The following is a 121,896-nucleotide window of genomic DNA, read 5'->3' as shown; positions in this document are numbered from 1 at the left end:
GCTGCACACCCCCAGCCTGTCTCCACAGCAGAGGTGCTCCTGCACTCCTGGGGTGCAGGGGGCAAGCCCTGCCCAGAGGAATCCTGCCTCCAGCCTTCCTGGCTGGGACTTCCAAATCAGCACAGCACTAGCAGGATTTTAAGCAGCTACTTGGCTGGATGGTTGCAGCTCCTTCTCCAAAGCCTTCAGAGATACCAAACCTAAATTCCCCTGAAATCTCCCAGCTTAGGAGGTGGGAAGAGCCAGGCAGGAGGTGCATAGTCCTGGCTAGAGCTGCAGGGGAGCAGGGACACACTGCCCAACCCCAAACCACAGTGCAGGACAAGGACAAAGCCCAGTAGGGACAAACTGGCAACAGCTTGAAGAAAGACCATAGGAACTAAAGTCACAAACAGAACTGGGTTTTATTATGAAATAACCCTGCCAGTACATAAGGAAGTTCTGTCTGCAAAATACATTTCCTGAGGAAAGTAGATCACAGTATTCGTTTTCACAGAATAACATGTAGCCTGCTATAACTTTCAATGTGACTCTTTATTATTTAAATATTAACAGTATTCCTTCACATAAACAAGTACTCAGTCATCACATAACCAACACACAAACAACAAAATAAATATACAACAAGAGCACAGTTCATTTTTTTCCCGACTTAAATATTAAATAAATAATAAATACAGAATTTTCATTTCCTGTTATCAGTGCCTGAAACAATATGAATGCAAAAAAAAAAGAAAAACTGAAAAAGTCTCTCTTCCCCCCAGTGCCCCTGCCCCCCACAAAAAAACAAACCAAAAAATTATCAAAATGTCTCAGTTATAAAATATCTTTAAAAAAATTCCCATCATTAAAAGAATAAATAACAAAATATATAAAAAATAACTTGGTTGCATCAAAATTACAAGTAGGAGTTGTAGATAGGGTTTTTTTCTTTTTTTTCTTTTTTTTGGAATATCATTTTTTTATGGTCAAAAGTTTTAATTTTTAACTTTTTTTTGCTTCTTTTATCTTCATTTCTATGGTGCAGTGTCCAGTTTAAAATAAGTATAAAATTAATAAATAAAAAAGTTAAATAAATAGCAAAAAGTTAACATAAGGTGTTGTAAATATAAATTACATACATCTTGCCAAAATTAAATAATTTACAGCATAATTAAACTAACTACTTTTTTTTCCTTCTCTTTCTTCCAGTAAGTGCAATTTCTCTACCTTTAAATACTAACTGAATTGCAGTCACAATCAATTTGGACTCTATTTACATGTTAAGAACGTTGTGTTTTTAACACCTCAAATTTTATACTTTTTTTTCCCTTTTTTTTTTTTTTTTTTTTGTATTTTTGCACTTGGAATGGGTTCTAAAATAAGTGAACTCGTGGAGTCTGATCCTGCAAACACTCAACTATGCGAGCAAGCCCACCCAGGCCAACTGCCCTATGGAAATTAACACAGGGAACAACTCCAACCAAGCCACTCATGGCCTTCCAGCCCAGATCCAGTGGCCATGGTAGCCACTGGGACTTTCCACTGACTTCCCCAAATCAGGAATTATACCCTAAATATCTGCAGGATTTGGCTTGAAATGACACCACACTCTTGCCTTTTGTTAGGGTCAGCAAGATCCTCCCCAGCTCTGCCTGCCCCATGGCTGGGAGTGATGCAGGATATGGGATATGGGATGTGGGATGCCCCACGCTGGGGCCCCTCGGGGGGTTCTGCCCCACTGAAGTGTTTGGAGAAGGAAGTGAGCTCCAGGTGGGAGCCAAGGTGGGGAGCAGCCCCGTGGGGTGACAGCTGGCCCTGGCCATGGAGCAGTGCTGCAGAGCAGCGCCCCAAAGACATTCACAGAGTTGTTCTCTAAGTGCACAGAGGGCTGCATGTACCCAGCTGCTCACAACTGCTTCTTTGGAAGAATTCCCAATACCTGAATCCTCTTTTATTTTTCCTTTTTTCCCCTTTTTCTCTGTTGCAGAATGGCGCTAGCGCCGTGATTTCGCACAAATCCCTGGAACACCAAACCAAACCATCCTCATTGCCCTGTGGGTACGTGTAAGGAATCAACTCCTGGTTCACAGTACATAAGCACTTTTCTGGCCATCAATTAACATCTCTCTTTTTGTTGGTTTTTGCTTCTTTTGGATTTGATTTGTTTTGTTTTGTTCATCACAATCTCAACCGTTCTCTGGCATTGATGTATGATCTCTGGACTGGCAGTACTGCGCCACTGTAGGGATGATCACAATAATGAAAAGAACCAGAACTGTCATCAAACAGATTTCCAAAAAATCATATACACCGGACCATGACACATTAAAGAAATTCTTCTGTTTGAAATATCTGGAATTGGCCTATTCATAATAGCTACTCTTATATTTAAGACAGACAAAGGAATACTGTAGTTGCAAACTCCAAAAGCTTCCCTGAGAACCTTTTTTCCATTGCGCTTTCCACTGGAGATCCAGAACTGCTCTTCAGATTTCTTTCAGAAAATAAAAATAAGCTACTTTATAATACTTCAGAGTTCCCATGCCCAGTGGATATCTGAACACTTCGGGGTTGGGAGGCCCAGCACAGGTTCAGATTTACAGGTAGCTTGCAGCTCCAGCACTTGTAGCAACATAGAACATAACTCATGTGTGAGTAGGTGATCTGGACATACGACCATAGACAACATGAGGGTTTAAGCCAGTCATACACTAGTCTTGGATCAGACAAGACCCTGTTCTTGTAACGTTTTAACCCTTGGATCTATTCTGCAAGAGCAAGCAACTCATGGAAGATGCCTGCTCTTCACCTGCTACCAAGCCCCACAGCCTACTGGAGAATTTAGCCTTCAATCCTGATCTACCTCGTGGTCAAGGTGGAAAAAAATCCCACTTTTCTCAAGAAGGTCCAAAGTTAAGTAAACGAGAACATTGAGTTTGATCAGTTCCATGTCTCAGAAATGGCCTCTTGGTTACATTTTGGTCCTTTTTTTTTTTCTTTTTTTTTCATTCATTAAACAAGTTTTCTAACTTGTAAACCTGAATACTTGGAGGGGAAGTTCCATCTTACAGTCTGTTTCCTTGCTGCTCTCCATCCCGCCGCGCTACACCTGGATGCCCTTGACAGCTTGCTTGATGCTCTCCAGCAGGTCCTTGTTCTCTGGGTTCTGGTAGCACTCCTGGTTGGTGTACATGTCTGTCAGCGTGTTCACATAGGCATCAAAGTTCTGCTCACTAATTGGATCCTGCAGCCAAAAAAAAAAAAAGTCAAATAAAAGCATTAGTAAAAGAGCAGGACGAGGATGAGAGTCTTTGCAATAAATCATCTGCATATTTTAGTGCCCAGAGAAGTTGGGGATTCCTAAAAGTGCTCAAGATCAGGCTTGGAGAAACCTGGTCTAGTGGAAGGTGTCCTTACCCATGGCAGAGGGCATGAACAGTGTGAATTTTAAAGTCCCTTCTGACCCAAACCATTCCATGTTTCTCTGTATGTACAGACAGCCAAAGGTCTCCACATCAAAGCCTTGTTGTGTGCAGTGCTGCGTCTACAGGAATCTCATCATTGCCCTAATCCCACTGGATCTTAACCAGGTCCTTAATTTTATGCACTGGCCTTGTGGAGCTATTAACAGCATCAGGTAAAGTGTGTGCAGGCAGCCTGACAGGCTGGAGGCTGAATTAAGGCATGGAAATGAAGGGCTGGAGGACAACAGGACTGCTGAAACATCACGGAGGGAACCAAAGGCAAAGTCAGGTCACCTTGGGCTCACAGCTACCCAGCCCAGCTCTCTGCTGCAGTACAGCTTCTGCTTTTGAGGGGCATTGCAAGTGTCTAACTTGGGCTTAATGGGGGAAAAAAGAGAGGGAGAAGGAAGAAAAAGAACAGGAATAAAATGAGCATAAAAGTCTCATGGGCATCATTTAATTAGAGTTGCCTGAAACCTTGAAAAAATATTTGCTGAACAGTTTATTTGACCTTTATGTGTCAAATACTTTACAAAAAAAGCTCTCAGCGAGTGGTTTTCTGCCAGTTAGGCAGCTGGGTGAATACTATCCAAAACTGCTCTGCTGGAGGATGGATTCTCTCCAACCAGCCTGAATTTAAATACAAACCCCAATGAAAAGGATTCCCCCCCGAAAAAAAAAAAAAGAAAAGAAAAAAGAAAAGAAAAGAAAAAAGAAAAGGAAAAAAAAGGATGGAAGAAAAAATAAATCAAAAGCTCATTCCTCTGATCATTGCAATGGTCTTTATGAGTTGTAAGAGGACAGCTTCCTCAACAACACGAGCCCCACCTCCACACACCTGGTTTTGACAACAGTAATTACATTCCTGGGAATAGAGAGAAGGTAATTAATAGCCTTTTGTGGTTTTACTATTTTAATGCAGTCTTTTCATTTCTCAGTAACTCTATGGTAACATGCTGTGGGCTGTTAGACCTTGTTAAATTAAACAAAATACACTCTCTTTAAGAATGCTATTCTTTAGCTGCCAGCTATTCAAAACTGAATTGAAACTACCTGCATTGTAATAGGAGCTCTAAGATCTTTCTGACGTTGAAATCCAATCCCTCCTGATCTCTGCTTGTGCTGTCTTAGGCTAAAAGGCACTGGGTGCCCTTGATAAAGTTTCCCATTTTGTGATAGTGCTCCCAGATGTAATGAGACAGAACAATAGATAAAAAGGGAGATCAGCAGAAAATGACAACAAAAGGGAGATACAATGCAAGCTTCAGAGATAAGGGAAAAGTACTGATCTTATAAAGGACACATAGGTGTATGGAAAGAAATTCTCCCACTCTTTAATTGTGAAAAAGCCTTATCATGAATTGGGTTTGGCACAGCTCTCTTGATGATGCTGGATTGGGCTGGGCACTGTCAAAGTTTCTTACCATGTGCGGAAGGCGGATGTTGGCAAGACTTTGGATGAGAGCCTGGCTCAACCCTGAGAGCTCCAGGAACAGGGCTTCGTTTTGCTCCTCTATGATTTTGTTTTCCTCCTCAATGTTCTTCAGGTTCTTCTCCATGGTGGAGATCTGTGGAGCAAGGAGCACGGTAGTGTGACCAACCCTCACCATGCACCCACCAACACCCATCACCCCTGGGCTTGAATTCATGGCCAAGCACACAAACCTGGGACTGGAGTTTCACCATGGCTGCTTCCATCTCTGAGTTGGACTCGTTCAGCTCACTGATCTCTTTGTTCAGCTGCTTGATCTCCTCATCGTTCTCCAGAACTGCAGGAGGGAAGGTCATGGGCAGTCAACAAATGCTCTTGGGAAAAGCAAAAGTGTTGGGCTTTCTGCTGAGCCCATCCTGCTGCACCGTCCTTACCTTGGCTTTTACAGCCTCGAAACAGGACGTACCTCTCACCTGCCTTTTCCTTTCTAATTTTTTTATCATTAATATTTTTATTATCACAGGTCAATGATACTTGAACAGGTCAATATGTAAATACAAAAGCAAAGGACAGCAGAGCAGCTGGAGTCCAACACATCCCCACACCTGGCAAGGTTGATTGTCCTGAAAAGTCAGGTCACTCTCTCTGATCCTGAGTTTGGAATGATGCCATTTAAAAAACTAATGCATATCTTGATGAGAAATTATGAGGTCCATAAAATAAAGCAATATTTCTAGAGGAGTGCAGGTATTTATAGGTTCCAAACTATCAAGTTCAATGCTTGAACCTTGTCAAATACCACAGAAAGCTCAGTAATAGCACTGGAAATGCAAAGTGCCATCGCTAACAAAATTCCAGATCCAGAAATATCTCAGTATTAAAAGCCCTGAATAGGTGGAAATCGCTGAGTGACTGCAAGGGATTTGTAAAAATGCCAGTGAATATATGGAAAAAAAAAAAAATCTGAATTTCAGCTACTTCTTTTGCCTTCTTTATTGTTGCTCCCTTAAAATGTGTGACTCAATGAGTGAGAGTGGTACCATGCCAGCACAAACGCCCAGAAAACACAAGGAATGGGTCTTCAAAGTACATGATGTCCTTGAAATCTGTGCCCAGATTTCAGCTTAAACCTCCCAAGTCTAAAAAGAAAAAGATCTATGGGCTCAACACCCTGACACACCTGCAAGGCAAAGGAGTGAAAAATCTTACCGTCGCTGGTCTTGAACTTTGTATTGAGAATTTCATCCCCTGAGAGTTTTCCTTTCTTCCCAGCAAAAGTAGCTCTTGGACACCCTGACAAACTGAAAAACAAGTAAAAATGGGTTTCATAAACTCTCAGTATTTATAGGTGCTTATGTTCCCAACATAAGAACATGTGCCATTTGGTGGAATTCAAGCTGCGAGACAGTTCTTCTAAAAGCTTTTTATGGTACAGAGGAAATTGCTTTATGAATAATGCCACAAAATGCCCCATTTATAAAGTGAGAGCGATTTTCTTTAAGCAAAGATTAAAAACACACTGCTTCCTAAAAGAGGAGGTGTGCCAGGTGAAGAGGGTGAGATGAGTCTGGTTGTTTTGGACACCAATCTCCTATTTGTGGTGCTCAAATTCTGTTCCAGCATGGAAATAGAGATTTAGATTTGAGGTTAGGAAAAAAATTCGTTCCTGTGAGGGTGGTGAGGCCAGAGCTGCCCAGAGGAGCTGTGGAAGATTGCTGGAAGTATCCAATGCCATGTTGGACAGGGCTTGGAGCAACCTGGTCTAGTGGAAGGTGTCCCTGCCTGTGGCAGGGGGTTGGAATGAGATGATCTCTAAGGTCCCTTACAACCCAAACCATTCTCTGATTCTGTGAATACTAAAACAACCAGACATTTTCTCCATTCAGTAAACTTCAACCTGACTCAACTCAGCATCAAAATCACCAGCTCTTGAACCTGGCATGAGGAGCTGCACGCTGCTCCAGCAGCATCTTGGGGCAGATAGGTTTATCCACAGCAAAACCATCCCGCTCACACTGACGTAAACCCCAGGATTTACCTTCTGTGAGTGAGGAAGCTCCCGTTGGCGTGGCCAGAACCGTCACAGCCTGGGGTGGGGCAGGTTGGGCCTTCGTTCTTCAAGGACTTCCAGGAGAAGGAGGAGCCATTGAGCGATCCCTCCTTCTGCCTGCGGGCGGCCAGCGGGCAGCCGGAGGCGCTCCGGTGCGACGCGTACTTGCCGCTGATGTGTCCCAGCCCGACACAGCCCGGAACGGGACACCTGGGCACCGGCAATCACCCAAAGTCACATCAAGGGCAAGGAACAGAAGGAGGGAATAAAGAAAGGGAGGAAGTTATTGATGAGCAGCAATGAGGAAGCCTGGGAAGAGAGCGTTTGTATTTGGGTCTCATCTGGAGTTTATAGGGGAGATATTTGGTTGATGGAAATAGCAGATGGGAAATTAAGAGCGACGAGTGCTCCTTCAAAGGAGCCAAAGAGAATCAAGGAGAATTCTGCAGGAGGGAAGTCTGTGGATGTCACGTCATGTGCAGCAAAAGTAGGTCCCAGTGGTGTCAGAAACCAGGTGTTTGGTGCCTCGCTGGGGACAAAAAGGGCAGGTTTTGCCTGGCATGGGATCCTGATGTACCCCAAGGCTGACATCACACTGAGCCATCCCACACGTACTGCTGGCTCTGCCCTGTGTCCCTCCTGATGTACCCCAAGGCTGACATCACACTGAGCCATCCCACACGTACTGCTGGCTCTGCCCTGTGTCCCTCCTGATGTACCCCAAGCCTGACATCACACTGAGCCATCCCACACGTACTGCTGGCTCTGCCCTGTGTCCCTCCTGATGTACCCCAAGCCTGACATCACACTGGACCATCCCACACGTACTGCTGGCTCTGCCCTGTGTCCCTCCTGATGTACCCCAAGGCTGACATCACACTGAGCCATCCCACACGTACTGCTGGCTCTGCCCTGTGTCACTGCTGATGAACCCAGGCTCATCTCTTATCACCCTGCCCCAAGAGCACAGGAGCCCTGTCTGTGCCCTTGGGCACACAGCCCTCCCCAGGAGCCAGTCCCCGAGCCAGGAGCTGTTCAGGCTGTGCAGCACAAAGAGCTGCAGCCCAGTTCCTGCCAGGAGCGCATCTGAGGGGTTTCTGAGCCTGCAGCCCATCAGACAGGACAAATCACTGAACCACTCCTCACCCTGCAGCCACGGCATGGCCTCGCTCGCCTCCTCCTCCTCCTCCTCCTGCTTCACATCCTGCCTCTCTGGGGAGATCAACCCACGCTCTCAAGGGGATAAAGTGGGAATTATCATCAAGGCAGCATATGAGCCCTGCCCTTACCAGACTTCTCCCTCTTTATGGCCAGTTGAAACACACAGGAGCTGTGAGAAGCCTTGTGAAAGCACCAACACAACTTGTGCTACTGCCAAGCACACGAGTGGCTCTCTAAAAGGCACCTCTTTCCTCCCTCCTCACCTAATGGCATTCTCCCTAAATCCTGCCATCCTACAAGCCCAGTGTATCTATCAGGGTTTCTGCTGTGGTTTGCATTTGTTTTAGAAATGCTTGTCAATTATAAATACGGTTAAAAGTTTATTACTCAAGGGAGGTTACTCAAAAATAGAGGAGGTGGAAGGAGGTAAGAAATGACAAAAATAGCCCCCATGTCCTTAGTTTGGAAGCAATTAGGGACTTTGAGGCTCTCCAGCAAAAGCATTCACGGAGCTGCTCCTGAAAATCACAAGCTGCGTTTCACCGCAGAAATTATTGCCCTGATTGTTTACATTCCACACAAAAGGGAGATGACAGCAAAAGGGGGGGCCCTACACCCAGCCTTTTCCCAAGATAATTTGAAAAATGCTGATCTCGATTTTAATCAGCTGCAAATGCAGCACAATTCACTTATAATATCCCTGCCAGCAGGATCCTCAGTAAATTCATAACATCATTGCTTTTATATGATCACGAGCAAATTACTGAATCCTCAGGAGGAAAAGGAGAAGGGGGAGAGGGGGGAAGAGCAAGAGAGAAAGAGACAAACCCCAGCATTTCGTATGCAGCCGTTACAGCCCAACCATTACATATTTTACACCGTTAATTTAACTTTCATTACATTTTCATTGTTAAAAAATAAACCAGAGCCTTATTGTGCAAAACAGCTGTCTTGGACATATTTTAAATTTTTTTTAACATTATTATTATTTAATGGGAGCACCAGTAGCGTTTGATCAATTAGACACCTGTGGATGCTTCCGCTGTATGGGCTGGGCTGAAGGTTGAGGTGATCTGTTCAATCACATCTGCAGCAAATTACTTGAAGGATGAACAGCACAAACAACAGGGACTAAATGACTTTCTCCTCGGTGATGATGTGCAAAACTCGGCCGGGTTCCAAGTGGAGTTCAGTGCAGACAGAGGAAGGATTTAGAGCCAAAGCTCCTTAAGATAAACCCACAGCAGGCACACCTTGCCGTGGGTGGTGGGACAAACACTGCCACGGGCTGGGGGCAGGCACCAGCCAGGGATTGTTGTGCCACGTTGTTTTGCACATCTCAGAGGAGCTTCTGCTCCTCCTGGCTGTACTGGAGGAGGGGGGGTTGCTGTCTGGGCCGTGGGGTGTTGGGGAATGCCTCCTCCTCCTGCTGCTGCAGACACCCTCACATTTCCTGCACCCATATCAATGGTTCCACCAAGACCTGTCTGGAGGGGGATAGCACCATCTTTCCAGGAGTCAGAAAATCCAGCCCCATTTGGAGCCTGGAACCTAAAGAATCTATGGATGCCCCACTCCTGGAATTGTCCAAGGCCAGACTGGATGGGTCTTGGAGAAATCTGGTCCAGTGGAAGGTATCCCACCCCATGGCAGAGGGTTGTAATGAGGTTTAAGATCCCTTCCAACCCAAACAATTGAATGATTTCTTGCAATTTTATCTTCCCAGTTTGCATCTTTAGGGTGGACTAGGAGAAACTCATCCCCTGGTGAGGATGCTGGTGGGGACCCTCACTCTGCTGTGGGTGTCCTGCCAGCCCACCCCATGTTCCCCACAACAAAACAGCCACCTAAAAACTCCTTTCTCCTTGCACTGGGAAGAGAAACCGCACTGGGAAAACTGCTCTGTCCTGCCCTGAATGAGGAAGGAACAAATGAGCAAAACCACAGCTTTCCCAGCCCCACAGGCACGTGTCCCTGGAGAAACCATGGGGAAGGGTGACCTCCCAGCTGAGGTCTCCAACCATGGAGAGAGCAAAGGTACAGCCAGCAGTTGCACATCACCAATTTGCTGCCTGCCCTTTCTTGCTCTGTGTCACTGGTTAATGGCACAGCCCTGCAACACCACCAGCAGTTCAGTGTATTTGAGCCAAGAAGAGGCTTTTTTCCTGCAGATTCTCGAGTAGGTTGCTTAATTTTTAATAAACTCTGCAAACTCCTGCTAATTATCACACGGCTCATTTAACTGAGAGGCTTTCCTTCCTGTAGACTGAGGAGGAAGAACAGAGCAGATGGCTCAAATATCATCTTTTTCTGAAAGGTCCTTTCCCCCCAGCAGGCACATCCCAGCTTCCCACAGCCCCTGCAGGGTTCTTCCACCCCCACTGGGTCCTGCTTTGGCTCAGCCTCTGCTCCAGGCCAAAACCTGGGCACATGGACATATCCACCTCTGCTCCTCTGGAGGGCAAGACCTGCCCTGGGAGTGAAATATTCTTTAAAAAGCTCCATTTGGAGACAGTCTGCTGGGCCAAAGGGGTTTGGACAGATATGCCAGCACTCATGGGCAACCAGAAACCCTTGGAGGTGGTTGATAATTTTTTCCATGTTTCTTTTTGCCCCCTTCCACCTGCACTTGCTGGGTGAGTGTACAGGCTTCAGAAAGGCTGGAGATGCTGTGAGGTAACAAATAATTAAAAAAAAAAAATAGGATCCTGGAGTCAGTGCTGCCTTTCATGTCCTGTAGCTGTGTGAGGAGATACAGATCCCAGACCCCACATGCTGAGCCTGTGATGTTCAGACTTGCTGAAAGTCAGGACAAATGGATTTCACAGCTCATGAAAACTCCTGAGGTGGACTAAGCAATTTCAAATCTATTCCCCACAGGAATAAACCCCCTGGGATGTTTGAAAACTTCAGCCTGAGGCAGCAGAGAGAGGATTTTTTCCAGTTCACTTAGAATATTCTGCCCTGGCAAAGACTCCACAAAACACTGTTTATTCAGGGTTACCAGATCCTGACCCAACTCAGTGCTGGGTAGTTTCTACTCCATCAGCCCTTGCCTATCCATTGCTTCCCAAAAACCTGCAATGTTTGACTTGACTGTGGGGTTTTACTCTCATTTACAACACTGCTGTGGTTTTCCAGAAATCACATAAAGCTCAGCTAGCAGAGAAACTGTTTGTGCTGTACCAACCCACCTTTCACATCTGCAAGAAAACTGCACCATTACCTCCCCACCAGCCAGTTTTTCCATCAAATACCAAAACTGCAACACCAAAACACAGCAAAGGATGCTCAGAGCAGCACGAGCAAGGGGGGATGTGGGGTGGGTGCTGAGTGATCCCCCAGGTAAATCTGTGTGAGGTGAAGTGGAGGGAGTGACAAGCTCTGCTCAGGAGCTGTTCCCAGACTTACTTCATCAGCTCTGGGTCCTCTTTATCATCCTTTGTCGGGGTGATCTTGATCCCACTTTTCTTGGCACGAGGGCAGCCTGACAGACTGTGGTTAAAAAGAGAAGAAAGGCCTGTCTCACTGGCAGAATCTCTGCATTTGCTATTCCCCCGCTTCAGTCATCTTTCCCTTGCATTTGGCACAGTGTTTTTGATCTCTCTCGTTTTGCAGCTTCACATCACGAGGAGAAGTCAGAAGGAAAAAAAATAGCAAAAAATTGAGGGAGATGGACAGTAATTAATGGTGTCTAGATAAGAAGATATCTGCTAACAGCCTGCAATGTTTAATGGAATTGTTGAAACAGAAGGCTCAGATCTGTGCTATTAATGTTCTAAAGTGATAATAGAAGTCATAAATAGGTAGCAATATTAACAGGAACATTGCATCAGCTAAAATCTGACCCTTTGTCTTTTATTCTGTTGAAAGGAGCTTCTAATCAGATTCTGAAAACATCAGAAAAAGAAAAAAAAAGAAGTCAGATTAAAGAGATGAAAATAGGCTTCAGTTGTCAGTAACATTAATGTTTTATTCAGAACTTTACAACTCTGCCCACTGCAGGAAAAAAAAAAAAAAGAAAAAGAAAAAGCAACACAGAAAGAGACAAGAGAGAAAATAATTTAAGGGAGATCTTACCTTCTATGTGATGCATAATTTCCTGTTATGTGACCAGAGCCATCACAACCAGGAGTAGGGCACCTGCAGAGGCAAGGGAGGCTCAGATTAGCCTGGGGATGTGAGCAGGGGATCAACACTTTTGACAGCTCTTCTCAAAGAGAAATCTGGGCACTGTCAGCATGAGCAGGTTTTTCCTTCCTGCCCCTTCCCCCTCTGTAAGGACAAGATTTGGTCTGTAATATCCGTGGTACTGAAGTCAGTGCATCATGCATGATGTGACATTGGAGAGGAGCACCTTGGGGTGTTGGGAGCACAGGGAGGAGCTGCTCTCCCATGAGAGGACACAGGTCCCAGCCTCTGTCCCCACCCTTGTGAAGGGGACAGCTCAGGACCTGATAATAAGTTAAAATCCCCCTCCAGGACAAGGATTGTCATCTTTAGGAAGGCATAAGGAGACAGCAAGGGCCATCCAGGGCCAGCAGGATGGACCCAAGCAGAGACCAGGAACCAGAAAAACAGCTGACAGCTCTGGACAGCAGGGCCACCACGGCCACCACCAACAGGAGGCTTTGGCTCAGTTCTGGGTGACTTGGGGAGCATTATCTCAGTGAGGGCAAGTGGGCAGCCCATGGCTGAGGGTCTGCAGAGTGCAAAACTGGCCAACGCTTTTGATGGCAAATGATGGAGAAACAGGAGGAAAAAGGTTAGGTTAGCCCTGGGACCCCTCCTTCCACAAAACCATGGGCAGGGGACAGGGAGTCAGCAGGGGACAGCCTGTGAGGGTCCTTAGGCTGGGGACCCCCAGGTCACCACAGACAGTGCCTTTTGGTGCAGACTCTGCCCCTCAGTCACTGCCTTACAAAACAGGCACATCACCAATCTGCTGCCTGCCCTTCCCTCCTCTGTGTCACTGGTTAATGGCACAGCCCTGCAACACCACCAGCAAGTCAGTGAATTTGAGCCAAAAGAGGCTTTTTTCCTACAGATTCTTGAGTAGGTGCCTCCCAGCCATGAGCTTCCAGGTGAGCATCCAGAGCTCTCCAGCAAAGGATGGAGGTCACTGCTTTGATCACCCAAAGGCTGGAGATCACTGCTGTGATCATCCAAAGGCTGGAGGTCACTGCTGTGATCATCCAAAGGCTGGAGGTCACTGCTTTGATCACCCAAAGGCTGGAGGTCACTGCTGTGATCACCCAAAGGCTGGAGGTCACTGCTGTGATCATCCAAAGGCTGGAGGTCATTGCTATGATCACCCAAAGCCCCACAAAGGCTGGAGGTCACTGCTGTGATCACCCAAAGCCACACAAAGGCTGGAGGTCACTGCTGTGATCATCCAAAGGCTGGAGGTCACTGCTGTGATCACCCAAAGGCTCGAGGTCACTGCTGTGATCACCCAAAGCCCCACAAAGGCTGGAGGTCACTGCTGTGATCACCCAAAGCCCCACAAAGGCTGGAGGTCACTGCTGTGATCACCCAAAGGCTGGAGGTCACTGCTGTGATCACCCAAAGCCCCACAAAGGCTGGAGGTCACTGCTATGATCACCCAAAGCCCCACAAAGGCTGGCGGGGCTGCGAGCACGCAGGGAATGGCCCAAACTCAGCAGCGCATCATTAACGGTGAGAGATGGAAAGGAGCACACAGATCTGCTCCCAGTAGGTGACATAAAAGTTGTCATGGGGACAAGGGAGCGAGGCGAGGAGTGTTTGCAGAGGATGTGCAGGCCAGCCTGCCAATTAGCCAGAGCTTTTTTGAGTCAAGTGATTAAAGCCAGGGGAGGGGGTGTGTCATCATGATATTTTCTGAAAAATCCCTTCACCAGGATTTCTGCTCCTGGGAAGCTTCAGCTTCTCCCTGTTTTGCTGCTTTGGAATGTGATTTGGAGACTGTTTATCCAGCATGCGAATTGTTTTATTTAATGACCAGTCGTGGCCCAGCTGTGTGGAGGTTCTGAGGAGTCACAGATTTTTCTTTATCATCCTTGTTAGCCTTCTGATGTATCCTTCCTCTCTTTCTTTTAGTATAGTTTTAGTATACCATTTTTTAATATGATATCATAAAAGAATAGATCAGCCTTCTGAGAACATGGAGGCAAATTCTCCTCTCTCCCCTCGTCCTGGGGACCCTCACAAACACCACAGGGGTGTGCAGAGGAAATGCACAGTGCTGCTGCAGGACGAGGGAGGGATGCTCACTGCTCCTTCTGAGCAAAGCTCAGGGCACATCCAGGAGCTTGCAGAGCACCCTTTCTCCTGGGGGAGGGGTTTTTTGGTGTCCCCACTTTCTCCAGCCCTGTTTTTGAAGCCAGCAATGCCAGGTGTGGGTGGCTGGGGGGTACCTGCAGCAGGGCAGGGGTTGGTGTCTCCAGGACGTGGCCATGGAATGATGGTGATGCACGGGCAGCCCCTGAGCTCAGGGCCCTTGGGAAAGGCAGAATGCTTTCCCTAAAGCTGGACAGGGCTCTGAGCAGCCTGATGGAGCTGAAGGTGCCCCTGCTCACTGCAGGGGGTTTGGCCTTTGAGGTCCCTTCCAACCCAAACTATTCTGTGATTCTGCACTGCTGCTCTGCCCCTGAGAATCACTGGAGGAATGGTGTCCACAGGTGACTTCAGTTTGGCAGCTTGGAAAACAGCTTTTTTTTTTTTTTTTAAAGTCTTCTCTTTTTGTTCAGAAAAATACCAAAATTCTCCTCTTTGCAGCAGCTCTGAGGGAGACTTTGGCATTTTCAGGTCACTGAATAATCTGCGTTGGCAAAAAAAAATTGGCACCTCACCTGGGGTAAGAGAGCAGGGCCTGGTCCTAGAGGGGTAACAGGGAGGCTCAGAGCCAGGAAAACATAAGTGCACATGGGTCTGGTGCAGTAAGGGCAGGACACATCCAGCAGGGCCTCAATGAGGGTGCAAATGCTTCAACTCATTTAGAAATTGCAGTTTTGGGAGATGACTGGGATATTTCCCAGCTCTACACTCTTACAGTAGAAAGCAAAACTATTTCTCTGTTGTTTTAGCTTCAGGGTGGGAGGAAATTATGAAAACACTAACACTGAACTCTTTCTTCCTTTCAGGATTTTTAAAGAGGAGAGAGAAGTAATTTGATTTTTATTTTTAATTATCTGGAGACAAATCATACCAACAGAGACCTTTTATTGCATGTTCCAGCCTGGAGCTATTTTTTTTTTTTATATCAGGGATATTAACCCCTAAAATAGAATTTATAATAGAAACACTGACATGGTCTTATCTGGAGTTCTGAGAAGCTGTGACTGTGCAATCTATGATATCTCAAAATCCCTTCCTCCCTCCTCTGCTCCCATCCTCACCAGGACATAGAAAAAAAAGTGGAATTTGAGGAAATAATATTAACAAGCTATTTTGGGGGGGCAGAAGTCTCCTTTTTTACACAGTATTTTGATTAAAAGCGCTGACATTGGATGCCAGAGGGGAACACAACAAGGCTGGACATGATGCTCAGTCTCAGGGATGAGCCTGTTTGCTTTTTGTCTGGCCCTTCCTGGGAATGACCACTGCTCCTGAGAGCTTTTAATATCTTGAACACGAATTGTCTGATCACTTGGCCGTTCTTTCAAACTGTTGGAGAAACACCAGCTCAGCAGAGCTCTTTGAAGAGCTCCTTCCAGAATGTGTATGGTCTATAGTGTGTGATTAAGTGTACTTAGCACTAATCACAGCAGTCCTTGCCATCCACCAGCAAATTCTATTAATATCAGCTAATCCTGCCACCTTGTCCACCTCTGTGATAAGGAGCAGGTGGTTAACTAACACCTTTCACCAGCCCCACACTGGTGGTGGGGCACGGAGACGTCCAGGAGCCACCACAGAGGGATTTGGGACTTTTCCAATGGCCTCAGTGACCGGGGGGCTGCCACTGGCTCACCTCCAGAAACCCCTGATGGCACACAGGGCACGGCACTTTTGGGGTTTTTCATGATGACCCTGTGCAATGTAAAGCCCTCCATGAGGCTTCACTCTCAGTGGAGGCTCCTCAGTTAGCTCAGAGTCTAAATGGTCCAAAAACTGGATTCAGCAAGGCTGGGAACTCAGAGGAGACTCAGCCTGCAGGGATAAGCTGGGCCCATGAAAGAGATGATGCAAAAAAATTCTCCATGGACTTTACACCAGAGATGCAGATGGGGTGGAGAGGGTTGGGGTCTCCCCAGTGTTCCCAACTAAATACAATTTCACTTTTCTTTAGGGAAGGCAACCTAAGAGAGCATTTGGGAAACCCACCTGTGAAGAATAAGCTCCTACTGAAAAGGAGGGGTTTGGAGAAGACAGCAAAGCTGAATATGGGATTCAGAGGAAGATACCGGAATGAAAATGTCAAAATCAGGTTCTTCCCTTCAGAAACAGCAATGGGAGTGGGGAAGTTTGGATTTCTGTGAGCCCTTGACCACTGGCTCAGGATCCGGCCTCACCAAGCATTTGCTCATGCCTTCTTTCATTCCCTCACACATCATGGAAATGAAGAGGAACCTCTCTCATGACATCCCAAACAGCCCCTAAAAAGTAGCCTAAAAATAGCACCCCAGGTTCTCCAAAAGGGTTGGCTTTGCTGTGTGCTGGCAGTGAGCTCCCAGCTGAGTCTCTACCCAAAAATAAAACCAGGCTCTGGATCATTTGAGATGGACAAAAATGTTAAATGAAAAGGGTTATGGCCCAAACTAGGCAACAAGAGCTTGGGAAAAGACGCCAAGTGAAAAAGAAAATAACATGTGTACGATGCCCAGAGGAAACCTGCCAGGCATCCAGGTTATTTCCAATCATTGCCATCAGTCCCCTCCCCAAAATTATCCTTCCTCCACTCCATTGCCTCTTCAACACAGCAGCTGGAAGCTGGACTCCACCAGAGCTCCTTGCAGGCAGGTTTAGATCAGCTCTTTGAAAGGAGAAGGGAGGGGATGGAAAAGCAAAAACAGAGCAAGAGGTGTGGGGGCAGGAAGGGAGAAGAGAGAAAAAAAAGGGTGGAAATAAAGAAAAAAAAAAGGAGTTCCAAGTTGAGCGCAAACATACTTGAGGTCAGCAGAGTGGGCAGCCATGAGGTTTCTGAGGCTCTTGTCAGCAAGAGGACAACCAGAAAGGCTGAAAGAGAAGAGATGGAATATCTGGATAAGCAAAAAAAAAAAAAAAAAAAAAAAAAAAGAAAAAGAAAAAGGAAAAAGAAAAAGGGCTGGGGCATGGGGAGGGAGGGGGGCAACAGAAGGGGGGAGGAAACAGAACCAAACTATCCACATGGTCACAAACTATACCAAAAGAAAATAAAAGTTGTTTTTAAAGTTCAAACCACGCAGAAAATGTCGACCCACCTGCGGTGAGAGGCATAGTTCCCCGTTATGTGTCCACTGCCATCACAGCCTGGGGTTGGGCAACTGGGCAACAACAACAACAAAGAGCATAAGTGTGGGAAAGGAATGGATTCCCCAGGATCCACGGGTGGGCAGAGCCCCCTCAGGGTCTGTCTGGGGTGTCTCAGTCCAACCCTGCTGCCAGACCCTGACACCAGCCCCATCCATCAGATCCTGGTGTGTGTTTCTATGTTTGCATGGATGTAAACCAGCTGTTCCCCTTTTCGCTCCCCTTCCTCCCTTTTTCCTTCTAAAAGATCACAGGGATCCTAAAGACAAAATTTAAAAAAAAATTGAGAAAAAATTGTGGCAAAGACAAAGAAAGTGTTTAAAACCCTTAGTTAATGGGAGGGCTTGGTGGCAGTAGGGGACTAACACAGCCTGATGGGTGGCACAGCCTGACAGACGTGGCCACCCCTGGCTGCTGCTGCCAGTTTGGATCATTCTTGCCATGCTGCAGCTCTGGCTGCAGGAATCATCTTGTTCAGATTTCAGATAAGGTGCTTCAGATTTCAGCTTTCTAAAACGATTTTTTTTTTCTCTCAGCCCTTACAGCTGCAAAGAAGGGACTGTTTGCTGCCAAAAGGGAATGACAGCAAGCTCTGACTGTGCCTGGGGGTGATGGGCAGATACAGGTGAGGGGCACCTGCCTGAAAATGGCACAAGAACTGCACTCAGACACAGAGCATCAGACATAGCAGGCGAGTCTGCTCCTGAGTTAACTACAGCTAATTCATTACAGCCCCTGGGCCAGAGAGGAACAAGGATATTAAATTGAGAGGGAAGGCTCAGGGCTGCCCATGACACCATTTATTTATTCCAGGGCTGTTTCCGTTTAGGAAATTTCTCTACCATCACAATAAAATTAAAGCACAGGAGGACTTGAGGGCTCTAGCTCAGAAACTGCTGTTCACATCACTGGTGGCTTTTAAAAAACCCTTTAGAGCTTTGTGTAGGGCAGCTGATCTGAGCTTTGTTCATTTAGGGAAAATGCTGCTGCCACTCTGCCCCCACAGATCTCCACCCTGCCTGCCTGCAGATAACGAGTGGGTTGGATGAGATCAGCAAAACAGTGCCCACCAACTCCCTGTGAGATGTGTGGGAGGGTCAGATGCACAGGAAAGAAGCCAGGAACAGCTGGGATGCCTGGGAGGGGCAATCTCCCCATCACAGCCTCCAGGCTGATCCTGATGTGCTCTTAGACCAGAGCCAGGTCCAAGCTGCCACGTTTGGCTCAAACCCTCAAACATTAACCATTCCTGTGGGAATTGGTGTGGATGCAGAGCCATACTCCATCCAATAGGGCAGGTCTGGGTCTGTGCTTCCACCCACACGATGGACAGACAGATGTGAGCTGGGTCAAGGTCTCTCTCCAGTGCAAAATGCAACACAACAGCAAATTTGCTGCAGCCTCGGGTCACATTTTTGTGTTCCTGCAGTTTCACAGTGCTGGGACCCATTGCTCTAAGCCAACAAATTCTGCCTTCTCAATGAGACATCTTGTGTTCAACACCCTCTTCAAGAAGGTGGTGAGTTCCCTTGGGTGCTCTTGGCTCCACAACATCAGCCAGTGTCCCAAAACAGGGATTAGGACATTGGGTAGGGGCCATCACCGTGCCAGAAACACTCTTGCAGGAAAATACCAGGAAAAACTGGCCCTGAAAGGAGTTTTCCACAACCCTGTCCATGAATCCAGAGCACAGAGCTCTCAGGTTCTCTTCAGCACTGCAAAGTAATGTAGGAACATGTTTTTCCTCATTGATCAGCAGTTGTAGGAGGATGAGTAAGATCAATCACAGTAGGAAAGGGAGCTACAGTTCTTATTTCTATAATGTATTTTCTAATTTTGTTTCCAACCATCCTGGCTAAGTACATATTAATAGATTTTGGAGGAAGAGACAAGAAGGCAGGACTTACGTGAGCAGCTCTTTCTTTATGTCCTTGGAGAGGAATTTCAGCTTGAAGTTGGTTAAAGTAACTTCACCTGGGTATTTTCTCTCTTCAAAGTTCTCCTCTGACACTTCTTGCTCATCAGCTTCCGAGGAGGCAAAAGAGTGAGCAGCAGGCTCTGACTGCAAGGAAAGGGGCAGGGTTGTGCTGTGGTCATTGCTGCTGAGCTGTGGTGGGAAAGAATCCCAAGTTCATCAAAGCTAAGGGTTAGTGCAAGCACTCCTGAGCCCCCTGTAAGCATCTCACAGCACCCAGCCCAGAGATCCAACAACCTGTAATTTCCTGGGGTTTTAGCAGAATTGTGTAAACCACGTCTGTAAAGAGATTTACACATGGCATTCCCAAGGTCTTGAAGGAATGAAGATCAGTGCAATCCCCTCACCTCTTCCTCAGCAACCTCCCCATGGGCAGAGAAGCAGGTGATGCTCTCAGAGCCAGAACCCCCACCCCAGCTGGGGGTCATGGTTGGATTCCCCACCTGCAGGATTAATGTCAGTGCCATGCAGGGCTGTAACTGCTAATGGCAGATATAAATCATCCTGAAAAACATCACCAGGAGCAGCACTGCTGCAAGGGAGCTGACAGGATTTACAATGAAGAAAACACTGCAGACCTAGGACAAGTAAAATGGTGGGTTCTTCCTTTGCAAGGGCGTCCCAACAGATCCAAAATCAGCTGCTTCCTGCCTGGTTGATATCTGATAGCACTGACAAAGCCAGGAACATTTCTTTCCTTGTCTCAATGGACAAACTGGGGGTTCTGGGCAAAACAGGACAACTGTGTAGGCAAACAAGGCATTCAATGTCCCCTGAGCTGTTATTCAAGCATCAAGAGGCACCACTCACCTCCTCTGGCTCCTCTTCCCGCTGGCGGTTTGGTTTAGTGTAGTCAATGGGCCCATCCCATTCGTCCTGGCGGGAGGTCTGGCTGGACTGGGGGGAGGTCATGGTGCTGCTCGTGGCACTGGTGCTGTTTTGGCGCTGGGACACGTCTGGGGACTTCATGCTGGGACTACTGCTGCAGCTGCTGCTGCTGGGGAAGGTGCTCTCCCGCTTGCGGTGCTTGTTCATACTCAAGTCCAGAGTCCCATTTTCATCCACCTCAATGTCCATGGACTGGAAGGTTGGAAACACAACCAATGTTAGCAGCTGCCAGAAGGTCCCCATGGGGATCTTGCCCCTGTTTGTCTCTTGCAGTGCAGTGGGCAGGTATTCATGTCCCATCCTCTCCAGGGTCAGGTAGGAGGAACTGAATAAAAAGGGTTGCTATTTCCTAAATATTTCAGGAACATGTCATGCAAAGGCACCCCTCTACTAGAATGGTTTGGGTGGAAAGGACCTTAAAGCTGAACTCATTCCAACCTCCCTGCCATGAACAGGAACACCTTCCTCTATCCCAGGGTGCTCCAAGTCCCATCCAACCAAGCCTTGGCGTTTTGACTCAGTTGATTGAACGCAGGCATCTAGTGCCACTTAGGATGCCTCATGGCATCCAAAACATTTGCCCAAGGTTGGGAGTGCTCTGTGGGACTTTGGGAAAACCTGTGTTCCTCTGCAAAATAGCTGGAGATCAGACTGGACACAACTGGGGAACTTCAAATGGCATCAGATACAGATCAGAGAACGACTGAAACCAGCTCTGAGAATAATGGAATTACAGAATTGTTTGGGTTGGAAAAACCCTCTGAGACCATCAAGTCCAAACATTCACCCAGCACTGCCAAGCCCACCACTAAACCATGTCCCCAAGTGCCACATCCACATGTCCTTTAAATCCCTCCAGGGATGGTGACCCCACCACTGCCCTGGACAGCCAGTTCCACGGCTTGACCATCATAAGTCATAAGTATTTCCTAATATCCAGTCTCAGCCCAAGACTTGGAATTGATGCTCATCTCACCTGGGAAATTTGAACCACAAGGCATCTGCACATCACTCAAAAAGCCAAGATTCCCTTCCCCAAACCCAAAGTGGGGAGCCAAAAGGGTGATTTTGGATGATTGCCTGCATTGCCTCTATATTTAAAAAAACAAAATGAAAGGAAGGGTAAACCAAGGCATCTCTCCTATCCTGAATTCCAAGTTTGGCCCCTGGGCAGTGGCTCCTGGCCACATTCACCCACCTTGCCGGGGGCCTCTTGCTGCTTGGTGCTGAGATTCTCGGGCATCTCCCAGCAGCGGGTGGAGAGGTTGAGGATGGCGGTGGCCGCCATGTGCGCAGCCTCAGCGTCGTGGGAGTAGTCGAAGCCTGTGGAGGAAGATGAAGTGCTCTTCACGTAACTGCTGGAGGGGCTGTGGCTGGGGGAAGAGGCCTTTGGAAAAGGTTTGGCTGGAATAAAAAAGAGAAGGAACAACACAAGGCTAATGTAGAAGCGGCATGAGCAGCAGGGGAAGGTTAAGTCAGTGTGACACGGTTAATGTATGCACAGTTCCTGGGGTTATTCCCAATCCAGGGGCTGGTTTGTTGCCTGGGACGTGCAACAGGAGCACTGCTGGCTGCAGCTTGTGCTCGCTGTGAAAGGTTAATTCATTAACTGACTCTGCCATAAATACCCAAAACACAAGTGCTTTTCTTCATTAGAGCTGCTCCTCGGTGGAAGCAGTTAAAGGAGAAAGCTTAGAGAAGCTTTCTGACTCATTTTTTATTGTTCTCTCTCTGTCCATAACTTATCTGCAGGGCTGCCTTACAGGGAGATTTCTAGTACTGTGTTTGAAAACTTTAATTTTATAAAATCACATTAATGGAAAATGCATGGTCATAAAATATGAGCTTCCAAGGATGACACTGGTGAAATATGGATTTTCTGACAGCTGACATATCATTTAAATATGCCAGAGTAACAGGATTTATTGCACAGCTGCACATAGCCACGCTGCTGCTCTGCTCCTGTGTGTCACAGCAGCAGCAAACCAGCCTGGAGATGCAATTTTTCTTCATGATCTGTGAAATGAAAATATTTCTCGTGGTGGGCACAAAATAAAACTTTCCCTAATAATAACAACTGATAATTCCCTATTAATAAAACTTGAAGCTGATCCCATTTAGGGGCCCTCAGTAGTTTCAGTGGGTGCAAGCAGGAGATCATCTGATTTAGACAAGTCACAGGATTGTATTCTGAATCAATTATCAAAATCTTCAAATTCTTAATTCATTCCACCATGCTCTTTCTGGGGGAAACCATCCCCACTTTAGTGAGAGGCTCACCCAGGGAAGACTCACAAGCTTTGGCCTGATCATGGCAAAACAAAGCCAACCTCAGTTGATGCAGCCACGGAGCAAAGTGATTTCATTATTCCCATTACAAACTCGTAATATAAGACACTATAAAATACTAATCTTCCCCAGCCCTGCTTTCTTCCTCGTTGTGTGCGTATATAATGCACATTGACATTAATGGGAGTTACGCACACACATGCGGGGTAATATAAATCCCTCTGGATGAAGATCTCTTTAAAATAAGTTCTCAGTGAAAGGAGCAGATTTCCCTGTTATGATTGGCAATCATATTCATCCTGTCGCTTTGATTAACTCATTGGAGGCTTGCCCACATGGTTATTCTTGTGTCTGGCTGCTTGTTTTCCTGTCCGGGTTAATCCACATCTTCGAGGCGGGGTGCAAGTATTTGCCAACCCAACCTGACAATATCCAGGATCGGGAGATGCCAATTTCAATTTCACACCGTAGGCTCAGCGATGCTTTTCCATTTCATAAGTATTTCTAGCACTAATAGACTTGCAATCAGCAAATTAGTGAAATAAGTGATGAGAAAAAATAGAAAGGATTATCCTAGTGGGTCTGCTGGAATTATTTTTGTCAGTACAATTACCCTGAAAATTCTTTGCTAATATTGCAAATAACACAATCTATTCAGCGAGAGAATCACTTGTACTGGGAAACAAATTACTTTTCCATCAGCCCTAACCCAGGATGACAGTGGCAGTTGTGCTCTCTGGCCTCCATCCAATTTCATTGTCTGATCCTGTACAGATTTAGTACTGTAATAAAGAGCGCTCCCATTGTAGTGCAACAACCGGGATGCTTTCAAGTACGAGCACTTTTTAGAGAGCAGCTGCATCAGGATTAAACAGGATTGTGGAAGTGGGATTAGCCAGACAGAAAGCCCTCTTGAGGCCACTGACTTCTACAAAATGGGGTCCTAAATGTTTTCTTTTGCCCCTCAAAAGAATGTCTTGAGGTGCACAGTTCGTGTCAAACAACACATTTGCAAGGGCTGTGTCCCCATGCAGTGTCCCTCTTGCCTTTGTCAGCCCAACCCCTCAGGGGTTATTCAGCCATTTCATTTTCACCCAGAGTTATAACCAGTGCAAAGTCCTCAGAACAGAGCAGAGGTGGGTGGCTACAATAGGAAAGAGCTGGAAGACAGAGGTGGGTGATCGATAGGTAGAGCTGGAGAGCAGAGCGTGGCAGGGAAGAAAAATGGGGGGAGTGGGTCATATATAAGATGGAAGAGAAGAAAACTGTAATCCATTTAGCTAGATGAGGAAAGCCAGATCAATAGATATGAGCTGCAAAGCAATGGGGACCAACTGAGGACAACTGTGTAACTTATCCTACCTCGAGACATCACTCAGATTAATGTTCCCACCGCAGTTCTTCCCAAAGCCAAAGCCAAAGAGACTCTCTTCCAAACAAAGCTTTCCCAGCCAGCCATGGACTCCCATCACCATCAAAGGTGCCCACCTTGGGACCTACCTCACCCTCCCCATCCCAGGAGGGTCCAGCAGTTCAGCTCCAAGAGTCTCCCATCACCCCAATCCACAATCCCAAGAGCCTCACAACATGCTGAGAAAGGCAGAAAATGCAAAAACCGAGTCCATCCCTGCTCCCAACTTACATTTAAAGGCTTTAGGTGAGGTTTCGCTAGTCTGAATCTTTGGGGCAAGCATGCGTTTGCCAAAAACCTGAGCATCAAAACTTGCATAATCGAAGGTGACCTTGGAGTACTTCTCCAGCTCCTTGGCCAAGTTGGCCCGGGGGGTTGCTGGGACCATGTTGGGCCTGTAGCTTCCATACTGAGGGATCTCCAGTTGCTTCACAAAGCACATAGGCCTGAGGATGAAACAACAAACAGCAATTATTTCTTTTTTTCCTTGACAAGGTGACTGTTGAGAGGGGACCAGACACAATGGGGACACAGCTGCACCTTCTTCCTAAAGGCTTCCTGGGGACAAGGAGGCAGTGACAGCCCTTTTGCTCTCTTCAGCAAGGCCGCATCTGATTTGGATCTCTCAGACTCCAGTTTTCTTTTTTCTATCCTTTTCTACCGTCATTTTTTTTTACCATCTTTTTGAGCAAAACATCGAGTCGTCAACCTCATCCAGCACGATGTTCTTGCAGGCTGTCATGATGTGGCAGCATTTTCCAGAAGAGAACAAACTTGGGCAATAACTCCCTCATGGGACCCATGACACAGGGTGGCACAAAAAGGCATGAGGACCCCAGTTCAGCTCGGCTCCCTGCTGCAGGTTCACTGCAGAGGCACCAGGGCCTCTGCCCTGCCTCAGCCCCTCCTAGAGACCCGCTGCTACGGGGCTGCCTATCATGAATCAATTTGTCTTGCATATAAATTGTATATAAATGGCCTATTGTTATTCTCCTTCCCGTGACCTCTTTCCACCAGAGAGTCCTCGGAGCGGGAGCTCCTTGGAGCATGGACCGTCCTCGTGATGTGCTCAGAGCGCTCTGCGCGGGCCCTGCTGCAAATGAATAAGTAATCGCTCTAAATGGCCTTTCCAAAGTAGTGAGAGCTGGAGCACCAGGGTGCCCAGCAGTCCTGGGGAGCAAATAAATAAATGAATCAGAGCTCGTTGCCTTTGTGGGAGGGCTGCTCAGGGCTTGCACCGCGGTTTTTATCCCGCTCTCGTTGCAAAATAACCAACCATATTCCAATCCATCTGTAGCCTCGTGAATCACATCAGCCACGGAAGCCAGCATCTATCAGGGACATCCTTAATGGGAGACAGCCCTTTCTCTTGGGAAGAGAGAGATGGGCAAAGTATCAAAATTAATGTGACTGGTTTGGAAACGAGCGGCAAGTTCCTCTCCTCTGAAACCTGCAGGCTAAGGAACAAAAGCAGGTGGACTTGAATGCACAACTGCCATGGAGTGATTTGTGTGTAGCCTAAATCTCCTCCTCCTCCTCCTCCTCCACCTCCCCCCTCCCCAAGCCCACCCTTCTTATAATGCTGATATAATAACCAGCCCTGGCTGGCAGTTTGTGCTGCGGAGCAATCGGCACAAGTGCCTTCTGCTGCACTGCTAAAACCCTTTGGCCTGTAGCCTCAGCATTAATTGATGCTACAGAAGCAATTCATTGTCCTCAATGCTCTCCCTGGGATCATCAATTAAATATCTCCCCACCTTGGCGAGACCTATGATCATAATAACAGGACTCAGCAGTATCAAAATACAGCTGGAACCGTGGCTGCTGTTCCTGGGAGCGTGGCGGGACAGGGAGGGCTGGGGCAGGGTGGGGACATGGATCTGAGCCTTCCTGTCCCCCTTACCTGAGTATCCGGTCAGAATTGGAGCTGGTCTTCGCAGGATCACCAGACTGGGTTTGTTGCTTTTCATGTGATTTGGCTAATTTCTCAGCAGCAGCAATGGGGCACCCAGATAAACTGTGGGAGTTGGTTGGGTTGGTTTTTTTTAAGGAGAAAAAAAAAACAGAGAAGGAAACCAAGCATGAAGAATGAGCACAAAAACCTTCATTTCATGGACCCAAAGCTACACTAGACCTGTGAGAAAAGTGTTTGCTTCCTCCACACTGAACAAGTTCAATAAACAAAACAAATTCACCTTGCACGTCATCAACACAGAATCATGGAATGATATAGAATGGTTTGGGATGGAAAGGACCTTAAAGCTCAATTCATTGCAACCCCCCTGCCATGGGCAGAGACACCTTCCACTATCCCAGGTTGCTCCAAGCCCCATCCCACCCAGCCTTGAACAATTCCAGGGAAGTAGCAACCTGTGCCAGGGCCTCACCACTGTCACAGGGAAGAATTTCTTCCAATCTAACCCTGTCCCCTGTCATTTTGAGGCCATTCCCCCACCCTGTCACCCCGTGGCTGTGACAGAGGAAGCCAAAGCCGGTACCTCCTGTGCGTGTTGCGGTTGCTGTTGACGTGACCCTGTCCTGTGCACCCGGGCGTGGGGCATTTCAACACGTTCTCGTGCATCGCCAGGACTTGGGGGCAAGAAGCGGAAGGGGAGAAGGGAAGGGAAAGAAAAACAACTTAATAAAAATCAGAGAGGAAAAAAAAAAAAAAAAGAGAAAATCATCAAGCCTTGTATGCTGGTTTCCTAGAAATCAGGGAATGCGAAGTGCTGTCATTAGAATTTGCAGAGGAAAAGTAAAAGATTTGCAAGGCAGCAGAGCCCAGGTCAGCACTAGGTTAGCATCTCTGCACACAGCCTGGGCTTTCTCCCCATTTTCTGATTGCAATCCAGTTTCCCCCATCCAGCCCCTCCTCCCCACCCCAGTTTTGGAACCAGGTCTCCAGTTTCAGGTAGTTTTAAGTGATTGAAGTTGTAGCTCTGCTTTTATCCTTAGGACTAGTCTTTGTTTGATTTTTTTTTTTAATTTTTAATCTTCAGGATTATTGCTTCCTGCAGCGCTGACCTTAAAAGTAAAGAAAATAATTTGATCTGCAAGCTTTTGTAAAGCCCACAGCTTGTGTTAGTTATTTATTAATATTTTTGCTTGCATTCCAGCCTGTGAAGATAACTGTCCTTTCTCCTTGTTTCTTCCAGTTCTGTGTTTATGTCAGGTCTGCAACCTTTGAAATTACTCATAAGGAAGGGTTCCTCTTTCTTTTGGTCTATTATGCCATTATCATAAACATACAACATTGATTTTTATGTATCTATACAGGGAAAGCTATTTAGGATGCTGGTAGAGAGGTGGAAATACAATCTCTCTCTCTCTCTGTGCATATGTATATACAAAAATCTGTTATGAGGATGATAAATATTTTCTGTAGAATAGGTGAATCTCGGTATAGCCCTTAGAGAATTCTGGAGAGATTAGGGCACAGGAGACTCAGCAATCCTGCACATCCTGAATCACTCATCACTCCTCTTCTTTCCTGCATGGTAACATATTTGCACGGCAAGGTAGAATAATATCCCTTTTTTCCCAACATGATGTCCCAAGTAGGGAAAAATATGTGACTTCCAGTGTAAAGGAGGGCACTGCTTAACACACCTTTGGAGGTGGGCAGGCGTTTTTAAAGCCCCTCTTTGATTTTCAGAGAAGGGATCTCATTCTCCACAGGATGGTGCTAAAAATCCTTTAAGAAGGACAGGACTTCCAAGTAAATCCCCATCATGTTTCCCATGATTAGCGATAACACTTTGGAGGATAACAGCATCCAGGATCAACTTGGAAAAGCACCACCCCATGCCAAAACCTCTTGTTATACTCCAAGGAAAAACATCAGACTTGATGTCATAAAATTCATATCATTTGAGAAATTCCCCCAAGAAGATTAGGCTCCAGACTAATGGAAGCAGCCCTTGGTATGCCACCATGTACTCACTCTCGGGGGGGATCCTGTCTTTGTGCGGGCAGCCGGAGAGGCTGCGATGGTGCGGGTAAAGTCCCGTGACGTGTCCAGTCCCATCACAGCCAGGAGTTGGACATTTGATTTCTCTCTTCTCAGGTCTTGAAGGATCTAAGGATTGTGGGGAAAGGGCAGAGGGAAGCAGGTTAGTGGATTTGGAGGGGAAGAAGTGGAAAGTGCTGAGAATGCTTCTCACCGCCTTTACAGTCAAGCAGGGGGAAACCTTTGGGTTTGGAGGTTTTTTCCCTGGAGTTGGAAGTGTAACACTGGAAGTTGCAAAAATTGAAATCAGCAAAGTGATTTTAGGAACTGACACACTTCAGAGCATGGAGACACTCACAGTGACTGAGCAGGCAGCCTGGCTCAGAGCTAGGGGACGCTGAAGTCCCTGCCCTCATGTTTCTGTGGTCAGACTCCTACCACTACTTTAAAAACCACTTGGATTTTAAACCAGCCTTCTGCTCAGGCTGAAATTTTCAAGGTTAACTGACAATTTAGCCAAGCGATTCCTCTACTCAGAGGGAGGAACCCTTTTGACAGTGTAGAGGACACCATCATTTTATGTACTCACTGTTGAACTCAAGGATGTCCCCATCCCTTTGGGCATTGAGGATTTGTGGTTGAACTCCCCCTGTGGGCTGTGAACTCTTCCCCACATCAGCCTAATGGTCCATGCTGAGCAGACAAGTTCAGCTCTTCCACCAGGGATGGGAAGGAGGGAGATAGACAAAGGTTTGTCCCATACCTTTGCCGTAGTAGCTTTTCCGGATGCTGTCCAGCGGTTTGTTCTGTTTGTCCTCCACCTGGAAGTGCTTCACGTGCTCTCCTGGCAGCCGGCTGGGCTCCCGCACGATTTTCACCTGCTCGGCTTTCAGGGCAATGGCTTGTTCCAGCAGCCCCAGGTTGCCCCTGGTCATCATGTCGTACATCTCCGACTCATCCGTCACGGCTGATTTCTGGGAGCGGGCGTCATCGTCCTTGTCGTCGTCTGAGCGCACCTCCACGATGACCGAGTACTCGGGCTTGGGGCTGAACTGCCCTTCACAGTGGCTTTTCTGGGGGTCCTGAGAAGTGTGAGGAGCTTCCTCGCAGATCACTTCAGGAGCCATCTCCTCCTCCTCTTCCTCCTCCTCTTCTTCCTCTTCCTCCTCCTCCTCATCATCCTCTTCCTCCTCTTCCTCCTCCTCGTCATCCTCCTCATCATCATCCTCCTCATCCTCTTCTTCTGCTTCAGCCTTTTCCAGTTTGCAGGACTCCTCTCCGTTCGTGTCGTCCCGGGGCTCCGGACACAACTCGCTGCTGCGCTCGCTGGTGACCTCGATGACCTCCTCCGCGTCCTCCGTCTGGATGATGATCTCCTTGTCGCACTCCTCCTCCACCAGCTCCTCTCCTGCATCCTCATGGACCAAATGCACGACGTTGGATGCTGGCTTGGAGCCCTGCAGCTCCGCTTCGGGCAGCTGCCCTTCGATGGCGAGGGTTTCCTCTGCTATTTGGCCTAAGTTTAGGAGAGAGTTGGCGATTATTTCTTGGTAGCTGCTGTAGTTGGCCTTGCTGGGCCCAGATGTACTTGTTGCTGTGTTTTGTCCGTAGTGGGTTGATTTTGCTGGGCTTCTCTCTGGAGGGTGGAAAGAAGGAATAGGAAGAAGGGGAAAAGAAAGAAAAGATGGAAAAGAACAAAAAGAAAAAAGCAAGGAAATGAGAAAAGGAGGAAAAAGAGAAAGGAGTAAAAGAGAAAAGGAGAGGGAAGAGAAAAGAAGAGGGAATAAAAAAGGAGGCAAAGAAAGTAATTATATAAACTCATAAAATACAACTTTGTTTTGCTTAAACTTAATTGAAACCAGAGCCTGGAAGCTCCACCTCAGGAGCATCCTAATTTATTGAATTTGGGGATGGCAGGGGGAAAGAGGATTTCCACATGGGGCTCAGATGCACCATCTGCCCACTGCCATCCCTGCTGCTTATGCTACCCAGGCCAGGGCTCCAAACCAGTGAGCAAGGCAGTGTCAGGACCCCAGCTGAAAATCCATGTCCTTTTCCTGCCATTCCTCTGCTCTTGAATAGTGGCCAAATCTGTACAGGGAGGAGGATCCTGCTGAGCCCCTCATGGCAGCTGCGTGGGACCCTGGCTGGCTTCCCCATCATACAGCAAGCTCCTCTGTGTTTTCCATGGGTCCTTCCCTAGGGAGCATCCCTGAAGGAAAAGCTCTCATTTTTAAGACACTGGAGGCACTGTGCCTTCTCCTCTTAACCCAAGCACTGCCATTGTGCCTCTACCCAACATTGGGCCCCCCCAGTAACTGGGGCACCCATCCTGTAGATAATCCAGAGGAGCTATAACTCCTGGCTGTCAACCCTTCCTGCCCTTTCTTCACCTGCAGAACACAGCTCTGCCCTCAATAATGATGAAGCACCTTCTGCTGCCTCGGGGCTGTGTGTCTCCTCCTGCTCCATGGCCTCTGCCTCATCCTCCTCCAGCATCCCCTCTGACTCATCAGAGCCAGACTCCTCCTTGGCCTCGGCCTCCTCGCTGCCGTCGCTGTCGACGTTGTAGCCTTCATCCAAGGCCAGTTTGAGCGGGTGGGATTTCCTCTTGGACACCAGATGTTCGGCCTCAGCATCCTGAAGTTTCCTCTTCTTGGCTAGAGGGCAGCTTTGTAAACTGCAGATGGGATCAAGGAGCAGAGAGGAGGCATTGCTGAGTGAGAGAGGCCTGGCTACCTCATCCCAACTGGTTAGGCAAACATAAGTGGGACAATTACACAAATACTACCCAAAAAATCATCCAGCACCCCAGATTTTTAGCTGGTTTAACCTCTGTGGCCACATGTACTCTTAGACCTTGACTGTGAAACTACATCAACTTTTTTTCCAGAAACAGCACACGAATACTGGGATGTGGCATCCCAGGACTAATGTTGGTGATGCAACCAGGCACAGGGTGCAGAACCAGCCCCAACTGCTCCAATTGCATGGTTCATGGAGTGATGAAAACCCTCAGTTAAGGCTTGCATGACCTCCAAGGCAGCCAATGTGCTCTCATTTGCCTTCCCCAGCCATAAAAGCAGACCAAAATCTCTGCCCATCAGCAGCTCCCACCACCCCCAGACAGCTGAGTCAGGCACTTCTGGCCAAGTTTGGGGTCTAAAGGAAGGCTGCTATGAGTCTGGAGAAGCAGATCCCCCCAGGATCCCTTGGGGACTGATGGAGAGCCAGAAACAAGAAGATTTGGGGCAGACAAATTAGATTGCTGCTATGAACCAGCCTTTCTCAGTGAACACCTGTCTTTGGCTCTGTTGCTCACATTTTTCTATCCCCTCTACCTCCAAGCCCACCTCACCTTCTGTGTCTCGCATACTTCCCACGGATGTGTCCTGACCCATTACAGCCTGGGGTTGGACAGCTGGGGAGGGAAACAAACCACCATCAGGAAGAGCAAGAGAATTAATGAGGATTGTATCACCTACAGTCAGTTAAACAGGTCCTGTGCCCAAGGAACAAGCTTACTGCAAGCAGGAAGGTAATTTCCTTCAAGTGGTTCCGTTTGTCCCTTTGAATTCCAAGGGAGGAGGGCAGGAGAGCAGCCTTGCAGCTTGCTAAAAATTAATGAAATTACTCACCCCATTTAATTAGATGAACAGTTTGCTATAGTTTTATGAGTGTGTTTAATTAAAGATTTGCATGTGTGAGAGCAAGCTTTTAAAGGCAGACAGCTACTGCACTCTGCCTCCCTGCTGCTACTCTCCAGTTTTCTTTTTCTCAGGAGGAAAACATGGGATTTTCCCTTATCTGGTGGCTTGTCAGGGAACTGGGGCCACTTACAGTAAGAAATGTGTGTGCTTTGGGGAAGAGCAGACTGGGACTTTATCAAGGAGGTTTTAGCCAGACATGTTGGACGGAGATCCCCAGGACTAAAATCCTCAAAACCTCACTTTTGGGGGAATGGATGGGATTTAGGTGATGAGATCTCCCAAATCCCTGCAATTTTTTCTTGCTGCTCTGCAGAAGAGGATGAGTTAAAGGCTTGCAGGGAGCTCTGAGCCCGCTCACAGTCACTGCTGCCTTCACTTGAGCATCCCTCACACGGGACCACAAGCCTCCCCTGCAGGGGTAATTAGTCCCAGCTTCAGGAGCTGTAAGGGCTCCAGATAAGGAGCATTAAAGCAAACATTTTCTGGCAAAACCAGATTATGGCATTGATTATAGGATGCCCAAGTGACTTGCCTGATGTCTGAGGAATTCTGGAGTCGTGTAGGATTAATAACCTCATTTAGCACTGTATCACCCTCAGCCTGGGAAGCTGGAAGAGCTAATGAAATCTCTTGATGACAGTGCAAAGGGAGAAGGCATCACCAGCCCAGAGGGGATCTGGCCAGCCTGTTATTCTCAGAGTAAAAGACATGGGACAACGTTAAATAGTACCAAGTGCCAAGTCAGGCTTTAGGGACTCAGAGTTTTGCTCTCAGCAGAGCTCAGCCCTTGCAGGAAGCTGAGGACACAGAGGGTCTGGCTGCACTAATGGGTGCAGCAGCTCTGGGAGCACTGGCAGGTTAATAATGGTTCAGCTCCCTAGAATACAAGACAGATCTTTGTGTTCAAAAACCACAATTCAACCCAAAACCGGGGCAGGACAGTGCTGCTGAGCTGTCAGGAGAGTAGGAATCCTTCCTTCAGGGAGACTGACTGGCTTTAGGTTAGCAAAGCAAATGCTGAGAGGGCAATCAGTGGCACCACATCCCCTAAGGGGACACAGTGCTCTGGGGAGGTGGAAGCTGCCCCTCACGGCTCCCCCAGATAAATCCCCCTTCCTGCTGTCCCCTTTGCTTGTGACCTGGCTTGAACCCGTGCTGCTGCACATCCTCCAGTGCCATCTCCTGTGGGATGGCTCCCAGCTCTTCTGGCATCCACACACAGTCCCAGCCCCGCCACAGCTGGGGTCTGGCCTGGCAGCACAGTGTCCCTTCTCCAGCAGGACACTGGAGGTCATAGAGGCCCAGATCTCACGCCCCTGACATGTGCAACTGGGAGAGGGAGCTTTCCTCCTTGCTGCTTATGATCTAAAAGTCTATTTAATTTCAATTGTCCTCAGGCCTGACTGAGGCTGCTCTGTCCCAAGCAGCCCCAGCCACACTTGCAGTGACTGCACACCAAAAGACAGAGCAGTGCTTATGTCACCAGTGACTTGCCTAAAAAAGGCCTCATTCAATGGCAAACAGGAGCAGCTCTGATGAAGATGTTATAGGCTTTTATAAGTTTTCCTGTATCAATTAAAGCAGATTACCCACCACCCCATTTTTAATGTGGTCTAATGTAGCCTGCAATAAAAAGTACGTAGGAAAGACACGAGTGGTTCAGCACCGAGGTTTGCCGAAGCAGGTGTCGATTTGGGATGTTTCTGCCTTCACTTTGTTGATTTAATGCCTTTAAAAAGCACCAGCACAAAGGTGATGCTCTACATGCTCTGGGCAAGGCTTTCCCTCCCCACTCTCCTTTAGGGAGTTTTCGTGTATTTTGGCACGAGTCCCGAAAGGGGAAACGGGATTCGAGGTCTATTAAAGCTGCTCTCCATCCCTCAAGAGCCACCACACCGAACCGCTCCCCCCTCTCCGCTGCCTTCATCTGCTTGACAAAAGGGCTTCTTATTGTTATGCAGACGATGCCCTGCTTCCAATTAGTCGATTAATCGTCCAGTTATTCAGGCAATTAGGTGACAGCTGCAGAGATGGCTTTGTGGAGCACTCTGTCCTGCCCCTTAGATATGTCACCTGCTCCAATTACCACCTCCACTCAAGTGTTCAGCAATAAAAGTTGGAGAAGGGGCATGCCCAGTGCTGGCTCCTCCCGGCTCTCCAGAGTAATCCGAGAGTGGAGGAGCAAAATGCTCTGAAATTGGGTCGGTTTAGGTGCAATTACTCTTTGACACGCTCGAGAGGCTGCAAGGAGAGGCAGCCCCTGTCCGGGTTAAAGGCTCCTACCTCTGGCAAAGCCCCTGTGCAAGGTTTGGGGGGAGCTTGCAGGTGGGGGAGGCTGTTAGATCTAATGAGAAGCTCGGGAGGCTGCACAGGCTCTGCTCCTGCTCTTTTGGCTGCTGCTGTTGGCATCCCAGCACTGCTAAATGAGTGACAACAGGAGCTCAGTGACCGAGCAAAGGACAGGGGGGCTGGAGGAGCATCCAGCACCAGAAGTGATGTGACAAATATGGGGAAAAAAACGCCTCTGGTTAGCAGGATGGTGTCCCCAATGATCCTGAAACACAAACTGTGGGCATTAGGTTTGACTGGGATTTAAATCTGGGGTGGGACAGAGGATGGCTGGAGGGTCTCCAGTCTAATGACATTCATCCAGAGGTGCAGTTTATTTCTTTAACTCTTGTGATTCCCCTGATGTGTTTTCCCTGAGGACTTGGACACAACCACCAATAGAAGAGCCCATTAATCCCATGGGTTTTCTGCCCTCACCCAGGTTTCCCAGCTGAGGGGCTTCTCTCAAGCCAGTCCCACCATGTGCCCCCCTCCATCCCTCCCATGGCCAAGGAGGAGCAGGGTCCTTACCTCACCTCCTGGCCGATGAGCTCCGTGGGCACTGGGCAAGGGGCAGGATGCAGCAATGGAAACAAACACAAGGTCAGAAACAAACCAGAGGTGCCCGACCCCCCGAGACCGAAGCTCTCCTGCCAGCAGCTGGGTTCCTGTTTCATCCCTGGACATCCCACTTGGGAAAGAAAAGGCCAATGTGTCCTGTTGTCCTTTGTTGCATGCCAGCCTGTAGCAAATTATAACCCTGCCTTGTAAATCCTCACGCCTCTGCTGATTTTCAGGCAGGTGAGTGCACACTGGCAGCATCAGGGATTGCCTCTGTTCTTTGAATCCGTGATGACTTTGAAGTCAATGGAACTGTTCTAACATGCATGCATGTAACTCAAACACTTCTAAATAAAGACTGAGTTTTCTAATGCCTTCATCTCTCTTTTTTGCCCTTTAAAGCTGCTCATCAATTTCTTCTTTCACACTTCACAACTGTTTTCCTGCAATGGCCACATTCACCAGTATCTTTCTCCTCTCCCTGTCCCATCAGACTGAGGCAGGAGTCCCTGCCAATGCTCAGACATATGGTGGGGATTTGTTACTTGGGGTATAGGGTAAACAAGAATTTGTAGGATTTTTAGGGATTATTCCCCACTTGTCAATAAGAGAGCTTCTCACTGCTCATAACAAGAACACACAGCAACTTCACATCGCAGCTGAAACCTTACATCCAGCCAGGAATCCAAATAATCAAGAGGAAAAAAAAAAAAATCCCTCAGCACAAGTCTAAATTTGCCCAGGCAAAAAACCATAACACGTTTGCTCAATTTGTTTGAGCTAATTGGGTTTCCTGGGATCCAGCTCCCAGTGGGATGACTCACAAGCTTCAACAAACTGGAGGCAGTGACGAGTCCCAGGGTGCAGGCAATAAATTACCTTTTCACATCGAGAAACCCAGATTCAAGTGTGGAAAAGGCAGGGTGTGAGAAAATAAATAGAATCAGGGCAGTCTCATTTGCAACCTGAACGAGCACCTTTGTGTATGTGCAACAAAGCAATGAAATCCAGATATTCAAGCTCAGCTCAACGCAGCTGGCAACATCTGGGTTTGGTTTTGTTTTTAAAAGGTGCAGATGCTGTAAAGAGCAAGGAGGAAGGAAGGTGAGGACAAAAGGAAGGTGGCCCAGCCCAGCTGTAGGATGAAGCTGCACTCCCTGCAGCCATCACACCTTTCCAACCTTGTTGGTTCCTCACTTCCAGCCACCTTTGTCACTCGTCACATCTACAGCCACAAAAATGAACCAAAAAATAGAGAGGCTGGTCTGTAACCATCACAACCATCACCCATGGCTATGGGACTACCTGAGGTGACAACCTGGGCTCTGCCAGAGCCTCTTTCCTTCTCCCAGAGAGAAAACATGCACAGAATTTCAGTTCTTTTCTTTTTTTTTAATCCAGAAATAAATCCCAATCAATCTCAATTAACCAGTTGTTTGTCCTCCCATCCCTGCCGGGGCATGGCCCATTTGCTTCTGCAGCATGAGCTACTTCTGCCAGGCACTCTCAGATGTGTGACTTCAAAGCCGCTGGCAGAATGAGCCTGATGAAAGCCCTGGGAGCTGATCTGAAGCTCCAGTGATTGCCATCCCCTACAGCAAAGCAGGCATGGAGGCTTTTTCCCTTATTTGCTTGTTATTTTCCTTCAGCTGAGTGCAGGGGATGAGGGTTAAATATCATCAGGGCCTATAAAGTTTTGTGGTTGGGACATTTGCAGGTTTTTTTAGGCAAAATTCAGTGGGGTTAGAGCAGGGGTAGTGAGCATAACTTAAAGAGTCAAGCCTGGATTTGAAGAACCAAAGCCTGTTTGGAGCAAGGGAAGTTCAGGGAGCTGAGCTCTGCACAGCCCAGGGCTCCCACTCACCTCGGACAGACTTGGATCGCGTGCGTGCTCTCTTATCATCATTTTCTAAACTCATCTGCAACAGAGAGAAAAATATCATTACTGAGAGATAACCAGAAAATCAGCATTAAAGGACGAGCTCGTATGTGATTGTGGCTTTGTGGGTGGCTGGGAAAGCTTTCCCGTGTTTTTGAGATGGAAGCTTCTTACCTTGATGATGTTGTTCAACCCACAGTGCCCAGATTTAGCAATTTTAAATTAATTTCTACATCCTGGGACACAGGAAGGACTTTGTCTGTTGTGTAGCACAGAGGAACAAACACCCAGATGTGCTGGCTGTGCATGAGATAGCCCTTGTTAAAGGCAGAGCTGATTTCTCTGGATTTACAGCACAGAACTGCTGTGAGCACCTGGCTGGAATGCCAACACAGAATCAGAAATCTCTGAATATGTGTCTGAGCTGATCTCCTGCCTGAAAAAGGGCAATTTTTCACAAGTGCCCTAAAGAACAACCTCTCCTCTCTTCTTAAAATTGCCACAAAGATGACTGCATCTAAATAACTCACAACATGGACATCAAACACGAGGTCTGCAGGGAACACGGGCATGAATAAGTAACATCGGGGACTTCAAAGTTCTGGATATTAATTAAACATCACCACATGCCACAAGGTAGCACAAGTCTGAAGTGCAGCCACCTCTGGGGTGCAGCACCTTTGAAACCAGGCAGTGCCTGGAGGTGGGAGCAGGAAAGCAGGGACCTCCATGGCATGGCTGGAATGATTTAAATGGGATTTCATTAATGCTGTCAGAGGAGCTGCTGAAGCGGTCAAAGAGCTGTTTTGTGTCTCACCCTTGACCCAGATGCTCTCTCTGCAGAGAGGAGTGTTTGGCAGTGAATGCCAAGGGGGAATGGCAAGGTTGGGGTGGGAGCAGGGCAGGGGGTCAGAGCCTGCTAGGCTGGGAAGACAATTTGGGTTTTACTGCATCGTTACCATGTGGGACACATGTAATCCAGAGATTACAAGGAGAGAGAAAAGGAGGTGAAAGAGCCATTTGCAAGTGGGATTTGACATAATAAATACCAACTCTCTTTGGAATATCCTCTACAGGCCCAGTTAGAGAAGGAACAAGCCAGCTCCTGTATTATTCCTAAATGAGGAGTTTCTACAGCTCCAGCACCCCTGACAGAGCAGGGACACCACCTCTGCTCTCTCTGGTCCAGGGGCAGGAAGGGACATGCACACAGAGCATCTGCTGCTCCACTGGCAGTGGGGATGGTGCAGGTAGGGTGTGTGCTGCTGAATCCCCACATGCACCCTAAAAACACCTTGGTGAATGCTGCTCACAGCTCCCAGGGGCTCCTCACCCTCAAAGGAGACGCTGCTTGGTGCTTTCCCTGTGGTTTGGGAGCAGCAAAGAGGGAAGGAGGCTGTTGGGGCAGGCAGGGAGAAGGGACCAAGGTCTCCAGGCCTTGGGGCATCACAGCTAAAAACCCCTCAGAGGAGGGATGAAGTTTCCCCCAGGCACCTCTCTCCTTCACACTGCCACCTTCCAGAAATTCAATGTGAACATGCAATGATTTGTTAGATGGGGGGGTTGGAGAGGAAAGAAGAAAAAAAAAAAAAGAAGGGGGGGTGAGGGGAATCAAAACCTGGAGCAATTTATGCACCCTGTCAGCATTCAGCTCATGGCACGGCAGTGTTGTGCTGCACGTTTATTACAATCTTCCCAATAACACAGCAGACAATTACTATAATTTGTATTTTTAAAGCCCCAGTTCCCTGTGGACCAATGGCTCTGGTTTAAAGAGTGGAGAGGAGCAGGTGTCACAGGGACTTCATTACATTTATGAGCCTTCCAACAACGGCGCACTGAGCTCTCTCCCTAATGCTGCCACACACAGCGGCACCTTGCACTGCTGGGAGCCTCCACCACCAGCAATGCCAGGGAGGGCTTTTTCTCTCTTTTTTCTCTCTCTTTTATTCCTTTTTTGGACTATTCTTACAGGGAATTGGTGTGTGTTAGGGCAATATGGGTTTCCTGCAGATCAAAGGGGCAGAGGAGGTCAGGCTGTGGGAAGGGCAATGGGCAGAGCCTGTGAGGGGCCAGGACCCACAGACAGCATGGAAAAGCAAAGCAAAATTTCATTTTTCTTAGCCAGACAGGTGGGACGGGCTCAAGCTGCTTATCTATAAATAGGGGAGATCCCATTTCAGGTCACATTTGTCTTTGGGAGTTGAATATCATGTGAGCTGGCATGCAGGCTCCTCACTACACCACGGCACCTCAGAGCAATTCCTCCCATTGCCTCCCATTCCTCTTTCAAGCCAGGATCAAACACCCTGGGAAGGCAGGAGCAGATTCAGTCGCCACATGGGCAAAGGGGACAGGAGCCACCTAAGGCAGGTACAGACCCACAGGGTCACAGAATTCTCAGGGCTGGAAGGGACATCTGGTGACCCAACCTTGCTAAGGACCAAAGAATGGAAAAGCCAAATAGGCTGCCTTGTTTGGCCTATTCTACAAAAAAAAAAAAAAACCAAAAAAAACCCAAAAAAACTCCAAAAACACCACCAACAACCCAAAGCAACCCAACTCCAAATTTCTAAATTATTGGGCATTTTCCCTATAGGGAACACCCCATTGCTTGTTTAGAGACCCTGACACAGCCCCACTGCTGTGTTTTTATAGTATTTATATCACTGTTGGGATGGGGTGTGCTCTGTGCTCCCAGATTCTCTTTTCTACCATCAAGGTCCTTTTTTCAGCTTAAACCAACATCAGGATCATCCTCCAAAATCCTCATTTCCCTCCAAAGTGCAGGAATAAGATCCATTATAGAGCTCAGCCCCTGCTCCTCCCAGGCAACCTAAACAACTGGCAGAGCCCTGCCTGTGCTTCTGGAGCCTCTGTGATATCAGGCTCAGATGCAGGAAGGTTACATGAAACCATTGTCCTTTATTGTTGCCTTCTCAGCCAGAAGCCCTCTAGACAGATCGTTTTAATGTGAAATTTCAGGTCACACAGTGCATGTTTGCAGTCCTGGAGACCGACAGGCTATTTTCATTAGCTCTCTCTCTTGTTCACATAACAGCCAGGCTGAGGAGCTGTCTGGATTTCAGTCTTATTGCTTTAACTCTGAATGAAAACAAAGCAGCCCAAAAGGAAACCTGCAAATAAATTATTGCTGCCAGATGCCAGTCACAAGCACATTAGTCTGGCTGGAAAAGACAGAGGTTTATTCCACACCTCCTCACCTTATGCATGGGTTATCTCTAAGATTAAATCAATATCAGCATCTAGCAAGTTTCCTAACCCAACACTACAGGAGAGGACCCTGTGCTGGGTCTCAGGGTACTCCCTTCAGGATTGAGATCAGTGGTAGTCAGGGTAACCTTGGGAATGTGACTGCATCTCTATGTTCCCCTTTTCCCCCTCTTTTCTCTCTAAAAATAAGAAATGTCCCCTATCCTGTTTACCCTCACTAAGAAGCTCCCTGACATGAACAGAATACAAGTTTTAATGATAATTTGTCAATGCTGCAGACTTAAATCAACGATGTTCAGACAGATAAACTTGAAAAAGAGTTTAACCTGAGCACAGTGTGAATTTTAACAGCCAGATTCTACAGCCCAGGTCTTGTTCTGCTGCCAAGACAGCAATACAGCACGGATCTGAAGTTTCATTTTCTGGAGTACCTACAGGGTTGACATTTTCTTTTCCCTTCTTGTCTTAATACACATTTCCTTTGCATTGGAAGCCCAAGGAACATAACAGAACACAAACCCACTGGGAGCCCAGCACGTGCTGATGCCCAGGTGTGCCTGGGCTTCGACAGCTCTATGCAAATCTGCCATTAAAGGCCCTGCTGAAATTCCCCCCGGTCAGCAGTAATACTTTATATGTATTCAAGAGCACCACGGAGCTCAGAGAAAATAAACATGCTGAAAAACCCTTCAGCTGGACAAAGGGAGGTGAGGATTCAGCAGGAATATTTATTTTACACTGAAAGCAGCAGAGCTTCCATTGGTGCTCATTTGTAGATGTAGCAAAATGCCAATTGCAGGAAGCAGCATCTGAGCTTTAGAGGGACAGACAGACACACAGTGCCTCTATTTTTAGTTTTTAAAACCCCCCCAACTTATGTTTGCCTAGCAGCAGAAGGAAAATGCCAGAAGAAATGACATTTTTTTTCCTACAGAATTATTGAAAAGGGGTTTTCTGCTTGGTCCTTCCCCTCTTGAAGATCCAAAGAGTCCCTGCTTTAGCTCCTCAAGGGAAAAGGCAGCAAAACTGCCTCTCAGTGAGGATGGGTTTGAATGGCCTATCCTGATTTCTCCTCCCTTTTGTTTCTTATGAGGAATCCCTCCTTGGCTGTTGCAGGCTGAACACAGGTGGAGAGACCTGGATCTGGGTCTCCAAATTTCTCCCCTTTCCTCTCCATAAAGTGCCATGGCATCTTTGTTCATTGCAGAAAACGAGGAGGATTTTGTCCTGCTGGACCTTCTCTAGCTGGGAATTTTTAAAAAAAAATAAATAAGGAGTGATGGAGGAAGAAATACTCTTGATCAGCAGTGTGCCTCTACTTTTTAAAAAAGGCTCAATAGTAGCTCTCAGCTGCTATTTTATAACCACACTCTGAGATTAGAGGGATTTTTTTCCCTCTCCTTCCTTTAGGGTCTTCTTAGCTGCTTGATTTAAATCCTCCTGACGTTCCACCTATTGTGAGTCCTGTTCTCAGCTGAATAAGCTCCCATCTGCCTTTTGCTCTGACTGCTTCCAGGAAAGGACACCCTGCACGGTGTTCCTGGCTCCGAGTCGGGGAGGGAGGAGGATTTTGCCTTGACATGTCGAGATGCAAACCCACAGCTTGTACCCACCTCGAATCTGACACTCCAGCTGTGTCACAAACATCCTCCTGAAGCCGTGCTGTCACTTTGCATTTGCAGAAAGGGTCCAGCCCCCCCCCAGAATCACCCAGCGCTGCGAGTGAAGCGCTTCCCAAGCGCTGCCGCGGTGGCAGCAGCATCCTCCACACTTGGGGGAAGCAGAGCAGAAAAGCTGCTCCTGAGCATCACATCTGACACAGGCGCAGCTGCACCGCTGCCTCCACAGCTCTGACAGCCCAGCATTAGGCTGGCTGATTGCAGGGGCCGTGGTTGGAGTTGACACACACCTTCCTCTCCCCTCCTGGGAAGCGCCACAGCGCGCAATCCCAATGCCGGCGAGACCCGAGTGGCTCCGTGCGTGCTGATGGCTCCCGTGCCAGAAGAGGAGGGGTAGGGAAGAGGGGGGGGGAAATAATTGTAGTTCTTCAATCTCATTGTTTTCCAGCTCTGTGATAAGCCAGCTGCCTTTTCCATGAGATTATCCTTGGGTGGCACAATGTGGGGAGATTGATGAGATCTCTGCGAAGGGGACAGCAGGGATGGGCTCTGGTGGCCCCACCACCATCCACCCTACCTGTCCTGACAGCAGCCAGCCCTCACCAACAACCTGCCTGCTACTCAGCTGCCTCCCAGCTAGATCCCAATGGCACAGGAAAATAGATTTGGGAGGCAAAGGTTCATTTTTGCCACCAGACACCACAGTCCAGGACGAGCCCTGGCAGCAACGCCTGGGCTCAGCTGGCTCCATGCAGAGATCAGCTCTCCCCAGCACTGCAGAGATCTCATTTCAAACCTGTCATGGGAAATTTTATCCCATGCCTGGACTTCTTTAGAGGCAAAAATAAATAAGTAAACGTGCCCCACATCCCGTTGTCCTTCACCGCTGCGCATCCTGTGGATTACGAGCTGTGACTGGCATGAAAAACTACATTTAAATACAATATATATTTATGAGCACACAGAGAAGTGCAAGCATGTGCACACAATGCAGATCCAAAGGTTAGAGAGTGATCAGGACCTCTCCCCCCATGAGGTAAGAGGGCTGCACACTCACACAATATCCAGGCTCCCTTCAGACTCCCCCTCCCCATTTCCTCCTCTCACCTCTGAGCCAGGCACTCAGATAAAGCACAGATAAGCAGAGCAGAGGATTGCAGAAATGGTTAAATATTCGTGATGTGCTTGTTAGAGACAGAGCACCAGATGAGCGCCAGGTACTGGGAATGTTACCTTTTGTAATCATTACTTTATTAACATACGACAATCTTATTAAATCTAACCTAAGTGCTTATTTGGCAGGTTCAATAGAAAAGCCTTAATTGAGCTCATTTTAAATATAGCAACAACTGCTTACTCTGCTTTCTAAGAAGGTGTGAGCTTTCCTGGCGACACCTGCATGCAGCTGACAGCTTGTTAGGGAAGAAGGATGTTTTTAAGTGTGGATTTTTGCTGGTTTGGAATTTTCCCAGGGTTTGGTTTATCTAGGGATACAGGAAGAGTTGGTAACATCAGTCACCTAAGGAAGCTTCCTCATCACCCAGGTGGGTCCATCCACTCACAGGAGATGGTGCCTGGCTACTGAAAGGCCAAAATAGGACAGGAAGCACCATTTGTGCAGTGAACAGCCCAGTTCTCTGCTTAATTAAAGCTTCCTAATCTGCTGGCAGTGAATCTGCCGGGAGGTTTGACAGCCTTGGCTGTACCTCTTTCATCAGCCACAGCTGCAGCAGTAAATGAGTGGCTGTGTTGAGCCCCGGGAGCTGTCCAGGGTCCCGGTGGGGATGAATGACTCGCTTGTCCCCTCCAAAGGCACCGCAGCTTCACCTGGTGTTCAAGGGGCTCCTTCCGACCAGCCGGCGCCTTGGAGAAAGAGCCTATTTTAACAGGGCTGGGAGTGACCTAAATACCCAGATCTGAGCCACCCTTGAAGGATGGCACCGGGGAGGAAGGCAAGGATTTAAATATCGGGACTCCAAGCCAAACTTTGACAGCTGGAAGCCCTCCCTGCCCGGATTCACTGTACAGGAGGTTTGGCTGGAGCGAGGACGCAGAGATTTCCAAGTGCTCCCCATCACTTTGTGGGCACCGGAAAGGCTCCGTTCCCCCAGGAGCAGCTGGCCCAGAAGGAGCTGGAGCACATGTGGCCCTTGTCCCATGGCCAGCTCATGGGGTGGAGGGTTCATTGTCCTAAAAATGTCCTTGCTTGCGTGCCCACCTTGATGCGCGTGCCGTGCAGGCCGGCGGCTCCCTCGCAGCTGCTGATCTTCTCTCCACAGGTCCACCTCTGGCTCAGCAGCTCACCCCGAAACTCATTTTCTGGGCAGGGAAAGAGGAAAACAGGGTCAGGACCCAGAGTCAGCCCAGCCCCCCTCAGCAGCACCCACCAGATAGAAATGCAGTGTTTATTCCCTGCCTGGTTTCTTTAATGGCCATACAGATCCCTGAGGGTCTCCATGCCCTGAGCAGGACCCCAGGTGCTGTGCCAAGGCCAAGAGCCCAAACCATAAAGAATTTCCACCCTCAGCCTACCCCAAACACTGCAGCTCTGCTCAGCTCGGTCCTCAGTTGGAAAACACAGTGTTAGTAGTTGAAAATTAACATTGAAACACTGGGATAATTCAATCTTAGGGTGATGTACATCCAAGATGGTTCTTAAGATAGGTGGCTGTCAAAGTCCCCTTTATGTATTTTCTGAAACCAAGAGGGCAGCTGGGGGGACTTTTCTAGGTGTCACAGGAGAATCATTTGTGTTAGAGACTCCAAACCATGTTTAAAGCACTTTGCTCTGGCCTGGACCTTCAGGAAAGGCTCAAAGCTTGCAGAAAAAATCCAAGAGTTGCTGAAATATTATTCTGCTTTGGAGAAGCTCTGAGGAAAGGGAGTGGGGAGGCACAGATGGTGAAGCAGATGATGAAAACTAAAGAAAATGAGGGAAAGAAGCTAGAAATGGACAGAAGAAAGGAGAACAGAGGGGGGAAATATCAAATAAGAAGAAATAAAGATGTTTCAATAGTACATTCATAGGTCAGCACTGCCTGCCTGCTTATCTAAAGCATTTCCCTCAGCATCCTTCATCCATCTGCACATTTTAAAACAGCAGCATCCTCTATGGGATGCAGTAAGGGCAGGAGCAAAGAGAGGGTTAAACTGTACAAACAATGGATCCTGGATAACCTGAAAGATAGCTTAGAAGATTTTTGAAAGGATGAGATGTCATGAGACTCAACCACAAGGAGGAAAAATTAGCAGCACGTGCAGATTCATCCTCTCTGGGCCTGTTTTCTAATGTGAGTCCAAGTAAAGGGTGAATCCTGGAAGCTGCTGTGGCTAAATCTGGCTCAAAGTGCCATCTTATCCTTGCCAAAGGCCCCATCCTGATGTCCCATGACTTCATCCCTTTAAGCAAGAGGTGAGAAAGGACTGAGTATTGGGGCAAGGAGCCTTGGCCTGGCTGAGGGTGTGTTGGCCACAGCAGCTCAGAGCCTTCCAGCCTGCTCCAGTCCCTCTGCCCAGCCCAGTTGGAATGGCCAAGGCAGCTCTGTCAACACTGGAATCAGATTTCCTCTATTCCATGCTGCTTAAATGCATCTGGTCTCCAGGGAGGATCAGCTTGCACTGCTGGCTCTGCCCTTTCCACCTCCCTCTGGATCCTGGCTTCAGCAGAAACGAAGCTCTCTGCTTGTGTGAAGGACATGTCTGTTAACCCCTGCCTGGGCCACCCACGAGCAGCTGTGGGATAATGCTTTAAATATGTTTTTCAGCCCATGGAAGGTAGATCCCAGAGGGAACAGCATAATCTGGGGTCCCCTCCTGGCACTGAGGTTGGACAGTGATAGCTCAGAGCCTGCAGCACTTGCATCCACACCCCCTTGGAAAATTACTGAGATGCTCAGCTGGTCTGGTGGATCAATCCCAAAGGAAACCAGCAGCTTTTCCCTACCACCTCCCTCCTCAGTGCCATCCACCCAGGCAGGACTGGAGCACACACTGGAGTCTTAGGCTGCTTTTCCCCATCAACATTCATGACAAGCCACCACCATCTTCTGCCAAATGAGGCTCTCCCCAAACCTTGACTCTATCTGTCCCCCTCTGGGCTATCTACAGCTGTGAACCAAAGCATTGCAAGTTGTGTGGAATCCTGGTACAAAAGAACAAGTTTCTTGAAATGCTTGAGTCACCATCATGCAACCCCAATCAAGATGATGTGGAACCTTGGGAGGGAGACCACAGCAATTTGGAGTGTTACTCAGACTCCTGTGTGTTTTACTTCACATTTCCAAAGAGAGAAGAAACCATTAATTTGGCAGGAAAAAAAAAAATCGCCCTCTAAAGAATCACAGAAAAATCCCCCCAAAAATAAACACAACAAACCTCATAGGAAGCTTTGGGGTGAGGATGAATAGAAAATGAGGAGGGGGGTGCCTGGTGGCAGGCAGCTCTCACACATGGTCTCACAGAGCCAGGGGAGCCCCAGCTGCAGCCCCACCCCATCCCCAAATCTCTGCAGAGGTGACACCTGCTATACAAAGTGATGGGGTGAGAGGAAGGTAGAGAAAATATGGGGGGGTGAAGGCTTCCTTTCCTTGTAAGATGCATCACTGCATATTCAAACTGAAAGACTAGAGGAAAAACATATCAATCTTCATTTGTTCCTCCAAGAGTAAGAAAAGAAAAAGGAAGGGAGGAAAATTTTTCTTCATTTTTGCTCAGGCACATTTTTCATGGGAAAGGTGAATCCTGAGTTAAGGAGGCAGCAGCATGCTGAGATCAGGCTGATCCTTCAGCATCCCCCCAGACAATGTGAGCCCTCTTCTCAGAGCAGACACTGCAGCAGTGTCTGGGATCAGAGGAAGCATTTTGTGGCCCCAACTTTTATATTATTTTTTTTTAAAAATCTCAAAACCAAATTTTTCATCCTAAGGTACTCCTGGGCTGCTGCACCCCTCTGCACTGCTGGCTCTGCCTGACACCCCTGCATTTTATAGAAAACAGGAAGAGCAATTTTTTACATGGCTAAATAGTGATGGGATAAGGAGCAACAGCTTAAAACTAAACCAGAGATTTAGGTTAGGACGATGTTCTTTATTCAGAGGGTGGGGAGGCCCTGGCACAGGCTGCCCAGAGGAGCTGTGGCTGCCCCTGGATCCCTGGACATTGGTTGGACAGGGCTTGGAGCAATCTGCAATCATGGAAGGTGTCCCTGACTGCAGAGAGCTGGAACAAGATGATCTTAAAGGTCCCAACCCAGCCCATTCTGTGTTTCTGTGATTTTGCAGTTTGTTGCCCACACATACAGCTCTGGAGAGCACCAAGTGAATTCACTGCCCTGCACAGCCCCAAGCCCCTGGTGCAATGAGAGCTTTCCTGCTGGCAGGTAACATGAGCCTCATCTTTGATTTAAGGCCTCAGTCTCAGCTCCAAACTGCAGCACTGAACACCCTCACACAGCCCCAGGACTCAGCACAATTCATTGCCCCACGCTCCTGCCCAGCATTTACCAAGTAAAAACCCCTCTGAACCAGCACCCCACGCACCTCAACCTTCCCACTTGCAGGAACAGCAGCTCTGCATCAGGGTGCTTTTTTCCAAAGGAAAGGAATTAAAGCCTCTGTAGGAATCAGAATACACTGAACAAGTAGAACCCAGCTTCTCCAGCAATTCTCCTCCATTCATCTCCAATGCCAGGAGGGTTGGTTTAGCCCCCTCTCAGGGCACAGGAATGCTGCCTATTCCAGGCAATTATCTCTGTTTACTGCAGCAGGGCTGTGTTCAGGGCTGCAAATTTAGCTTCCCAAACACGCATTTAATTTAAGATCTAATACCGGATGTTAATTGTATATTGCACAGTAAACGACTGATCATTAAAACATATTAATTGAGGTTTAACAGCTGTGTAATAGATATTACATCTCATACTTATCAGAAAATATGATTTAATAATTAGTTAAGATGGGATGTATGGATGGGAGATCTAGCATGGCTGGCTGGATTGTGGATTACTTTGTTCATTTGCTAACTAAAGAGAGTTTTCCTTATCACGTTTAGGGAGGAGCTGGGCAATCACCAGGGAGATCATCAAATGTTTTGGGTTGGAAAGGACAAAGCTCATCTCATTCCAACCCCCCTGCCAAGGGCAGGGACACCTTCCACTAACCCAGATTTCTCCAAGCCCCATCCAACCTGGCCTTGGACACTTCCAGGATGGGGATGCTGAGCATTGGTGTTCTCCTGTGGAAGAAGTCCCAATGTGTTTGTAATCTCTATAAAAAGAAAAATTCATGTGCAGTTTCCCCCTAAAAGCTGGGGCTGAGCTGTGGTGACCCAACCCTGTCACTGTGTTTGCAGTGCTCACAGAGTTTGCTCGTGAGCTCTCTGCTCCTCATCCCTGCATCATTCCCAGCTGTGGCTGCTCTCAGGCCAGCACAGAGCCAGAGGGTGCCTTGCAGCACTACATGGCAGTTCAGAGACCCAACAACTCACTGCAGCAGTGAACTGCATTTGTGATTCCACTGCCCCAGCAAACACACAGTGCTGGCTTAGCCTACCCTGCCGCCAAACCACATGCTGTGACGTCATGAAATCTGTGATGCACACTCTGACCTTTTATTTATTATAAGGAAGGGTTTGATTTCAGTAGGAACAAGCCTTTCTAGTGCTTTCACTGCCAAGCAGCCCCCTGCAGCTTGTGCCTTGCTGACACACTGAGCCACTGGCTCAGCACCAGCACAGCTCCGAGGTGCTCAGTGCTGACAGCCAAGAACAGCCTGCTCAGCTCTGCTGGTGCTGGGGCACAGGACACAGGAGGGGAGCACCAGACTGTGCCAAGGGAAAGAGGACAGGTCACCACCAGCACCCTGCTGCTGCTTCCCCATTTCCAGCCACAAGAACATGCCACTCTCCTTCCAGCCATTCCTGCAGCCCAGGGAGCATCCCCTGCCCGGCTCTCTCCTCCAGCACTGCCTGAAGCACAAGTGACTCACATCCTCCTTCCCAGACCCTGCCACCTCACCTCTGGGCTCATCCTGCTCCTGATGCTGGCAGCTGTGCTAGCCCTGTGCCCACCTCAGCCCTGCCAGCTCATGCTTTGTCCTGTCATACCTGGCACCTTTGCATTATCTTGAACTCTTTGTCAGGTCCTCGATGGGAACAGGGAATCACCCCTTTGCTACAGCTCCAGGACAGGACAGTGAGCAACTAGTTGAATCACAAAAAGATTCAGATTTCCCAAACACAAAAACATGTTGCAGTGGGAAGAAGCATGGAAAACTGCTCCTTGGAGAGGGAGCAAAACCCTCAGTGCTGGGGTTCATTAACAAGCTCAAAATCCACCAGGAGCAGGGTACAGGCATCACCCTGCCATGGGAGCTGCCATCCCCAGACCCTGGTGATGGCTGTGCCACCCTTCACCTGGGGTCCTTTTTCAACCTCTGCCCAGCACCTCTGTACAGAAAATTGTGCTCTAGGGAAGGGCCAACATTCCCTCCTGTTCCTCTGTGTCACCCAGGGCTGCAGGAGCTGAAGCCCTGTGCACCTACAATGCAAGGGAAGCAAATGAGGCTGCGGTGTCTCCTCATTAGGAGCAATATTCATGCTCCAGTGTTCACGGCCAGTTAATAAGAGTTTTTTATTAGAGCCTTTTTTCTTCTCCTACCAAGTGGCAGCAGCACAGCACTCAGCAGCAGGACACAGCAGAAGGTACAAAAGGAGGTGGTTTTCACTTTCCATCCTTGAACCACTTGTGTACTCTTCAGAGAGGAACAAAAGCCACGTGCCCACAGCTCCGCTGCTGTCTGCACGGTGTTCTTAAGTATTGATCAAAAAGATTAAAGAGTGAACATTGTTCAACATCCCATTTTCCCCCAGCTCCGTGGGGGAGCTGTCAGAGCACAAAGCTGCTCAGAGGGTGGCGAGGGAGGCCACCAACAAGAGGGGAAACAAAGCAATGGGGTTCTCCACCACAGAATCCTTTTGGTGTTTCCAAGACCCAGGGCAGCAGCAGGGCTTGGAAAATTCCTCAGCCAATGTGGACCCCTTCAAGGCAAGAGCAAGACCTGAGTTGTGGATTTCTCTGCCTCCTGCCTTTGCCCTGCCAGCCACAAAGTGTGAATGTTCCTACTGCAATTGAAGGAACCTCGGTGAGACAGCTGATAATTCCTCCCCAAACATACCTGAGCCTGATGAAAATATAAAATAACAATACTAAAAAAAAAAATAAAATAGCATGCAAACCCCAGCATATCCCTTCCAAATGATGAGCATCATCATCCTCCTTTCTGCCAGGCTTATTCACAGCAGGGACCCCTCCCCAGCATCCCTCCTTTTGTGCATGCAAAGGGAGCCCCTCTCAACCACACTCATCCAGGCGTGCCCAGCGCGTGTGCAAGCAGGCGTGTGAGGTGTCAGGCATGCAGGAGAGCATCTCTCAGAAACAGGATGTTGCTTCTTTCTTCTTGCACATTTCCCTCATTATTTTGTTCTAATTTGCCTTTCCTGGTACCTTCTCTATTCAACAAAAGCCAAATGCAAACGGCGTCCCTTAATCTCCAGAACAGCAGCTCACTGCTGAGAAAATAATATAGATGTAACTTCCAGCATCACACACTTTCTTTTCCATTTATATGCAAATGCCGACCTTTCACCCAAGCTGTCTCAAAGAAGTATTTCCTTAAAAATGCAAATAGCATGTTGCAGGCAGTTACTCTGGCTGAGTCTTTCTTGTATTATTATTATTATTTCTTTTAACCTTACCAGCACTGTAAAACACAACAGCTAAACTGCACCCTGGCAATAATTACTTTTCATACCAAATTGAAAGCCTCTGTGGAGCCAACGTGTCGAAACACCAGCAGGAGAATTCAGCGTGGATAAATTCTTGGAGATGCTTTTGGACAAGCCTGTCATGGACCAGTGGGAAGGAAGCAGCCCCAAGAGAGTTGCTGCTGAAGGAAACCACCTGATGGCTCAGGGTGAGGTGACAAGGGTCTTGTGAAACCCTTCCCGTGGTGCTGCTGATCAGGGGCCCTCGGGAGTGGGGAAACAACCTGTGTAAGCTGGGGTGAGAACAGGAGCAAGGAGTGTGCCCACTGGCAGGGCAGGTGTTGGGCAAGGATGTCCTTCCCCACCTGAGGAGGTCTGGGATGACCTTCAGGGCTGTGTGTGCTCTTTGTGCTGTACAGAGGGGCTCCAGGGCAGGACTGTGGGCCTGAAGATGAACAGGGAGAAGGGTGGTTGGAGAAGGGGCTGGTGAGGAAGGAGCTGCGAGGATTCAGAGGAACAAATGAGTCAGGGATTTCAGCTCTGACACTCCCCTAATCCACCTCCCTTTCTCCCAGCTGCTGGGACACCTCTGGTGGAAAGCAGCTTCCACCTCCACCACGGCAGCAGTCACATCTGTGCATCTCCTCACCTGTGGGCAGGGGACAGGGCTGTCCCCAGACTGGTAACACAAGCACACCCCAACAAGCCGAGGGGTGAAAGAAGGCATCAGCAACTGCTGAAACCAAAGTCCCCTTCCCCACAGCTGCTGTAACACTGCACAGGGAAGTACTCCCAGCATGGATGGACATCAAACAGACTGAGCTGGGGACATTGATCCAGCTCGAGTAGCTGACACAGTGCAGCCAAACCACTCCATCATCACTTTGGAAACCAAGGGAGGGGAGAAGAGAGAGCCCAAGCATGGAGCTCGCACAAGGCTGAGCACTGAGGGGAAGCCAAACGTAAAAAGCCAACTACAGACAACCTTCCTGGGATGAGGAGCACAGGTTCAGCACCTGCTTCTGAGCAGCAATTACAAATACAGATTTCCCCAGTGTGTAGGGAAAGAGTAGAAGAAATGGAAAATATGAACTGGTCTTTCCTCTGCCATTTTAGCCATCCACAGATTTATCTGTCAATGATTCTTGGCTTCCTTCTGAGCTCCAAATCTCCTGGGATGCCCCAGTGCTGATTGCCACAGCCCAAGTTATTTTGAATCTGCTGTGACACTTCACCCTCAGCCCTGTAGGTTCTGGGTAAAAACAACTGCAAAACCCCAAAAGCTTAAACAAAACCCCATATTATTTCTGCCAAAATTTGGCCCAAGTTGGGCACACAGATGTGTTGGTGGAACACAAACTGCTTTTCCCCCGGCACAGGACTGGGATCCAACAGCAGTGTCAGCTCAGGGAGGTGTTTTCCTGACAGGGATTTCTAGCACATGTGACACTGGGTCAGGCAGAGGAGGGAGAAGCTGCCTGGCAGAGCCAGGGAAGGGGCTGGCAGTGCCTCTGACGCAAAGGTAGATGACTCAATGGGCTACTTCCCAGCTGCCAGCTTGTCTTTACGATATTAAGCCTTTTCTCTCTGCTGCCATATAAGAAGTGAAAAGTTGACACGTAAGCGTGTGTCATATGGAGTCAGGGAGACAGAAGCAATAAGGCATAAAAGGAGGTGAGATCATCGTGCAGCAACAACTCCCCAGGGGTACGAGGCAGCTCTGCTCAGTGCCTGCTGGCTCTCAGCCCCCACCAGCATCCCCCTCCTGGCCTTGGCACACTCAAACCAAACCATTCCCCCAGCAGAACCCCTAGACCAGGGGCAGGCACAGGGTGCCACGCTGCCCACCACGAAATGAGGCAATTAATGCCTTCTGAAGGGTCAGCTCATTAAACAGCAGTCACCACTGCAGCACGAGTGTCACAGCCCCCCAGGATTATTGCTGCTGAATGGGGCGGCTGCTGTGCACCATTTGCCTGAAAAAAAGGAGAATCATCAGATATGTTGAGTTTATAGCCCTGCTGGCACTGCTCTGAGCTCTCCTGCGGGCTCTGTGTAATTGAAATTAAACAGAGGCGAGTGATACCTTTCTGTCCTTCCTTCAGCCTCCACTTGCTTGGGAATGAAACACAGGGACAACAAGGAGGAGGGTGAGGCAGCAGCAGCTTTTACCCCCACTTCCAGCCTCTTTCACAGACTGAGCCCTCTGTGCTGCACCAGTTTTGTCCCAAAACTGAGCCATGAGCAGAGGGAACCCACAGTCCCCAGCAGGGCAGTCACCCCCAGGCTCCGCAGCCAAGCTCCAGCTCATATCCCACAAGCTGGAAGTTTCTCTCCTCTCCAAATCATTTTCTCCCAGTCCCCCCTTTCTGGCAGGGTGTCCTTGCTGGGTGGGTGAGGGAGCAGCCAACCTGTCTCCCTGGGAGCCAGGAAAGCTGCTCCATGATGAGAGGGAGATGAAAGTTTCTAGGGAATGTGGGACAGGAGCTGACAACTCTGTGCTCTGCTGAGACACCACAAGCAGAGTTAACCATTTCAAATGTCATTTTTTTTTAAAGCAACAACATTGCTTCCAGGCACTTTTTTTTTCCTTTTTTATTAAATAAAAAATGGAGCAGCTCTCTCCAGAAGGCTATTAATCCTCTCCTGTCACTTGTGTTCTTGGAGAGCGCGTTTCTCTGGGCAAAAGCAGTGAGTTGCTCGCTGACTAATTACATCAAAATATTGAGGGCAACAAACAAACCTTTAACTCCACTTGCCAGAAGCTTGCTAGATGCAAAGCTTCAGAATTATGGAAGAGAAATGTATGCAAAAGCAGGAGAAGCTGGGATTCCAGACATGCTCATGACCACATCAGCTTTTAGAGGGGTGAATCCTTTGCTCTCTGCACAGCCACTCAAGTTGGGCTAACTGCACCCAACCTAACTTCACCCAGAATCTCACCCACCCAACGATTTTGATTTCCTACAAATAAAAAATATTTTTTCCTTTGCCATGGAAGTGAATTCATTTATTTTCCTCCCATTCCCACGCAGGCATTTGGGAGCAAGGACTAAACACATGTCCCTCAGGAAGGCTCAATTTAGGCTTCAAGCCCCACCAGAATTCAGTTTTAGGCTGAAATCAGACAACTTCTCTCAAAGCCCACCTGGCACCTTCACTTATGCCAGCAGCTCACCAGAGCAGCCTTTCTTTGGAGCACAGTATTGCAGATTTAACCCTTCCCTGCCATAAAACTTTTGCCAAACATTCAGCCAGCAGCATTTTGGCACTGACTTCATTCCATTCCATCACCCTTCATTGCCCACACAGCCACAATGGGAAGAGCCAGTGCTAAAAGGGAAGCCTAATTCTGCATTTGGGTGCTAAACCTGATGTGCTTGCAGGGGGTTTGGATGTCCAAGAGCTGAAACAGGTGACTCAAATGCAAGCTTTGGCTCCAGACCCACGGCTGCCAGAGAGCCACTGCCTTCCAACCCCCAGACCTGCAGCAACACCAGGAGCAGGGAAAGGCTCCAGCTCTGAAATGTGGGTTAACCAAAGGCAGCTGCTGAGGAGCTTCCTCTGCACTCTGTAGGTGTTCAGGTGCTCACCACAAACCTTAACCAGACACTCTCAGGGAGCCCAGTGACAAGCACAAGTTGTTCAATATCAAATTGTTTGTTTCAAGGGGTCGTTTAAAAGAAGAGAGATTTTCAAAACTCCTCAGATTGTCACCTATAGATTTTGCCAGCAATAACTAGTTTTTTTAAGTACTGTGTGCATGAAAGCTCCCCTGAGCCATCTCTTGTACCTTACAATAATATTCACCAAGGGAATCCTCCTAATGCTGGGTCTGAACCCTTTGCTGCTGAATACACCCAGCCCTGGGCTTGCAGAGAGGGCTCAGATAAACGTGCCTGGCAGCTGCTGCTCAGAGAGACAATTACAGCCCCCAGCATTGAGCAGAGAGGTCCTGATTGCACCCACAAGGAGCAAGAGGCTTCCCCAAAACTGGCACCAGCCTCGCTTGCAGATGCTGTCCTAGGGAGAGCCACATGCTTGCCAAACAATTTCAAGCAGAGGAACGAAGAAAGGCGAGTCTCTGCTGCAGTTTATATTTAATTAGAGGGAAGGCAGCTTACGCAGCAGTTTCAGAAACATATTGTCTTACAGCATATTGGATATTTGTATCTTAACAGCTCAACATCGATTTCTTTTATGTAAAGGAAGAGGGGGGAAGAGCACAGCGTGCCCTAAGTTGTGTAAGCTCCAAAGAGACTCCTGCACCACTTGGACTAATGTTTGGAGTAATCAAAGGCGTGAACTCATGTATTATGGATGGGAACGAGAGTTTTCAGGCTTCTGCAAAAAGGAATCTCCAGCGTTTGGTATTTTGTTAGCAGCCTGGCACCATATGGCTCTCCCCTGCTGATATTCTTTCACACCAGAACTTTATGTTCAGATGCTTTAGTTAATATTTTACCCAGCAAGCATAAACAAGATGCAAAGATTGCAGTCGACAGCAACCTTCTCTTAAACCATACATGCACGTTAATACTGAAGGCTTCTTTCTGCGAGTGCTTTACCCAACACATGCCTGGCTTTATTTTTTCCTTAGGGGTCCAAGCCAGGCCATTTACTTTAACTGCCTTCCCATTCAGCAAAAAACAAGCAGCAAGCCCATGAAGGACATTTTCACTCCCTCTCCACTCTGCTTCCTGGCTAGTCCAAAGCAGCACTGGGTGAGTGCAGGTGACACACGCCTGCTAATCATGTTTGTGTACAATTTAAGACTGTATCTCTGCTTCTGCACCATTTCAGCCTAAATTTTATCTTGGAAAGGCAGAGTTTCCCCTTCTCCACTCCCTAAACAGGGATGGAGCCCCAGGCAAAGCTCCCAGCCCAAAGGGAAGGCTCACACAAGCACCATCAGCCTAAATGGAAAACAAACAACAACACAGAGCATCCAAAGCCCAAGATTTGTGTTTCCCTCTACCCTGCACCAAGTTAGACCCAAAATCACTTTGGAAAACTGCAGCTCTGAGATTTGGCTCTAAATATTACACTTAGACTCCCCCCCCCACACACACCCCCATCCTCCAATATTCTTATTAGCCTTTAATATTCTTAAAACAAACAGGACCTAACAGATGTCTTTTCAGCCTGCACTCTTATTAATGAGAATATTGTAAGAATGGAAATCAGGTCACAAATGTTTAATACTTTGTTTAAAAAGTCTGCAGCTTCTTTAAAGAGTTCCACTAATCCCAACATGACAGATGTACAAGGCAGTTTTGCTTGGGGCAGATTAAAATTCTCGCTCTGATTTGCTCTTTCATTTGGTCTGATTAAAATAACATTGCCATTTTTTTTTTCTTTTTAACGTGCTGACTTCAAAATAAAAAAGGAAAGAATAAAAAGTGACCAGTAAAGGCCAGCATGATCACAATAAAAGCAAAGTTATTGTTGTTAAGATTAAAAAAAAAAAGTGAGGGAAAAGGAATGGGGGAACAGCCTACTCAAACTCCGGTTAGCATTAAAGCTCTGTGTTAAAGATGAAAGGGGAACCTTTCCAAACTATGTTTTTCCATTTGAAAGTGTTTATTAATCTATTCTCTCTGAAGCAAAAAGTTCAATGAAAGACAAAGATCAAAAGTATTTTAATTTAGGTGAAATTTTTTTTTCCTTTTTTTTTTTTTCCTAAACCAAACCAAACTGAAAATCAGAGGATTGCAGAGCACAGCACTTCAGTATTCTGCTCTAAGACTGAATTTGCTGGGAACAGCCCAGCTGGCAGAACAAGGTGATCCCAGCCACTTTTTCCTCAACAAAACTATGCCTGGGAATTCCCTATTTCCCTTTCCTGACATCCAGACCGACCTTCCCTGGGCAAACTTTCCCAGCTAATTCATTTCCTTGCTGCTACAAAACACACCTGGCATCAGTCACACATGAATGTGTGTGTGCAATGGGCACCCAGGATGCTCTGATGGGAGCAGCAGAGGAGCAGGGCAGTGGGATGGAGCCCAAACCCATATCCTGTCCCTAAAAAGTCACATCTGCCTTCTCCCTCTTGGGTCTGCCCAAAACCAGCCACAGCTGCCACTGCTGGGTCCATGCAGGGCACTGCTGGACCAGTTTCCTACAGGCACTGCCTCCCCAGAGGCTGCTGTAGCACGGGAGGGGTGCATGGTTTTATAAAACAGCCAGAGCTGCTCAAATTACAGCTTCTCAAAGGGCAAACTCCTGCTTCAAGATTTCATAGAAAGTTCTCAGTGCGTTTGTTTGGACCTCTCCAGCCCAGAAATCTTCTCTGCCTCTCCACTCAGTCCTACAAACCCACAGCAAGGGTCACAGGAGCATTGCAGGGATGAATAACCTCAACAATAGAAAATCACTCATTTTGGGATGTGCATTGCCATTTTTCCTTAAAACTCCAACTTGTGCCTTCTATGAAACAGTCATTAAAAACCCATTAAAGTTTTTGAGGATCTGCTCCACTCTGGTGATTTTTAATGTTTACAGACTTTAAACACAATTGTTCAATACATGTTTATGCCCCTGAGATGTCCTCACCTCAGTGCCCAACTTCAGCTACTCCCAAATCAGAAACAACCTCCCTTCCAGGCACGAGACTGTGGGAAAGCAGCTCAGGGAAGCCAAGGGATGCCCTCCTGTGCTGCTGCTCCCAGGGCACCTGCATGGGGAGGAGAGGTTTGGAAACTGCTCTTCACCCTCTGTGTGTCAGCCCCATCCCAAAGGGCACAGGCACCTCCCAGCTGCTCCCAGAGAAGCAGCTCCTGAGCTCTGCAAGGGCAAACTGCACTTCCAGAAATCCCCTTTGACAGATTAACCTGCCAAGAGGGGAAATTCCAAATATAAACCCGCAAAGCCCTTTTCTCCTTGGTGAAAATATTGGTGGGGAGTGGGAGGGGACAGATTTCCCTCGCAGCTCTGAAGGGAGCAGAAGGGATGTCCCAGCCCTGCTCTCTGCTCCCAGATCCCAGACAAGAAACTCTCACATCAATTCATTTCATTCCAGGAACAAAGAATTCGGTGTCTTTCTCCACTCCAGAAACTTTTCACAGCCTGTGATTATCACTTCATTGCTCTATTCACACCATGATTCTCCCCTCTAAGGCCTGGGCTATAGATCAAACTTCTACTTTGCAAAGCTAAGCAGCCTCAGAAGTGACAAAAAATACTTTAAGATGGGGAGTTTCATACAATCCCACCTCAAGGGTGTCAGAGACACCAGTGGACTCTGCACCACACACCCAGGAAGACCAGCATGGGAACATGGGTGGAATTATTCTTTGTAGAAACCAGTAAAACATAGGAGAAAGAAGGGAAAGGCAGGAAAAAAAAAAAAAAGGTGGAAAAAGTTTCTTGACAGCAATTTCCACCCTGCCAAAACTCCAGAAATACCTGGGAACTGAGAGGCAGTTAACCCCAGGCTGGTAAACCTTTCACAGCTGCTGCAGGACAGTAAAGCCAAATAAACCTGGAATAAGGGACACCTCAGCCTCCCTCCTTGTCCACACAGCCAGGGAGCAAACAGCATCTGCACAATAAATACCCCAAAAAGGGATTTGTTAGGGAAAGAAGAGTAACACACAGTAACACAGCTCTGGAAGCCTGAAGTGTGGATCCTCCTTGCTCAGCTCCCCTGTATGAGAAAGAGGAACAGCTATAAAGTGATGAGAGGAGATGCACTTTGCCATTAAGGAAAGGGCTCTAACAACTCAGTTTACAGCTGGAAAAATAAACCCTTCCATTTACAAACTCACAAAGCAAAGGAAATTGTGGGTCCTGTACCCCACTTTGCCACTAAAGTTCCACATCTGACTTCCCCGTGGTGAGGCGATGCTTCCCCGCCTCTCCCTCCCCTTCACACGCCTCATTTCGTGTCTTCTGGGAAGCCCAGCCCAGCCCTGGCTCCAGCCTTTACTGTAAATCCTCCCCTTCCCCTGCCACGCTCAGCTCTCGGGGGGCAGAGGGTCCCGGTGCCCCCAAGCCTTGAGCTGGGGACAGCAGCATCCCTGGCAAAATCAGCCCCCCGAGGCTGCAAAAGGAAGGCTCTGCCCCTCGCTGGGCAGGGAGGGAGCGATCACTTTACAGACTGATTTTGGGGGGTCAGTTGTGTAACCTCACCTGTCCTCCTCAAGCCCTGATGCAAAACTGCGGTGGGATTTCAGGGAGGGAAAAGAGTTTCTATTTCCTGAGCTCGGAAGCTGTGTCATTCAGCCTCTCCTGAGAGTGTTGCTGACTTAGGGTGCACTGCTCCCCCCAAAGCCCCAAACGAGCAGCGTGTCCCATCCAGAGGCCAAGTTTGGAGGCAGCACCCCAAAGCCGAGCCTTCCGGGGGGGTTTGGTACCGTCTGCTAAAATGGCAGCTGCTCTGACGCCGAGCTACGTCTTGCCAAGTCAGCCCTGCCCTCATCATCATCGCCATCCTCATCATCATCATCTGACTGCCGGGAACTGCTCCGGCCCGCGGGGCTCTGCGGGACGGGGCGGGGGAGGCGCAGAACGGGGGGGGCTTCGCCTGTCCCTGCGCACCCCAGCCCCCAGTTTGTCACTCCGGGCTCTTGGGGACATCACAGGCCAGAAGGTGCCTGTGCCCCCCTTCTCTCCCAGCCACTCCAAAACGAGAACCGGGAAATGCAGGGGTGGCAGCCGCCCCGACCCCCGGCTGCTGTCCCCGGCTTGGTGTCCCCCCTGCCTGGGGATGAGGATGTTCCTGGGGCAAAGGGAGCGAGAAGATCAGGCAGACAGGGAGTGCAGGTGGGGGGACAATGAGGGAGTTTTGGGATCTTCAGGAAAGGGGATTCTCGCCCACTTCCAGCCCAGGATTTGCCAAAAGAGAAGGGAGAACCCCGGTCCCAAAGTCACCAAGGCCACGCTCGGCAGTGACCTTAAGCACCATCCCGCAGCGGGACACCCCTCCAGCCAGGCCAAGCGCCAGGACTCGCCGCGGGAGGAGAAGGGGCCGAATTTCTGTCTCTCCGACAGCTCGAGGTGCCCCCGCTGCCCCCCTGACTCCCCGAGAGCTGCCCGGGACAGCGGCGACCCCGCGGGGCAAAGGGATCCCGCTCCTCATGGGGACCGAGCAGGGGACAAGCGGCGCTGCCAGCCCAGACCCCTCCTCGGCCGGACACCCCCGGGACTGCTCGGTGACAGCACCCGGGACAGAGCCGGACCCGCCGCTCCGGACCCCAACTCCAGCGGGACACAGGGGACAGCTCCCGTCCGCTTTCTGGGATGGGAAAATCCCAACTTTCCAGAGTTTTCCTACTCTTTGTGCGGCGGGGATCCCAGAGACCCACAACATCACTTGGAGGGGAGAAAAATAAAAACCACAAAAAGAAAATAAAAAAGGAAAACAAGGGGGAAAAAGAAAGAGGGGGGGGGGAAAAAGGAAAACGAAGTTTTCCTTGTTCTTCCCGAGGCAGGTGAAGGAGGGGAGAGAAGGGGGGAGGGCAGGAAGGTTTGAAAGAGCCGAAGGGGACAAGTTGAGCCCGGGTTTCCCGGCGGTAGCAGCCGGCGCTGGTTTGTGCTTTGCAACACGCGCCTGCTCCAATCTGCGCCGCTCGGGAACAATAAACAGGATCATACAAAGAAGTGGAAAGGCGGCATCTTTGCTTCTGGTTTCTATGACAGCATCAGAGAGAGACAAACCAACTATAAACTCTAATTCCTAGATTCCTCCTCCCCCCCCCACCCCCCCCGCAAACTCCCTTTTGTCTGCCATTAATTAAAGTGGCCATATGGAAAAGGCTGATAATAACAGCAGATGAGCCAACGAGAGAGAGGGAAAGGGGAAGAAAGAAAAAAAAAAGAATAACTAAAAGTAGCGGCAGGGCGATGGCGAGGGTTTAGCCGGGGCTTTTCGCACTTGTTTTCAGCGGCTGCTCGAAGCGAGGGGGCTCAACAATAGCGGGAGGAGAGCGGCTGCCGGGCCGGATCGAGGGGGGCAACCTGCCCCCTTGCCCTGCCCAGCTCCGGGCAGCCTGGCGTGCCCCAAGGCTCCCGCTCCGAGAGCGCGGATGCCCACGACTGCCCCTTTGTGTGGCAGAGCCTCCGAGGGTGCCGACCCCCCTTTGGGGCCGCCTCCCCGAGGAGGGTCCGTCCCACCCGGACCCCAAACTCCAACTCAGCCCGAGCGGCCGGGGTCGATGGCAGCGCAAGCACATCCTCAGGCAGCAGCCCCTCGCCCCTCGCTCCCTCCGCAAATAACCCACGGAACAACCACAACAACAAACTTTGCTAAAATTGATAAAGAGATTAGCCAAGCAAAGCCTCTTCCGAGCAAGCTAAAAATAAGAACACGCAGATTTCTGTCTTGGTCAACGTATAGAGAGAAATCCACAAACATGGCACACTTCCCTTGTGCCTCGCTGCTATAAATAGAGAGCTCTAAAGTAGGCAATAATCGGAAAGAAGAGGGGGGGAAAGGGAAACAAAAAAAAAAAAAAAAAAGGAGAAAAAGAAAAGTCTGGCGGTGGCAGGAGGGAGCAGCCGCCAGCCCTCCGCACCCGCGGCCCCGGGCGAGGGGCCCGCGGAGCTGCCCAGGAGTGCGGAGCTGCGGACTCGGGCTGAGTTCTGGCAGGAAGGGGCCTGGGGCGAGGGGAGCGCGGTGAGGGACGCGTGGAGCCCCGGTCCCGCCCGGATCAGCACCTCCGAGAGCTCCGCGGCCGCGGGGCCGCCGCCGCCGGCGCAAACTCCTCCCGGCGCCCGGGAGCGTCTTCTGCTAACACCTCCCTCCGGATAAATATCCACCGATCCCGCGGTTCACAAACCCGGCAAGCATCCTCTTCCAGAAATATTCAGAAAGTTTCCCGGTTGAATGCGACGTTGTGCCTTTTTTTTTTTTTTTTTTTAATAAATCTCCTCCTTTCTCATCTTATCCAACCTCTTTTCAGTCAGAAGCATAACATGTCCACTAGCGTCTCGCAGCCGGCGAGAGAGCGAGCGAGCAAAGATGGACCTAGGAGCATGATGATCATCATAAAAATCCCCTCGGTTCTCCAGTGCAATTTTCAAAACAACAACCCAGCCTTCGTGCTGTAAAGGCGAAACGCCTGCGTCTGTTTACATCAACTGTGTGCTCCGAAAGCCTTTCCCCTCTGTCTCAATCCAAGGCAGGGGAGGGGGAGGGAAAAAAAAAAAAAAAAAAAAAAAAAAAAGAAGAGGGAAAAAAAAAGAAAGGGAAAAAAAAGAAAAAAAAGCCAGCATTATCTGCCTTTGTCAGCGAAAGAACATAATATTGACTTACCTTTCCCCACAGCTATTGTCTGCCCCTTTACAAAATGACATCACGGAAACCAATCATGAAATTTGCATGGGGGAGGTTGTGGGGGGAGAGTTCTTGGAGGGCAGCCCACTTCCCTACACCAGTAACACGCGTGTAAGACGGGTTGTTGGTTTCAATTAAATATCTGATACTCCTTAGTGTGTGAACTCTTAAGCCTGCTAAAGGCAATGTCTCATTTACTTAATGACCGCTCTCATTAATGGAAATGGCACAGAGGGGGCTTGCTGCGCCTTCCCTTTGTAAATACACTACCCATGAACCCTTGGGGTTGCAATATATCTGTTTACTCTCTGAGGTGAAATAAATTTACAGTATAGCATCAAAGAGAGCGAGCGAGAGAGATGGAGCGGCTGCCTCGAGTGCACCGAGAGTTGGGGCTCTCCCGGCCCCGCCGGCCCCTCTCTCCCGGCGCTCCCCCCTCCCCGAGACCCAGCAGAAGGTGAATGATTTTACCCGAGCTGATTCATAATTAATATGCACGAGGCTCGGGGCTCCTCTGACAGCAGCAACACAAAAGGACGGCGAGCGCGACGAGCGCCGTTCCGTGTCCCCCCCGCGCATCCCGGCGCGTGGTACGGCCCAATAATTCCTAATAGCAGCAAGCAGCGAGTGACAGATGCCCTGGGTTAGCACAGCTCCAGCGAAAGTACTTTACAATATTTATTGGTGGTTAGGAAGATGACCTATCACCATAAAGAACAGACCGGGAAATTTATCGCCTCTATGAACCTGGAAGTATTGCATATTAGCTGGTATACATATTCAAAAGCCGGTGGTTAAAAGGTGTATAAATATTTTAATTTTTTTGCCTCCCCTTAAAAGAAAAAAAAAAAAAGAAAAAAAAAAGAAAAGTAAAAAGATACAATGTATTCCCAATGTATTCCCAGCAGACAACTTCTCACCCCGGGGAAGGTGGTTTACATTTTACATTATAGATGTTGGGATGGGAAGAACAACATAAGGAAAAGTCCTAAGAGAAAACGGTGACTAAAACCGTTTAGGGATTGTTTTAAGTGATAAAAGTGCACGTTCTTGCATTATGCATCTTTTCCTCCCAGAAAGAACCAGACTTTCCAGGAGTTAGCATCGTCTTTCCTTGAAAATGCTTGTTTCGTGGCGGCCCGGCCACCCCAGGAGGAGAAAGTCCTGAACTGGAGGGAGGGAGGCTCTGGGGAGAGCCCCCGGCACGGAGCGGCAGGAAGGGCATTAGCACATCCCATCCCATTCTGCCAGACGGGAGCATTAGCACTTGGATCGCAACTTTTCGGAAATAGCGAGGGAAAACACAGCCAGGCTGCAGCCCCCCGGGCTGGGAGAGGAGAGGGGGAGCGGCGCTTTTCCATCCAGCTCTTTCCTCTGCACCCTCGTGCCATCCCCAGCATCGCCGAGACAATTAAGACTTCCCTGTCATCTTAATGAAGATTTCCAAAAAGATGCGGGAGCTCACAAATGGACAGAAACCCCAGGAGTCCTCGGAGAGCTGAGGCAGAGCCTGGCAGGGAAAGCTGAATCCTGCTGAGGATGTACTCTCCTGTGGGAAACTCCAGCTCCAGAGCCGCAGGGGCCCCTCTCCTGCTCACCCCCATCCTGGGCGGGCTAGGGGCAGGCAGGAGTGGGAAAAGCCTCTCAGACTGCCCAAAACCTGGCAAATTTGGCTTGGGTGGGTGCTGCCGGCAGCTCCGTGTCACTCACAGGCCATTGCAGGGCACACGGCAGCAAGGAAGAATTCGGTTTCCCCATCTCAGGAATTTTATTGATGAGAGGGTGGCAGAAATACTAATTTTAAACTGTTGAGGCCGCTTTGGAGGTTGTTAGGATGCCCATTTCCTTGGCTTGCCAGCCTGGTGTGCTCCCAAACCATTAACATAAAGGAGATATTCAGCAGAGAGTACTCCTGAAAAGCTGTTTTCTATCTCCTTTGGACACACCACGAAGACAGGGATATTTTACATCCTAAACCTTTGGCATTCAGAAATTCTATTAAACTCTTATCTGCAGGCAGCAGGCCTGGTGCTACACTGCATCTCCATTGTTCTGCACCCGCGATAGAATCAAAGGGAGGGCTGGGTGGACTCGGCTCCCCTCCGCTCACAATGCTGCCTGCTCCTCTCCACCGCTGCTTCATTTAGAGCCCTAATGCTAAAACTTGAGAAACAAAAGCACAATAGATTCGGCTGGGAGGCAGCAGGGAAGTGTGTTTACTTGCGTGTGCTCCCCCATAAATTGGAGCACACGCAGCCTGCATGGATATGAGCACACACATGTGCCTCCCCGAGCGTTAAGAGAGGGATTTTATTACTGCTGCTGTTGCATTTATTAACACGCGACGCACCTACGAGCCCTAAGGCAGCTGACAGCTCTGATAGCATCCGGCTGAGCTCTGGGCTGCCAGAGGGTGTTTGGCTTTTCTTTGTTCCCAAACTCGCCAGACTTTCCCTCTCCTCTCCTCCCAAAACGCTGCAGAGGAGCGGCGCCTCTCCCGGAGTTTCTCACTGCTACCAACTTTAGCAGCGGCAGAAATTCCCATCTCGCAGCCCCCCAAATCCCTTTCTACCCCCAGAAAATCTCCGGCTTGGGCCAAAAGCCCCACAGCCCACGCTGGGGGAGCCCGCGGGTGCAGGCAAAGGCCACGCGTGGGCTCGGGGCGGCGGCGGGTCAGCACCACGGACAGCTCCGCCCGCTCCCTCCCGCGCAGCCTCCACCTTTTAAAGTATTTTTCAGCCATTTTTTAAAATAGTGTTTCTCCCCCACGCACTCCCTAAACCTCTCCAGAGTCACTCCACAGCTGTTTTCGGGGAGGAGATAATCATCGTGCGTTCCCAGGTCTCAAAGAGCCGTCGCTTCCCTAAAGGGAGCCGTGCAGCTAAGAGGTCTAAAATAGATGTTCATGTATTTTCATCTTCAGGGGGTTTAAGACGGGGGCTCCGAGAGTCCCTGCCTGCAGGGTGCCTGCAGAGCCGAACCCAGAGAGGATTTTTAAAAGCAGATTCCCTTCACGCCCCTCCCCTTCTCTCCATGCCATTTTTTTTCCTCTCGTGTTTTCAGATCAAGCTCTTCGAGTTCGAAATTATTTAAAATAAAACTCCATTTGCTTGTGTAAACACAGCCATAAACCCACCGCACTGTGTTCCACAGGCTTCTTTGAGTCTGTTTCAAAGAAAATTAGATCTCAAACTTTACGCATTTGTAATTGGCACCAACTTCTCCAGTTACCAGCTGGGGGTGAAAGATTTTTTTTTTTCCTTGTTTCTTTCTGAAAGCTTCTATGCAGATGGGCTGGCTGCCTTAATGCCTCAGACTACAATTAGTGCTGTTGTATGCCGAATAGAAATGGCCAGCATTAATATTGTATATGGAACAGCTGAAGGGTTGCGAAGAAACCTGCCCACTACAGGCCCCTGGCAGATGGAACAACATGCACAGGCACAAAAAAAACTTTTAATAACCCTTTGCTCGCTCTCCAGCGCTCCCCTTCGCTCCGATTTGGGCGGGTCCTTCCCGAAGAGGCAATGCCTTTGTCTAAGCCAAATCTAGAGCTCTTTTCTCCCTGAAGAACAATAATTGGAGCAATCACCATCTTTTGCAAAAGGCACCTCGCATTATCCCAAAACTTCCTCCTTTGTGCCTCGGGTAATGCAGGCTCTGAAACACACACTCAGCTGAACGCGCACGAACTAACTTTTAATTTAATACCATCGCCCTCATCCCTTTATTATCTAGGAAGAGGGGTGGAAAAAACCCGTAAAGCCAAACCAAACCAACCACCACCACCCCCTCGCCCAGCAGAACTGCGACCAGAAGCTGCAGAAAACAGGATTTTCTCCTCGTCCCCCTCCCCTACGCTCCTCGTCCTTTGCAATGAGGTGAAGCCCGCGGCAGCGGGGACAAAGCCCCGCCGGTGCCCGGAGCAGCAGCACCGGGGGCCGCGCACCGCCCGCACCTGGAGCCCGGAGCGCTGCGGGGAGGGGCGGGGGTGACACCGGCACCTCGCTCGGGAAACGCCAGCCCGGGAGCCCTGAGCCCCGAAATGTACTCGGGAACCTCTTTTTACCGTCTAACGAGGGGGCGGGGGGGGAATACTATAAAACAAGGAAAATACTATAAAGCAAACTATCCAGCAGAATAGTTTGCGGGTCCGTATTCCCCCACCCTCGGCCACCGAGCCCCTTTGCCAAGGCGTGACTTCGGCAGAATTGCGAAACTGAAGAGTTTTAGAGGAGAAACGAGGGAGACACACTAAGGACTATCCTCCCTACACTCCCCCCGCACCGCCCGGCGAACGGCTACGAACCGAGGAAAGTCCCGCAGAGCTTCATCCTTGCCGGGTGGCGGTGGCTGCCGGGCCCGGGGTGGCGGGGGCAGCGGGCGCGGAGCCGCCCGGGGTTACTCCATCATCCCTGGCAAAAGTTCCCGTCCGGAGCAAAAACTTATGGGCGGCGGCGGCCAATGGGGCCGCGCCGCAAAATCCTCGCAGCGCACTCGGCGGCCAATCCGCTCCCCCCGGGCCGGGGATGCGCGCCCCCCTCCCGGCCCCTCCCGGCTCTCCCGGTCCCGCTCCCCCGGGCTGGCGGCGGGGGGAGCAGGGCGAGGGGACCCGTCCTCCCCGCGGGCGGGGGCTCCGCGCATCCCTCCTGCCCGTAATTCGGGGACAGCAGTGACAGCGGGCACATCCCAGAGCAGCGGGGTGGTGGGGCAGGCGCACAACCCCAGGCGAAGCATCCCCAGAGAATCCAGCCGTGGAATGGTTTGGGTTGGAAGGGACATGAAAGATAATCTCATTCCAACCCCTGCCATGGGCAGGGACACCTTGCACTATCCCAGGTTGCTCCAAGCCCCATCCAACCTGGCCTTGAGCACTTCCAGGGATCCAGGGGCAGCCACAGCTGCTCTGGGCACCCTGTGCACATCGGAGCCCCCAGCTGACCCAGTGGACAGGGACAGAGGCCACTGCCCTGGGGGCAGCCCACAGGGCTCTGCACAGGCAACAGTCACTGGACTCTCACATGCCCAAGTCGATTTAGAAATTCACAAGTCTAATCATGGTCACACAGAGCTTGTTGGACACTTTGTTGGAGTCCAAGGTGTACTGGGGAAGGGAAAGGGGGAATTGGTTCTGGGAGAGATCCAGAATGGAAGAGGAGGATGTCCCCCTGCCTCAAAGGACAGATGGCAACATTGGACTGAACTGATCCCAGCTGGAGAAAACTGGATACAGGCCAGCAAGCAATACTCTGATTGGCCTCCCAGATGGAAAAGCAGGGAAATAGTTACTAGGAAATAATAATAATAATAATAATAATAATAATAATAATAATAATAATAATAATAATAATAATAATAATAATAATAATAATAATACAGCTAGCCAGGGATAGCACTGAACTTTGATATCCCATTGCCTTAGAGGGCAAAGTGCTGTCTCTAGGTTGTGGACTCCCTGCTCCCTCTCATCACCTGAGGTTAAAACAAGGCCAGCTCTTTCCATGGCTCAGCCCTGGCCTGAAGAGAAGGAAAAGTGTCATTTGTGGAAATGAGAGAGAGAAGGGATTTCCTGGTGAAAATTGATTGTCAGTGTAAAAACTCAGCACCTTCACCTGGATGGACAAGTAAGTGCATTTACAAAAAGAGAACAAACATGACCCAGTCTCAGCTACAGTAATTTGGGAAAGGGGAAAAACCTGAGCTTGGAGGGACAGTTGGCACCAGTAATAAGGAAGATGGGACAAAGCTGATGTTAACTGAGGGAGACTTGAAAGCAATTCATCTCAGCAGGACATGCCTGCATATTCGGATTTTTTTTTTTTATCAACATAGTGGGGGATGCAGTTGGAATAAAGGTTGATAAAGTGTGCAGAAAAAGATGAGAATTCACTCTTTGAGGCAAGACCCCGGGCCAAACTCTTTGTTGAATACATCTGACTCCTTAATTCTGATTTCTTTGCAGGCAGAGGGCTGGAAGAGAGAGCAGGCAGAGACAACTTTGATGGGGGCTGTGAATATCAAAGTGCACCTTTTCTTCTACACATCCATCGTGGTCTTCTGCTGGTCTCAGGGAGGGCTGAGAAAAATAACGATTACAATAATCATTATCAGTGCCATTGGATTCAAAGTCAGGGGTTTGAGCCAAATTAAAAATCAAACTGTTGAATAGGGAGAATATCCTCACTCTTAACAGGGCCTGGGTGAGGCAGCTGGGTCCTGCATCAGGCTGGATATGGTTTGGGAAAGGAGCTGGAGCTGGGCCCCTTGCACAGCTCATCTCCAGCAGAAAGGGGTGTGACACAGCCCGTTTGGGGACTGGCACCTCTTCCCTCTTTGAATTAGCAGCTCTGCCTTTGCAGAATAGTCTGTGCTTTATTGTCCCTTCAATCCCCACCTTGGAAGATGAGAGGTGACATTGCGGAGAGCTCTGCGCTTGGAAAATGACTTTCAGAATTACGTTCTGGCAATTTGAAACTTCCGCTCTCTCATCTTCAGCCTCTTGGGGCTTTAATGGGAGACAGCAAAGTGCCTCTTCCTCCTCCCCTCTTTTCTTTTCCTCCCCTGTTCTCCAGCAGCTGCAGCGGCCGGGATTCAGCAAGGTCACTCAACTCCATTGCTTCCTGCATGCAGGAGTTCTCAAATTAAGGGGTGTTGGGAGCAGCCTGTTGAGATGAAACAGCCTTCACTCAGCTCCAGCAAGCAAGGAAACAAAACCCCTTCACAGTGGCTCCAGACTGGCTCACCTTCCCTGAGCATTAGCTGGGGGAAAAGGTAAAGGCATGGAGGAGCAAAAAGCAGGATAAAAAGAGTCTGCAAAGCTCTGTCTTTTGTCTAGCAGAGTAAGGCCCAAAATTTTATTAGAGGCCTTGTGGCTGCATCTGCCTCGTCCTCTCCTAGGTGTTTTCATCAGCATCTCATCCTGGTTCTTTTTTTCCCAAAATTCCTGCTGCTGCCTCTCCTTTCCCCAGTTCAGCAGTGAGGCAGAGTTGGCCCCATCCATCCCCCAGTCTTGGAGCACAGAACAGAGATGGGAGCTCACCCCTGTGAGCTGTGAGCTTGCCAGGAGCGAGATCCTCTTCCCAGGTGCTACTGGTCTTCGTCCTGTGCAGGCATTAAGGAGAGCAAAAGAGAATACAAATGGGAATGGAGAAGAATCACAGAAACTCCACTCATATCTGGGTGGTTCCCTGCTGAGGGGCCTGGGAAGCCATGTGGCTCACACAGAAAGAGACCAAAGGAAATACCGTCCCTTTGTAGTCTGATTTCTGTTGATGCACTGCCAGACTGGGAGGGGGTTATTGTTCCATGTGTGCAGTTTTGCATCTGAAATAAATAAAATCACCAAGATATTTCTCTGTGTACCCCAGCACCATCTCGCCAACAGCCTAAATATCTCTCCTGGCCAATGGCAACTCTGGCTTTTCCACAAAGGAGGGGATAGCTCCAATTATCTGTTGACTGTTTTATTCTGCCTTAAATCCCTTTCATGGCTGCGCGAGGGAAAGCTGGAGAAGCCGTATGCAGATATTGTCAAGCTCAACTTGATAGGTACTGTCAAAACTGCCAGAGTGTGGTGACAATAAACATTTTAGCTGGCTAACAATTTGCTGCAAAAAGGGTTGACCCTGAAATCAAGTTCTGCTGTAATGAACACTTTGTCTCTAAATATTTGCATTTTTGCTGACAAGGTTCACTCTCCAGGAGATTTCCTCCGCCCGTGAACAATCTGCCTTCACACGAGATGCAGGATGGATGCAGTTTCCTGAGCCAGTTCCTTATCTGGCATGAAGGAAGGATGAGCACAGTCCCAAAATCAGCAGAGCCACCGTGGATGGGGGATGGCCAACCAGGGGCATTGCTCAGTTCCAGGGTGCTGATCCCCCTCTCTTTTCTGTCAGGCTCTGCATGGGAGTGCAACACTGACAGCCCAAGGCTGGAATCAAGGCTTGTCCCTGCTTAACAGATGGGGAAATTGAGGCACGTGGTGATCCTGGATCGTATTTGGAATCTCTTTGCTGAGCTGGAGACAGAGCAGCCAAAAAAGAGGCAGCCAAAGCAGACTGCCTGTTATCCATGGCTGCCCCAAAGCAGCCGTGGAGGAGGAGGAGGAGGAGGAGGAGGAGGAGGATGAAGCCATACTGGAACTCTCAGCAGCTCCAGTTTGGTGCCCACCTGCTCCATTCCTTCAAGCACATGGAGAGCTGGGGCTGCCCACGCCCAGGACCTGCTGCACTGAACCTTCCTCCATCCTCCTCAAGGTGATCTGACCAAGTTACACAGGGAGCTCAGGCAGAGCTCAGTGCCAAGAATCATCTTCCTCAGCCCCAAAGCCGAAAATCTAAGGAATCTAAGGAAAGGCTAAGGAATCATCTTCCTCAGCCCCAAGGCCAAAAGCCAGGCTGACTGCACGGTGTCAGAGATGAGGCTCAGAGCTCCCTTGCTGGAAAGGTTTATGTGTTTGAGGGTTAAATTCCCAGGTTTATGTGTTGGAGGGTTAAATATCCCGGGATAACTCTGTCTTGGCAGCCAAGGGCTGATCACCACCTTGGTGTTTTTGTCTGCTCGTATCAATGATAGGCAAACAACTCCACCTAATTCCCTAGGGACAAGGTGTCTAGCCTGGATGGGATGGGATTTACCTGCTCAGGGCATCTCTGTGGGATAAATGTCCTCCAGAGAGTCAAGAACCTCCTGTGCTCTGGACCACTATAGGGAAAAGCTGCAGGGTTTGGTCCCACAGCCTCCAAGATGCTGCATGTGGGAATGTCTGCTGCCAGGGCACAAGTGGGTCAGTGCATGGCCTCAAGCCTCCCATGTGGCATTTTTCCCAAAGTCGAGCATGGGACAGAGAAATAGCCAGGACAAGTTGCTGGTTTCTTGTTAGGACTTCAGTATCTCAGCTCTATTGCTGCAATTAATCCATAATACTGGGGGGAAAGTCCCCCACTGCACAGGTTTTCCCACAGAGGGAGATGTGAATTTCATTTCTACTCCTGGCACTGATTTTTGGGGGCGTGGCTGTGGGAAAGGATCTTCACCCATTTTCCCTCCAACACCTGGCTTCTCTATTTCAAATAAGAGGTGCTCAGAGCACAACCTGCCTCTTACTACACCTATTAGCTGTGCTTACCAGGCTGGGGCTGTGATTTGCTTGAGACCCCTAAATTCCTAGACAAATGCCCAATAAATTGTAATAAAACTTCTCACTGTTGCAGGAAACTGTGGTGGTGGAGAAACAGAAAGAATCCTTATAGGTTTGCAAAAAAAGACAGAAAGGGGAGGAAAGCACAGCTTATTTCATTTTTATCTCCCTTTCCCCTCCCTGCTGCAAGGAAAGGCAATTTTCACTAGCACAGTGTTGTCATTTTGCCGAAGAAAAATTCACAGTTTTGGCCAGGGAGGAGTATTTTCTTTGATTTTTTTTTTTTCCCCTCTGTTGGTGTCAGAGAGCTGTTGCATTTCTGGCAGTGGCTCTGTGCCTTGTAAGGCAGCTGGGCTTCTGCCTCGATGCTCTCTGGCTCTGCCATCCCACATGGTGCCTCCTCCCTGGGCTCAGCATGGCCCTCATCTCCCAGAGCAGGTCCCTTTGGCCAGGGCAGCACTGGAATGATGAACATTTCAGAGCATCAGCCCTAGCTGGGTAATTTTGGCACCAAAATACAGCAAAGTATTACAGAATTACTGTACTGCTGTGAGGGGGCAGAGTTAAACACAGAGTTTTTCATTTAAAATGTTCAGTGAAATGCAAGGTCCTAAATGAGTAAACCAGGCACGAGCAGGGTAATTAATACCAGAGAGAGAATCAATGCCTGCTCTGCCCACATGAGCCCTGTGAGGAAACATGAGTGATCCCCCAAAAAACAAAACTTGCTGCAGTTGCCCCATATAAACACCCACAGAGGAAGAGCTGTACCCAAACCCTTGAAATCTTCTCCTTCTGGCCACTCTCAAGAACTTTATTCTGATTTTTTCCTCATGCTTCTTGTTAGAAGGGAGTAGCTCAGCACTGGCAAACATCATCATCCTCACAGCCTTCCTGGGCTTCTCCCTCTCCTGGTGGACAGTCTAAAGTTACTCCTATTTTTCTCCTCCATTATAAACTCTGTGAGCCACTGGGAAGAAAGTACCCTGCTTAAAGGTTAAGATCTTCCATTCTCCATTGACTACAGGACACAGTTTTCTCCTTTTCCTCTTCTTCCTGGTCTCATTCCCTGCTCTCAGGCACAAGAAAATTACCACAGCTCTGAGACACACACCCTGAGCCCCTTTGCCAGCCGAGCTGTTTCGCCCTGTCCTCGGCACAAGCAGTGCTGGGAAGCCCAGAAAGCACAAGGGAGGGATAATTACCAGTCCCAGCACTGCAATGATAATTAATACCCTGCTAAAAGGAGCACTTGTCAGGCCAGGGAGCAGAGGGAGAGGTGGGAAAACCAAACAGGTAAAAATCAAACCTGAGCAAAGGTTTGCTCTGAGGAAGGGGCTGGGACAAGGGGCAGGAGGAGCTGTGGGGTGCAGAGTGCAGGTGATGGGGATGGTGCCTGCAGAGCAGAGCAGGGCAGGTGTTCCACCCCACCAGTGACTGTCAGGGAGATTTCCCTGTCACATCCCATCCTCCCTTCATCACTAATGGGCCGAGAGCCAGGAAACTCCTGCAGCCAGCAGCACTCCAAGCCATCCTGGAGCAGAGCATCCTCACCCCTGCGGAAGTGAGGAGGCTTGGGGGAAAATTCCACCAAATTTTGCTGGGTCAGTCCCACAGGGACACTGAGTCTCCAGTCTTGGGGCTCCTTGCCAGCTCCTGGTGCAGTTCTCTGAATTTAAGACTGATTTCACCATTTGAGGATGTCAGAGTCCACCTTTTAACTGAGGTTGTAGAAGGAAATACCAAAGGAATATAAATAACTCCATGGAAGCAATGGGAGATCTTGAAACCTAAACTTCATAAATCTCAACTCAATAAATCTCAATAAACCAAAGGGAAGCATAAGAGAAATGAGGATGCCAGCCAGAGAAATGTGAGCTTGGGGATCTCCTGCAGGAGAGACTTCTGGACAGCTTTGGGCAAAGAGGTTTATTCTTTTTTCCCTCGGTCCCATCACCTGAACCATCAGTAAAATTCCTCTGTACATGCAGAGTTTTGGCCCTCTTGCAACAACTGAGTTAAAGCAAAAGGCAACCCAGAACCATGGCAAGGGGTGAGAGAAACAGAGGAGCGCTGGCAAGGGAGAACAATATGTTTCCAGACTAGATTTAAAAAGAAATGTTATGTTAATACGAGTTTGGCGTCACACTGTCATAACACCATCAAAATGACATGCTGCCACCACTGATACGACTGTTTGGGGAATATGCAACATGAACAAAAAAGCAATTTGCTCAGAAACAAACTGGGATGAGTCTATACTGTAAGAAAACAGAGAAATGCTGCAATCCAAGGGAGGACCAGACAAATGCTCTGTGATTTCTGATGACTGTGGCACAGGCAGGGACAGAATCTCTGAACAGAACTTGCTCCTTGTTTTCCACGGCCTCTCAGCCTTTGCTGGGATAATCTGTTCATAAGAGAGAAACAGTTTAAGGACAGCTGTTCTGGCATTAATTAAAGCGCCCTACAGTTCTTTCCTAATAAAATCACTTCTCTTCTAAGGTCTTCTTGCCCAATTTGTTTTAATACCTGTCCCTAATTAAGTCCAGTGAGAGGAATTCACCACTTCAAATGAGTTAAAAACGGATGTTCTCAAGGCACCTGCATCTGAAGAAACTTATTTTTGAAGTCCATGAATTAAATTAAGAGGGGACATTTTCAAGCTGATCACTCTCTTTTGATTAGCACAAACGAGCTGCTCCACCAGCGCTGTGTTAAAAATTGTCTCACTTGCTTTTCCGGCTAATTTGGAAAGAGTTCAGCTGTTAGGGTGCTAAATAGTCCCATTAAGCACTACAGACTTGCAGTGCATTTAGGCTGAGTCCTTTAAAAAGGAGATTGAGCATCCCATCACCTGAGGCTGCCCCTCTCTACGGATAGCTATGGAAACACGCTGCCCAACAGCGCTGACAGTGACTTGTTGACCAACAAAACGCTGGCACAAGCCCCGTGTATCAGCCATGGCAACGGGGCTGGGAGCGTGGCAATGGCAGCTGCTATGCACAGAACAGCGCTCTTAAAAATATCACGGCTGAAACCCATTAAAGAAAACAAAAATAGAAAATACGCAAGAAAGCGAGGCTGTGTGTGAACAGATACCGGGAAGGATGCTCGCTACATTTATAGCTACAGCCTGCCCCAAATTTTCCTGGACTTTTAACCCAATGCTTCTTCACTGTGAGCAACCCAAATGTTATTTTTTTTAATCAGAAAGTGTCAAACTTTCTGCATTTTTTTTTTTTTTTTACTCTTGCTAATGTGATCAAATTTGAGAGCTGACCTGTATCAGACTAAAAGCAGAACACTGGTATCTGCTGATCTCCCAGACCTGGCTCTCAGCACAGTTTTCCCTCTGTGTCATCCCTTTAACCCCAGCCAGCTCCATGGGCTGCACAAGACAGGATGTGAAGGGAGAAGCTCATTGCCTTCCTCCTCCCAACACAGTGTAAATCTGACAGAAAATGGCTCAGAGCCTTTCTGAGGGGCATCTTTAATGATAATTTCCTACCTCTTGTCAGAGTCTGCAATAAAAGTGATCAATCAGTGTGGGGTGATATGCTGGGACAGAGCCTAAGCCCTTTGAAAGCCACCCCAGCTCCAGCTGAGCCTCAGGAGAGCCAAGCCCATGGCTGGTGTCAGCCCAGGCAAACACAGAGCTCTGCAGGGAAGGTTTGGGCTCTGCTGGCTCCTTACGTCAGGCCCAGCTCCGGGAGCTGGAGAGATTGCAACCAAGAATTTACTCACGGAAGAATGAAACACTGCCCTGCTCCATCTCTCCCTTCCCACCTGCTGGGCTTCATCTCTTAAAACCCAAAAAATAAGGCAGAGAGATTGGCTCTGAGAGCTTTGACCCATGAGTTGGTTTTCTCATAATTCTAAAAGCTGAGCATTCAAAAATAAAAAAAAAGCATAAAGAGACCAGGCCAGCCTTTGCCATCCAGGATGAATTCCCCGTGTTCCAGCAGATCTGCACAGTGGTAGGCTGGTTCCTGCTGGAGCTGGGTGTTTGCCATGCTTTCCTAGAAAAGCTCTCTGCCACTCTCCCTGCAGCATTAATTCTGAACAACAGAGATGGAATGAAATGCAGGATTGAAAGCAAGCCACGAGGTAGGGAGCAATATTTAGCTTTCCTCTCCCAGAGGTCTCACCTGTATTGGCAGTGGTTTAAAGATGTTAGTGTGGGATTAAGGGGCTAAATCAGATATTTTATTAGTTACAGGAGCCCATTTTCCTTGTTAAATAATTGAATGCATGTGCTTAAGGCAAAGGTCTAGGCTGGCTGGTGACTCCAGGCCAAGCTCTCGCAGAGCATCAGCTGGAGTTGGCAGCACCAGGCTCTCTGTGAAGATATCTGCATTCCCTTTTATGTGGAGTAGACACTGAGGGTTGCTGTGAACATCAATTCCTGGAACATTTCTGACAAGGATTTACACGAGGAGATACAAAGGTTCAAAATTCCTTTAAAGGAAATAATGTTTCTTCTAAATAAGAGCTAAAAAGGAGCTAAAGTTGTGTCCTCTTAAGGGTTTTTGTTTGTTTTCCAAATCTTCGCCCAGGATGAAAACTCAAAGGCTTGATTAGGTTCAGTCTTTATAAGGCATTGGCCAGTCCAGGAAAATAAAAGGCTGAGAAATTTGCAGCAAAACCATTTTTATTAATTTTTCAACTATTCTGCAGATTTAATAAATTAAAATACCTCTGCAAATACTTTGAAGCTTTTTCATCTCTGATAACATTTGGTACCCTATCATTTCTAACTGTGCTACAGAGAAAAACACATTATTATGGATTTTGTGGTAGATCCTCCAATTTATCAACCTAAAAAGATTTCCAAGCAATAGAGGCTCTCTGTGTAAGTTAATATGTCACAGGCCATCTATCACCCAGGGTCTGCTGAGTCTGCATTCCTAATCAATGACTTGACACCTTGAGTTAGTGGACACTTAAAGGTTATATCCGTGCCAAGTGATGTGACCAGAGCATTCCAGCCTCCAGCAGGGGACACTGGGCACCTTGATCCTGCACCACAACTTCCTCACCTGAGCAACCCTGCTCTCCACATAAGGGGACACTGAAATACTCCGGCACTCAATGGATAAGGAAAAACCTCCAATTTCCAGGCCACATAATTCCATCCTGCCTCCTTGCCCTCTCCCTGGGGCCGGGGTGGAGGTGCCTGTCCTTGCAGGCATCCATCACATCCCACCCTGGCGGTGCTGTGCTGGCTTCCTGGCCACCTGCCACGCTCTGGGTGAATGATGATGGCAGATAGGGGGTGCTGTGGGCTCTGGGAGGCTTCACATCACTAAAGAAATGGAATTAATATATATGATTTCATTTCCCCCCCCCTCTGCTAGATGCATTTCTGCACTTTGGTCTTGTTGATGTACTGAAGCTTCACTGCATAATCCACACGAGCTCCACATGCCATGGAGTGAGGCTGGGAGAACTGTGAGGTCAGAGCTTCAGGTGAGAGAGACCTTGGCACCACACAGGCACAGATGTGAGCTGGAAATGTCATATATCCCACTGCATGCCTGGCCTGAGAGTTACTGGGGATGCAGCTTCCATCCCACTCCATCCCATCCCATCCCACTCCATCCCATCCCATCCCATCCCATCCCATCCCATCCCATCCCATCCCACTCCATCCCATCCCATCCCATCCCATCCCATCCCATCCCATCCCATCCCATCCCATCCCATCCCATCCCATCCCACTCCATCCCATCCCATCCCATCCCATCCCATCCCACTCCATCCCATCCCATCCCATCCCATCCCATCCCACTCCATCCCATCCCATCCCATCCCATCCCACTCCATCCCATCCCATCCCATCCCATCCCACTCCATCCCATCCCATCCCATCCCATCCCATCCCATCCCATCCCATCCCATCCCACTCCATCCCATCCCATCCCATCCCATCCCATCCCATCCCATCCCATCCCATCCCATCCCATCCCATCCCATCCCATCCCACCCATCACCTGAGCACCTCAGAGCACTGAGCTCATGCTGGTGCATGTGTCCTGCAGACCTGGAAATGTGAGAGCAGAGCAGGGCCTTGCAGACACAGGGCAGACTCTGGGGAGGGTCAGGGGTGCCATGGAGAGGCGCTGCCTCTGCCTCAGTGGAGGAAATGTGTCTTTCAGCTGTGACAGATTTACTCCTGTGACCCAGCGAGCAGAGGTCAGAAGGCCCTGACAACAAACAAACGAGAAATGGCATCTTTCAGAAATTCCTGCAGTAGTTTCTTTCCCCTCTGCCCGCTGCATTTCTCCCACCATGCACATCCATGGGGGACAGGCACCACGAGACCCTTTCCAGCCTGGGTGCCAACCAGGATGTCTCCTCAGGGCCTTTCAGTGCTTGTTTTTAGTAATATCCTCCCTGCTACACCTTGAAGTGCTCCTCAAACTTTACACACGCTTGGGGCAATGATTTGTAGAACCACTGCCAGCATCCCCCATTGCTCCTGCTTTGGTTCCTTACAGCTCCTGCCTGTGTCTGAAATAAACAAGATCCATTCAGAAAAACTTTGCCCGGAACCAGAGACATGGTGAAACTTTGCACGCTCTTGTTCATGCCCTCTGTCAAAGCCCCTGTCCCTTGAGGCCACCAATCTCCGTGAGTTGCTGCACATCCCTGTCCCAAAGTTTTGCTTGGGAGCTCTTAGCATGAGACAGCACCTGCATGGGTTCAAATCCTTCCCACAGGGAAAGTACTGAATCCTTTTCCCCCCTAACCCCTCCCATTTGCTTTCTAAAGTGTCACCAGTTACGAGGGGTGAGCACATTTAAGTAATTTGTTTTATCCACTTACAACAAGGACGGTAAACCGTCAGTCAGAAAACACAGAAAGAGATGAATTAACTGAGCGAGTTTTCTTCACTGTTTAATTGTTCCAGAGAGGCAGAGTTCTGGGGAAGATGATGAATCATTGTTTAGGAAATATTTCTTCCAAGAAGACAATTTGAAAAAAATACATTTATAATTTATTGCAACCTCTTGCTTTGTCAGGGAACAGCAGCCAAAGGCAGAAAGTTCCTCCCTCCCCCGTCCTCCTTCCCTCAGTTCATTATCACTATAATCTTATCTCCTGCACCCTCTCCTCACCCTTTGAATATTACATCTCCTCCCGCCTGTGTGCGGAGGTGTAGCCGTGTGCGGGGAGGGGGGGAAGCCGTCAGGGAGGGAGGGGGAGACTGGGAAAAATCGTCACATATTTCAGGCTGGCTCTATTTAAATGAGTTTGGGATTGTGCTTCTCTGGAGCAGATGGCCCTGGAGATAATGATGCCTGAGCAGCGGAGGCTGGAGCCCCTCTCTCCTGTTGCCATGGTAGGCCACGGGGCTGAAATGGATTCTGCTTATTAAATTTGCGAGCTCTTGTGTACTCAGGATGAATGGCGTTCAGTCATAAAGAGGCCCATCCTCCTAATGTGGCTGGATAGTTTTATCTTGGAAAGCCAGGCACTCTAACTCCCAGACGAGGGGCTCATTAACCTATTAACAGCACCATGGAGGAGCTCAGCCCACAGGGGCTCCGAGAGGGCTTTTCCAGGAACGCGCCCAACGCCGGCGTCCTCGTGGCGTCAAACCCGGCTCAGGGCACCCAACCATCGGCTCAGGAACAGGAGAGTTTCACTGAGCATGGTTTGTGTGGATCTAACACCACAGAGCCCATCAGAGATGCTCTTAGCTCCTGTAGGAATAGCAACAAGAGGCTGGGATTGTCCGGGCCAGAAAGGTTTGCCCAGGGTTACTGCCCAGCCTCTGATTTACAGCACAACCTCTGCTTTGCAAATCAAGATTACACAGAAGTATGTGCAGTGCACCTTGGAGCCACAGCAAGCACTTGGTAGGACAGAGATCACACTTTGAGATAGAAACTGAAGGAGAAAATGGAAAGATGTGAGGTTTAGAGGACAAGTTTCTTAAAAAAAAAAAAGAAAAGAAAAAAAGATAAAGAAACAAAAAATCAAAGAAAGGATTGGTGCTTTCTTCTCTGACTTTCCTGTAGGACCAACCTTGGCTAATGCTCAAAGTGATAATGCTCCTCTGAGAGACTCAAAACACTGCAGATTAAATAGAGCAAGCTGAAAGGCTTTACCTGAAAACATTCTTTCTTTCTACAGAAAACTGTGGGTTTGATTCAAGTAAATATTTGTATGTCTGTTCCAGCCACGACAGACAAACCTGGCTATTTCCAGAGCACTGGAAACAGGTGTACCCTTCCAGTAGCCCTTCCACACAATCCTTTCCCCCAGGTTTGCTTCAGATCATGTGGTGAGACTGAAAGAATTGCAACTTTTTTTTAATCGTGTAAAAGCAAGTTTAGTCATGATTTGAAGTGTAGTATCACTGGGACTTTGTCTTTATTTAGAGCCACACCAATGGTTTGGAGGAACGGAAATTTGATATGCAGTGAGACAACGTCTGTTACATTATAATTCTGTTAACTTTGATTAACCAGGGGTTGGTAAAATAGCACTGCACTATATTTAGTTTCATGGCACATTTTTTTACATGTTATTATGCAAATTTTCACATGAGCTTTATTTCAAATGCAACCCAGCTCTGTTTTCTTCCCCTGCAATCCTGCATGGCCAACAAGAGCCACCTGCCTGAGCTGTGCTGGGTGGTTTCATTGCCCTGGCAGCATCCACCAACCTTGTGATGTGAAATAATCACATCAAAAATTGTCAGCACTGGGCTTTTTTCCCCAGGACTAATACAGAGGTGAGGACTGTCTGCTTTGGTGCAAATCTTCCCACCCCAAGAGAAGGGGTCAGAGACCAAACACTGTCATACTTACCAACATGAATGTGAGTGTAGAAGTAGAAATTGTATTTGAAAAAGTATTTATAAACACATGAATATTTTAATTTTTTTTAAAATATGTGTATTTGGTAATATTTGTTTGTTACAGTTGTAAACTTTGTAATTTTTGAGGGTTGACAATGATATTTCCCTGACCTAGTGATGGGCTTGGTGCGGAGCTATGAAGCTGCTGGAAGATTTTCTAGATTTTACCTCCCAGAAACATTTTACCTCCCAGAACTGGATAATGTAGGCTGGAAAGGGAAGAATTCATGGAATAGAAATTGGTGTTGTAGCTTTTCCTTCTTCCACTAAAGGTAAGCAGGCAGTTTGCCCTCTGTAAATCTAAGAGCAACTTGGCAGGTAAGTCCAGAGTCACACAGAAGGAGCTGGAAATGGTTCAAAAAAATCCTCCTCAGCTTCCAAATCCCTCATCCCGACTGTGCAAAAGTGTCACTGCACATGGCTGGGGCAAATAATCACCCATAGTGTGGGAAGATCATTGTGGCCTCTGTAAATGAGGCACAGAAGTCAAACCCAGCCAAATTTCTTGGCATTCAATTCTCCTACTTTCAGGACAGACCTCGAGGTTAATTCTCCTAATGAAACAGCAGCAAAAGGGATGTTCCCAAGAGTTGTGCTTGCTTGGCAAAGCCAGCTGAACATTTAGCTTGAACACTCCATTTCTGGGAGAGCTGAGGATCTGCATCCTGCGGCTGCCTTTGAACATCGCGTCTCATCCAGGGACCCTGGACATTCCCCGTCAGCTGCTGGCGACAGCAGCTCCTGCAGCATGTGCATCACCCAGCTGAGATGATGTGAAACACAATCCTCACTCAATATCAGCTCTTTAGAAAGCTCTGCAGATCAGAGGAGCCAAAACCTGCCCGGATTTCCACGGAGCTCTCAAAACAGCCCCGGCAATACCGAGCAGAGGCAATTCAAGTGTAACAGGCTGCTTGGAAGTGCTGCTAAGGTGTTTATGTATTTATTCCTGTCCAGCAGTGTCCCCCAGCAGGTCTCCTGGCCTGGGCTGGCCACCAGAGCCAGGGCTGGGCTGGGGGCCAGGCTCATGGGTGGATCGGGTGTCCGCATGCGTAAGCCTGCCCTGGTGCCCGGTAGGTGCAGCCTGCAGGACTTACCCAGGGTCACCTTGAGTGGCTGTGTGCGAGCAGAGACTGCAGCCAGGTCCCTGCATGCCAGGTCTGTGCTCCCAGCCCTGACCCACGGCCCTCTTTGTTCTGAAATCCCCTCCAACAGCGAGGGTGGATGGAGGAGAGGACGGGCAAACGCTCCCGGGGCAGCTGCCTACGAGTGCAGGCCATAGAAAAGGGATTAGCTCTGTCTTCAAAATGCAAATCCCCTCGACACACGCCAGGCTCACGGCACTCCTGAGCCGTTTGGCCAGTCCTGACTCACAGTTTTTACACAGACACGAGCTTGCCAACTTAATGTCGGAGGTACGGACACCGGTGAATGAAAACGGAGCCACAAATGAAAAGCTGATTAGCAGATATTAGAAGGATATTGAGATGGAGGGGCCACAGTAGTGGGGAAAGGCTCCTGGCCCTCACTTTGGTTTGTAGCACAATCTCCTTCCTGACTTTTGCAGCTCCTTTGCCATGTCTTAATCCCCTTGCACAGGGATTAAATGACCCCAGAGGAAAGAGGGGCTTCTATTGACTCTCCGTGTCAAAATCCAGCCCCCAAATTATGCAGAAGAAGAAGGGATGAGCAACAGCAGGCTCCTTGCTCCCCAGTCACCACTCCTTAGGCAAGGTGACAGGACCCAGGTGACCTTTAAGGTTCCTTGCAATCCAAACTATTCTGTGATTCTATTACAAGGTGACTGTGCAGCAAAGTGGTTCTCTATTGCCATTGGGGAAAATTTCCAAACATTTATGGAGAACTGTGACTGAGAGGACTTCAGGAGTGCTGGACATGCAGGAGCTGTCAGGCAGAGCACCTGGAAAGTTTGCTCAAGCAGTCAGAAAAGCTACATTTTAGCCCTGGCCTTCATACTCCTATTCTGCAATCAGCATTTACCCACATTTCCCTAAAGTGGACACTCATTAAACTGGGACACTTGGACTTCCAAATGATTGTTTGTCAGGACTCCACTACCCCAAACAGACTAAGCTGCTGCAAAGGATGGTCTTGACCCAAGGTGGCAGGAGTCAGGGTGGTCACTAAGGGGCCCCCCAAAAGCCACAGCAGCCCCAGCAGTGAACACAAAGACAAACAAGAGAAGAAAATCCCTTTTTCTGCTCCAACAGAACTTCAAATGGACCAAAAAGACAACTGTGGGGTTTGGGAAGGGAAAGACTTGGTGATTTCTCACCAACATTATTTATTCCAGTTCTGTCTCCATCATATCTCGATGGCACGCTGCTCAGGAGAGGCTGCCACAAGCTGGGCACAGGAATCCTCATCCACAGGGGCTGGTGTCAGCACAGGAACAGCAGGGACGAGCAGGAGATGCTGAAAGAGGTGATCAAAGACCCCTGTGAATATCCTGACAGTCAGTTTTACACCTTAGGATTTTTGCAGTAAACAGGGAAAAGCCACTTTAGAAACGCTGGCAAAGGCAAGTTGAGAACACAGGATGAAAATTGGTCTTTTCCCTTCATTACCAAACAGCCACTTTGGAACCTCAGATTTTCTTGCTTGTGAATGCTTCTTGTGTCTTCCCAAACTGGGACATACCCACAAGCAATTTTATAAATTGAAGACAAACACTTCAGTCACGAAGCCAGCTTAACTTCACAGGCAAAACAAGAACAGCATTAACCCAGCATTCTTGAAGTAACATTTTAGATTTTCTGTTAAAAAATAAATTACTGACTGCGGGAGGAAGAAAGGAATCATTTTGCTGTGATAATTGCAAAGCACACAAAAAAGGTAATTTTTTGCCTGACTTACATTCAGAAATGTCTCAGCTTTTACCAAACAGTCTTGGTTACCAACAGAATGAAAGCACTGAAATATGCAAATATTTAAAAACTAGCAAGCAAATCCCTGGAGAAGAGGAACAAAAAAGAAGGGGGGAAGGGGTGCCAGTGAATATAGAGATGTCACAGGCTGGGAGCTGCTTTTCTGAAGCCTCTTGGAAGTTCTCACCAGGGACAGCCCAGGAAAGCAATGGCATGAGGACATCCTCGAGGTCCAGCTCTCAAGCACACTTGAACCTGAAAAGCAAATCATGTCTGTGCAGGCTGTGATGCTTGCAGCAGCCCCAGCCTGCCCTCACACACACTCAGAGCAGGATATTCAAACGTTCTTTAGGCTCCCTTAGTGGCACTACAAAGCAGGGACAGCTCTTTCCCTGCCTGGATGAAGACCAGATACTCCAGCTCTTTTTTACACCCGGCAGATATTGAAGATTATGTTGCAAATCATGAGACCTAGAGACCTGCATTCAAGACATCTATTCCATGTTTTTCACCCCAGTAACTTTGTCCTTGGTGGGAGGGTCTGTGTCAAGTGACTGGCCACCCTCAGCCCAAGGAAGGACCGTCTGTGATGTGGCCTTGCTCAGGGCAAGCAGTTGGGTGGGGTTTTTCCCCACTTTCCTTGCCATTGCCAGTAGTCTCAATAAACACGTGCTGCCAGTTACACCAAAGTGCTCCCATTTCTACCGTGCTTTATTGGCACTTAAGGTTTTATTCTGTTGGGTAGTGACTTGCATTGGAAATGGGCATAAAACGGGACATGTTTGGGCTTCAAAAGTAGCAAGCCCGGGCAGGCTTGCAAGTTCAAAAGAGGCATAAGGAAAGATTCCTTTGTGAATTATTTGTAGGGCTGGGACAGAATCCAGAAAATAACTACAGAAATTCACTGAAGCAAACACCCCTCCAAACCAGCTTTGAGCCCGTGCAGGGTTCTCTGGAGCCCCAAACCGCCCTGCTCAGGTGAAGGAATGATTTCCCCGGGCTGTTCTGGGCTGGAGGTCCCGCAGTGCCGGGAGCATCTCCCGCACTCCATCCACGGCGTCCCCTCGGTGCCGGTGACACCGGGAGCCCCGGCCCCGGTCGGTGGGTGGCAGAGGCGGGTCCGTGTGAGCCCCAGTCGCTGGGTACATTTTCTTCCCTGCGCGCTGACACGGCTCCGCTTTTGTTTCCTGAGTAAATAGAAAAGCCACGGTGGCAGGAAGGAGAAAGGCAAGGCAGGGCTCGGCAAGCAGCGCCTGTTTACAATGACAAAGGGCTCTGCCACACTTAGGGGAGGAAATTTTCCTTCCAGACTTCAGGGCTCATTAAGTGAGTGGGCATAGCTAATAGGCTTTGTGTGCGAACGGCCCCAGCCTTGCAAGGTCCAGCTGTCACTGGGGCGAATGTCAAAAATAACAGCGGGCTCAGCCATTCTCCACCCCGCTCGGGCTTTAAAATTTATCTTTAAAAGGGGGAGGAGCAGGCAATGAAAAGTAGCAAGCAATTAATGGGAGACAAAAGCAAATGGACCCGCCGGGGCTGATTGAGGGAGGGGGAAAAGTCCCCCGGAGCTGGGCTGGAGGCTTGGTGGGGAAGGAATAGAAAAGCCCAAGAACCCTCCTGTCAAGCAGGAACTCGTCGCGGTGATAAACGCGCGGGGCAGGGCTGGGAGGATGCTCAGGAATTGGGGTCCCGGCGGTTCCTCTCCCGCCTGGGCAGATGCAGCCGTGTCCCTGCCACGCGTCTCCGCTGCCCGGCATCTCCCTCGCAGATGGTGACTCCGAAGCAGCGAGCACATGTCTTCCCTCCGATAATCCCGGGGTCAGGCTCCTCCGAAGTTTAGTCTCTCGCTGCCGGCAGAAAGCTGACAAAATTATGCAGAAATAAATATGCTTCCATGTTTAACTTTTCTCTTTCACCCCATCCAATCTCAGCCTGCCCTGAGATAATATTTGCATGCGTTTGGTTTATCCCCCTGTCAGCTCCGTCTGGAGGGAGACGCACAAATGGCTCGTTTGAGGGTATTTGTGATTCATGTGATGCATCAATGGGGAAGAAAAAAACGGATTTAAAATCTCCAGAACTTTTAATAGCTCACAGAGTCTTGGCACCCACAGTCCCACAGAACGTGCCTACTGTATTTTTAGCTAACCTCGAGCTGACTTTGATTCCAGGCAGCAACATCCCACACTCCAGAGCTTTTCTTTGTTTTAAAGAATGCACCCTTTCTGCGAACCAAGTCACCCACGGTTTTAAAACACAAGGGTACACCCCTTCACTTTTCCTGCTGAAAACTGTTTTTCCATGAATCTTGCAGCTACTGGGGCCCTGCACCAAGGTGAGATTGTGCTTGATCAGCCTGAACTCATGACATTTACCCAGTGCTTCTGGGTAGAAGACACGAGCTGTGAGCAGTGGGTTCTTTATGTCAGATGATTTAGGGGTCAAACCATGGGTTTTATATCAAGAAGTTCTATAGCTGTGAAACTCCTCTTGATCCCATGTCTGGAAAATGGGCTTCCTGAAACAAAGGCACTTGCAAGCACTGGCTGTAGCACAAGGGTTTAACCAAATGGTTCAACATCATTTTTGGCAATGAGAAGCTCAACCCACAGCACTCCCAGCACTGCACAAGTACAGGTTGGGCCTCCCCTACCTCCAAGGCCAGGCAGAGCTCCAGGCTGTTGGGAAGGGCTGGGATGACTTCTCAGGGCTGTGAGGCCAAGGCAAAGGATGCCTGTGAAGAAACATTCCCAGAGGAATTCAGGGCACCTACTGCAGAGCTAGACAGCCTTGCAGAGGAGATGTTGGCACATCTGGTGACATTCTGGTCTTAAACAACAGTAGCACATCTTTTCCATTCCCCATTGCATCCCCTGTTTTCTCACGTGAAGATACGCTGTGATAAAAGACAAAGAAAACTCTTGGGAAGTTTTGGGTTAGTTTGATCCTCAAAATATGGCCACAGAAGAGGTGAATCAAGCCTGGAAATCCTTGAGGGTGCCTGAGAACAGCACAGAAATTTTGCCTGAATGAGTCACGCTCGGGAGAGTTGGAGCTCTCAAAAGACGCAACAATACACCTTGATGGGAAGGAAGCGAAGAGAGGGAGCCTACTCTAAACACATCTGCTCAGATCCAGGGTTCAGCTTGTTGCACTTGTATGGGGAAATCTGTGCAAACAAACAGTTATTGAATGGGTCAACTGAGCAGAGCGGCTGAAGGAGCAGAACAATGGGGTGGTTTATTCACTTAATGTATGCCAAGGCCATTCACCAGAAAAGCACCTCTCAAGGAGCCACGTGACAAACAGACTCAATTTGCTGTTTGCCGAGGTCATGCGTTTGGGGTGACACGGACGGTATTTGTTAATGGGAGTGACAAGGACAGCGAGGGAGTGGCCTCGTCTCCAGCACCTCCACGGTGTTGGGGTTTTGTTCTCTTTAATTGCATGTGTGGAGGAGAGGGATTTTCTGAGCTCCTCACTGAGATGTGATGCTTGTATCTACTTTCTTTTTTTTTTTTTTTTTTTTTTTTTTTTTTTTTTTTTTTTTACCTCTCTGAGACCTTTGGAAAGCTTGGGAAGGCAATGTGTGCTGCTGCACAATTGTGTCCCTCTGTCACCAGTCCCTCCATCACCACTGTCATGTCAGGTGGGATTTGGAGTCCAGCAGCAAAGGCAACTTGGAGCCATTGGCATCTGGGGAAGAGAACACAAAAACCAGGGAATGAATTCAGGGTTTCATTCATAGTCATCCTCAGCCTTCTGGATGCTGCAAAACACTCAGAGGTTCACCTGTACAAACAGTGGGTTTGACAAATTCATCCTCCCCTTCTGCCCAAGGACCCTTCATGGCCACTCACAGCTCCCCTGCATTTATTTGCTGTTCAAACAGATTTGATGGATAACTTTTCTTTAAAGTAAAGTGAGTTGATGGACCATGGCAGTCTCCAGTTGGAGTCTCTCTGCTGAGTAGAGGTGAAGGGATCACAGTCTGCAGTTGATGGAGGGTTTGTTCAACTCTCCTTAACTTGCAAAATCCACTGCACCTTTGATATAGGATGGGAGTAAGGGTGGTGGGACAAGGTTTGACACCAGTTGCAGAGTCAGGTGGGGGTTTGCTCTGGGTGAGACAGTCAGAGAGCTGGTGAACAGGATCCAAACACCTCTTTGAGGCATTACCTGAGATTTTCAGCATAAAACAACAGCAGGGGGATGCAGGAGAACAGGCTGATGGAGAAGGGAAGAGGAGGAACGAGAGAAGTGGCAGGAAAGAGAGAAAGGATGAACAGCCAGGGCAGGATGGTGCTGCACTGTGGGGAACACCCCACACCCCAGGCTTGCTGGGCTGGAGGCTGGGCCAGCCCGGCTGCTGAGCCCCAGTCTGCCCGAAGAGGGTGGAGGTTTGGGGGGCACACACTGTGCAGCCTCACCTCTCTTCCCCTTCCCCCTCAGGCCGGCACTGACAGGATTTCCTACGCATCTGTATGCAAATGGAGGCTGACGCACCGGGAGAGGAGGCACTTTGTTCCGAGCATCCCCGGCACAGCTGCTCCGCTTCCCGGGGCCGGGCCCAGCCCCTCCGGCCAGACACGGGCACACCCACTACAGCATGGCACAAATTCGGGCAAAGACTCCACGCGCTGCCCCTTCCACGGCCAGGGTCTGCCGTGAAGTGCTGAAGGGTCTTGGATAGGGACAGGGAAAAATCAGGCTGCCTTTAGGAGTGACCAGGGTAGGTATATGGGAAAGCAGAAGGTGATGATGCCTTGTTAGAAGACCAAACCAGAGTATTTTTTTTTTGTACTGGTGTGGCTTCTCTTGTCCAGCCCAGTGCCTGGCTGGGAAGCTCCCAGGCTGGAAGACAATTTCTTGCAGCTGAGACTTGATGGCAGAGCTTCAGTTCCCTCCAGCCCGAGACACAAAGCACAGCCCTCCCCAGATAGATACCTTTGGATGTCTTCAGTGTCTCAGCCAAACCACTCCTCCTTCTGCCTTCTCTTTGGATTGTTTTTTTTTTCAGTTAGAAACCCATCACATTCTTGGGGAGGGGGGAAACCCAACAGTGTCTATTGTCTCAAAATCCTGTTTATTTTCAGCAAGAAGTGTTTACAGGGCCCTGGTGAGTTCCCAGCCATCTCTGCAAACAGAGAAACCTGAGACACTCTGGGAGGTGATTTTTCAATCGACCAAGACAGGAGCACTAGAAATCTCTGCTGATGCTGAAAGGAGCCATTGCTCCCCAAAACAGAGACCAAGGTTTGAGATGCTGGTCCCGAGCAGCTGTGTGGGGAGACTGATGGGATGGGCAAACCTGGACAACCACCACCTCCCTTCCTCACTACTGGAAATTACAGCAAATATTGGGGGGGGTCAACGGGAAAAAACCCCAATTAAAGTGTGTGGTGCTTACGGGATATGCAAAAATTCCCAAAAGGTGGCTTTTTATCAGTGTCTGGTTTATGGTTTGGCTCCATCTGCGGCCAGGGTGACCAACCTGTGTGCAAACCCCTCGCGCCTCTCTGGTGCATCTTCCAGCCCAGTTGTCATTCGCAGCTCAAACAGCCGGTGCCTCGGGGGATCTGTTTATTTTCCTCTTTCTGCTGGACGAGATTCTCTGGCTCAACACTTTATAAAAGCAGATTTTATTTTTCCCTTCATCCCATGCGACACAGATGCAAATGGGGAACAGTAGGATGCCAGCTTATCTTTTATTTGTGCTTTTAGGTTATAATTGCAGTCTGAATCACTGACTTTTAAGTTACGCTACATTCTGCCTCAGCAGAGAAAGGGAGAGGAGCGGAAACAGGGAATGATCCCTTGAAGTTCAGTAACACCAAGCAGCTTTGCTTTCAGACAAAAAGGCATTTGCAAGTGTTCCTCCCATTCGTTAAAGGCACAAACTATTGCCATGATGGAATAATAAAGAGAGTTAATTGAGATGGGGGGGCCGGGGTGGGGGACCGAACAAGAAAGGCTGTTTCTGTTCCTGTGTGACCATCGTGCTCACGATCGTGGTATCCATTTTCTAGCTCTGATTTTGGGGATTTCAGAGCGTTTTACCTCACCCCAAAAATCAGCATTTCTGTGCAAAGCTGAGCCCTCCGGCCACACGAACCGCATCTCCTGGTGCAGGTGAGGGAATGTCACCGCTGCCTGTCTGCTGTCCCCGCATCCCAGCCGAGCCCTGACCTGCATTAACACCTCCCGCAGGAGCCAGGGCCGCAGACAGCGGAGGCAATAAAGCCAGCCCAGCCCTGCTCCGGCAGCGTGCGAGACACCTGGAGCGCCCGGCCATCCGCTCCCTCCTCCTCCTCGCCTCCGCTGGGATGGAGAGTGCGGAGTTACAAATCCCCGAACAACACGGGCTTAGCCACGGAAAGGGTATTTGCACTCAATGCCGAGCCCTAATTTCCTTTTGAAGGCTCTACATGTTTGATTAGCCAACTTCAGCAGCCCCGTAGCATCAGGTCAGGGTAATTAGAGACCTCGTGTTAATGAGTAAACAATGACTCAAAAGCCTAATTGACACTTCCAAGCCCATGCCTGTTGCTAATTGCCAGAGCCAGGCCCACGGCCCCGGTGCTAACCCGTGTAAAACCCTCCCTATGAATAAGAGTTATCCCCTCTGTTGGCAGCGCCGGGAAATCTCCAGCCGCGGGGATGGGAAGGGATGGGCGCTGCCACACGGGAAGTGTTGGAATGGGCTCGCTGTGCCTTTCCCCCTGTCCCGAGAGGACAAAGCCGCCGCGCCCTGCCCTGCTGCCCCCGGCAATGACCCCCAGGACCACCCTCCTCGGAGGGCAAGGGCCGGCAGCCGCCCCGCTCCGCAGCCTCTCCATCTTCCCCGGACAAAGCCCGTCCTGCCCCGGGGGCAGCGGGGGCAGCGCTGTCTGGTGGGAAGTGTCAAGGCTGGGTCGCTCGGCAGAGCCCTGGAGGAGCAGGGGTGAAAGGGCAGCGCTGCCCTCCCACCAGCCGCCCTCCCCACCGCCCCTCCTGCCCTTTGCTCCCCCAGCCCGGCCTCGGAACGAGGGGAAATCCCAGCACAATTCAGGGAGTGTTTATCTCCCAGATAATTTACGGACACAGCATCTGCCAGACATGGGGTGGACACTGGACTTAAACTCAGCTGTCACAGCCTCTAGCCTTGCTCACAGTCAGTTTGGGTGTTATTCAGGCACTTGGACTGGATGATCATTGCAGGTCCATTTCAACTGAAATATTCTATTCTATTCTATTCTATTCTATTCTATTCTATTCCATCCTATTCCATTCCATCCTATTCTATTCTATTCTATTCTATTCTATTCTATTCTATTCTATTCTATTCTATTCTATCTATTCTATTCCATTCCATTCTATTCTATTCTATTCTATTCTCTTTTTTTTTTTTTTTTTGCCTAAAAATAACCCCTAAAAGAACTAAAAGTGCCTCTTTGTCTGATCCCAGTTGCAGATCCAGGCAAGCTGCACTGACAAACTCAGCCCAAGGATCATGCCTCATCCCGTGGGAGCTCAGCCTCGGCTAGGGTGTGATGGAAACACCAAATCAACCTTCATTTCTTTCCTCTGCACACAGCAGGGGCTGAAACCTGTCTCATCAAGTAAAGCCTTCCTTAAATTAGGTTGATATTATGGACTTAAGAAGCTCCTGGTGACAGGATCGACACAGACAGGCTAAAACAAACACCTGAGCTGAAAGCAGAGGTGCAGGCGAAAGACAAGTCATGAGAGCTTTGAAATGCCCCCTAGCTCACAGCCTGGGTGTCCTGGTGAGAGACATCCCTGTGGCTCTGCCTTTGCACAAAGGAGAATCAGAGATTGCAAATGGGAAATGGGTGTTTCCTTCATGTCAAAAAGAGACAAAACCGCCCTCACCAGAAACCATCACCCCCCCACTACAAATTTAGCAGCCAAAATTTGCCCCACCCCAGCTGATTTCCCATCCACACATCCATCTCTAATCATGAAAATTAATCGTGAAAATTAATTTTGAGGCATGCCGGTATTGACATATCCTGGGTGAGGGCAGCAGCGCTTTGGGCTGCACGCCCGGGTCCAGCCCTTGTCCCTGCAGGCAGAGCTGTCCCCAGCCCCCCGTGTCCCAGCCCAGGGTCCCCCGGCAGCGTCCGGGGGTGAGGGAGCACCGGGCACAGACCAGATGCATACTTCTGTATATGAGACTCACTAATGGCCTTTCAGGTACAACATTATTATTTTCCTCTAATGGCTGCTTTTCTCTTTCTTCCTCGCTGGCTCATAAAAGGCACATCATAACTACAGAGGGAGGGGGAAAAAAAAAAGGCGAAAGCTTTGCAAATTACAGCAATCAGAGAGCCTGGACCATTAGCAGCATCTGGGACTGCATTTTACATAACAGTGGACACTTTCTTTGAAACAATTACAGCTAATAATGAATTAGGATTGACTGGGCTGTAAACGTTTCAAATTGCAATTCAGAGACTGTCACTCCTCACCATCCCCTTCTCGCTGGAAAAAGCCCTCCTAATACTCAGTACTCCATGAGGATCTTGGCAGGAGATGAGGTTCTCCGTGGCCACGAGTGCAAGTCCTGTGCTGCGGCCTCATCCCGAGCTCGGATGGATTTGGGATCTTGCCTCTATATGCAGATGTTTCAGGGAAGAGTTTACCCTGTAAATTGATGTATCAGGGTGGATTGCCCTGGTCTTTTTTAACTAATCCCAGTTTAAGGATGGATGAGCAGGCTGTCCTCCTCTGCCAAGGAACAGCTTTCCAAAGGGATGGGGGATAGCTCCTCCCTAAGCCACACTGAGGAGCTGCTGTGGCCCGTGGGGTGTCCTGTCTGCAGCTGCCCCAGCCCCCGTGAGCCCAGTGCTTCCCTGACTCTGCAGCTCAGTCCATTCCCGAATTTATGTCCCATACTGTGGGGTCTGGGGCTCGATCCTCACATGTACCACAGCTGAGACTGTACCCTGGAGAAACTCAAAATCCATCGCAGGCTGGGGCTTTTTCTGCCTCATCTGGGGCAATGAGACCCTCCAGCTGTTGGGAATTTAAAAGGTGTGTGAGTTTAATATAAACCATAAAAGTTATTTGAGAATATGAGCTCTTCTCACCTTGTTTCTGGGGGTTGCCCTGGCTCTGGAGCACTTTGGAACACACCATAGCCACCAGGACAGGAGCCAAGAAGTCCTGTGTGCCCCAGGAAGCTCCAGACCCCCCAGGACAGAGCAAGGACAGAGCTGGGGCGGTCACTGGGGCTCAGTCCCCCACCATGGCCAGCACAAGCCCCTCCAGCTGGGCTGCTTGTCCACACACTCAACCTCTCACTGCAGCTGCCTCAACAACACAGGTACCTGAAGAGAAAATGAAGAAAAAGGCATCAATCCCTTCCCTTTTGCTGGAATAAAACCCTTCCTTTAAAAGGCAGCAAATATAGAGGGGGAGATTGAGAGGAGGAACACTGGGGCCCCTCTGTGGGAGCGCAGATGTGCTGTAAATGGGGGGCTCTCTATCTGCTCAAAGCCCCCTCTCTCCCGAGCTGGCAGGTCCTAAAAGGCCACTTGTTCTGGCAGTTGGCTGCTGTCTCACCCCTCGTGTCACCTCAGGTCTCAAAGATCATTCACACAGGCTGATGCTCATCCCCGTTCCCAGGAGGGTCACCAGGCACACACTGAAGCAGAAGGGACATGAAGAGACAGTGAGGACCCCAAATCTCCCCCAACCCCAGCCCTTCCCAGGGGAAAAGCAGCAGATTCAAAGATGAAAGGAGGCAAACTCCACCTGAAGCAAAAGAAACCCCATGCTCCTGTGTCTGATACACCCCGGGGAACAGTTTTGTGTCTGTTCCTTGATGACATTTGAGTTTTGAAATGCCCAGCAAGATGCTCCAGTGCCAGCAAGCCACAGATCATGGCTGCCACTTCTTGCATCCCAGGCTCACCTCTCCTTCCACCTAAACCTGCCAGCTTTCATTACCAGCATCTCTTTCCCATCTCTGGGAAACCTGAAGCCTGGCACTAAGCGTGCCTGGCAAATGGCTGCCTATTTTACAGAGATGGCTCACACCAGCCTTAAAACTCTAATTATAGAAGAATAACAAGGCTCTAAAGCTCAGAAGCACTTAGATATTATTTCAAGCCAGCCAACGAGGAAGTTACAGCTGCGGTAATTAAACATGACACGGAGAAGTCAAGCATTAAACGCAGGTTCATTAAGAAAGCGCAGGGACTCGGTGATCCATAAAGGCAGGACCTTGTAGTTGTGGGCCAGCTGGGGAGAAATTCAGAGAGGGGAACTCTCACTCATCCACCTCCAAAAGGCAGCAGCAAAGCTGCTAATTGTGTTTGCATGATGACAACGAGCCACTGGCAGGACTTTGTGGAGTTCAGCTCAGTTGCTGGCTGTGGTTGGGTTGCCAGCCCCCACCCCGTGCTGGGACAGCAGCCAGGCACTGGGTAGGGTCAGTCCCCACCCCACAGCACCCAGAGCTTCCCTCACACCTCTGTGAATGAGCTCTTACACCCACATGGGAAGAGTGGGGAAGGTGGGATCCTGCCTTCTCCTTCCTGGTTCCCTGCCATGCTCCAGGTACCCAGCCCAGAGCCCCCAGTCTATCTCAGGAGCCTGCAAACGAACATGCACTAATTAAGCACCTCTCTGGGCTGGTTCCTCAAGTGCTGCAGAAACTGAGGTGAAGCATCCCAGGCATGGACCATGTGGGGAGCTTCAGAGGAGCAGAGATGGGAAATTCTGTGATTCCAACTGCAGGATGCCACATTTGGTGGTTTTCAATTTGCAGATCCAGCAGCCATCTGTGTTTATAACACGAAAAGATCCTAAACCCAAGAAAATGCTCTCATTATTTAGGTGCTGCTCCACCTGCAGATCCCTCGTGCTGCCCAAGCTGCTCTCATTGGGTGCAGGGCAGGATGAGGCTGAGTCTGTAGTGATGGCATGGGGCTGTTCACTCCAAATTCAGCTAAGCCCAAGGCTCTTTCCACATGGGAATGGCAGTGGGGTAGGGAGGCAGCCAGGAACACTGGGACCCCACAACTCCCCATGCAGCATCTTGGGGAACAGGAGCCACAACCACTGGAACAGGACCATAACCTCCCACCCCACTGAGACCCCGAGGGGAAAAAAGCCCACTGTGGGGAGAGGTGGAAACACGCCACAAAAAATAGACACTAATCCTCAACCACCCCCAGAACTGAAAAAAAATTAAAACAAACCCCATCAGGATGCAGAAGAGGGGAGGAAGAATAGAAGAAAGGAGGATGAACAGCGCGACCCCCCCTGACCCGGAGCGTGCAGCCCCGGCTTTGTGCGAGCCCCTGCCCCCCTGAGCCCGCCCTACAATCAGGGCAGCTGCCTGGAACGGGGCCTGCTGCCGTGCAGGAGAGGGCAAGGGGGCAGAGAGTAATTTATTTACTCCTCACAATGTGCTGTTTGAACAGACTCCCAAAGAAAACGGAGGAGGAAGCAACACTCTGCCAGGCGGGAGGAGGAGGGGGATGTGGGGCTGGGGGAGATGGTCCTAAATGGATTAAAAATTTACCCTGCAACTGTGGGGCTTTAATTGATACAGGGGGAGGGGGGGAGCGGTAAAATTTCCCTCTAATTGTATTAAAGATACACTAATTAGGTTGATTAAAAACAGAGAGGCTGTTTCTTTCTTTCCCCAGAAGGCCTAAGGGATGGTGATGGGGAGGGGGGAGAAGTGCAAACAGATTGGAGTTTAAAAAAAAGAATACAAGAGAGAGAAAAGTGCTCAGCCCCCGTGAGAGGTGCAGCCCCATCAGCTGCCCGGGGCACGGTGAGAGCAGGGGCAGTCTCCCAGGAATGGCAGGATGGCCAAAGCTTCACCTTCTCCCCAAAAATGAGGTGCCAAGGTGTCAGAGTCACTCTCAGCAGCTCCAGTACCCCAAAGTCCAGGGTTTTGTTCAGCTGTAATGCCCTAAAATTGGGGTTTGCATTAATTTTGGCCCTGTTTTGTGAACTTTGGATCATGCTTATCTACATTCTTATCTACACAAATATCTATAAATCCTGTGGGTAAATAGATGTGCACATATATAAACTTTAAAATACAAGCTGTACTTTTGCCCCAAAAAGAATGAACCTAATGCAGTGGTTTAACTGCTTAGTCCCTACCCAGGTGACCTCAACCATAAAGAACGAACACATTGAAAGGGAGAGGATGGGCAAGTTCACTAAACCCTTCCACTGCAGGTGCTTTCCTCCTTTTTTCACTTTCTGATTTCATTTCTTGCTCACTGATGCCAACCTTCAGCCCAAAGCCCACTGAGCAGGGGATGACAGCCCCTCTAAAACCCTCTGTGAACTTCTTACCTGGGGATTCCTGGTTTGAGGAGCCACCTGACCTTTCCTCTTTCTTAAGAAGGACAGAAAAGTACTTTTCAGCCTGGGGAAAAGTTTCCTTATGAAAGGTTTTATTGCTCCTGTACAAGGCAGTTGCTAATTGATCTGTCAAATGGCCAAGCTGTAAAACGGGAATGGCAAATAAAGAGCTGTGACTTTAAGGGAGATAAACAATATTGTGTTGGTTTTTTTTTTTCCTTCCTTCCTCTTCCAAATGACCATTTTATCCTTAGTCTGAAACCACGGGATGAAGGGCAAACTCAAATTGAGGAAGGAAGCTTGATGATTTCTGATGCTTCCATTACTGCATAATCAAGGACTAAAACTGCAATCAACAGAACCGCCTTTGCAACCCAGCAGCTTTCAAAAAACTCAAGTGAAAGGGAGATAATTTTCTTTGTGGGACTTTATGTTCCTGAACCACCACCTCCCTTCCGCCTTATTTTCTTAATGTTTGTTTAGGAAAGAGAAGTGGAGGGCTCCGAGGAGACGGGCGGGCTTGGATGAGCACAGTAAAGCGTGGCTTAGGCTGGAAGGGACCTTTGAAGGTCGTTTCTGCAGAGGTCGAGTGCACAGTGATGCAGGACAAAGGCACTGCAGCCCTGAGAAGGCAACTAGTCACCAAAGAAATGCTGGAATGGTTTGGCTTGGAAGGGGCTTTAAAGATGGTCTCGATCCAAGCCCCCACCAGGAGCAGGGACACTTTGCACAGTGGTATTTTCAGGGACCCCCGTCAAAGGAAGGAAATGATGAATCTGACTCCATGTTCTTAGAAGGCTAATTTATTATTTTATGGTACTATGTTATATTAAAGAATGCTATACTAAAACTATACTAAAGAATAGAGAAAGGATGCAGACAGAAGGCTAAAAGATAATAATGAAAAACTTGTGACTCTCTCCAGAGCCCCAACACAGCTGGACGGTGATTGGTCATTAAGTTAAAACAATTCACATGAAACCAATGAAACATGCACCTGTTGGTAAACAATGTCCAAACCACATTCCAAAGCAGCAAAACACAGGAGAAGCAAATGAGATAATATTGTTTTCCTTTTTCTCTGAGGCTTCTCAGCTTCCCAGGAAATGAATCCTGGGTGAGGGGATTTTTCCAGAAAAATATGACAGTGACACTGCACTAGACCAGGTGCTTTGTGTTTGAGCAGCAAAAGTGACAAATTCCATCCCCCCCACCTGGAGCTTGGTGTGAGCCTCTCCTGTGGCAGGGGCTGGTGGTGGGACTCTGGCTGGGCTGCCAGCAGATTCCTGACAAGGGGATCAGGGGTGAGCCCACTCGATTCCCCTCCTCCAGCGACACCAGCCAAGGCAGCAGTGCTGCCCTGAGCCTGTACTGGCTGTGCCCATCACCACCCCAGCTCCTGGAGCCAGGGGCTTTGAACTCGGATATAAACCCTCCACATTTTGTTCCATTTTCCCCTTTAATTGAGGCATGTTGAGGCTCTGGCAGGGAAAGGGTGTGCAATTGCTGGGGCTGCAGCAACAAGCAATGCAGCAGAGCCTGGATCCTTTCATCTCCGAGTGACGGGGTGCGCACGGCGCGCTCTCCTCTTGAAAGCATCTCTTGGCTTCAGAGGCTTCCCCAGCCCCTTTGACAAACACCTCAAGCCTTTGTAGGTGACTATCACACTCTGCCACAAGTGACACGTCCCACCAGCCCTTCCCTCCCCTGCACAAAAACATCACTTGAAAGGCAGCTTTTGATGGCGTTTGACTCGGCCCACTTTTGAACAGCCCCGGAGCAGCAGCAGTTGGCTCTGGCTGGAGGGGCCCCGTGCATGCCCAGGGAGTGCCAGGGGGTTGAAGGGTGGTGGTGGCTGCTGTCAGGTGGGAAACACTCAGAAACAGCTCATCCTGGTGTATTGCAGGGCTGTTTCCCTCCCTCCACCCCCACACTCTCCCCTGGATGAAGCACCAGGACAATTCCCTGCCCTCATTTTGGGGTCCCAAGGCTGCCACTGCTTGAACCAGTGGTGCCACAGGGGAGAGGGAGGAAGGGAAAGGGATATCAGCAGCATCACCCTGCTCCCAGCCTGCTCCAGCTCCACTCCCCACCTTTTGCACTTCAGGTATTCCTACCAGCCTGGCTCTCAAGGAATCAAAAGGGAATAAAGCTCTCACTGCACAGTCCCATGATTACACAATCCTTTTGCACCACAGAAATGACAGCCCAGGTTAAAGACACTGGCAACCTCAGCTCGGCTGCCCAGGTTGCCCATTGCTCACAGCTTTCAGTATACACAAAGCTGCAATTCATTTTTTCAGTGCTACTATGTTTGCTGGGAAATTAAGTTTTAGAAGGACTAAAAATATTAACAAATTTAGGCTGAGAAAATGGGAGGAGGAGGAAGAGAGTGAATTTTAAAAATGTCAAAACACTCAGATGCAGCATTTTTAATGAAATGTTTCACTTCAGAAATGCCAAAACATTTTGTTTTGACATTTTCAAAGTGAAATTTAATGATTTTTTTTTCCTTAGTAACATCATGGATTGCTTTGTAATAACCTGAGTTAAAGAAAAAGGAACAAGGAGAAAACTTTTCACCATCCTTCCAGCAACACATTGACATAGAGCATTTTCTTCCCTCTTCCTGTCATTTTGCCAACAAATTTAGGCATTTTCTGTTTCACTTCACATTGCACTTATGAGTTTCCCTCCTTTCCTGCACTGAAAACAGGCTCTTGCCTTCTGGAGGATCTCCTGCCCACTGCTGCTCTTCTGGCCCAAAGAGGTTTCAACACCAGCAGCTCCCCTGGAAGATGAGCTGCCTCCTCTGCTGCCCAGGTGCTGAGCATCCTGCAGAATGAAACCTCTCTCTATGCTATCCCCCAAGCCAGAAATCACCTTTTTCCTTTGGCTCCAGCCACACTTTGGATCTTCCTGGATCCCAGTCTGGAGGACCTGGTGCATGATCCAAATGAGTCCATGACTTACCTGGAGTGCTGTGCCCAGCTTGGGAATCCCCCAGCATAAGGATGTGGACCTGTTGGAGTCCAGGGGAGGGCATGAGGATGCTACAGGAGCTGGAGCTGCTCTGGAGCCAGGCTGGGAGAGCTGAGGGTGCTCAGCCTGGGCAAGAGAAGAATCTGGGGGGACCTTAAGGCCCCTTCCAGTGCCTAAGTGGGCTCCAAGACAGATCAAGAGGGGCTTTGGGAAAGGGCATGGCCAGGACAAGGAGGAATGGCTTCACACTGACAGAGACTAGCACTGGATTGGATATTGGGAAGAAATTCTTCCCTGTGAGGATGGTGAGGCTCTGGCACAAACTGCCCAGAGAAGCTGTGGCTGCCCCATCCCTGGAAGTGTCCAAGGCCAGGTTGGACAGGGCTTGGAGCAACCTGGGATAGTGGAAGGTGTCCCTGCCCATGGGAGGGGGATGCAATGATGAGATGGTCTTTTAAGGTCCCTTCCAACCCAAACCATTCTGGGATTCATGACCTGATATCCCACCCAAACCTCTTGCAGGACAGAGGGGAGAGGGTTGGTCCACAGCCAGCAGCATCCTGAGCTCTCCTCCTCTGCACACACAGCAATAAAATGGACCATGAAAGTTTATCAGCCATGAACCAAATGTCTGTTTACATGTGTTTATTATGCACTTATTTGTGGTCTGCAACCCTCCTCCTGTTGCCTTGGTCTTAACAGTCACTGTGCTGAGACCCTGCAGTGTAACACTGACCAGTGCAGGCTTGGGCATTGGGAAGGTGTTTCTGGAATCAGTCTGCAGGGAAAGGACATAAAGGAGCAGCCGAGTAACACTCAAGCCCATGGCACCATGAAGTACCAGGCATCCTCCATCTGGTTTGAGGCATTGGGTGAGGACTCTTCAGCCTGGCAAGAGGAGCCCCTCACATGGCATAAATCCAGGCCAAAGGGCCCCTCTGGAGAAAAATAACCCTTGAAAAGGGGGAAACATAAACAGAACGAGGTGCAAGCTGTGAGAAGAGTAAATAGAATCTCAAATGCCCAAAATGAAGAGAATTGGGTACCTTTGCAGCCCCCTTGGGTGAGGTCCCAGCCCAGGGATGAGCGGCTGCAGCTGGGGAGCTCCAGAGCTGGAGCAGTTTTGGCTCCTAGGGAAGGAGGATGGATGTTTCCTCCCCAGGTAAAGAGATGATTCCTTGCAGGGTATGGAAAGAGCTGATGCAGTTTTGGACAAATACATAAATCAAAAATATGTTAAAAAGGAATAAACCCGTATGAGGAAACATAGGCAGACTTTTGTCACTTCCTGCTGGAAAACACACACCCAAAGAGGCAGTGAGGACAGCTGGTGGCATCCCTCCCTGGGAAGCCAAACCCAGCAAACCCTGGCAAATTGTCACTGGGGGAAGGAGTTAGAGACCCAGATAACCCTGACCTGCTGCTGACCCATGCTGGGCCAGGCTGGAGCAGGGTCAAAGCTCAGCAGAAGGAGATCCAAGCCCTGAGCAGCCTTTTCCTTTCCAGGCTCAGACACATGCCCCACTGTGGGACACTTCTCTTTGCTCAGTGCAGAGGAGATCAAAAATAATGAACTGCTTGCACACTCCCTGCATATGCAGACCTGTATTTACATATGGAAATTAAATCCTTGGGTAGGCAAAGCCAAGCACTGCCAGTGGATTTACATCAGGCTCCTTACTGAAGTGTCTCCACAGTGCCAAGGCTCATGGGCTGAGCCACAGCATGTCCTCGAGTGGCTGATGGCAGGGAAGTGTTTGAGGATGCTCTTGACCACGGTGGCACTGTGGTTATCCCTGCAGCAAAGCCAGCTCTGTGCTCCTCAGAGTGGGGATTGGACCCAAACCTCTCCATTTGTAATGAGACTTCTGCATCCTGTTTAAAGGACAGCGCTGCCTATTAAGCAATTTACTCGTTTCTAATGAAAATTGTTCAGTATAGCAGGTTTTGCTCTTGCAGCTGAGTGCTCACAACTGGCCACAGGCTCAGCAGGAGGAAAAGAGCTTCAAACACCCATCCTCTGCAAGGATGGCAGTAAAAAACTACAGGGAGAAAGCAACAGATCCCAAAATGTGAACTGTCCCTTTAATTTCTGTCAAGGCTAAAGCCCACAGACTACAAAAACAACATTTTAATTTAAATTCCGATTCCACATTCATTCATGGGAGCTGGCTCCGAGCGGGGATTTCATTAAAGGCTTTAATAGATTTTATAGGACTTGTCAGATCCGGAAAGGTTATGGAGCAAATGCATTTTCTCTGCTTCCAGAATTTCAACAACGGCTCGGTAAACAAATTTACCATGAAAATGCAAAGAGTCCAACCTTGTACAGACAAGGAGAAATGAACTTCATCTGAGTGACTTAAAGGCATCAAGATTCACTCTCTGTCCCTTCCCAACTTGCTTCCCTCCACTTTTTTCCCTTGGCAAGCTGTGCAGCCTAAGACAGGTTTCTTTCTTTTTTGGTGGAAAACCAGAAAAGGAGAAAGATCTTTTTCCGTGGATCACACTTGGACTCAGAGCTATTAATAAATAATGGCAGTTTCAGCAGCAGTGCAGGGATGAGGGGCTTAGAGGGGCTGCTGAGAGAGCTCTCATATCCAACATCAGCTCAGACCTTGAACAACTGATTGGCTCAGGACAGGGGGTTATGCAATGAGATGCTGTTTTTCCAGAAATCCCAGGGTGCTGGAGGACAGATGTGCTTCAGGGGGGGAAGGTGGTGAGGCTGGGAGAGTGGGCAGACAGGAGAGTTCACAACAGCCACACTTTTGCTCCTGACCCATCAAGGGCTTCATGAGCCCTGCCTCAGGGTCTTCTCAACCAGCCCTTCCATTCTGCCAGAGAATTAAGCTGATTGTGGCTGAACAGCCATAAATGCACAAGTTCTGACAAAATATTTTTTCCAGAGTCTTTTCCACCTGCATTTTAGCCTTTGAAAAACCAGGGTTGAAGGCAGGTTCCCATGTCAGGCCAAGGAAAAAGCCCCCCAAGGACAGATGTCCCACCTTGGGGACACGGTGCCATCGGCTGCAGGGTCCGTGCTGGGGTGGCAGCACTCACCAGTAAGTGATGGGGAAGTGTGGGGCATCGCTGGTGAGAGCCAAACTGCAGGAATCAAAGGCTGATGCCTTGGCAACCGAGTCGTGGCAATGCTGAATAAAGTGAAGAAAAGGCCTCTTGTTTTTGGATGAGCTCTGTAAACAGAGATGAATGTCAGAGGAGATTTCGCCTGAGCATCGTTTAGAGGCTGTATAGTGGCATCACAGAGAGAAATCAGCTTGGAGAAAATTATAGCTAATGCAAACCTCCAACCAAAACCTTTTTTCTCTTAGAGGGTAAGACAAGTTGATGACTTTATTATTATTATTATTACGATGATTATTTTCCCTCCTTATGACTTTGCAATTTGAGATTGACAGGTCCTAACACAGCTGCTCTGGATGCTTTCCCAGCTCCACAAAGAGAGAGGCAGAGTGAAAAGCAGCCGGGCGGTTCAAGAGGCGCTGGCGGGGCGGGAGTGGGACCCAGCAGCTCCAGCACAGAGACCCCATGGATGTGGGACCTGTGCTGAGAGGTGCTGAACATCTGGGAGTCCCTTTCACTGGGAACAGGCACTGCAGGTGGCTGGGACGTGGCTGGTAGTTATGCTGTAATTATAGGAAGCCGGGGAGAGAAGCAGATTTAAATCAAATGACTACTGAGTTAAAGCAGGAGAATTCCTGTGTAATTTATGGTGCATTAAATAGCCTAAATATTCTCTCCTCATGAGTTACTCTAATAGCTAATAGCTCTCATTTCAAGGCAGCGTTTTCTGTGATTCACCTTAATCTAGATTTTTCTTCCTAGCTGGCAAGTGTCACAGTGACATTTCCTCCTCCAATGAGTGGTATTTTCTTCAAATGATCCAAGTTCCTTAGGACATCAGCTTGCTAAACTCCAGTTGCATTGATCAAGAGTGAAACTTAAAAAAAATTCACCAAACAGAGTCTCAAAAGCACCTCAGGATGGTTTATGGCTGTACCTGGGAGACATGGAGGGATGGAAGGATGGATGGATGGATGGATGGATGGATGGATGGATGGATGGATGGATGGATGGATGGATGCACAGATGGATGTGGCCTCAGGATCCTACAGACACACCTGGGACACACTGACTGTTATTGGTGAGGTGTCAAACAGCCTGGATGGAGTTTCTGAAGACTCATCTATCCCAGCTCAAGAAGGGGTCACAGATGAGACAGCCATGTACAAAGCACTGAAAATCATGTTACATTAGCCCAGCTGAGTGTGATCAGCACAGCAGAGCAGAAAGTCGGAGAGGAGACTGACAAGAAACCTCTGGATATCCCTGATCCAGCCTCCTTTCTGACCAGGGATTGAAGTTAACTCAGGCTGTTGGAGCCTTGCCCAGTCAGGCTTTGAAAACCTCCAAGGACGGAAATGGCAAAATCTGTCTGCCTGCACAACTCTTGCTAAAACCCTGTCTCCTTCACCAGGAGCCACTTTGCCCTCTTGGCTGTGAGGCACCAGTTTGTACCACAGTTTTTGGACTGCTGTGCTGTGTGGTTTGCTGGGATCTTCCCCTTCACATCCCCATGGACACTTACAGGAATTTCCCATGCAGATTGCTGGAAGCAGGAGCATGCACAGAAAATTCTCTCAACCCATTCATTCATCAAAGCCTTCAAAGTGACCTAAGTCCAGCCAGGGCTCTGAGCTGACCCAGAAACCCAGAGCCAGCAGGCTCCAAGAGCCAGCAGCAGGAAAATCCTACCCAGAAGTCACAAAGAAATAGGAAAATCTTTTTCCTGCTGCCATCTACAGTTCGGAGTGCGGCAGGAGGCTGGGCTGAGAGCCAGGGGAAGGCAGGGAAAGGAAAGGCTGAACTCCAGCGTCTATCCCTGCTCTTCCCAGCCAAGGCTCCTCCACCAGCTCCCGGGAAGCTGCTGCCATCTACTGATGTGAGGGCGGCGGGCACAGGGATCAACAGGCATGATGGAAAGAACTCCATGGCACACGAGTGACACATCCCCCAGAGACTGGAAAGGGAGACTGGGTCCCCACTCGAAAAATCTTCTCCACCAGAAGAGGTCCAAAGCCAGCCTCAAGCCTGATGTCCTGCTCAGCTGTTTCTCCCTGGCTGAAGTGAGAGGACAAAGGCTGGAACCCCCTCAGGCGCCTCCCTGGGGCTTCTTTGAGCTGGGTTTTCCAGCCCTAATTTGTCACTGCTAAAAGTCCTTCCCTGCTGTGAGGAGCCCCCTGAACCCCAGTGGCCCTGGTTCCCATCACCACACTGTACCCTCCAATGGGATTTTTTGGTGTCCCCAGGGATTTTCTCCAAAGTCCTGGTGGGATAGAGCTCTGCCATGCCCAAACACTGGGAACAAGACATGCACATCCAGGGCTGGGTGTCCAGGAAGATGCCTGCCCTTCCCCTTTCCTCCCAAAAACTCACCCAGAACTGAAAGCCCTTACACGGTGTTTTTGAAGCAGGTTGGTCTTCACCTGCCTGCCCTGGTCTCCTGGTCAGATGTGGTGACATGAGGAAGCAAGGTCCTCTCAGTGCCATCCCCCTCAACACTGAAAACTGCTCTGCAAGCTCCAGATGGGATTTCAGTCCTGCTCCTCCTCCAGGAGCGCTGACATTTTTAGTCTCCTGCATATCTTCCTTCCAGAAGTAGCTGATGGCAAATGGAAGCATCCCTGCATCTGTGCCTCCCTGGGCACCATGCAGAGCCTTTGCAGGAGGAAAGGAGACAGGAGCAGAATGGCTGAGTAACTTCCTGGCTTAGAGTCAAAAAAACCCCACTCTGTATCATCTTGGGCTTCCTCTGCATGACTGAGTTGCACATTCATCCTCCCCAGGCAGCTTTTGGATCTGCTGTTTCTCCTTCCCTGTGCAGCTTGGGTGGTGAGTTCGATGGAGAGGGTCCCTTCTCCATTCAAGAGAGGGGAGAGAGGAAATCAAACCACACCAAAAGGCCAGGGCAGAGCAGTTCCAGCCAAGGGGGACACACAGCCCTCAGGTGACCAAGGATTTGCAGCAGGAGCCAGAGAGAGCAGTGGCTTCCCAAAGGAGCTGCCACCCAGGCCAGAACTGCCATAAACTGGCAACAGGGCTCATGCTGGAGAGCTCAAAGGGATCTAATCTAATGCAAGGGGGGCTGGAAAAGAACAGCAATAAATGACTCTGAAGTTAGCTTTGAGGGGGTTTGGCTTGGGGGTGCACAAGGAAAGAGAGCAGGACAGGCCCCACCCAGGAAAATGCATGGGGATTCAAACAAACAGGGGAGTGACAGAGCTTGTGGGTTAATAGAGCAGAGGGAATACACAGGGGTCTGTGCTCCAGGGGAAATGAGGTCAGGCTCTGTCAATGCATCCCTCAGCAAGCAAATACAACTCCAAAGTGCCTCAGACTCGCCCAGGAAGGTTTCCAAGGACTAAAAGGACCCTCTCAGTTCATCCCCCTCCTTCAATGCAGGCTTTGTAGTGCTGCCACTTCCAGGACAGGCAATATTCCTTCCTGCTCTGCCTTCCTCCAGCCTCAGGGCTGCAACAGAGCCAGGTTTGTTGGATGGCACAAAGGGACCACAGAGCATCTCCCCCAGGTGCTGGGCTGAGCACATCCCTCCTCCAGCTGCCCCCTCCACAGCCCTGCTCTGCCACACTCAGCATAAAACACCAATCTCACAGTCCCAGTCTAAACATCAGCTCAGTCTAGCCTGGCAGCCAGCAGCACCCAGACCTGTGCTCTGCCCACACTCCTGAGCCTGCCCTGGAGCATCCCTTGGGCTGCACAGGGACTCTGCCACCCCAGGGTCACCCCAGGGCTGCTCCCACCACGGGACAGGACAGGGAGTGAGGGAGCAGAGGGCTGTGAACACCCATTTCCAGCAGTGCCAGAAGGATTTTGCAAAGTGAAACCCCTTCCCTCCATGAAACAGCTGTGTCACAGACAACTTTCATGAAAAATCCTTTCCTTAGGATTTTTCCTCCTGAGAAGCTGAGAGGCCTCAGGAACAGAATGTAAACAATGGTTATCTGCTGCTGTGGAATGCAACAGGTGGATCTTTGATTAGCTCATGTTGGATGTTTGTAATTAGTGGCCAATCACAGCCCAGCTGGCTCAGACAGAGAGCTGAGCCACAAACCTTTGTTATCATTCTTTGCTATTCTATTCTTAGCTGGCCTTCTGATGAAATCCTTTCTTCTATTCTTTTAGTATAGTTTTAATATAATATATATCACAAAATAATAAATCAAGCCTTCTGAACCATGGAGTCAGATCCTCATCTCTTCCCTCATCCAAGAACCCCTGTGAACACGGTCACACAGCTGAGAGGGCACCAGGACAGCATGGCTTCCCCAAGGAGTCAAAATTCCAAAAGCCAATATTTTGAGAGGAAACTCAGTGTGGTGCAGAGCCTCAGCAGGTAGTGAGGTTTTCCCAGCATCATCCCAGCAGCAAACTAAATTATCATGTCTGACATTTCCCCTGCCCCCCCAAAGGCCAAAATAATTCCTTTGCTCTGGATACAGATCAGTTGGCAAACAAGCTTTCAGACACAATTATTTTGCCCTGAGAGGATTCTGCAGCTGCTCCTCTTTTACTTGAGATCAATACCTAAAGGATAATCCTGCAGATTATCCTACAGTTTGGTGCTGTTAGCTCAAGCTCCCTTGTTTGCTTTATTTCCTTTAAGAATTACAACTCCTTCTGGTTGGGGGAGGGAAGTGTTTTTATATTCTCTATTTCCACAAATGAGACCTGACATCATAAATAGTCTATAGTTGCTTGAAGATGATTTTTGTTGACTTTTTAGTTAAATTGAAACCTTTTCTGAGCACATACTGATTTCAGGTGGTGAGTCATTCCTTCCCAAAAGAGCAGAGCAAACAATAGCAACCACTTAAACAAAAACAGAGCAGATTTACTTCCAAATCTAGCACCTATATTCTTTTAAAGCAAATCAAATCTGTGGGAGTTTATTCCCCTGCAAAGTCCCACAGGCCCAAGGCAGCAGAGATCAGAAATCTGTTCTGTGCTTTGGAGGGTTATTTTTATTTGTTTTGAACAGTTCTGAACATCCAGAATAGCAATTCTTGACTATTTGTGGCTGAAAAGTTCCTCAGGTGTAAACTTGAAGAGATGGGAGAATTTCTCTGCTACTCCTAGGACAGATAGAATGTTCCTAAAATAAAGTTTTACCCCGGAATAACTGCTTTAGAATATTTGTTTTCTGTCCAGTAGATCAGATTCATAGAGCTCCACAGTACATCATCAAAAGCATCCCAGCTGTGGGATAAAGGGATCTTCAAAACCTGAGGGAATTCTGAGGGATTGCTGGAGCTCCCATAGTGATGGGACAAGGGGCAACAGCTTCAAACTGCAAGAGAGTTGATTCAGATTAGATGTTAGGAAGGAATTTTTCCTTGTGAGGGTTCTGAGGCCCTGGCACAGGATGCCCAGAGCAGCTGTGGCTGCCCCTGGATCCCTGGAAATGTTCAAGGCCAGGCTGGATGGGGCTTGGAGCAACCTGGGACAGTGGAAGGTGTCCCTGCCATGGCAGAGCATGGAACAAGATCAGTTTAAGGTCCCTTCCATCCCAAACCATTCCATGATTCAATCAATCTGAGGATTTCAGAAATCCCCCAGTGGCTGGGGTGGACACAGGGAGCTCCAGGTCCCTCTCCTGCTCAGCCCCCTGAGGCAGAGGAAGGTGACACTGAGGTGACACTTTGTGTGTGAGCACAGACCAGCCCTCAGCACGCCCAGGATGGCACAGCCCCACATCCCTGTGGGGTCCAGCTGGCAGCAGGCGCCTTCCCAAACCAGCAAACACCCCAAGGTACCACTCACCCTCTGCTCCTGCCCTGCAGAGCCCACCCTGCCCCTTCCACATCCAGATCCTGCGCAGGAGCACTGGGAGCACCAAAACCCCACCAGGGCAGAGCACTGGGGCCAATGAAAATGTCACTTTTCTCCCAAGATGTTCCACTGAAAATGCAACTTCAGCACCAGGTTTGACCTTTGAGGGATCCTCGTCCCACCGAGAATTTCCAACCATGTCCTGCAACACCTCACAAACTTGTTTTTGGAGCTCCCTGCAAGGTATAAAGAAATAAAAGGGATCTTTGGGTGTGAAACCTGCCAGGCAGATGAGACGACAGCCCCAGAAGGTGGCAGAGCTCCATCGCTCATCCGGAGGCACCAAACGCTGCCGGCTCGGGATGCGGATGCCGGAGCCTTCCCCACCTCCCGAAAACGGGAATAAATCAGGATGAAATCTGCTCGGAAAACGGGAGCAACAGCTCTCAGGGGTTCGGGCACAGGTGAACAGAACAGAAAAAACCCCAATTATTTTTTGTCTGCACTCAGAGAGTTTTGCTGGGAGCTATTAGGAAGTTCTAAATCTGCTCGAGGGATTTGCAAACTGGGAAAGAAAATGCAAACTCTCAAGCAGGGAAATGTTGTTTTTGTAAATTATAACAGTGCTCCAGAAGTGAATGGGGAGAATAATTGGGATTTCAGGTTTTCAGATTTCTTTCCAAGCTGTTCAGAAATGGGAAATTTCTTCCTGTCTTCTCCGTATCCACCCCACTCCAGCTCAGTTAAACAACTGGCAAGAAACTGGTCATAAATACATTTCAGCAGGAGACTAACAGTAAGTTTCTAATCTTCAGAACAATTATATTTTTTAAAAAGAAAAAAGAAAGAAAGGGGAAAGAACCAGCAAGAAAAAAAAAAAAAAATCAGCTTTATCTTGTCATAGCTCTTGATCAGTTGAGGAAGAAGTATAGAATAACAACACAAAATTCAACTTTCAGCCCTGCTGCCATCGTTGTCCCAGGCTGGGCAGAGGCAAATTTGATTTAGTTTGGGTGGAGCAGCACCTTCCTGTGCTTTGCAGTGATGCCCTTGGGCTCAGAGCAGTCCCTGATTTTCCTCCCTGCAATCCATTTACTTTCCTCAGGGCTCGAGTTTCCCTCCCCACAGCTCAGCTTGGAGCTGACTCTGGCTGTAAATCAGGACACAAACCCTGAGATGGGTCTGCAGAGGAGAGAGGTGAATCCCAGCCAGTCCAGCAAGGGGACAAATGGGAGGTTTTGTGCTCCCTGTGGAAATCAGAGAGATGTGATCATCAAAAATAATTCTCTCTGAAGTGAGGGGAAACTTCAGGAGGGATTTTTCACCAGAGGAAATCGCTCTCAAAGAAAAGGGATAATTTGCTAAAGCAAAATTAAACCTCCTGTCACTCAAATACCCAAATCAGCAGCCTGACAAAACAGTTACTGTAGCAACAGGTGGGAAAAAATGCCACAGAAAACTCAGATATTCCCCTACCCCCCCAATAAATTGAGGACAAAGCAGTTTCTAATTGCATTGAGCGTCACACAGACGTGCAGTGGCTCAGCCACTGTGGGCTGGGGTTTGTGCTGGATGCTGCAGAGCCAGGGCAGAGCTCACTGTTGGTCACTGCAAACCCTTCCCCTTCATCAGCCTGAGAAAGCTGGGAAACCCTGGCTGATGTGTGAGGAACTTTCTTTGCTTTCCAGGAGGAGGAGGAGGAAGCCTTTGAGGAAGCTGCAGTGTCAGTTCTCCAGGAAAGGGAAAGACATTTTCCAAAAAATCAAATTTATGATAGACAGATTTGGCCCATGGGGCCAAAGAGATCCATGTGCATTTTCCCCCAGCCCCTGTGCAGTGCATTTCCAAGGAGTTTTCCAAAAAGTGGTGTTTCCAGGAGGATTAATGAAACCTTGAGCAGTGCAGTCAGGTGCAAAGCAGCCAGAATCAAATGCACCCCTGGAGCCATGAGCCTCAGCTCCCTGGGCTGCCAGTGCCCCTCTCAGATCAGCCCACAGCTACATGGTGACAGGACAGACACAAAAACCCCAATTTTTACAGCCACAGTGGCCTCTGCAATTCACCTGACTCCTGCCTTTCCCTTAACTCTTCAATTCTTGGCAATAGCTGTATTTATGCTGGAGAAGAAGCCCAGCCTGGGGGTGCCTGGTGGCTGAGGAGGGGGCAGCTGCCAGGACAAGCACGAGGGGCTCTGCAGACCCCAAACTCCGCAAAGCACAGAGCCCCAGCAGCACCAGGACTTGGCTCCTGCACCTCTGCAGCCTGCCCTTCCTCCATCCTGGGCATCACCCTCACCCTGGAGCCCCAAATCCCAAAAGATGGGGCTGCAAGAAGGGCATGTTTGCTGCTGGTCAGTGAAACTAAAACAGAACAACCTCTGCAAACATCGCACCTCTCCGCAGAGACAAAGCAAACAGAGCTCTGCCTTTTCAGAACAGCTGCCTTTGCCTGGTCAGGAGGCAATTACTGCCTCCACAGATGCCTCTGTCCCCCATTTGTGGGTATTTTTATCTTGCAAAAAGCCAGAACTTTCCTGTGAGCCCCATGCTGTGCTGTCTGCTCTGGAGGGCTCATCCATCTTGCCTTGTTTCATATATTGCTTTTATGCCTTTTCCTTAACAAAGCAGCTTTTAATTCTGATTCTGGTGCTTCCAGTTCTCAGTAACAGCACAAAATGGACATTACAGTCCCCTCAGGTTTATTTAAACATGTTCTTTTTATTAACCTTCATCATGACTGTCTGAGCTGAAATGCTAGCATTTGGCAAAAAAAGCAGTAGAAATGGTTTGGGCAGCTCTCTTAGGCAGGGCAGTAGAGAAGTGCTTAATTAAGGGAAGAGTTGTTTCATGGCTGAAAATATTCTCTTTGCTGATTTGTTTTGTTCTTCCAGGTCTTTCTGCTTGCTCCAGCAACCCCCCTATAATCCTATAGACTGGCAAAGCCCCATCAGCACCCATCCAATACTGTTTCACTTCTCCCCTCCTCTGTACCACTTTATGGAGTCATCAAAAATTTTTTTTAAAAATCCCTCCAAACAATTTTTGATTTTCTCTTTTTTTCCCAAAACTAACACGTCCAGCCTGTTATTCTGGCTAATTTATAACACACCACTGCAGAACAACACTGAATTATAGGGAAAGACCATGGGAAGCTTTGACACCATCAGTGTTTGGAGGAATTAATGGGAGTAGACTGTTAAATATGATTATTTTCCTCTGTCTTTCCTTAGGGTGCCGATCACTAGAGCACAAGTGCCACGTGCATTAATTAATTGAAACAACACATTTACATGATTAGGGATTAACTCCTGTGCTTCTCCATTGACTAATTAGTGTATCTATAGATCAATTTAGAAAGAAAATACCTTGGGGAAGGCAGGAGCCTTCAGAGTTTATTTCACATAAACTGGCTGTCAAATTCAGGGATTAGAAAAATGTTCACTTCTCCCTTCCCTCCCCTGGCGCCTCATATTTGCTTCTTTCATTTCTCTTGACTCTCATGTGGCATCTGCCACAAGTTTTACCAAGAAAACACTGCTGAGGCTTTCTTCCTTCATTTTGGTCCCACGTTTCCTGTTGGTTGTCATCCTCGGGCTGCTCATGGGCCCCAACTGTCAACGCACTCTGGTGGAAGAGAATATTCAACACTGGGGACTTCAGCCTGATGGATTAATTAACTTTCCCTTCTCCTTCAGCTCTCTGTGCTCAGGGACTCTCCCATTTCACCCCCACGTTTCATCACTGGATAACCAGTTCCCCATTCAATCTTCTTTTTCCTGTTCTAGGACACAGGACAAGAAAAGAAGAGGAAAAACTGCCCACCTCAGGAAGCAGCACTGGGCTTTGTAAGAGTTTGCAGCTACAGCCTCTGAAATGCTCCATCCCTGGCAGAAAACTGCACAGAATATTGACTTTTAACACCAACTAATCCTGATTGCACAATGACTTCCCACCACTGCTCAGAGAAGAGGCTTTGCTTTCCCTATTCTCCCGGAGAGGCTTTTAGGGACCTTCCTGATGGCTTAAAGGCAGCACTTCAAGGTACAAGAAGCAGTGAAAAACCACCAAAAAAACACCCTTCTGTCCCTACAGCCTCACTGGTGCTCATTTAAGTGAATCTTGGCCAAAATCTTGACAAAATAACCACTTTTACCATCACCTCAACCCAGAAGCAGCTTTGCTCCTTTCCAGGGCTGCCTGGCTAGAGGCTGAGGAGGGGCAGGGAGAGTGAATGCATTAATTACCTGTACCTGATCAGAGCTCATTTCTTTCCCCAGCTCCAATAGTGGAGCTCCCTCTGCTCAGGGCAGGCTGAGGAAGAGGAGGCTGAGTTCCTTCCTCCTGCTGAGCTGTCCTGTGACCAAACACAGCAAACTTTGGGAATAAATCTCCTCCCCTTTACCCCTCTATAGGGCTTTTGGTTTGAAGTGGAGGGAAATCCTTGCTGGGGTTTTTCTGTGGCATAAATATACAATATATTCATGTTATCCCTGCAGATCTTCATTCTCCGTATCCCCATTAACACACCTACAAAAAGACCACTACATCCACATACTTTATTTGTGCTGCATTGCCATAAATTCTGTTTTAATATGTGTGATTGTGTTCACAGGGGTTCTTGGATGAGGGAAGAGATGAGGATCTGACTCCATGTTTCAGAAGGCTGATTTATTATTTCATGATATATATCACATTAAAACTATACTAAAAGAATAGAAGAAAAAGTTTCATCAGAAGGCTGGCTAAGAATAGAACAGGAAAGAATGATAACAAAGCTTCTGTCTCAGACAGAGAGTCCGAGCCAGCTGGGCTGTGATTGGCCATTAATTACAAACAACCAACATGAGCCCAATCACAGATCCACCTGTTGCATTCCACAGCAGCAGATAACCATTGGTTACATTTTGTTCCTGAGGCCTCTCAGCTTCTCAGGAGGAAAAATCCTAAGGAAAGGGTTTTTCATGAAAAGATGCCTGCGACAAACATGCAGGTGTTACACCTCCTCTGCTCAGATGCAGAAAGGACCAGGACTGGTTTTCTATATCTGATCCCATGATCCCACCCCAGCTGGTTTGGGGAGCAAAACCACGTCCCACTGCTGAAATGTGTCCTCAGTGGGAAATTTAAACAGAAACAGAAGCAGCAGCCCTGTCTTTGGTCAAGATGAGGTTGTTGAAAACCTCCTGGAGGGGCTGCCATGGGAATATTGTGATGCTGCAGAGCTGACACTGCAGCCACTGTCCCTCCAGCTCCCCCTCAGCACCAGGGAAATAAATGCCATTTCAGCACCAGGGAAATGCCATTTCAGCACCAGGGAAATGCCATTTCAGCACCAGCACCAACCAAGGTGTGACAGACCCCCCAAATCCATTCAGGATGCTGCCTCCCAGGCCCTCATTCCACCTGTGCAAGCAGCAGGCATTGCCAGCAGCAGGGCTGAGCCTCATTATCTCTGTGCTTGGCCCCAGCCATGGGGGGAGTGTGGTTCTGGGATGTCAGTGCCCCTCACAGCCTGGGAATGAGCTTTGCACACATTGTATTTTAGTGATTCACACGGTTTCCCTCATTGAAGGCTCATGAACTCAGTTTGGAAACCCAGGAAAAGCACAGGACTCACTGCTGGGAGAAATGCTTTATTCTAACCAGAAAGGAATTCCACAATTATCACAAAATGAAATCCCAAAGGAGCTTTTTCATTCACTGCTGCTCAGTGCCCCCTGCTCATCACCTTTAGATGTCTGAGTGTACAGCAGGTACCAACAATGCCAGTTTACAACCCAATGCCCAGACCAAAGCTCCCACACTGCAAATTGCCTTCAAGAGAAGCAATATCTGCCTCCACAGCTCTAGAGCTGCTATAAAGCAAGATATTTCTCCTTTTTTGTCATTTCTGTAATGTCTTGGGTTCCTTAAGTATCTGAAATAAAGTGTTCCTGAAAAAATAAACTGTGCCTCCATAAGTACGTGCTGGTTTTTAGACTCAAATTCCAGTTTTCTGCTCTCCAGCACCAAATGTATTATTCTATTTTATTCACACTAACGCCCACAAAGACAACAGGAATTAAGACAAGCCAAATGGTTCTTTATCTTTTCTTAAACTCATTTTGAACTTTAATCTCTGCTAAATTATCTTTGATGGATGAAATAATTTAAAACAATGCTTTGACTCAAAGCGACAAAGAAATCATGCAATTGAACATCAAAATTATAATTCTTTCCTCTTGATTTTGACAGGTTTTTGAGCGAGTAGCACATTAGCTTACAATTAGGAGGTTCAAGAAGCTCACTCTATTTTTATTTTTTTTTCCCTGTGTACAGAAAGGAAAAGGAGGATTAAAAAAGCCACTTGGCACTCCATTAGCAGCCGGTCCTTGACTTTGTTCTAATGAGCAGAGCTGCTGGCTCTGGTGACTGCACGCTGCTAAAAGTCTGTCCCCGCAAGCCCAGAGCTGCTCGTGTGTTTACAGTGACACCACTAATGGGGCTGTTGGTCCTTGGGGTGTGTGGAGAGGGCTCCCACGCCGCCTAACGGGAAATAAAAATATTCCCCTGCCAAAAAATTAGCGCTGACTCATGGGACTAAATTTAGGCGGGTGCCGCATCTGGCTGGAGGGCAGGGGAGGTCAAACAAAGCAGAGTTGAAAGGGGATTCACGGCAAGAAACACAGCACTGGGATTTATCCTGGTGAGGCTGGACACGGTTGGAAGGTGGGCAAGTCCCAGACGAAGTTGGAACTAAATTATCTTTGTGTCCCTTCCAACACAAACCCTTCCAGGGCTGTATCAGCAAGGGAGGAGCTCTGCTGAAATGCAGCAGCCAAGGAGGCCCAGGCTGCTCTCTCAGCTCTGTGTCGCTCCTGTGAGGCTGGGAAAACACTGAGCTGGAAAGATGAAGATGGATGAGCAAGAGCAGCAAAACAGGAGGTGATGGGAGGAGGAGCTGTGAGCAGGCCGTGGTCCCCCTGCTGCTGTCTCCTGATGCTGTGTCCTTCCCTGTGCCAGGAGTGCTGCAGGTTCTGAGCTGGAGATCCATGTGACCCTTCTGCCCATTTCTGTGAGCAACAGGCTCTGTATAATTCACTAACTGCAGTCATTTGGGAGCTGTCTTCAAACTGAGCCTATGGAGAAACGCTTCTGTCAGGTTTCTTTGAGGCTTTTTTTTTCTTTTTTGAAAACTAAAAGAAAAGTGCAGCCACTTCAAGATTAAAAGAGACTCCATAATCCACAGTAAATGCTGGAGAGTCTCACAAAATTTGCCCACACATTTCTTAACCTAATCTAAAGGCACAGCTCCCACTTGACAGTCTTTGAAATATTTCATAACATTTGCAATGTTCTCAGCTGCAGCTTTGAAGCTCTCCCCAAAGACTGGGTTTTCCCATCCCTGCACGGATTTATCATCACCTGCCAACATCTGTGCAGATCCTGAACTATTTGGGGAGTTTGGTGCTTTGAAGTGACAATGCATCAAAGCCACAACACAATCAATGCCACCCCCACATCTCCCCCAGCCAAATATTGACATGCCAGGAGCTCCCGCTTCCAGCTTGCTCTGGTAACACCTTTGTGCTGCACAGAGAAAGTTTTGTCTGCTCCCATTCCTTCCTGGGACTGGGTGGGATTAAGGATACTGCAGGAGTTATAAAATGCCATCTGCCCTCCTTACTGGCTGTGATACCCCCATGGGTTCTCCTGCCTGAGTTTGATACAGAAAATGTTCTCTCACATAGAGCAAAGCTGGCACTGCTGGTAATTAAGTTTCCTGAGCTAGGACAATGAGACTCCCGTGGGAATCAACATCTTCCTCACCTGCTTCCCAGGCACCAGCAGGTTTTCAGCACTGCCAGATTTTGGAAGACAAAGCCTGAGCTATGGTTTGCTCTCACCTCTCCTCCAATAGGGAAAGCCCAGCCTGGGCTTTGCTTGTTTAACCTTGTTTAACCCACCAACCCCAGCTCTCACCCCAGGGAACACCTCACCTCACCCCACTGCACCCACAGGGACACTGAGTCCCCCTTCCCAGCACAGCCCTAAGACAGAACTTCTCCAGAACAGCCGAGGAGAGAGGGAGGGAATAACCCAAAGGGAAGCCCGTGCATATTTGCAGGACAGGTTCCCCAGCTGTTTGCACCTGGGTGCATTCATGCACACACAGCAGCCAAGCAGTTGGAGAAAAGCACATCACAGCCAGGCTGGCACATGGAAACAGCAATTTTCCCAAGTGGAGCAGCTCTGAGTAGCCAGCAAATAATGAAGAGCAAAATTGGAGGCTGGAGCTAAATAGCCTGGGCTGTGCTAGTGGGGAATGGAAGCAGGTGGCTCTGAGCAGTGGCAGGGCTGCAGTTTAGGGGATTTCAAAACAAAGATTAAAGTGCTTCACTTCTTTGGTCAGTTCATGTTATCCTTGTGGTTTTCAGCAAGGACATTGTGTCTGTGGGGAGAGCATTGTATTTTATAGGAGCTTAGTTTGATTTACTGGGCACACAGGTGGAGCAGTGTTTGCTTCTGCAGCTGTAATTCATGATGACTTACAAAGAAAAATGGTGTTTCTGTACTTCACAATGAAGGGCTTAGTGTTGTTTTCACTCTTATTTGTACAAAAAGTTTAAAGTGGTGCTGGGTTTGAACAGTTGAAAGTAGAAGCTGGTGTGAAGATCTAAGCACAGAGCCACACTCCCCCCTTGGCTCTCCCCAGGCAGTGAAATGGGCTCATAATAATTCTCAAATAAAGCACCATCATTATATTTTCTCCTACCTAGCAAGTGCCATTTCACAAATGTACATAACATTTCCTGATGGATTTTTATGTCCCAGTCCGCGCATTAATTGAACTGTCAGGACCATCCTCCCCCCTCATATTTTAGCCAGGCTTTTGGGCTTCACTTGTGTGGCAAGATGAGTTGTGGACATGATGCTGAACACTTTCCAGCCCCAGCAGCTCAGCAGCAGAACAAATCTGATAGAGGGAAAAACTCCCAGGATTCTGGGGTGGCTTTGGGGCCAGCTTGGGGTGAGCTGAGTCCACATCACAGCCTGAAATTGCCTGTTCCTCTTACACACCCATGGGACAATATCCAACAGCACCTTGGCCTGGGAACGAGCTTGGGCTGCACCAGCCAGAAGCAAAGGTGAGGTGCTGATGTGTTGGTGATGCCCCTCCATGCCAGTTTCCAGGTTTCACAAGGGAGATGTGCAGTAAAATCAGTCCCTGCTCTCCCTGCTCTGATCCCAGATATCACCATGCAACCCCAGGCAGTGTCAGTGCATCGCCAGTGTCCCTGGCAGGGGATGCTGGCTCCTTTACTGCCTGCTAATTAGCAATGCAGGGCCTGTGCCAGCATTTACCTCCTTGGAAAGCTTGGACAGAGCTCAGCAAAGGCAAAGCTCAGCAGAGACCTGCTTGAGAGCAGCAGCTGGAGAGGGGCAGGAGGCCTGGGGAGGATGGGTGTCAGGTTTGTTGCTGAAATGAGAATTTTCCTCAGCCCTGCACTCGAAGAAGTTGAGATTCCTCGGCTCTAGTTTTCAAGGTTGTTTATTTTCTCTTATCTATTAAACTCTTTCTCTGACCTGTTGAGATCTGTCCAGCAGGTCAGGTTGAGGCACACTGCCCACCCTCAGGGCAGTGTTATCTTTTTATACTAAAAACTACAAGTACTTTATTTACAATAATTTTCCAATACCTATCACCTATGTTAGACAGTGTGCTTCTGCTCTAAACCAATCCAAAAGTGCCACCATCACAGCAGAAGAGGGAGGACAAGAAGGAGAAAGACAGGACACACCCAGATTCCTCCATTTTGCCTCTTGAACCCCCTTTCTAAATCCCCAAAATTCTACTTTTTCACCCTGTGATAAATTCACTATCATTCTACTCAAACCCTTCTGGCTTGTAACTCCTCACACAAAGTTGGGAATTGTTTCCATGGGTTAAAATCAAAGGCACAGGTGGTTTTGACTCCGTGCCAAGGTCTCTGAGCCCCTACCAGGGTCTCGAGTCTCCAGGGCAGCCAGAGGAATGTGCTGGGCTCCAACAGATGGGCTCTGACAGGGATCCAGGGGAGCACAGCTCATCCTTCCAGCAGGAGGGATGGAGCATGGCTGGGGTTTCCAGGGCCACCAGGAGCTCTCCTGTGATGGACACCTGAGATGGAAAGCCCAGCCCTGAGCCCGAGCACACAAACCCAGGGAAGTCGCCAGCAATGGAGGTTCCTAATTCACCCTCACCTCGAGAGTCTCCTCCTCTGACCAAAAAAGTCTGAAATGAAATAATGATCATCCAGATGATGTTTTTGCCTCCTTTTTGCTGCAGCCTGACACTGGTGCAATGGCAGTGCTGGTCTGCAGAGAGCTCCACACTGGGCACAGCCCAAGAGCAGCTGTTTGCCCTGGCAGAGGAAAGGGAGAGAAAAAATTAATGAGCTTCTTTTCAATTCAAACAATTGCTCTGACCAATTTTTACAAAGTATGGCTATAAATAACCAGTTCCCTCCCAAAAAGTCCATTCAAAATTATATTTTGCTCCCTAATGCCACAATTAGATGTGATAGTAGAGAAATCTTTTCTTCTTTACAAAAATAATTTTGTTTGAGACAATCCTGCCTTGCAAAATGGTTGAATGGTGATAGAAGAGGCATTTTCATTAACAAGTTCAGCTGTTCCACCCCACTATGCTGACAAGCTCTTATCAAATGGCATTCACAAGCATTCCCTGGTAGGAGTTGTTTGTAGAATCCTCTCCCTGCATTTTCAAAGTCCTTGCAGCTGGATTTTTATCCTGGTTTCTAAAGGAGAAGAGGTTTCTGCAACTCTCCTGGTTGATCTGGCTGTTTCTCATGTTCAGTTCATTACCAGTGTTTAAAATCACTCAGTTATGAGGGGAAGGGTGGGTGGGAGGAAGGAAGGAAGGAAGGAAGGAAGGAAGGAAGGAAGGAAGGAAGGAAGGAAGGAAGGAAGGAAGGAAGGAAGGAAGGAAGGAAGGAAGGAAGGAAGGAAGGAAGGAAGGAAGGAAGGAAGGAAGGAAGGAAGGAAGGAAGGAAGGGTCTGAAATTCAACTTTTGTGAAAAGTATGGCTTGACTAAAGTAAATGAAACAACCAAAAATTGTGTTTTCTGGTGGCAGTGTGCTGCTGGCCACTTGGGCCATGCAGCTGGAAAACATCCTTCCCTCTGCCCTGTCTCATCTGGACAGGATGGCCAAGGGGCAGGATACAGGATCAGGGTCACTGAAATCAGAGAGAGCAGATATGAGATAAAGGATACAAACCCATGGGAGATAAAAACTCATTAGCCCTGCTGCTGCATGAGATGCTAGAGAACAAACTCCCAGAAAGCAGAGCTGGGTAATGGGAGCAGGATGCTGTAAAACATGAATCACAGCCTCCAAATGAGAGAGGGGAAGGCAGGACCACACTCTTCTAATATTCTTTCCTGACAGCAGCAGGAATACTTAGGGGAAAGATTCAAGGAGCTCTTGTACTTGCAGCTCAGCAAAACACTACAGAGCTCTTCAGGGGCAATGTTAAACAAAATTGCAGTCATAAAAAACCCCAGAACATGAGTACAGGAGTTCTGATTGGAACCATGTCTGATTGCAGAGCATGTGAGTGGGGAACAAGAAGGAAGGGGACAGGGGGGGTCCAGAGGTGCATTTCCCTCCCCTGAACAGTCCTGGGCGCCTCCAAGAGCAGCTCTGTTTAAGCTGTGCTGTGCCACAGGTGAAAACAGGTGGGTTTAAAAATTTGGGGCTGATACATAAAAAGCCATCAGCTTGCCCAGCAGTGTGTCTTATAAAACAAAAATGTTCCACTTGATCTCTTCTCAAAAGACAGGCGAGGTTATCTGTACCCTGAACTCACCTCTGGAACTTCCCTAACCCACACCAGGTGGGAGTCAGGCTTTGGGAAGGCTTCCCCAGAGCCAGTTGTGTGGGGAAAGTTGAGTCTCCAAGTCTATGATTTGGAGATTTGTGTAAACAGGAATGGAAATGATAGATCAGATAAAGGTGGATGGAGGAGTAGATTTCTGTGACATCCTGATGCCCTCTCCCACCCTCATTTTCCATCACTGGGACTGTTTTAATATGTGAGAGCAATAGGGGGATTTCAGGATAAAATTCTGGCCCTGTTAAGTTCAGGGTGTTTTGTGATTAATCCAAATGGCTTCATTTTGATGACATTTTTGCCAAGCTGTGCTTAGATTTGTCAAGTGGGCTTCCATTTCAGGAGAACCCTTGCTAGCCAACATCCCCAGGGAGAGCTGGGCTGGGTTAGGAAGCAAAGGGAAGTGGGCTCTGATCCCACAGATTGGGGTCTTCACCCAAGCAGTGCTCAGAGAGCCTGGAATCTGGGCATTCCTTCTCTCATTGCCTGCTTAGGCTTGCTCCTGTAGTCCTACAGAGTGCCTTTTGTCTCAAATTCCCTGCACTGCAGGAAACAAAGGGCAGAGCTGCTGTTCTCACTGCTTGGAGTCTTTCCTCCACTGCAGCCTCAGTGTCAGGATCAGAAAAAAGACAAAGGCAGAAGAATTTATGGCAGCATTATCAGCTACCTTTGAAAATAAATCAAAAGCTGGGACTGTGGAAATTGCATCTTTGATGTCATGAAATTTTGGGAAGGGAGTTTTTTCGAGCCCAGTTGTTTGAATCCTCCATGAAATCCCCTAATGCATTGCTGTGCCTCAGCAATTGGTGGTAATTTAATTCCACTTACTCTTTCCCTCTCCTGCTCTGTCATCTCCTCTGATCCCTTTCTTCCCTCTCAGTCCAGTGCTCTGTTTCCAGGGCTCGTTGGGACATAACCAAGGCTCTAAGGCTGAACAAACAAAGCCTAAAATAGGACAGTGATTTAACAAAACCAAACACCTAAAGGCCACGTCAAGGCCCTGCTGGCTTCAACACATTGCAAAGAGCTGGCTAATGACAGACACAGAGCCCAGGAACTCACACTTTAGGAACTCACACTTTAGGAACTCACACTTTAGGAACTCATACTTTAGGAACTCATACTTTAGGTAGAAAGGCCCTGGTTTCCTCAAGAATCTGCTCAGCTCTAGGTATTGCTGGTGGCACTAAGTTCCTCAAGTTATTCATGTCCAAGAACAGCATCCAGAGCTCCACCTTCAACCCCTTGTTCTCAGCAAAGACAAACAGGAGCTGGTGGGGCTCCAACAGAGAGTGAGCAGCTCAATTTTGCAGATCAATACACATGGATATAAGGATCAGCCATGGGCTCCCTTGACTACTGAACAAAAGGCATTTACCCTGACTGAGACCTGCCAGCTTCACCAGGCCAGCACTGAAAATCAAGATTAGTTTTACCATCTTCAGCTCTGAAGGGTCCTTTCAGGCTCACACCCAAGCAGCCCTGCCAGCCAGAGTCTGTTTTAGAGACTTTACAGGACATGTTCTCAGTCTGAGCCATCAGCCCCTGCTCCTGTCCCTCCAAACGCATCCCTGTTTCTCAGGGAGAGGAGACCCTAAGCCATGCTGGGGGTTGTATTCTGAAAGGAATCCCTGCAAGAAGCTGGGAGGCCTGGCTGCACACCAGCTGCACCTCAGCAGTGTTTGTTGAGGGGTATTTCCAGTGAGGATGCTCTGGAGATGCTCCTCCAAGCAGCACAGCACCCTCTCCCCTTCTGTGGTTTCCTCAGCAGGAATGCACAACAACAACATTTACCCTTTGCTTGCTCCAGAGAAATTTCATTTACTGAATTCACCCTCCCTGTTTTGTTCATTAAATTGTCTTTTCTTATTCCCAGTGATGAGGCTGTTAGGATGGCACTCATGGATGTGTGCAGAGATTTGAAATGTACCCACTTCAAACCCTGCTCATGAGAGGAGTGGGTAGTTAGGCTCAGACACAGTATGAAAAATAATATGCCAGGCCCAAATGTCAAATATAATCACGGGTGATATTAACCTCCCCAGTGAAAGGAATACAACTCTTTATGAAACAACCTGGCTTTAATGTTCAAGATTGCTACAACAGATTAAAAGGCAGCCCCTGATAAGTTGCCTACACTAAAAGCATCATGGAAATTTATACCCCACTTAAGTGATTCACACTATTAATATATAGAGTTTTCTACGCTATAGTTTTATCAAAGTTGAGCGATGAGAATAAGTGAGGGGTTTGTTTCATTTCTGTTCCAAATAAGAAAATAAAACAGATGCATTTATGTCCAGCAAAGAAAGAGGTAAAATTATTTCTGAAAAATAGAAGTTGACACTTGAGCTAAATTCATTCTGTGCTGAGTAGATGGAAAGGGAAAGCATTGCTGTTGTTCTGCTCTTTTCCTTAAGAAACCCCTAAACCTGGGTGACAGTATTTCAATATTCAGAAGCTGAACTGAACCTGTGGTGGTGCTACCAGTCATCACTGCTGGGTGATGACTGAGGGGAGACTCTTCAGAGTCCCACTTCTGCAAGAGTGGGCTGTAAAACATGGTCAGCTGCAGGCTATAAGGACTCCTTGCATGAGATAAGGAAAAAATTGTGATCAAAACCCCAAACCAGACACAAACTCATCCTTCTCCACACAGACAAAAGGGCAAAGGAAAGTAGATGTAACAAATATTTAATAATCTTACTCTAGGTTTTGAAGCCAGCAAGTGCTAATTCCTAATGAAATGGCAACCAAGATGATCTGTGGATGTTTACAAGAGCAGTCAAGTGATTCACTGGGACGGAGCTGCACCCACCCACACCTGCACACCATCACCCACAGCTTCCAACCCCTCTGAGATTTAGAAACATCAGACTTCCTTTCAACTACAGCCTCTCATAACCAATTTCAGTGGCAAGCCAGGGGCTGGCTCTCAGAGCTAAACCATCCTGTTTAATCTGTTTGCTGACGTTCCAGATTCAGGGCTGCCAGAGCTGCACCTTTGGTCTACAAAAACATCGCACAGCTGCTCCTGTTCCCTCAGAGGCTCTTTAACATCCAGGGCTGTTATCCCTTCAGAAATGGTACAGTGTGAGCCCAGAAATCCCTTGCCAGTGCCTCTGCAAGCTGGGAATGCAGCTGCCTCAAAGCACCTTTGCAAATGGACACAGGCAGTGAGGATATTGCACCGCGCCCACGGAGCCGATGGCTCTCGAGTCGCGCTCACAGCTCTGTCAAACACCTGCGTCCCACCCCTCTTGGGGCAGGAGAGGCCAAAAGCATTTTCTCTGTGCCAAAATGAGAAGGAAAAAAGGCAGCACTCGGTGCCACTGTCAGGTTTCTCACTGCTTTGACAGGGCACAGCTTGCCCAGATTGGTTTGAGCCTGGCTGTGGAGCATCACTTCTGCAGCCGCTCCTGTTTCCAGTCTCCCATGGGACCAGAAAAACTGGGGAAGAAGTGAAAGAACACAAAGGTTCTGGGAAGGAAATCCCAGTATCCATACCTAC

At 48.7% G+C, this 121,896-nt stretch overlaps 1 protein-coding gene across 5 annotated transcripts; it reads right to left on the bottom strand.

The window, feature by feature from the left end:
* Positions 1-385: 385 nt before the first annotated feature.
* On the bottom strand, positions 386-65,830 carry MYT1 (myelin transcription factor 1). Of its 5 annotated transcripts, none has more exons than XM_077187295.1 (24): positions 65,715-65,731; positions 60,787-61,235; positions 43,583-43,683; positions 36,497-36,551; positions 34,603-34,633; positions 31,392-31,454; positions 30,466-30,713; positions 28,797-29,669; positions 28,028-28,162; positions 26,583-26,673; positions 25,988-26,101; positions 24,316-24,530; positions 21,583-21,788; positions 20,307-20,576; positions 19,429-19,583; positions 17,473-17,535; positions 17,180-17,248; positions 12,170-12,232; positions 11,501-11,584; positions 6,917-7,138; positions 6,088-6,179; positions 5,112-5,215; positions 4,871-5,014; positions 386-3,226 (listed from the first exon to the last, which is right to left on the bottom strand). In XM_077187295.1, the coding sequence occupies exons 4-24, from the start codon at positions 36,549-36,551 to the stop codon at positions 3,086-3,088; spliced, it is 3,438 nt and encodes a 1,145-aa protein (XP_077043410.1). In that variant the 5' UTR covers positions 43,583-43,683; positions 60,787-61,235; positions 65,715-65,731; the 3' UTR covers positions 386-3,085. The 5 variants fall into 5 exon arrangements, with proteins under 5 accessions (XP_077043410.1, XP_077043409.1, XP_077043407.1 ...); XM_077187294.1 differs by lacking the exon at positions 65,715-65,731 and adding an exon at positions 61,877-61,952; XM_077187292.1 differs by lacking the exon at positions 60,787-61,235 and having other exon boundaries at positions 65,715-65,830.
* Positions 65,831-121,896: the final 56,066 nt, after the last annotated feature.

The sequence above is a fragment of the Agelaius phoeniceus genome, chromosome 17 (genome assembly GCF_051311805.1).
Source record: "Agelaius phoeniceus isolate bAgePho1 chromosome 17, bAgePho1.hap1, whole genome shotgun sequence".
Lineage (NCBI taxonomy): Eukaryota > Metazoa > Chordata > Aves > Passeriformes > Icteridae > Agelaius > Agelaius phoeniceus.
Note: the sequence above shows the minus strand (reverse complement) of the source record. Positions and strands in the feature narration are given on the sequence as shown.

Excerpts from the sequence above, each read along its gene's own strand:
- MYT1 (XM_077187292.1), bottom strand. The coding sequence starts at position 65,739 with ATGAAGCTCTGCGGGACTTTCCTCG. Across the intron at positions 20,577-21,582 it reads AGCAAGAGGCCCCCGGCAAG|TCCATGGACATTGAGGTGGA; the intron begins GTGGGTGAATGT and ends CCAACCTTCCAG. Across the intron at positions 3,227-4,870 it reads ACATCCGCCTTCCGCACATG|GATCCAATTAGTGAGCAGAA; the intron begins GTAAGAAACTTT and ends TTTTGGCTGCAG.